General features: G+C 36.0%; 13 protein-coding genes, 2 long non-coding RNA genes and 2 pseudogenes across 16 annotated transcripts; 8 read left to right on the top strand and 9 right to left on the bottom strand.

Moving 5' to 3' along the window:
- Positions 1 to 484: 484 nt before the first annotated feature.
- Positions 485 to 1,923, bottom strand: LOC103947564 (adenylate isopentenyltransferase 3, chloroplastic). The gene is made up of 2 exons (XM_048586962.1): positions 1,677 to 1,923; positions 485 to 1,574 (listed from the first exon to the last, which is right to left on the bottom strand). Exon 2 carries the CDS (start codon positions 1,514 to 1,516, stop codon positions 584 to 586), a length of 933 nt encoding a protein of 310 aa, XP_048442919.1. The 5' UTR covers positions 1,517 to 1,574; positions 1,677 to 1,923; the 3' UTR covers positions 485 to 583.
- Positions 1,924 to 13,620: 11,697 nt separating this feature from the next.
- Positions 13,621 to 14,415, bottom strand: LOC125478454. The gene is made up of 2 exons (XR_007259320.1): positions 14,054 to 14,415; positions 13,621 to 13,911 (listed from the first exon to the last, which is right to left on the bottom strand). It is a non-coding gene; the product is annotated as an uncharacterized LOC125478454 (long non-coding RNA).
- Positions 14,416 to 19,426: 5,011 nt separating this feature from the next.
- On the top strand, positions 19,427 to 22,359 carry LOC103947568. The gene is made up of 7 exons (XM_009358482.3): positions 19,427 to 19,694; positions 19,978 to 20,048; positions 20,497 to 20,605; positions 20,973 to 21,055; positions 21,356 to 21,514; positions 21,700 to 21,807; positions 21,987 to 22,359. The coding sequence occupies exons 1-7, from the start codon at positions 19,622 to 19,624 to the stop codon at positions 22,137 to 22,139; spliced, it is 756 nt and encodes a 251-aa protein (XP_009356757.2). The 5' UTR covers positions 19,427 to 19,621; the 3' UTR covers positions 22,140 to 22,359.
- Positions 22,360 to 22,718: 359 nt separating this feature from the next.
- LOC103947567 (uncharacterized isomerase BH0283-like) lies at positions 22,719 to 25,261 on the top strand. Its single transcript, XM_048586851.1, has 6 exons — positions 22,719 to 22,879; positions 22,960 to 23,154; positions 23,928 to 24,239; positions 24,397 to 24,561; positions 24,882 to 24,965; positions 25,046 to 25,261. The coding sequence occupies exons 1-6, from the start codon at positions 22,850 to 22,852 to the stop codon at positions 25,151 to 25,153; spliced, it is 894 nt and encodes a 297-aa protein (XP_048442808.1). The 5' UTR covers positions 22,719 to 22,849; the 3' UTR covers positions 25,154 to 25,261.
- A 140-nt stretch (positions 25,262 to 25,401) lies between these two features.
- On the top strand, positions 25,402 to 27,068 carry LOC103947656 (annotated as a pseudogene).
- Positions 27,069 to 33,141: 6,073 nt separating this feature from the next.
- On the bottom strand, positions 33,142 to 35,836 carry LOC108867119. The gene is made up of 4 exons (XM_018647036.2): positions 34,423 to 35,836; positions 34,249 to 34,341; positions 34,041 to 34,142; positions 33,142 to 33,933 (listed from the first exon to the last, which is right to left on the bottom strand). Exons 1-4 carry the CDS (start codon positions 34,603 to 34,605, stop codon positions 33,142 to 33,144), a joined length of 1,170 nt encoding a protein of 389 aa, XP_018502552.2. The 5' UTR covers positions 34,606 to 35,836.
- A 3,228-nt stretch (positions 35,837 to 39,064) lies between these two features.
- On the bottom strand, positions 39,065 to 41,889 carry LOC108865980. The gene is made up of 4 exons (XM_048586800.1): positions 40,454 to 41,889; positions 40,054 to 40,362; positions 39,860 to 39,965; positions 39,065 to 39,757 (listed from the first exon to the last, which is right to left on the bottom strand). Exons 1-4 carry the CDS (start codon positions 41,887 to 41,889, stop codon positions 39,065 to 39,067), a joined length of 2,544 nt encoding a protein of 847 aa, XP_048442757.1.
- Positions 41,890 to 42,134: 245 nt separating this feature from the next.
- On the bottom strand, positions 42,135 to 44,703 carry LOC125478533. The gene is made up of 3 exons (XR_007259374.1): positions 44,347 to 44,703; positions 44,197 to 44,261; positions 42,135 to 42,874 (listed from the first exon to the last, which is right to left on the bottom strand). It is a non-coding gene; the product is annotated as an uncharacterized LOC125478533 (long non-coding RNA).
- A 1,509-nt stretch (positions 44,704 to 46,212) lies between these two features.
- On the top strand, positions 46,213 to 47,755 carry LOC103947569 (probable aspartic proteinase GIP2). The gene has a single exon (XM_009358484.3). The coding sequence runs from the start codon at positions 46,228 to 46,230 to the stop codon at positions 47,545 to 47,547; it is 1,320 nt and encodes a 439-aa protein (XP_009356759.2). The 5' UTR covers positions 46,213 to 46,227; the 3' UTR covers positions 47,548 to 47,755.
- Positions 47,756 to 57,672: 9,917 nt separating this feature from the next.
- Positions 57,673 to 63,461, bottom strand: LOC125467821 (mRNA-capping enzyme-like). Its single transcript, XM_048587027.1, has 17 exons — positions 63,301 to 63,461; positions 63,016 to 63,124; positions 62,764 to 62,912; positions 62,599 to 62,682; positions 62,454 to 62,516; positions 62,227 to 62,358; positions 61,947 to 62,126; positions 61,200 to 61,319; positions 61,016 to 61,065; positions 60,291 to 60,453; positions 60,049 to 60,186; positions 59,515 to 59,637; positions 59,321 to 59,419; positions 58,911 to 59,000; positions 58,677 to 58,761; positions 58,306 to 58,436; positions 57,673 to 58,208 (listed from the first exon to the last, which is right to left on the bottom strand). Exons 1-17 carry the CDS (start codon positions 63,301 to 63,303, stop codon positions 58,065 to 58,067), a joined length of 1,863 nt encoding a protein of 620 aa, XP_048442984.1. The 5' UTR covers positions 63,304 to 63,461; the 3' UTR covers positions 57,673 to 58,064.
- Positions 63,462 to 64,333: 872 nt separating this feature from the next.
- On the top strand, positions 64,334 to 66,642 carry LOC103947571 (small nuclear ribonucleoprotein SmD1a). The gene is made up of 4 exons (XM_009358487.3): positions 64,334 to 64,493; positions 64,600 to 64,676; positions 66,010 to 66,201; positions 66,320 to 66,642. The coding sequence occupies exons 1-4, from the start codon at positions 64,480 to 64,482 to the stop codon at positions 66,379 to 66,381; spliced, it is 345 nt and encodes a 114-aa protein (XP_009356762.1). The 5' UTR covers positions 64,334 to 64,479; the 3' UTR covers positions 66,382 to 66,642.
- A 1,277-nt stretch (positions 66,643 to 67,919) lies between these two features.
- Positions 67,920 to 68,446, top strand: LOC103947576 (outer envelope membrane protein 7-like). Its single transcript, XM_009358491.3, has one exon. It carries the CDS (start codon positions 67,947 to 67,949, stop codon positions 68,214 to 68,216), a length of 270 nt encoding a protein of 89 aa, XP_009356766.2. The 5' UTR covers positions 67,920 to 67,946; the 3' UTR covers positions 68,217 to 68,446.
- A 6,768-nt stretch (positions 68,447 to 75,214) lies between these two features.
- LOC125478561 lies at positions 75,215 to 76,322 on the top strand (annotated as a pseudogene).
- A 3,705-nt stretch (positions 76,323 to 80,027) lies between these two features.
- Positions 80,028 to 83,660, top strand: LOC103947573 (protein trichome birefringence-like 10). 2 transcript variants are annotated; one of them, XM_009358490.3, is made up of 4 exons: positions 80,028 to 80,750; positions 81,744 to 82,133; positions 82,383 to 82,541; positions 82,784 to 83,660. In XM_009358490.3, exons 1-4 carry the CDS (start codon positions 80,335 to 80,337, stop codon positions 83,121 to 83,123), a joined length of 1,305 nt encoding a protein of 434 aa, XP_009356765.2. In that variant the 5' UTR covers positions 80,028 to 80,334; the 3' UTR covers positions 83,124 to 83,660. The 2 variants fall into 2 exon arrangements, with proteins under 2 accessions (XP_009356765.2, XP_048442813.1); XM_048586856.1 differs by having other exon boundaries at positions 82,713 to 82,850.
- A 3,021-nt stretch (positions 83,661 to 86,681) lies between these two features.
- LOC103947657 (antifungal protein ginkbilobin-like protein) lies at positions 86,682 to 87,098 on the bottom strand. Its single transcript, XM_009358586.3, has one exon. The coding sequence runs from the start codon at positions 87,096 to 87,098 to the stop codon at positions 86,682 to 86,684; it is 417 nt and encodes a 138-aa protein (XP_009356861.3).
- A 2,125-nt stretch (positions 87,099 to 89,223) lies between these two features.
- LOC103947572 (aluminum-activated malate transporter 13) lies at positions 89,224 to 91,658 on the bottom strand. The gene is made up of 6 exons (XM_009358489.2): positions 91,321 to 91,658; positions 91,051 to 91,197; positions 90,408 to 90,680; positions 90,191 to 90,297; positions 89,814 to 89,957; positions 89,224 to 89,694 (listed from the first exon to the last, which is right to left on the bottom strand). The coding sequence occupies exons 1-6, from the start codon at positions 91,616 to 91,618 to the stop codon at positions 89,371 to 89,373; spliced, it is 1,293 nt and encodes a 430-aa protein (XP_009356764.2). The 5' UTR covers positions 91,619 to 91,658; the 3' UTR covers positions 89,224 to 89,370.
- Positions 91,659 to 112,832: 21,174 nt separating this feature from the next.
- On the bottom strand, positions 112,833 to 115,426 carry LOC103947577 (aluminum-activated malate transporter 13-like). Its single transcript, XM_009358493.3, has 6 exons — positions 115,088 to 115,426; positions 114,798 to 114,944; positions 114,203 to 114,475; positions 113,981 to 114,096; positions 113,665 to 113,808; positions 112,833 to 113,552 (listed from the first exon to the last, which is right to left on the bottom strand). The coding sequence occupies exons 1-6, from the start codon at positions 115,383 to 115,385 to the stop codon at positions 113,229 to 113,231; spliced, it is 1,302 nt and encodes a 433-aa protein (XP_009356768.2). The 5' UTR covers positions 115,386 to 115,426; the 3' UTR covers positions 112,833 to 113,228.
- Between the last annotated feature and the right edge of the window lie 6,470 nt (positions 115,427 to 121,896).

The raw sequence follows: 121,896 nt of genomic DNA, 5'->3' as shown, positions 1-121,896 counted from the left end.
TACCTCTAACATGTAGTTAAAGACAAATTCTTCTTGCTAAAAAAGGACGTTAAACTGTATACACATTCGAAAGGATAAATTCCATGAAAAAGAAAGAATATAGTCTAGAGGAGTTGAGAGATGAGAATAGCCAAAGTTTATTTCAAATATGCTCTGACCTTTCCAGCACCTGAAGTATACTAATCAATGAACCCATGAACCTACTTTTTTTTTACTTTGTGTTCCGGTTACAAGAAGTTCTAAATAAGAGCCAATTGGTATTAAACTTGAGGGAAAAGAGAGAATACTTTAGACTTTGTTGATTTACTACGTGATGATTTTGTTGAAATTAAAAGATCAAAGCTGTGGTATTTATTTCATTAAGGATTTAGAGTTTTGCTCATCCCTCACTTTAATAATATCATTAAGAAAGCTAAAATTAAAACTATAATCATATCATGCATGATATGGAATGATAGGATACAATAAATTAATACTTAAGAAATGTCCATGACACTGACAATATTATTTTCTTTATTTTGCAATGATGAAATTAGATTAACCAAAAGTTATATTTCATAAGAAAACTATAATATCTAAGCCTCTAATGAGTTGCACTTGCGGCTGCAAGTGCTGCAGGAACCCTAAGACTTCCAATATGTGAAGGAACCTCAGCTGTCATATTGTAAAGAAACTGGCCAACGATCATAGCACCTGGCCCCGACACAAGCTTCTCCCAGGCCTCATCGGCCTCCTTGCCGTGCTTTCGGAACACCTCTGTGGCATCCAACGGGTGCAGATTCCACCCTTTGATATTTCTTAGTCTATGAATCTTCTCCAATTGTCGGCATGCCAATTTGCACGTATTGTCCTTGATTTCGTCCACTGCTTGCTGTAGTAACCTGGCACGAGTTTCTTCATCCAAAAGTGGCCCATACCTGAAGTACTTATCGAATTCAGGGACCCCAATTGCCCTTCGAATCCCTTTCATGTAATCTGCATTGGGATCAAAGAACTCTCTCGCCTCATCCACCATTCCGTTTTGAACCATGCGGTCAACCCGTCCTGACACGAACGAGTGCATAACGGGTACAGACACATCTACCCATAAAAAGCAACATTCGTACTTGGACCGAAATTTATAGTCATGGTCATCGACTAACGCCTCGATGTAGGAGTTGGAGCCTCCGACGATGATTGGAAGCCGATCACGGCCTAAAACAGATTCAATGGCAAGTGAGGTTAGGTCACAAAAATCCCTGGCTGTAAAATCTTCATTAGGATCTAGTATCCCTAGCAAATGGTGCGGTACACCACGTTGCTCTTCTTTGGTTATTTTGTTGGTGACTATATCAAGGCCTTCGTAGACTTGCATTTTGTCGGAGTTTATGATTTCTGCCGGGAAACAGGTGGCTAGGTCGATGGAGAGCCTTGATTTTCCGGTCCCCGTTGCCCCCATTACGATCACCACCTTCTCCTTCTGCCGGCGGGGATTGAACACATCCATTTTATGATTATGGCCACTACAAAGGAACATGTAATGTTTGTATTTGTTTGCACATTGGCATCATGTTGGTGATGATCAAATACTTTATCTGCAAAAAGTTAAGAAACATAAGCAAAACATAAAATTATGAAATTAAAACTTTAAAACAAATCAAATTGTTCCAAATTTTGGATTTGGTTTTAATAATTACCTTTTAAATTGGTTTATGAGACACAACGAGCCAAAGAAGCTAGAGAGAGAAGTTGACATGCGGCACGGCACACGCGTATTTACCTTTTTGATGTAACTAGTGAGATAGAGAGAGAATTGATGTCACTAGTAATCAAAGTTCTGAGCAAACAAAAAAATTCTCAAAAAGTTGAAGCAACTCCTTACACCTCGTGTATGAAAGGGGAGGTTTTCATTGTTTATATACGGGGGAAATTGGCAATTTGGTCAATTGGCTATGTATTTGGAATTAGAAGTAGTCAACTATATATTTGTGGAGGAAGAGAAAAAGGAAATTAAAAGAAATGGTCTTGCAATATATTCCCTCCACAAAAGTTTGATTATTTATTCATTTGATTTGATTACCACTTGATGCAAGGAAGAAAATCTAAAGGAGTCTCGAGGAGACGCAGAATGATAATCTGTTGAATTGCTTAACCAGGAAGAATGAAATCACTCACGTCTTTATAGGAATAGAACCTGGAATCACTTGACCAAAGGGTAATGAAATCACTCACGTTGCTAATCGTGGATTCACTCACACGACAAAGCCTCACACTTGATTTAAAAAATGAGAAAACTCTTTTCTTAGAATACTTTTAATTTACTCAATTGGATTCCTTTTGAGTACATAAGGATCCCTTTAAATAGAGAGATTACAAAGCATTGGTAGGGTAAATATTTAATAGTAGGATAGTTACTAGCATGGGCGGATCCATAGAGGGACCAAAGTGGTCCCAGGACCACCCGAAAGCTGGAAAAACGCCCATGAAGGTCCTCCGGGGACCCTCCAAATGTTTCGGCAAGGGGGAGAGATCTACTCCTAAGACTATATAGCCTAAGCCAAGGCAATGTCAAATAATGTTATAGTCCATTAAAAACCTGGTCCATCCATGGAGGAGGTGAAGGAATTGCAGGGCTGCAACAGCTTTCTCGCGAGGAAGATGAAAGAGACATTGACTCTTTTTTTTTTTTTTTTTTTTCCTTCTACGTTGTCGTTTTGGACGTCTCAATCAACATCTTTATGGGCTATCGAATTTAAGAGTGATAAAAGCCCACTAACTTTGAAGACCTTTAATTTGTTTTTTTTTTCTTCTGGAAGTTGCCCATTTTTTAGATAATTTAAAAGAAAAAATAACTAAGTTTAGAGAACTGTTATCTTCTTTTCTTGCCAAAGAAAAGACTGTTTATTTTTTATTTATTTTGTAAAAGATAGAAAACTATCAATGTAAGAGAACAAGGGAATTAAGGTTACTTAGTACTATAGTCTAGTGATATTCATTTTCATTTGTAAGTGAGAGGTTTTATGTTCAATTCTCACCAAAGGCGAATTCAAACCACATTATTACTAACCCATTGGGAGACTAAGCCCACCCGCTCCTCCCTTGGTGTAGATATCGTTTGTTCAAAAAAAAAAAAAAAGTGTTTAGATTTTGTAACTTCTTGTGTTGTTTTTACCATGATTTATGGATGAAAAGTTAATGTTTAACTTTTTAATGTTATTTTCCCTTAATTTTAGGATAAATTAGGTTCTCATCATTCCTTTTGATATTTCATTGATTAAAATCCTATTCATTTTCAATTTTTGATCAAGGTCTTTGGGTATTAATAATATCATTAATTATTTCAATAATAATTTTTTTTTATTTCTAAATATATTCATTTAATGTTAAAAATGTTACAATTATTATATTTTTATTTATGACTAAATTTTTTATCATATATTTTTAGTTTTAGTTTGTACCCATTTTTAATTTATATATATTTTTTTAATTTGTACCAATTTTCTTCTCAGTTTTAAGTTGTACCCATATATTAATTTCTTTTGTGCCCATATTTTTTAAAGTTTATTGTATTTGTACACATACATTTTTTTTTTTTATCTTTGCTAAATGTACCCATGCTAATTATATGTACCCATTCATGTAAAACTTTTTAATCTTAAAATCTACTCATTCTTAAATATACCAATTTGTTATATGTAAAATGTACAATTTTTTTATTATATAAAATCTATTCAAAATTTTTTTAATCCATTTTTAAACTTATATGGATCCATGTCAAGTTTAATTGAAGAAATTTACTAATGTTATTAAGCCTAATATCTTTTTTTTTTTTTTTTGTGATTTTGAAGAATGTACCCATGTTTTGATACAATAATTTTTTTGGTTAATTTTGATAAATGTACCCATGTTTATATATATATATATATATATATAGACACACACACACACACAATAGTATTTTTATATTTTAATATTTTTAATCCCACAAATTATGGTTTTTTTATTATTTAAAATCTCATTTATATAAACAACTAAAATTTCTAATTTTTAATTTAAAAAATATAGTAATGTACATAGAAATAAATTATCACATTGATTTCAAGGACCTCGATCAAAAATTAAAAACTAACAAGGTTTCAATCAAAGAATATTCATAGCTAAGGACCGCATCCAAAATCTCTCATTTGTTTTTGGATATCTTACATTGGGACCACCCTATGTTAGAATCCTGGATCCGCCACATGTTACTAGGCAACTCAATTAAAAGAGAAGATGACAAAGGTTTTGAGAGATGAGAAGTCACTACAACCTTAAATATATATGTTTCCCATGCACTGCATCACTAGCTCCATAAATAATATAGCTTACAAAATTCATGAACAAAAACAATAAACAATAGCATGATAAGAGTTGCAAAGACTAGTTAGCCAGTTGAACAAAGTAATGTGAACGCTCCATTTATACCCGAGTTTGATGCTCTTATAGATTAGAATAGGTCGTGTCAAAATGAAAAACAAGACAAAACATGATCGGTGGTTTTATGCATGAGTAGTAGCAGTACTGTAAGTACCTACCACTTCAGATTTCAACCTCAAGTTGAAAATGTTCTTGCATGACATTGCAGTTGCAGAAAGATTATGATTCTTAAAACGACATGTGATTGTTACTCTAATTGGACTCTTCTGTAAATGCTTGCATTTTAGTAAGCAAGATCTGATTCCTCGCATACAAGTGGATTTAACAAAACCAATGCCTGGCCCTGAATCCGAAACCCAATATGAATGTCGATGTGATTAATCCCAAAGGCTTAACTAACTAGGTTTATATGGCACCTAAAGTTAATTTTATATATATATATATATATATATATATCTCTATTATACACAGAAATAATGGGAGAATTTTCATTAGACATAAAAATTAAAAAGAAGAGGATGAGTCTTTGGCGCAATAGAAATATTATTTTTTGTGATAAAAAAATTATGAAAACAGTTTATTTGCAACATAAAAGTAAAGTTAGGTAAAATTAATATTTTTTCCAATCCTTGTAGGGGGCGTTTGTTTGCCCTCACTAACTCGGATTGGACTGGACTGGACTAGCTATTAGTCCAATACTGTGTTTGTTCCATGCTGGGACTAACATTAATGAGACTAAAGGGGACTAGCATGGACAAAACCCTTCACTAAGAGGTCTTAGTGAGACCCCCCAATAACCATGGGACTAGCTAAGACTATCATCTATTTCTCGTCCTTGTCATGCTCAACGACCACTCCCGACAGACTCCTCGTCATCGCCGGTCACCTAGATCAATCATTAACTTCCCGACTCTCTTTCAGATCCATTTCACAACCAACTTTCATATAAAATATACCAAATTGAAGTTGGGAGTGACAAGATTACGATTTTACTTGAATCGAGGTCAAAATGTGGTCGAATGTGGCCGGAAAATGGCCTGGAAGTCTCGGCCTGTTTGGGCTTCTTCAAATCCATGACAAATTCGAGCATGCAAAGCTAAGATCTCGGTCCAGGGATGGTGATGAATTTTTTGGCGGTGCTAACTTCATCCAATTTAATGAGGGTTGGCCAAAAAACACATCAGGAAACTTGCAACTCGTCGGGAAAATTGGAGCTGTGAGGTTCCGTTCGAACAACACATAGCTAGAGAGGGAGGAATGACAGAGAAATAGAGACTGGAATCAATAAGGAGTTTGACCAGGAATGAGAAAGAGACATGAATTGAGAGGTCTGAGAGGAAAAAAAGAGGGAGAGGGTGGGATGATGAGAGAAGAGGAAAAGAGTGGGACGGAAATGATAGGAAAAGATGGAGAAAAAGATAAGATCATAATAAAATATTAATAATTTATATATTAAATAAAATAATATTAGAATTTGTTATTATCCAGCTTCTTAGTCCAATACTGCACCAAACGCTTCACTAAGTTAGTCCAGTTTAGTCTAGTCTAAGCCAGTCCAGCTTAGTCCTTGAAGCTAATCCAGTCCGAAATAGTCCGGCGTAACAAACACCCCCGTAAAGTGATAAGTTTCGTTAGTTTGGTTTGAGGTCCTCCTTTATAAAATTAAAAGCAAACAAATTAGATTAAATAAAGTGTTCCAACATCAGAGTGTCGTTTTGGTGATGGTCAAATCAATGGTCACTTTTCTCATTCGGGATTAAAAGAATAACCCACTTTATTCTGTAAAAAATTTCTTGGGACTCCACTGAATCTACTTAGCTTGGTCCTACATATGACCACAGAGTAACTTGTAAAAGTTTAATATAATTTATAACACGGGTAACTAATTCATCATTAGGTTCCATTAAATAATTTTGTCTAGGGCTTTTGATTCGTAGAACTTTCTAGTTATGATGTAACATAAATGTGTGTGTGTGTGTGTGTGTGTGTGTGTGAACAGAATGCAGGATAGTGGGGATAAGTATATCAGATTGGTGATATGAACAGATCTTTGGCATGCATTTGAAATGATTTGTCTAATCATATAATATATATGATCAGTATATAGGATAGCGTTTGATAGCTTGGTTTCCACTAAGAGAAACTGAACGATTTGGTATGGAATTTTTACCATTTTGGGTTATGTCATGCTTGATTAGTACATGTTAATAACAGTTTAAGTCACTAGAGATCGACTAATAGTCCAATATACAGAAATATTCTCACAGAAACGCAATTGATGTGAATTTGGTTCACAGTTGATTTAAGGTTTATGACAACTAGTGATGTATGTTACACATCAACAACTAGAAGTCCACTCGCGCATGCGTATGGATTCTCAACCCATTATTACATAAGATAAATAGGTCAATTATATGCACTAAATAAATTATGAGAAATATTGTCAATAGTAATCATTCACATGCATATAATATGAACTTAGTTTGAAGTTTAATGTAGAGGCCGACTCACAACCATGTGAGTTACACATACATTAACACTTGAAAGTCATTTACTCTCACCTAGACTCTCCCACTCATTATTTTGAGATATAAATGGTCAATCACATACTTATACTGATAAATATATAGGGTTGTGAACATCTTACATGTCTTGTACTGATTTCACATCGATCGAGACCACCTGGTTTAAGTCAGATCACGCGTCCGCCCGGGACTTGAGGGATGGTGGGATGAAGTTGAAAACAAAAAAAAAGCAAAGCTTTGTAATCATCATGGATGAGAAACCTTTCTATATATACTGTATTCGTTCCATTCCATACGGTTATTGTTGCATCGACCATTAATTCATTGACACCCAATCGATCGATCAGTTTATGAGCGGCGAGATATCAAGTTGAAAATTGTTAAGAGTTGTTCCAACATCGATAAGGAATACGATTTATTATGTGCTTATATGATTTTGAATTACTTCTTATATTGTCAATTAATTTTACAATAGAATCTCAATTTCATCATAACATCAGAGTAGGTTATCCCTCTTGTGAAAACCCAAGAGCCACACGTGCTTACGCGTCAACCACTTGTTGTAGGCCAAGGGCCACACATGCTCACGCGTCACCCACTTGTTGTCCACGTGTAAGCTTGAAAATTGGCCACACTTGTAAGGCGTGTTGAGAGTTGTCCCACATCGATGAGGTACAATATTTGCTATGTGCTTATATAGTCTTAGGTTACTTTCTATATTGTCAATTAGTTTTATGGTAGAACTTCAATTTCATCAAACAATATCGATGTTGTTGAAGTGGGCCCTCGACATGTCGACCTAAAAAATTCTACATGGTATCAGAGCCAGGGAAAGAGCTTGTACTGCCACGTGATTGGGTGGGTCCCCTTTGGCCCTGCGATGAGTGAGTCTCTACATAGCTCCACATAGGTCAAAGTTGCCATGTGATTGGGTGGGTCCTCGTTTGGTCCCACGTGTTGGGTAAGCCCTGACTTGGATCCACGTGATTGCCGATGTGTGCATCTCCACGTGTGACCCACAAAATAGGGTTTCAAGTGCGGGGGCGTATTGGAATCCCATTTATCCCACATTGGTCAGAGGGAAGGAGATAAAACAATTCATATAGGATTATCCCAATCTAACTAAAACCCAAGGCCTTTTATGATAAAACATCGCACCTGACTAATTGAGCAAATGATAAAGTAAAGATAAAATCAGTGTTGTTAGAGTGAGTCATCGGCCCGTCGACCTAAAAAATTCTACAAAAATGACCTACGTAACTGCAAATTATTTGCTGCGGGTGGTGGCTGGCTCCTACCAACGTCACAGCTAGCTTGCTAGCTCGGTCAAATAGCAATAAAAAGGACTGCAATGATACTGTTGAAGCAGTCTGTAAGTAGGACAAGGATTGTTTGTTTTTCCACTTTCGGTGTGCTCGGTGCTTTTTTATTTGTATGGTTACGGTTAAGCCATGTTAATAATTTATATTACAATTCATTTTTGTTTTATTATCTTTATAAAAAATAATATAAATATTGACGTGACTTAATCGTAATCACGTAAAATAGAAGAGTACGAAAGAACACCGGAAATGGGAGGCAGACAATTCTTTTCCGTGTAAGTAAAGGCGCCATTATTGGAGTATGACTAGCTAGCTGGACGTGCTCAAACGTCAAATAAAGCTTCATTTTATACCCTTTGCAGAGATATATATCCTTAGCTGCCACGTTTCACGAAGATATTTTAAATCAATCACAATAAGTTTTAGGATTATACTTGAGAGTACTTCAAGTCAGTAACACAAGTAGGGTTTTCGGGAGAGATTCGGACCCTCTGCTCAGAAGTAGATCCAAGTCTTTGGGGAGATGATGCTCAATGCATGGCTCGCGTGACGAGTGAACAGCTTGAAAAGAAACTTCAGTGGGCTACCCTATAAGGCATATCGGATGGGATGAACTTGTCATCTAGTGAGACCAACATTGAGGCAGGTTCTCATATTTTTGTGGGAAATGCCTTATGAATAACGAGTGTCCCTACCTACCTAGAGTTTTTCTCATATAATTGAGATATTGCCACAATGAAAACCCATTTCGGCATAGTTCTTTCTTGCTGGGAGATGAACTTACTATAGTCAATTGAAAATACCTTAGTTCTATGAAAATGGGCTTAATTGTTGCAGAGGACCGCATGATCCTACACCTGTATGTTAAAATTCAAAGGAAAACTAATGAAAAGGGTTTGAAAACTTTAAGTTTTAACGATAAAAACAAAATAAATGGTAAAATAAATAATACCATGATTGATTTTTTAGTGTAAAAATATGGTTTTTCCTTAAAATGAACAGTACCGAGAACTTTTTGTTAAAATTCCCGGGGGGCATCAAGAAGTGCTTGGTATTTTGTCGTATGAACCTTTTATTTGGAGGACCACATTTTGCTGGCCAACTATCTGTCTCGCCCTTGACCATGCCTATTACTATTCCCCTGCAATTTAGTACCAGGTACCCTTTATGCTTGAAAACTGAAAAATAGTTCTCAAGGTCCAGCGTTGCTTTACTAGTTATTTGGTCAATTTAAAATAAATTTAAAAAAAAAAATGTAAGCCAGGCTCAGTGATGAGGATTGTTTTCGAGCGGAGGTGATGAAGAAGCTAGCCCTTATTGACAGAGTATGTTGAGCTATGAATCAGATTTTCCAGAGTGCATTGGGAGGGTCTTCTCGCTTGTGTGCCAGACAGCGGCTGCGAAAAACCTCTCAATGGACCAGCTTTCTTTTCATAGTTTGTTTTAGGTCCAGTGGGTTAAGATTAGGGCCGTGGATTGATGGAAGTGCCCAAAACTTTGTTTAGCGACGGTACTTGGGTAGGAATTTTCAACCCAGACTAAAGAAAATGTCCAAAAGATAATGCCCACTCTTGCCACCAGGTTGGGTATGGCCCTATGGGTACAGCATAAGGGATCTGATCTACATAAAACCGGTTTGGCAATTGGAACCCTTTTTTATTTGAACAAGTGATATTAAGGTTGGAGATTTATACAATGTATTCGGAGCTATGAGCATACAGTTGAACACTTTTAGTCACCTGAGTTAAAAACTCTTTGTGACCATTTATCTCATTAGTTTCGAGCTTTTAGTCCCAATGGGACTCGAATGATAAAGAACTTGAAGGTTTATAAGTTTGTCTTCTCTTCTTAATGTGTGATTTTCTTTTTTATCTAATTTTTTTAGATTTTTCTTTTTGTTTTGCAATTTATCTTGCTAGTTCTTACCTTATAAGTTTTATAGAGGAGTTTAGTCCTATGTGCAAACAATCTTTTTCTTGTATTTTCTTTTTCAAGAGAGCTAGGTACGGTCTATGTCCTCTTTTCTTTTTTTTTCTTTTTTTTTCTTGTATGAGAAATGCTAAGAAAACTAAATTTCTAAATCAAATGATGTGGATGCTAGTAATTAGATTATTACTTAAGTGTTGATTAACGTGCTTATTTCTTGTTGATGACATATCATTTGGTTTGCAAATTTGGTTTAAAAATTTGATCTCCTTAATATTATCTTGTATGTGTTTTCTTTTGTAAGATTGATAAGTGTATGTCCTCTCTCTTTTCTTGTATTTTTTTTTTTATAGAAGGTTTTATATCCCAGTGTAATGCCAACAATGTGTTTGACTGGACCTTTTCGTACGTCTTGTCGCATGCAACTCTTACCTGACAAATGTGGCACTCGAGCATGACCGTCTACTACATAGTGTACGTATAGTCGCACAATCACATGGAATGACGAATGAACTTTAGAATTTGTCATCTTAAGGGAGTGAAATTCAATAGGGCTAACTTGAACTCAATTCCAATCTTGTTTAATCTTAATCACTAAACAATCCCTAACAATAATTAATTACATAATCCAAATTGGTAATTAGTACAATGTATGTGAAATCTGGACCGTTTTGTGTGTGTGTGTGTGTGTATATATATTTATGTATATGTATATGTATGTGTATATTTATATTTATATGTGTATCAGTGTATGATATTCAAATAGTAAATTCCTCAAACATTTGTCTAAATTATCTATTTCATATTTTGGTTTGGGAAATTGCAGGTCTGTTGCATACATTCCTCTCACAGACTCACAGTATGAATTATGTATATGTATATGTATGTGTATATTTATATTTATATGTGTATCAGTGTATGATATTCAAATAGTAAATTCCTCAAACATTTGTCTAAATTATCTATTTCATATTTTGGTTTGGGAAATTGCAGGTCTGTTGCATACATTCCTCTCACAAACATGGGTATGAATGTTATGTAGTTTGTTGCACGTCCAAATTCGAGATTTAGTGCATCATGTAGTGTCCGCTTTTCGTTTTTGTGTAATGTTTAGAACTTATCTTAGTTTTGACATTTTTCCTGTTAACCCCTGTTGTTAAAAGATGAGGGATCCCGTTCAGTGATTCACTTGTTTTTTGTTGCCAGCTTGGTGGAGGTTATCTTTATGGCTTGCCTGTTGGATTCGTTGCTGATTCTGTAGTGCAACATTAGGTGCCACAGCTTCATTTTTCCTAGGAAGAACAGTGAGTCTCTTAGGCCATTGATTTTATCAGTTCTTCTGTATGTGTGCTTGGATGCGTATGCTTTTGTCATTTTTCCTTGGATTTGATAGCATATTGTCATTAACAGCTTTGTACGCTTACGCTTATCTTACCATTTTATCTTGTGCGGAATGGAAAATCTTATGTCAAGGAGAAACCCCTGCATATATAGAGTAGTTTATCAAGGAGAAAATTCCCCCCTTGCAATCTTGGGACCTTCTAAGAGCATCCCCAATGGGAGCTTTATCCTTCATGAGGTTACCACATTTATTGCCTTAAGGTTACCATATTTATTGCCTTAACGAGAAATTTCATCCCCAATGAGTCGGAAAATGGGGCTAGATCCACCACTGGAGCTAGCAACTTCCTTTTTTGGGTGGCATAAAATCGGGCTACATCTAGCCCCAAAAAACAATGGATCCTACAAAAAAAGTAGCAACCCATGTGAACAAAATTTTATCACTCTCCCTTCACTTGCGAATACACTTATACTGTCCTTTTATTATTTTTTTAATTCTTTTTTCTTACTTATTTTGCTTGCAATTTGGCTAATTAATAATTATTTTAAATTCCATAAGAATTAAAATTTCAAATTGATTCAACGTTCATGGACATTGATGGATGAAATTTTCAAATAATTTTTTTTTCAAAATTGTATGGTACTAATTTACCAATTTATGCTAGGTAAATTGTTGTGTTATACGTGAAAATCAAATTATTTCAGAGGGCGAAGTGGGGGTTTGTTTCTTTCAACGGATGAGATTGAGATAAGGGAATCTAATCCAACGAACAATTCCTAAGCGATGAAATCTAACTTTGTCACAATTTGAACATTTTAGGTTGAAGGGTTCATAAATTTTTTTTTAAGATATCACATCCAAAAATCAACTTAAGAAAAGCTAACACAAAAACAAAAAAAAAAAATAAATAAATAAATAAATCATCGCTTAATCAATTTACTACAAAAATAAATATATATAACCTCATATAAAGCCTGAAAGATATAGCCCCTTATTGGGAGAGATTCTTTTATAAAGTTTCAAAGATTTCTCGGAATTCTAAAATAGGCTATATTCACCACTTTTCCAGTTCTATATAAAGCCCCTCACTGGGAATGCTCTAATTAGTGTTAACTTCCTGTAGGACGAAGTTTAAAGTGATGTGAGCCAATCTGGTGTAAGCGGGTTTTGCCCCCGCTTACATTTGATTACAGTATTAGTAAGTTTAAAATTCTGCTACTTCTGCTTGCTCCTTTGCTTCCATTTAACATGCTGAACTACCCGGTCTCGGTGACTCCTGTTAACGTAGGGGACTATGTGCTGGCATCTTGGTTGGGGATGATGGTGTTCACTCGCTTTATTTAAATACTGATTTAGCCATGAAGATTATCAGAGCTCATAATTTACTCATCTATCCAAATTTTAAATCCGAAAAGTTCAGCGCCTAGAGCAACACACTTAATGCTCCTGATCTGCATGGAACTACGTGACCACTGCATCGCTTCCGCTTCTTCAATTGATATCAGTATCCGCTCGTGGTTGCAGGTGTTTATCTCGAATTGTGATATAGATAATTTTCTTGTGGTTAACATGATATCTCATTCTTCGAACAGTATATTTTGTTTGAGAATGGATCATCTCTTTTCCTTTCGAGTATTCTTTGCGAAATTTCGAGTTCCTTCACTACTACAATATAGGCTATCACCGGCGGACCAAAAACCGACAAGAAACCCCGATTTCTGTCGGAAATTTGGCAAAAATCCGACATAAAACACTGCAATGTCGGATTGGAATAGCGACGCCATTGCTACCGTCACTAAAGGGCTTCAGCGTCGCTTTGTTCGCTTAATCCGCCACTACGCAGCGTCGGTTTAAAGCGACGCTAGTCAACAATTAACTAAATAAAATATGCAAACTAGCGACGGTTTAAAGCGACGTTAGAGAACAATTAAATAAATAAAATATGCAAACTAGTGACGATTTAAAGCGACACCACCTTTGATAATAATAATTTAAAAAAAAGTCAAAATCTGTTTCTGTATTCGTTCTCAAATAATTATAACTCAAAAAAATTATATAATCGAAATAATAAATTTCAATTTTAGGCCAAAACAAACAATAATAAAAATAATTCAAAAGAAAAATAGTGCCATAATATACAAATGTTTTACATCTAACATTCCATATAATTTACAAAAATTCATCCTCCATGCTTTCCTGTGCTTGCCTTTGTCGAAGACCACATATTTTGTAGCTCCATAGTGCCATATATAATACTAGCAACTCCATGCTGCCATGCTTGCCATCAGATCAGTGCTCCAATAATTTACTACTTCAACATTAAGGCTCTAATCTCTATAGATTAAACTTAGGTTTTATACCTTTAAAAAATTATGGATCTGCGATTTCCAGTGTCCTTGCTCTTCAGATCCAACATGCATAAATACAAAAAAAACAATTAAAAACCAAGAAACAAAAATAAATTTTCAATTTAAGCATAAAACTATTTAGAATACAAAATAGAAACTAAAATTAATAATCATAATAATTTAAAAATGAACCACCTTCAAGCTCTTCCTCCTCGAATTGGAGTTCTTCAGAATGTTGATCTTCAAACTGGTGATCCAAAGCAAACGGGGAAGGAGTTGAGGAAAAAATGAAAAGGAGGAAGAAGGGGACGCACAGATGAAATGGGGAAGGAGAAGAAGAAAGTCTGAAATTGGGGGAGAAATGAAAGCACGGTTGAAATGGGAAAGAGAGGGGTTTAAATATGGGTACTTAGTTTGCGTCCGTTAAAACCGACGCAAACGTCTGACACTTTTTTTGAAATTCACATAGCGTCGCTTTAATGAAACTCGCGTCGCTTTAATGAAACTAGCGTCGCTTTAAACCGACACAAACTTCTGACACTTTTTGAAATTCACATAGCGTCGCTTTAATGAAACTTGCGTCGCTTTAATGAAACTAGCGTCGCTTTAATGAAACTAGCGTCGCTTTTAACCGACGCCAACTTCTGACACACTTTTTGAAATTCACATACCGTCGCTTTAATGAAACTAGCGTCGCTTTTAACCGACGCCAACTTCTGACACACTTTTTGAAATTCACATAGCGTCGCTTTAATGACACTAGCGTCGGTTAAAACCGACACTAAGTCTCTCCATCCATTCAAACAAGCGGGAAATTTCCCGCCTGATATTTCAAATACTATAATTTTATATATATTAATTTTATAACCCTAAAAAATACTATAATAATTATATATATTAATGTAACAATTTTATACCCCTAAAAACTATAATAATTATATATATATATATATATATATTAAATTAAATTTTAAAAATTGGTGACCGTTGGATCAGTTTCAATATACATACCATTCAATTTCTTTAAGTGTTATACATACAAAATAAATAAATTTAAATCTACTTAATAAATATATATATACACACACCATTGAACTTGATGGGATACAAATTCTATGGAACTTTTCGATGGTTATAAAACGAAAAACTAATTTAAATCAATATGTCGCTTAAAAGCGACACTGGGTTTCAAAATATTTAAAAAAACTAATTTAAAGCGACATTGGATTTCAAAATATTTAAAAAAATAATTTAGTGTCGGTTATAAGCGACACTCATATAAGTGTAGGTTTTTGGGTGTGCAAAGCACCATTTTTGCACAAGTCAAACCACCTGGTTTTTTCTTCTAAAAAAGAAAACATATATTCCGTATAATACCTCCTGGTCCCAAAATAAGATCTCTTCAATTAATTGGAAGGATACTTCTGAGAATTTGTATTACACAAGAGCAAAAAAATAATAAAAGTTGAGGGCCATATTTGTGCGCTATACAGCACACACACTCCACACTCTGTCCATCAATTGATAGTGAAATTAGTTTGACGGTTGAGATCGTTGAAATTAGTTTCGGAGAATTCATATCCCATCAAAACAATAGATTGACTAACACTTAGAGTTTATTTATACTTTCATTAAGTATAACATAAGATTTTGTGGTATCCACTTGTGTAAATATTTTAATTTGAAGATCGAATTCATTCATTCTATTCATAAAGGGTCAATGAGTGTAGCTGTAAAAAATCATCAAAATCGGAGTTAAAATAACCGTTATATCGTGATTTTTCGTTTATAACCGTCGAAAAGCTTTGTCCCGTTACTTGATCTTTGAATGTTTGTTTTTTGTGATTTTTTGCTGATGTGATCTCGAAGCATATGCAAACAAGTTTGACGGTTGGGATCGTTGAAATTAGTTTCGGAGAATTCGTATCCCATCAAAACAATAGATTGACTAACACTTCGAGTTTATTTATACTTTCATTAAGTATAACATAAGATTTTGTGGTATCCACTTGTGTAAATATTTTAAATTGAAGATCGAATTCATTCATTCTATTCATATAGGGTCAAGGAATGTAGCTGTAAAAAATCATCAAAATCGGAGTTAAAATAACCGTTAAATCGTGATTTTTCGTTTATAACCGTCGAAAAGCTTTGTCCCGTTACTTGATCTCTGAATGTTTGTTTTTTGTGATTTTTTGTTGATGTGATCTTGAAGCATATGCAAACAAGTTTGACGGTTGGGATCGTTGAAATTAGTTTCGGAGAATTCATATCCCATCAAAACAATAGATTGACTAATACTTAGAGTTTATTTATACTTTCATTAAGTATAACATAAGATTTTGTGGTATCTACTTGTGTAAATATTTTAATTTGAAGATCGAATTCATTCATTGTATTCATATAGGGTCAAGGAGTGTAGCTGTAAAAAATCATCAAAATCGGAGTTAAAATAACCGTTAAATCGTGATTTTTCGTTTATAACCGTCGAAAAGTTTTGTCCCGTTACTTGATCTCTGAATGTTTGTTTTTTGTGATTTTTTGCTGACGTGATCTCGAAGCATATGCAAACAAGTTTGACGGTTGGGATCGTTGAAATTAGTTTCGGAGAATTCGTATCCCATCAAAACAATAGATTGACTAACACTTAGAGTTTATTTATACTTTCATTAAGTATAACATAAGATTTTGTGGTATCCACTTGTGTAAATATTTTAAATTGAAGATCGAATTCATTCATTCTATTCATATAGGGTCAAGGAATGTAGCTGTAAAAAATCATCAAAATCGGAGTTAAAATAACCGTTAAATCGTGATTTTTCGTTTATAACTGTCGAAAAGCTTTGTCCCGTTACTTGATCTCTGAATGTTTGTTTTTTGTGATTTTTTGCTGATGTGATCTCGAAGCATATGCAAACAAGTTTGACGGTTGGGATCGTTGAAATTAGTTTCGGAGAATTTGTATCCCATCAAAACAATAGATTGACTAACACTTAGAGTTTATTTATACTTTCATTAAGTATAACATAAGATTTTCTGGTATCCACTTGTGTAAATATTTTAATTTGAAGATCGAATCCATTCATTGTATTCATATAGGGTCAGGAGTGTAGCTGTAAAAAATCATCAAAATCGGAGTTAAAATAACTGTTAAATCGTGATTTTTCGTTTATAACTGTCGAAATTAGTTTCATAGAATTCGTATCCAATCAAGTTCAATGGTGTGTGTGTATATATATATATTAAATAGATTTAAATTTATTTATTTTGTATGTATAACACTTAAGAAATTGAATCGTATGTATATTTAAGCCAATCCAATGATCACCAATTTTTTAAAATTTAATTTAATATATATATATATATATAATTATTATAGTTTTTAGGGATATAAAATTTAATTTAATATATATATATATATATAATTTAATATATATATATATATATACACACTTTATGTCGCTTAAAAGCGACACTAGCATTTAAAAATTATTAAAATAATGTTTACGTCGGTTTAAAAACGACACTAGTATTTAAAAATTATTAAAATATATGTTTACGTCGGTTTAAAAGCGACATAAACATTTAATAACGCTTATAAGCGACAGTAAATCCGACGTCATGTTCAGTTAGTGTCGCAACTGCTTAATCCGCTACTATATTAGATTAAAGCGACACCACCCTCCGACACTATAGCCCCCTTTTGTAGTAGTGCTTGGTGTTACTTGCACGGTGATTCTAATGATTTGCATTCCTAAAGTTGCAGAGGATTCATATATTGGACAAAGCAGTGGCTGAACATGCTGACACATAGAAGGCATCTTGTCCCCTTCAACGCTGCCCATCGTAGCAGATTCGTCCTTGGATCTTCAGAAGCCTCTCATGGTCCGGATAGGCTCAGAGCCCGTAAGATAGTATCACGAAAAGAAACTGCAAATTCGACGTAAAATTTTCATCTCGTTTACGTATTGATGTGATATTTTTGCTTAGGAATGAAGTGTAAATGTGCATAATGTAAAACCATTTGTGAATGACAATGAATTATGCCGAGAATCTTTGAGAGAGTAGTTGACTTGGTAATCAAGTTAATGAAATCTTTTATGATTCTCGGAGCCTGAAAGGAATAAACATATTGGAGTCCTAATTACTTGCAATCAATTTATGGACCTTTTATTAAGAGAATACAAGGTATAAGAGTCATGATGAGACTCTAATTGATTAGAAAAGATTAGGGTGGATATCCTTTCCGTTAATAGGGTGGAATTGGTTGAAACCCTAGCTATATAACTAAGAAGCAATCCCTGCTTCCATACCGTCGGAATCTCACAAAACTACAAACCTATTTCGCTGGTAGAATTCATACAGAGGTATTGGAAGTAGAAGACTACTTCAACTTTGCACTAGAAGCACTCATGGCGACAAGTAAGTATTTCATGATCATATGCATGCATGCCATTAATGCCATGCCACATGCATATGTGAGCATAGTCTGCGTATTGTTTTCTTTTGTAATCCTAATACCATGCTGTTAGATCTTGGGATATTCTTACACATAAGAGAAAGAAGGTATTCTTCTCTAGCATTCATGTACTTTGTACAGCAACCGAAATGATTTGTTTTCAAATGTACACAGCAATAACAAGGTTCTCGAAGCTCGCCAAACTCGTTGCAGTTTGCAAGCATTCACATCGAGAATCTCGTGCGTCAAGTCACAATTCATAGTTTAATGAAATCTCATAAAATTCAACAAGGATATAAAAGTTGAACGGTCCTTGTTCTGCTTCGACAATTTGCTTTGATCCCATAAGCTTGGATCGAACGTTCCATCTGGTGCCCTGCAGCTTCCTTTTCCAGTTGAGTAGAGAATCTCTTAGATGTCTCTGGAGTAACAAGAGTCATGTTGATGCTCGCCACCCACACCCACACCCACACCCAACCCCGCCTAGCCGCCAGCCATCCCGCCGCAGGCAAACTCTCCTTCTCTCCGTCTCTCTGCCCTTGAGATAGATGCTATCTTGTCAATTATTTTCTATCCAAACTTTCGCCAACGCGTCGGTAGTAATATGTTCATGTTATATGGTTGGACATGCCAAAGTGACAGTAGTTTGATCTCAAAATTTTCGTGAACTAGAACAGATCAAGTGTACCATTAGAAGTCGTTTTAATAGTTAAGAACTCGTTTAAATGTGCTTTTAAAATGACTGAAAGCGTTTTTGAAACCAATTCTTAGTAAAAATGTAAGTAAATTCTAGAAAAATACTTAACTTAGAAAACACTTCAAGTGCTTTTGAAACTCAAAAATATTTTCTCTAAAATCATTTTTTATCATTTTAAAAACAAATCTAAATAAGCCAAACCAATTAACAATGCAAAATAATTTTATTTTTCACATAACATCACATGATTAATTTAAAACACGCCACTTTAACGACCCGGCACACCCCTTGAGGCGTCACGTGCTCAGTGACAATTTAACAAGAGTTTCGAGTAAAATTGGATTACCACGTGCCGTGTGGCATCTCCACAATGTAAAAGTATATTCTAGTGTGGGTCGTCTCTCCTTCCCTCTCTTCCGTATTTCCAAGGCCGTGTTTGGTTGCGTCCCTCTTATTTCTCAGCGCCTTTGAAAGGAACGTTTCGTCGCCCTTTATCTCTCTCATCTCTTTTCTCAAAATCTATCGCCGCAGAAAAAACCCAGAAGCCCAGAAGAAGCAGAAGATTCAAAGCCGCAAGCATTGAGATCAGATTTGCATCAAATCAATCATGGCGACTCCCGGCGTTCTCAACAGAGAAGACGGCTTTTTCCTCAACTCTCCTATCCTCGAACCTCGAAATGGTACCCCTCTATCTCTCTCTCCTATTCTGTGGAAACGATTTCTAGCTCGTAGTCTGTAAAGTTTCAGACTTTGGCCGTTTTGGTGATTTGGGTGGAGTGAAATACCGTTTGGGGATTTGGGGTTTTGATGGGATCTGATTAAATTTCTAGGTTTTTGTGTAAGTTTGATTACCCAGATGGTGGAATGATAATATCTTTCAAGTTTACTGTTTAGTCTTTGAGTAGTTTTGTAAATTGATTGTTAATGTTGGAATGCTGGATTTTAAGTGGTGTTTTTGGACAGGAGAGAGTGTGAAATCCCGTGGAATGTCGATTGAGAAGAAGATTGAGCTGCTTGAGAGCATGGCCGGAACGGTACTATTGTTATTTGTTTTTATTGAGCATTGATTTAAATTGAATTGTGATTGTTATTGTGTGATAAAAATTGGTTTGGATTCAGAGTTAAACAATATTATCTACTCTCAGGGGGAGGGGGTGGGCTTAGCCTCACAATGGGCTAGGAATAATGTGGTTCAAATTCGCCTTTGGCGAGAATCGAACCGAAGACCTCTCACTTACAAGTGAAAGGAATACCATTAGACCGTAATACTAATTGACAACTGAATACTTTTAATTACATAAGGACTTAATACTGTTTTGTGAAACTAGACAAATGTAGTGTGTATTGATTAGCCAACACATCTTATTTTGCTTTAATACTTTGTAAAAAAGTATGAGCTTGAAGAGCGATTAATTTTCTGCAAGCATGATAAATGATTCTTTGAATTCAATTCGTGTTATGACAATTCTTTTCTTCTGGCAGGTTAGCAACCGACGGTCTCGAAGATGGGTAAATGATCGGATTTTGTTGGAACTTGTTCCTCGTCTAAATGCAGAAGAAATCAGAGGCTTGTTTGCTCCACCACCTTGGGGTACTCATATAGAATCTTCTCTTAATATAGCTGTTTGATGCGTAGTAAATTCTATTCTATATGCATTGCTTATCCACAAGTAAAATTGTATTTATCATATGAAGAAACTGTTGGAAGTTCTATGATTACTTGAACTCACCTACATTTACTTTAGCTTGATATTTATGGTTACTGGCTTACTGCTTTTTGAAGGGATAGTGCTATTCACACACTCATTTTCACCTCCCAGACACCCTTGTTAATTTTGTGGCCATTGATTTTTCTTCAATTCATTCGATCTAACGGCCAAAAATTGAGAGGTGTGTGCGAATAGCACTACCCTTTTGAAAAATCTCATACCGAAATTGGCTTTGGTTTGAATGTACAGGTGATGATGTACCGCTGTCAGCATTTTGCATGACTAATGTGCGAGAGTGGGATACATTTAGGAATATAGACATGGATAAGCAGGTCCTTCACCCACTCTCTTCATCAAAAGCATGTTTCAATCTTTAATTTCCTGCAATGCAATGATTTCAGATGCCATTAAGTGTTGGTAGAATTTGAATTAAGAAAATTATCCTAGCAGTCATATGAATGCATGACTTTATTCAAATTAGCGTTTTAAATTGTGTCATACCATTTACGTAGCAAATAATGTGCCTCTATTTATTTATAACCAGTATGTATATCTGCATATGTTGTTATAGGATCATTTTAGAGGTTTCGGAGTCGCACTCCCTGACTCTAGCCTTCATTTCATTTTGACAGGCTAATGTGATTGATTCCATGAAGGGCCCAAGTGCAAAGAAGAAGAGTCCTGTTGATGCTGATAAAACGGCCGTCTTGAATGCATGGCGTAGGGTTGATTGTCGAACAAGAGAGGCACTTCGCCGTAGCGTTTTCGCAGAACTTGTTGAGTTCTATGAGGTAATTGCAATTCCTTATGTTTATCTCATATTGGTTCCTTTATTTGTCTAGACACTTTTTGTCATCACACTTTTCTCTTCAGGATCTTTGGCATTCCGTTTTCCATATTCATCTTTCTCTAAATCAAATTGCAACCTGACAAAATCTTTTATTGTCATTGAGTATAAATTCCCTTCTCTTTTCAGGAGCGTGTACGGGCCTTTGTTACGGAGACTGAAGGTGGAGATGGAGATGTTCTCATCCTGCAGGTTCAAGATCCTCTCCGTCGATTGTTGCTCCATGGTGTTTGCGAGGTACATTTTCTCATTTATCTTTTCTTATGTATTTTCAACTATTAATTCATGCCGGATCATGGAGCTGTGCATTGTGAGACATCCACTAAAAGTATTGCACAACGAGATTACCCGTTCTGCACGTCATCAAAATCACTGTTGGAAGTAATCTAATATGCGTAAACTGATGTTTGAAACAGTTCTACAACTTGGTCTCAGTGACGGTTGCTGAATCGGTGAATGGGGAGTCAACTAAGATGACAAAGATAACGAAGAAAAAAGGGCGTCCGATCGAACTTCCAAAGATCACTCTGTCCCATTTCTTGAAGATGAACAAACAAGGAATGTGGTGATTCCATTTCCATCTGGTTAATGTGTTAATAAAGTTGGGCATCATGTGTTGTATGTAACCTTGTGAATTACACCATGTAAATTACTCACTCACATTGCCCTGATCGTCTCCTACAAGTAGTTCATTGATCTCTCTAGGATTTGTACTCTGTACAGATTATGTTAGAATGTACTATTTCCGTCGCTCAACGAATGAAGTTGATTGCGAGAACTCGATTTTTAGCTTCGTGTGTTGTATTTTCAACAGCAAAACTGATTGGCGAAAGCTAAAGTGTTCATACAGTTTGAATTTGAAACGATACATGAACCAGTACAATCATAAAAGGAATTAACTTGGCTCCTTGATGGATGATGATGAGTTCCTCCTCAAAGTAATTTGTGATTGAATCATGGAATTTCATACTTATCGTTGGAATTGTTTCTATTATAAATCACTCTGTAATATAAAAAATCAATAAAAGATGAGATCGGCCACCGTGTCTCTTGTCTCTTGTCTCTTGCATCTCTAGTTTTTAATCTTCATCTTGTGTTTGATACTGCTTTAGCATTTCTACTTAAAAGTGCTTTGTGATTTGCTTTTACCAAAAGCGCTTTTGTTTTAAAACTCTTTACACACCCGCGAAGAGTAATATATATATATCGAGAGAGAGAGAAAGAGTGCTACTTTCCAGGTCTTTGCTCAACAATCATTTCGATTTTCCATTCCAATTCCATGGCGAAGAAAGCTGTGAAATACTCTGTGGTACTCTCTCTCTCTCTCTCTCTCTCTCTCTCTCTCTCTTCTGTGTGTATGAATTGAGTGTTTGAATTTGCTGGTTGCAGGTGGACGCGTTCGCAGACTCGGCTTTCAAAGGGAACCCAGCAGCGGTTTGCTTGCTGGAGGAAGAAAGAGACGACCAGTGGCTACAAGCCGTGGCCGCCGAGTTCAACCTCTCCGAGACATGTTACTTGACTCGGCTCACTGAGTCTGACTCAGCTCCTCGGTTCGGTCTCAGATGGTTCACTCCTTCCAATGAGGTATGAGCTCACCTCCCTTCAATTCAACGCTTTCATTCATATCATATCAATCTTTACACGTTCCTTAGTTTCCAAGTGTTCAACTTTTATCTGGGTCGATATGGAATCCACCAAAAGATTTGAGTGTATAGAAAACAGCCTGGAATTCAGTTTAAATTTGTTTCCTTTAGGCTTTTAGCATACGGGTTTATTTAAAAGTGTAACTGGGTAGTTAAAGCAGTTGGAAAAGTACTTCCGGGTTGTAAAATCACTTGGATTTTATTAAAATTTGGACGTGCTTCTACTAATTGCGCTTCGAGCAAAAAGGTTTCAAGTGATTGATCTTTAGAGTTTCCTTGGTTTCAAGTGTTTAACTTTTAAATGCACACGCTAACAAGGTTGAAATTTTAAATTTACCCCAAAGTTTGATTTATTAGAAAGTAAAAATGGTTCCTTTTTGGCGTATGAATTTATTTAAAACTGGTTCCTAAAGACGCTTTCCGACAACGTTTGATGGGAAAAGTTGAAATTGCCTATGGGTTGAACAAAAAGCACTTGGAAGAGGTTTTATTTTTAAAAGAAGTTGGACGTGCTTAGTATAATAATGCTTATGAGCATAAGTACTTTCTAGAAAAGCATCTCCAAACAAGCCCTCACTCAGGTTTCTCTAAATTTTGATGTGATTATGTGGCTCTACTGAAGTGGTATTGCTAATGCCTTGATTTTGTCACCAGTGTATGAAGTAGCATATGCTTTCTTAATTGATCTTGAAAATTTGATTGCCTTTTGTGCAGGTTGAGCTTTGTGGTCATGCAACATTAGCAGCTGCATACACTCTCTTTAACTCTGGTTTGGTAACGTCCGACATTATTGAGTTTGCCACATTATCCGGAATCCTAAAAGCTAAAAAGGTTCCAGATGTTAAGACAGCCAATGGTTTGAATACTCACAATGGGGAAGCACAAGAGTCCTATTTTGTTGAACTGAATTTTCCTGCCGACCCCTCTAATGAATTCAACTCTGGTGATGTTTCGGTAATCTCTAAGGCCTTAGATGGTGCTTCTATGGTTGAAATAAGGAGGACAACTGTCACAGATGATTTACTTGTAAGTCCTACAATCCTTCCAGAAACCTACATTTTCAATTCCCTATTATGCTTTCGATTGATAGAAGCGTATAAAACAACGGACAAATTTTTATTTTATTGGATTGCCTGTGCAGTCTAGCATGCACTCTTAAGTGATACTGGTTTCATTTTTCAAGGTTGTGCTTCCATCAGCAAAAGCTGTCACAGATTTACAGCCGCAGTTAGATGCAATTCGCCAATGTCCAGGGTCTAGGGGAGTGATCGTTACGGGGATTGCTCCTCCAGAATCTGTATATGATTTTTACAGTAGATTCTTCTGTCCCAAACATGGGATTGATGAGGTAAGCAGCTTGCATTATTCTCTCAGTAAGCTTCTCTCAAGTGCCTGATACCTGGTGCCAAATGCTGTTGCTATGTTAGATGAGGAGATTATGTATCTGCATCAATAAGCCTTTCCTTTTATTTTATTTTTTCTGCTAAAGTGGATTTAAAACATTTGAATAACCTGATCGGCCTTTTCCTGTGTCTTTCTTTTTCCGCACGATCTTTATCAGTTTCATTATTCCAAGCTAAAGTATTCGAATATATCTGACTTAACCTGCTAACATGGATTTAAACCATTTGATACATAAGTCTGAATACTGCTAACTGTTTATGTCAGGATCCCGTTTGTGGGAGCGCACATTGTGCCCTTGCATCATATTGGTGCAAAAAACTTGGAAAGTCTGATGTTTTTGCTTATCAGGCACTCTCTCTCTCTCTCTCTCTCTCTCTCTCTCTGGTATTATAAAAACCTCCCTCTCATACGTTGATGTTTACTTTCAGGCATCACCTCGAGGGGGAGCAATAAACGTTCATCTAGATGAGCAAAATCAAAGGGTACTGCTGCGAGGAAAAGCTGTTATTGTGATGGAAGGAACTGTTTTAGCTTGAAGTTGGAGTTAATTTTATTTTGAAGTATAAACATTTGAAATAAATGTCTCAATTTGACGGGGAAAGAACCATTATATTTGAATTAAATAAATTTGAGCAAATTAGTTAGGTGTGCCTTTAATTTTTCATTTCGAAATTTGTATCCCGAGTTCTTCATCTTGGCATCTTGAAAGGTGCTACTGCTGTTCAACTTTCTGCTCAGCTGAGCTGCTGAACTCTCTCTCTCTCTCTCTCTCTCTCTCTCTCTCACATATTCTTCCTGTGTGTATATGATGCGTGCAAATAGTGTTTGAATTTAATGCTGAAATGGATGAGTGCGGGTGGATGCTTTCACTGACTGACTTAGCTGTCAAGGGGAACCCAGCAGCAGTTTGCTTGCTGGAGGAAGACAGAGACGACCGGTAGTTGCAGCCAGCGGCCTCAGAGTTCAATCTCTATCTCTCCGAGACATGTTACTTGACTCAGCTCATTGACTCGGACACAGCTCCTAGGTTCGGTGTTTCCTTCCAATTTCGGCTCATAAAACATCGTTATAGTTTCTCTGGTTTTAAGTTTTAAACTCATCACTGTTTATAATAACAAGTTTGAAATATAAAATCCAGGCAACAATTCGAGTGTCTAAGATCCAAATCTTCGGCAGCCACGAATTCAGTAAAATTGGTCCTTCACTCTTGCAGTGTACAGATTTACTTGAAAAGCAAACTTTTCACGTAACTCAGGTTTCTCTAAGTTTGATATCGAGCCATCTAGTTTGAAAACTTGATTCCTTTTTGCAGGTTGAGCTTTGCGGCCATGCAACATTAGCTGCTTCATACACTCTCCTTAAGTCTGGTTTGACATATTCCGACATTATCGCGTTTTCAACTTTGTCTGGAATCCTAACAGCTAAAAAGGTTCTAGATGTTAAGACAGCCAATGGTGAAGCACAAGAATCCTCCAATTTCATTGAACTGCACTTTCCTGCTGCCCCGTCTAATGAATTCAACTCTGATGAGGTTTCGGTTTATCTCCACGCCTTGAATGGCGCTTTTCTATTAATGAAAGGAGGGCAACTGTCACGGATGATCTACTTGTAAGTCATGCAATCCTTCTAGGAACCTGCATTTTCAGTTCCATATTATCCTTTCAATCAATATAAGCTTATAACTTTTCCTTTCTGATGGTCCTGTTTCCTTCTTGTTTCATTTTCCGCAAGGCTGTGCTTCAATCAGCAAAAGTGGTTGCAGATTTACAGCCACAGCCTGATGCAATAAAAAAAAATGTCCGGGGTCTGGGGGAGTCCTTGCAACAGCGATTGCTTCCCCAGAGTCCGGGTATGATTTTACATTAAATTCTTTGCCCCTAAACAGTGTGAATGAGGTATGCTGCTTGCTCACTTATCATTTTCCGGTATTGTGAGAAAACTACAATTGATAAAAATCTGGATGCTGCTTCTTTGTTTATGTCAGGATCCTGTTTGTGGGAGCGCACATTGTGTCGTATCATCATACTGGTGCAGAAAACTTGGAAAATCTGATATTGTTGGATACGTGGTACTCTCTCTCGCACTCTATAGCTCTCTTTCACTCTCTTCATTCTTATCATAAACTTACAACCCCGTATATTGATACATTATCGCGTATGTTTAGGCATCACATCGAGGAGGAAGATTATGCATTCATCTAGACAAGCAGAATCAAAGGGTGCTGCGTCGAGGGAAAGTGGTTACTGTGTGATGGAACGAACTGTTTTAGTTTCAAATTCAATCTATTGTGTTTGGTTATCCTGCAGTTTTCTTCAAAAAATCTGTATTCTGATTTGTTAGTTCTCCATTTGGCATGAAATGGTGCAACTTTGGACTTGTTTCCAAAATGAACACATTCAAGCAAGCTGTATGTGAAACTTGCTAGTTCAAGGTGTAGTTTTCGTTCAATTATTTAGTGTGCATGAAACTCACATAGTATTACTATTTCACTTAAATTATAACACGTGAATTTGTTTTTTATTTATTAAGACGTATCGATTATTTCGTCGACCTGATTATAAAACATTGAATGGCACACCATGTTCATATAAACCGTGTCGCATCATACTGAAATTTGTAGTCTGGATGAAATAAACTTAGATTATTGTATTTTAGAGCAAATAATCTTCACACATGAGCCGTTGATCTATTTGTAATAAGTTCGGTACAAAATTGTGACTTAGTTTACCATCATTTATAAATTTGTAAATATTTTGAAAATAATTTAACCGGTACATAGCCATTTACTTGGATTTTTAAGTTACCAATTTGGAAATCATTTTGGTTCAATTCGGGGGATTCAAATCCCTCCCTCTTCACGCAGATATCTTATGCACATGAATTCTTGATATTTCTCTTTTAATCTGCACTTTCACAAAATATTTTCTGCATATAATAAATCATTAATACACTAAATCAAGACATAATTACATCCAATTTAAGACAAAGGATACTATATATCTCTGCAATTATAAATACCCTTCTCATATTCCTCATAAACTGCAAGAAACCTCCACCATCTGAGCAGAAATCTCACTCTTGATTCCAGGGCTATATTCCAAAGCCACCATCAATGGCCCACAATCACATTCCTCAGGTACTTTCCCATTCCCACCATTCCAACACACACACACACACACACACACACACATATATATGTTGTTGCATGCTGTATAGAACTTTGTGTACATAAGTACCCTTTGAACTATATCATTGCAGACAGAGATTACAAAAATTAACATAGAATGTCGCAAATGTCAAGAGAAGCTCAAGAGATTCCTCTCAAAATTTCAGGGTAACTTTTTATTATAATCTTGTGTTTTTGATGAACTGATTCCGGGTACGTATACGAATTTCGTATTTTATTTATCTTTTTTTTATCATATTTTTCCCTAGGAACCTATTCTGTTAAGTTCGACCCAGAATCCGGAAGATTAACAGTTGAATCCACAGTAGACAAGAACACGATCAATGAGGCAGTAGAGCATGCTAGGTTTTCTGCAGGGCTCATGTGTGAGGATAATACTCTGCCGCCATCCCACAACAGTTTCTTGCAACCGAAGGCAACCGCCAGCCACGAGTTGAACGGAGCACAAGATCAAGGGCTTGAGGTAATAAGATGGGCTCAAATGGGAGAGCTCCAAAAACTTCCCAACATCCACAGGCTAAAGAAGTTGGAGCTGACTCAATCTGGAAGCAATCGAAGAATCAAACTCACATTCTTCGACAAGAAACCTCAGCCTCAGCCACAACCTCAGCCCCATGCTAGGGTTAATGTCATTAATGTTAAGGATGATGAGCAAAATGAGCCCCATGGTGGAGGAAGTGGTGGCAATAGCTGGCCGGCGGACAAAGTTTGTGGAGATCATGAAGGCGGCGAAGGAAGCAGCACCACAAGTTGTGATGGTGGTAGCCACCACAACTTTGAGTTTCAATACGTTCATACTCCTGAGGCAGCAGGCAATAATAATAATCATCATGTGCCACATGATACTTATTTGCCTCCGACGTACGGTGACCGTGTGACGGTGGAACACGCTGCGGTCCGGTGCGAGGAGACCATTGCAAACAGATGCACCATCTTGTGATGGATCCCGGCCGTCGAACATCTCCATTGCCAAATGCCATGACTGATCATTGACTTGTTTCTATGCTTGTATTCTGATTTTTCAGCTATGAGAAATAAACACTAGCTAGCTAGGTAGCTAAGGGTGTACTTTTTGTGATTTTTTGTCTCATTTATTTTTGTTTAATAAGTTATCGTCGGTGATCTCAAATAATGTGACAATATTTTTTCGGAAGTAGGATTCTCTCTTATTTCCTCTTCTCATCTCTCAATTTTTTCTTTCTTTCTCTGTGTGTAAACAAGTCAGCAGACAATGCTGATATTGTTTAATCATAACCATGCAAATAGGAGGGGAGTGGAGAGGAGGAAAATTTGAAAAAGTGATAATCCTACTCCTATGTTTTTTTGCATTCCTAAGTAATGTGATTTTGTCAACCATTTTCAGAAACTTGGAATGATGAGCCGCAAATTTACAACAAATAAGACCTTCTTTTTTAACTCATTATTTCTCGAGTTTAAATCTTTTGCCTTTTTTTAGTGTAACTTAAGAGTCGTAACATCGTTTGTAATCACAAAATTTACAAACAAAAACCTCACCATGGTTTTCTTATCTCACTTTTATTTTCGTGCAGTAAATGTCTTGTCACATGCGTAGCAACTTGACTTCCTAATAAGTTTAAGAAAATCGTCGTAGTTGAGCACACAATTAAGGAAGGTTATGCATTGACACTAAAAAAATAAAAAATTGGCCTTTGGGTACAAAATTAAAGACACAAAAGTATAATTCATGAAGAAAATACAACAATTATCTTTTTACACCCAACACCTAAAGTCGCTAAATTGTTCCTCCAAAACAAGTACTGCATTTGAAGAAAAAAATTTGAATCTCATAGTCACACTACTGCACACAAAAATTAGTAGATATGTCATGTACACATAACATAATTTTAATAAATAAATCTACTTAAAATTCTATTTTAGTAATTGAACTTGAGATCTTTCTTCAATAGTAACATGAATATTTTATATAATATATTATTATTTTTATCCAAAGAAATAAGGCATCCGAAAAAATCGATTGATCCTTTTTGAATCTCACACTGAAGTTTACATACTAAAAATTTCAAATTGAATGATCTAAACTTTTCAATTTGTGTAAGGTAAGCCAAAGAAAGAGGCTAAAATTGTAGAATTTAGATTTAACTGTCGGAATTTCTCGACCCTTAACTTCGGAGCGTGAGATCCGATGAGGATCGATCCCAAAAAAAAACATGAACTTTTCCTTTTGGCTGACGGATAGCATCAGCCATCTGTGGTAAACTGACAACTCACAGTACATCCAGAAGCTTACATATTTTGACTTTCACTTTCAGCCGACCATGGATCATCCATCTTTTAATTATTCAGCGGTCAACACAAAGACGTGCTTTGACTTTGTTATCATTCCTCTATTGTCTATTTGCAAACATAACATATAACTGTCTGATAGGATTAAAAGCATACCATAAAGTAGCACATAAATATTTTATTAATTTTTCATATTAATACTAAGATTTATCAATTGTAGCATATGAAAATATGAGTATTTTCTGCAGAATATTATTTTATCCAACTACTTAAAATGTTACAAAAATTGGATTGCTGTCTCTACTGACCAGCCATCGAAAAATAATTATTAGACCGACTTACACTTATCTAAAGTATATGAAATTTTATATGAAGACACTAGACATACAGCGCTACACTCACACAAATTTTTGGGATTTTTGGAGTTGATTTTCTATTTAAATTAAATCCAACAAAAAAAGGACAGAAACATATTTTAAATAATAAAAATAGATTGTAGTTCACAAGTTAAGAAAACGAGTTTGGGAAATTGCTATCCACCACCAAATAATCATGCAAACATGTTATGTTTCATTCAAATTCCTTTTATTTCCGGATGAAGATGCTCAAGTTGGCTCAATGTTAGAACTCAACCTATTACTCTTTCTTATGTAGTATATTAAGAGAATGACAGTTTCAACTTAACTTAGTCCCTAACATACAATCTAGAATGGCGTGTTCATAGATTTAACAAGTAGAAATCATTATGAACGAAAAGAGTTTGAGTCATGACAAGGCATCGTAAGTGCTAGCGTACTACTTATCCTAGAAATTGGTTCACATGTTAATTGCAATTAACAAGTACTACTTTAGAACATATGTAGGTCCTTATTCGATAAGGGCAGACACACACATATTCATAGTGTTAGAATCCTAGATATGCTTACTAAGTATGCATCCGTAGAAAACACATAAGGAATTCATCACTGACATAAGTAGTGAACCAATTTTCATTCATTCATAAAAGTAATTCAAACGAAATGTCATAAAAACTTACAATCATATTCGGGGCTTCAAAACAGCCCCTAACTACTAAAAATTTAGTTACGCATAATCCTTAAATAAAACCAAAAGAAAGACATGAGTTCGAGAAGATAAAACTGAAAGAAGAGAATGTCAAGATTTCATCCTTCCTTCTCTATTGCTTCTTCTGTCAGCTCCCCTTTTGTTTCCCTTTTTATTTTTGTTCTATTTTTTTCTATCCTTCGACCTTGCCGCTGCAACCTGCAGCCTTTTTCCCTTTTTAACTTGCTGTCCCATTTTCTTCTCCTTAACTCACCCATTAATAGCCATTTCGTGATGACAATAAGTGAGAGGAAATGGTAAAACAATTGTAACTCTTTAGGTAGCCTTTATGCCAATTACTCCTTCTTAATCCTCATCTTTTATTCCATTTTCTCTGATATTTGAATAGGTGTCAACTGGCTTGTTCTTGGTTGCATCACTTTTGGCTGCTAGCTGCTAGATTTATTAGGTTTATTGCTTTCATTGCAGTTACAAGGTGCTCATTCTCTTGTGAACCTTTCAGTGTTAAAACGGCCATAACTTCTTCTAGAAAAATGATATTAACAATCCGCGAAATTCTCCAAAAAAATAGACATATGTAGCTTTCCAAGCATATAAGGCTTATTCTCTAATTCATTCTGAGTTGTTTGCAACTTGCTTCCAAAGTCAGCTGATCTGCACAGGCAATTTTGACGAATTTGTTACTTAAAATCCCACTATTTTTCTTTTCTTTGCTTGACAAATCATACAAAATACAAAAACAAAGTAAATAGCTCAAAAATATAAACAACTAACTAAGAAAAAATAAGTGAATTTAATGTCGTAAAAAATATATATAAATATGAGCTTATCACAGTCATAATAATCTTTTAGTTATATGTATTACTGTTAAGAAGGTTAGTTTAATCGAAGAATGTGAAGGGTAAACGTATGAGATTGTCTAATTAATTAGACAGTCAATTAATTCAACTTGATTATCTTTTCAATGTCATGCTAGCTACAACCATATTATTCCTCAATAATTAAAAAATAATTTGAATTTGGAAGACCAGTTCTTTGGCAATGCCAGCAATATCTAGATCAGTTTGAAGATGAATGTAGTAAAAGCTAAGGTTCGAAGACAATATTAACGTTGATTTTTATTCAAATATTGAACAAGCTTTTGAGAAGCGGAAAAGCTGAACTCGTTTGAAACTGTTTTGAAACACTACTACAATATATGCTATCACCGGCGGAGGACAAACCGACGAGAAATCAACTTTCTGTCGAAAATTTGGCACAAATCCGACATTACATAATGTAATGTCGCTTTTCAATAGCGACACTATTGCTAGGGTCGCAAAAGGGCTTCAGCGTCGCTTTTTGAGCTTAATCCGCCACTACACAGTGTCGCTTTAAAGCGACACTAACCCTAACGTCGGTTTAAAGCGACGCATACTTACACGTGGATCAGCTATTTAATAATAAAGTATGCAGTATACTGTCGCTTTAAAGCGACATTATATTAAAATGAAATAAATAAAATATTCCTTAAACCGACGTTAGATAACAATGAAATAAATAAAATATAAAAACTAGCGACGCATACTTACACGTGCATCAGCTATTTAATAATAAAGTATGCAGTATACTGTCGCTTTAAAGCGACATTATATTAAAATGAAATAAATAAAATATTCCTTAAACCGACGTTAGATAACAATTAAATAAATAAAATATAAAAACTAGTAACGGTCTTAACCGACACTATATTTGTTAATAATAATAAAAGTGGATGAACAACTGCATGCAATTTCAATTAATTCCAACCAAAAAAAATTATAAATTTTAAGATCAAAATAAACATTAATGAAAATAAATAACAAAAACAATAGTGCCAAACTGTACATTTCACATTTCACATAAAATCCAAAAAGTCGTCCGTCGTAACAAACATTAAATCCGACATTACAAACATAACATAAAAAAACAAAAAGATAGACCAATTATACTGTCGTATTTAACCGACAAGAAAAAGAACCAATTAAACTACCCAACCGAATCTGCGCCTGAACGTCGTCCAGATCCTTCTGCTTGAGAATCTTCTCCTTGAGATACTCCTCCTTGAGATCCTCCTTCTTGAGATCCTCCATCTGATCCAAAAATCCTCGACAAGTCCACATCAAATCCAACACCTGCAAGCATTCCAGAAAACCCCCCAACTGGAACTTCAGGAAAAGATCCACTAGGAGCAGCCATCTCAGGTCGATATACTGGCACTTGATAAGGCGGCTGCTGCATGTATGGCATGGGCGGCTGCTGCATGTATGGCATGGGCGGCTGCTGCATGTATGGCATGGGCTGCGCAGGCATCGGATACACAGGATATAGAGGTTGCTGATTATTGCCAGCATACGGATATGCAGGGGAAGGCTGACTTTGGCCCGACTGTTGAGGAGGTTGACTGTGGCCTGATTGTTGGGTTCCCGGGCTATATGGTGGTTGTGGCTGAAATCTTTGAAAAAACCATGCAAACAACTGATTTTGCTTGTTCTCCAGGTCCGAAATCCGTTTATTATTATTTTCGTCTCTCATTTTCAACTCATTATTTTGAGTCATTAGCAACGCCATTGAACTCTTAGATGATCTCCTAGAGGAAATTGATGTAGAAGATGCAGAAGATGCATAAGACACCATATCAGGAGTCACACCATGACCGTATCCTCTGACTCTATTATACCTCTCAGGACCCATAGTATCAACATAAACTTGGGTCCTAAGATCTTCATTATCGTCTTGGCCCGACTCAATCAATGTTTGCAGGTTGCTCTCCATTGTTGACTTGCATTACAATTTTTAAAAACAAAAATTCAATCGTAAAACAGAAAAATAAGCTATAGATAATAAATACTAATAAAATCAAATACTAACACGAAAAAATCAATTACCCCTGTACGCTCCGATGTTTCATCAATCCATGATTTATCTTTTCGTGTATGACATTCACGAAAAAAGGTTACAGGATCTGCTTCTTTCCCATGCTTCTTCCGCTTTATCAAAAATAAAATTTCATACAAACAAATTAAGCAAACCTCATACTAAAAATAAATATAATTATTTAAAATTAATCATCTCTTGAAAATGTACAATCCATACATATTCTTCCCGCACTCTTGCAAAGGATTTTGTACCAGTAGTATGGTTCATTGATTTCAATCCCCGATTAATCTTATTTTTTTCAGCAACCTCCTGAAAAAAAACGAACGAAAAAAGAAAAGATTATATTAGGCAACTTTAAAGTTATAACGAAATAAATCGTGTAGGGTTTACCTTTGTTTTGTCTCTATTCCAATATGCCAACAAATCATTCCACTGGGTAGGAATCACATCAGGAGGAGGCTCGCTGCGAACCTGTTCTGCTCTTTTAGTATAATACTTTTTTTTTAACTTATTTCTAAACTCTTTGTGCGCATGCTCCGCAATCTTAAGCGTCATATGACGGATCAAAGGCATTTTTACTATATCTGCATCTTCAAAAAAGATACTTCCCTACATACATAAAAACAAAAAACAAAAAAAATCACGCTAGTCAAATATTATTACAATCATTGACCTATTCTTCTATTTTCAACTAAAAATAAAAAGATCTATATATACCTTTATTCTATTCCAAAAAGCTTCCTTATCTTCTTCCGTAACCTTACGCCAATCTTTCTCCAACGGAAGATTTCTATAGTCCCTAACCTCCGCTGCTACATGTTTTGAAAAAGCACTAGCGTTATCACTAATGCATTTTCCGGACGAATCAAACGAACAAAGCTGTTTCGTCCATTTAGGAATTGAGGGTCCACGCCTCCGTTGAGATGTACCTTGTTAATACAAACACACAATTAAAAAGTAGGAAACAAATGTATATTTTCAGATTAGCAATAATAATCGTTCAAACACACAAAAAAAAAAAAAAAAAACTGACACTCATAACAATTCAAAAAAGAACCAGCATCACCCTCGTCCTCTTCCAAATGAAGTTCCTCAGAACGTTGATCTTCACGGGAATTATCCATTGCAAAACTTAATGGAAGGAGAAGGAAGTGGGGGAAAGAGGAAGCTAGAAATGGGGGAAAGAGGAAGCCAGAAATGGGTGATAGAGAGGAGAGACAGAAGTGGAACACGGAAGTGAAGGGAGACAGAAATTAAATATGGATAACAACTTAGCGTCGAAATATGAATACATTACGTCGCTTAAAACCGACACAATCACTGACTAAACCTCCCCACACGTAACCTGACATAAAGCCTGCTATACTTGTCAGTGCAAGCCTATTGCGTCGCTTTAAACCGACGTTATCTTGCATAGCGTCGAAATAAGGGCCTACTGCGTCGTTTAAAACCGACGTTAGCTTGCATAGCGTCGAAATAAGCACAGGTTTGTGTCGCTTAAAACCGCCACTATATCTGATTCGACCTATATTATAGCCTGACATAGTTTTGACTGAAAGTCTGACATGTTTCAGTCATAAATGCCTTTGCGTCGAAATAAGGTCACATTGCGTCGGTTTTAACCGACGTTAGCCTGACAGGTTTTTAATAAGAGAAAGTTTGTGTCGAAATATGAAAACATTTGCTTCGAAATAAGAATCGTCTGACATTCAATTAGTCTCGAAAATGTATAATTTTGCCTCGATTAAAACCAGTCCAAGTTGACATGCCAATCAATTCAACCCATTCCCAGCAAAAAATACCGGGAAACCTCCCGCCGAACATAAAAATAAAATTTGTACTTCCCAAAAAAAAAGGAACAAATAAATAAATTTATTAAGTTATGTTATGTCATATAATATTTTAATAAATAATTAGACATGCCAATCAATTTACCCAAAATTTAAAAATAATTAGTTATGTTATGTCATATAATATTTTAATAAATAAATTTATTAAGTTGAATCAATTTTTTTTGCACTGTAATTGTTATTTTAATTTGTTGTTATTTTGATAATTTTTTGTTGTTATTTACTAGAATGGATTAGATGAACATAATTTGAGTTGTTATGAGAAAATGGAATGAATAATATTTATAAGCATTTATGTTAAATTAACAATATTAAATATAACCTAAACTTATAATATTTAGGAATATAAGAATATATTATGTTAAATTAATTTTTTTTGCACTCTAATTGTTATTTTAATTTGTTGTTATTTTGATACATTTGATAACATTTGGTTGTTATTTACTAGAATGGATTAAACACCATTGAACCCAAATCAAAGTTGGAAGTGTGGTGATATGTAGAGTTGCTCCACATCGGAAAGTTAATTACCCTAGAAAGCTTAGAAGAGTTGAGTCACTCTTTGTATTTTAAATTGAAGATCGAATTCATTCATTGTATTCATATAGGGTCAAGGAGTGTAGTTATAAAAAATCATCTAAATCGGAGTTAAAATAACCGTTAAATCGTGATTTTTCGTTTATAACCGTCGAAAAGCTTTGTCCCGTTACTTGATCTCTGAATGTTTTTTTTTTGTGATTTTTTGCTGATGTGATCTCCAAGCATATACAAACAATTTTGACGGTTTGGATCGTTGAAATTAGTTTTGGAGAATTCGTAAAACGATAGATTGGACTAACACTTAGAGTTTATTTATACTTTCATTAAGTATAACGTAAGATTTTGTGGTATCCACTTGTGTAAATATTTTAAATTGAAGATCGAATTCATTCATTGTATTCATATAGGGTCAAGGAGTGTAGTTATAAAAAATCATCTAAATCGGAGTTAAAATAACCGTTAAATCGTGATTTTTCGTTTATAACCGTCGAAAAGCTTTGTCCCGTTACTTGATCTCTGAATGTTTTTTTTTTGTGATTTTTTGCTGATGTGATCTCCAAGCATATACAAACAATTTTGACGGTTTGGATCGTTGAAATTAGTTTTGGAGAATTCGTAAAACGATAGATTGGCTAACACTTAGAGTTTATTTATACTTTCATTAAGTATAACGTAAGATTTTGTGGTATCCACTTGTGTAAATATTTTAAATTGAAGATCGAATTCATTCATTGTATTCATATAGGGTCAAGGAGTGTAGTTATAAAAAATCATCTAAATCGGAGTTAAAATAACCGTTAAATCGTGATTTTTCGTTTATAACCGTCGAAAAGCTTTGTCCCGTTACTTGATCTCTGAATGTTTTTTTTTTGTGATTTTTTGCTGATGTGATCTCCAAGCATATACAAACAATTTTGACGGTTTGGATCGTTGAAATTAGTTTTGGAGAATTCGTAAAACGATAGATTGGCTAACACTTAGAGTTTATTTATACTTTCATTAAGTATAACGTAAGATTTTGTGGTATCCACTTGTGTAAATATTTTAAATTGAAGATCGAATTCATTCATTGTATTCATATAGGGTCAAGGAGTGTAGTTATAAAAAATCATCTAAATCGGAGTTAAAATAACCGTTAAATCGTGATTTTTCGTTTATAACCGTCGAAAAGCTTTGTCCCGTTACTTGATCTCTGAATGTTTTTTTTTTGTGATTTTTTGCTGATGTGATCTCCAAGCATATACAAACAATTTTGACGGTTTGGATCGTTGAAATTAGTTTTGGAGAATTCGTAAAACGATAGATTGGCTAACACTTAGAGTTTATTTATACTTTCATTAAGTATAACGTAAGATTTTGTGGTATCCACTTGTGTAAATATTTTAAATTGAAGATCGAATTCATTCATTGTATTCATATAGGGTCAAGGAGTGTAGTTATAAAAAATCATCTAAATCGGAGTTAAAATAACCGTTAAATCGTGATTTTTCGTTTATAACCGTCGAAAAGCTTTGTCCCGTTACTTGATCTCTGAATGTTTTTTTTTTGTGATTTTTTGCTGATGTGATCTCCAAGCATATACAAACAATTTTGACGGTTTGGATCGTTGAAATTAGTTTTGGAGAATTCGTAAAACGATAGATTGACTAACACTTAGAGTTTATTTATACTTTCATTAAGTATAACGTAAGATTTTGTGGTATCCACTTGTGTAAATATTTTAAATTGAAGATCGAATTCATTCATTGTATTCATATAGGGTCAAGGAGTGTAGTTATAAAAAATCATCTAAATCGGAGTTAAAATAACCGTTAAATCGTGATTTTTCGTTTATAACCGTCGAAAAGCTTTGTCCCGTTACTTGATCTCTGAATGTTTTTTTTTTGTGATTTTTTGCTGATGTGATCTCCAAGCATATACAAACAATTTTGACGGTTTGGATCGTTGAAATTAGTTTTGGAGAATTCGTAAAACGATAGATTGGCTAACACTTAGAGTTTATAATTATTATAATTAGTATAAAACTACAAATAATAAAAAATAATTATATATAATTATTATTATTAGGGTGTAAAACATTCATTGCATTCGTATAGGGGTGTAAAACAGTTAAATTAATATATAATTATTATTGTTTTTAGGGGTGTAAAACAATTAAATTAATATATAATTATTAATATTTAGGCTATAAAACTGCAAATAATAAAAAATAATTATATATAATTATTATTATTAGGGGTAATGCATATGATTGACAACAAGTATCTTGCGTCGAAATAGTCTCATATTGCGTCGAAATAGGCTAGGGTTGCGTCGGTTAAAACCGACGCCAAGTCTGACACACATGTCCTAAGCTTAACATTGCGTCGAAATAGGCTACGGTTGCGTCGGTTAAAACCGACGCCAAGTCTGACACACATGTCCTATGCTTAACATTGCGTCGAAATAGGCTGGGGTTGCGTCGGTTAAAACCGACGCCAATTCTGACATACCTGAAAAATGCCGTCGGTTAAAAGCGACAGAATGTCAAGGAAAAAAAAAAAAAAAAAACAGAAATATAATTTTATAATACGATATCATAGCATACAAAATAAAACAAAGTCTAATTAATACAAAAATAATAACAAAAATAATTAATATATTTATTCCCTGTCATCATCTGTTAGCTCTTCGTCGGTATTGGCATGATTAACGAACCCGGTAGGCAACGCTAATGATTCAAGAAAGGGAGTCTCTTCCACGCCAACCCTTGTATGAAAATTTTCATTATCAAGAATTCGATCATCCAAGTTCGGCGTGTCATAATCATCAATAGCATCACTATCCTCTAATACGTCAAATAAATCTCTTGGCTGAGTTCGAACAACTACGTGCCAATCTTTTTCAATCGTGTCCTCCACGTAAAATGCCTGTAATGCTTGTGATGCTAGTATGAAAGGATCCTCTTTAAATCCCAATTGATTGAAATTCACCATAGTAAATCCATATTGATCAGTCTTCATTCCTCGTGGACTTTCACTATTAACCCATTCGCACTTAAATAACATCACAGCTCGACCCCTATCTCCTGCTTCAGTAGGACCACAATATTTGACCTCAAACATATCTACAACTCTGCCATAACAATTTACTTGCCCAATTGCTCCAGGAACATTTGCAGGTACAAAGACACCACAGTTTTGATTCTTATGCTTATCATCCACAGATTTTATACGAAATCTAAATCCATGAACAATGTGACTTTTGTATCTGCTCACAACCCTACTAGGATAATTAGCTAGCCAATGCAAGTCTTGAGATATCAATGTGTCATTAGCATCATATCTTGAATTCATCTGTAATAAGTATGAAGATAAATATTGACAAAATAACTATAAACATGTTATAATTAAAATGCAAAACAATAAATAAATAATATGATTATTATATCAACTCACATGTTGCTTGAACCATTCTGGAAATTCTTTCTTGCTTAGCTCTTTAATTTGTCGCATAGTTAACCTTTCTCGACGATATTTAGTTTTCAAGAATTCTTCATGTTGCCTACACAATTATGTCCAATTTAGATAATTATTTTTTCAAAGTTAAGAAAACCAATAAAACATTTCGACGTATGATTAAACATTCTTACCTTCTAAATGGGCTAACTTCATCACAATTATTTAGAATGTATCTATGGCACTGATCAAGAACATTTAGATTGAGCTCCACATTTTCTCCTGAACCCATATAACATCCTTTCGAGTCAAAAATTGATAACCCACCAGATACTCCACGTCCAATCCCATCTTCATTTCGGCCTCTACGGGTACGACGAGACTCAACGTCTCTAAGATACATGGAACAAAATGACAAGCACTCATCCACCAAATATGCTTCAGCAATAGAACCTTCAGGACGACCCTTATTACGAACATAGCGCTTCAGTGTTTGCAAATACCTACAATTATAAAACGAAATACAAATTATTATAATTATTAATTAAAGTTATGACTACAATTGTAAAAAAATTATAAAAATTTATTCATTACCGTTCAATTGGATACATCCATCTATATTGAACAGGGCCTGCAAGCGCTGCTTCATCTGCCAAGTGAACTGGGAGGTGCACCATTATATCAAAAAATGCAGGAGGGAATATTTTCTCAAGTTGACATAATGTCAAGGCAATTCTTGAATTCAGTTGCTTAAATCCTTCCTCAGACTCCTTCTTACTACATAACTGTCTGAAAATTGCACTCAACTCTAATAAAACCATAGTAACAGCTTTAGGCAAAACCGGGCGTATTGCAAGCGGGAGTAACTGCTGCATTAAAACATGGCAATCATGACTTTTCAACCCATGTATTTTTCGTTCATTCACGTGCACACATCGTGACAGATTTGATGAATATCCATCTGGGACCCGAATAGTAGACAATACTTTACAAAACGCAGTTTTTTCTTCTCTTTTCAATGTGAACAATGCTGGAGGTCGAAATGTTCTATTTCCTTCTCTACGTGGGTGTTGACTATGTCTTATGTTCAAGAATTCAAGATCTGCACGTGCCGCCAATCCATCTTTAGACTTTTCTATATCTAGCAATGTTCCCACCACACTGTCACATATATTCTTCTCGATATGCATAACATCAAGATTGTGTCTAATCAAGAGATGCCTCCAATAAGGTAGTTCATAAAAAATCGATTTCTTCTTCCACTGACTGTTACTACTTGTACTGCTCGAAGCTCTTCTTCTGCGTTGCCCAACTGAAGCATCCTTGTTTGGTTTTCCAAAAGTAAATCTCAATGTAGAAAGTTCTTCGAGACATTGTAAACCAGTCCACTGCCTTGGTGCAGTACGATGCTCTCGACGACCATTAAAAGTGATGGTTTGCCTTCGAAACCTATGATTATCTTCAAGAAATCGTCGATGCCCCATATAACAAATCTTGCGACTCGCTGGCAAGTAAATAGATTCTTTATCATGCATGCAATGTGGACAAGCTTTATAACCATGTGTACTCCATCCTGACAACATTCCATAAGCCGGAAAATCACTTATGGTCCATAACACGGCAGCCTTCATCGTAAAACTTTGGTTGGAAAACGCATCATAAGTGGGAATGCCCACCTCCCACAACTCATTCAGCTCGTCAATCAATGGACGCATGTATACATCAATCTCTTTACCAGGACTGCGCGGTCCTGGTATTAACAAAGACAATAACAAATTTGGTTGCTTCATGCACATCCAAGGTGGCAAATTATAAACAGAAAGCACCACAGGCCATGTGCTATGATCATTCCTCATTTTCCCAAAAGGATTAAATCCATCACTGGCTAACCCTAATCGGACATTTCGAATTTCTGACGCAAAATCCGGATATAAATTATCCAAATGCTTCCATGCGGGAGAATCTGAAGGATGTCTCATAAACTCATCCTTAGGACATTCAGTTGCATGCCATCTCATATGTTCAGCCATATGCTTCGACATAAAAAAGCGTTGCAATCGTGGTTTTAAAGGAAAATACCACATAACCTTAGCTGCGACCTTTTTCCTCGAGCTATCCTCTGCATTGGTAATTTTATATCTTGATTTACCACAAACTGAGCACACGGTCAAATCTGAAGTATCTTTCCAATAGATCATGCAATCATTGGGACATGCATCAATTTTCACATACGACAGCCCCAAGTCATTTATAAGTTTTTTTGCTTTATAACAGGATTCAGGCAAACAATCCCCTTCAGGCAACATTCTTTTAATTAACTCCAGTAAAGTGGTGAAGATCTCGTCAGGCATTCCCGCTAAACACTTGATCTGATACAATCTTACAACTGCTTCCAATTTCTTAAACTCCTTACAACCTGGCCACAAATCTTGATCTGCCTCTTCAAGCAACTTAAAAAAAGTCTGCACCTCTTCTGGACGCCCTTCCCCAATAGGGGGTTCAGTAGATGGCCCAACACCTTCTTCTGTTAATGGTTGGACAAATACATCATTAAGAAAATCATGCATGCCAATCACCTCATCTCCTGTTTCTTCTTCTCCAATTCCCACATTTTGCTCTCCAATGTTTTGCTCGCCATGATGTCGCCAACAAGCGTTTTTATAATCTTTATCCATATCATACAATATGAGATGTTCAACAATGGTGTTCCTAACAAAAGAATATCGATTACAACATCTTTTGCAAGGACATCTAAACTTATCAGGACCAACACCATTTGCAACTGCTTGATCCAAAAACAAATTAATTCCAGTTGTATACGCTTCAAAATTTCGGGGTATTGTCAACCAACTCTTGTCCATATTTTACCACTTTACGAAGGTAAAATATTATGTTGACACTAAGATGCCTACAATCTTTCAATCCCTATCATGTAGGCATAACTATCAAAATTTTCAATTTCTATCTTTCACCCCTCGAACTCTATCACGATTGCAATCTTTTAATTTTCAACACCTATTATAGTAAAAGCAAATTAAAATAACAACAAAAAGTTGTCAAAATTATGCTCATCTAATCCATTCTAATAAATAACAACCAAAAGTTATCAAACTTATCAAAATAACAACAAATTCAAATAACAATTAGAGTGCAAAAAAAATTAATTAATATATTCTTATATTCCTAAATATTATAAGTTTAGGTTATATTCTTATATGAAAGGTTATATTCTTATATGAAAGGATATTCTTATATTATAAGTTTAGGTTATATTCTTATGAAAGGTTATATTCTTATATTTTTATATTCCTAAATATTATAAGTTTAGCTTATATTCTTATTAGAGTGCAAAAAAAAAAAAAAACATAATATATTATAATATTACTCAATATTATAAGTTTATGTTATATTTAATATTGTTAATTTAACATAAATGCATATAAATATTATTCATTCCATCTTCTCATAACAATTCAAATTATGTTCATCTAATCCATTCTAGTAAATAACAACAAAAAATTATCAAAATAACAACAAATTAAAATAACAATTAGAGTGCAAAAAAAAAAAAAAAATTAACATAATATATTCTTATATTACTCAATATTATAAGTTTATGTTATATTTAATATTGTTAATTTAACATAAATGCTTATAAATATTATTCATTCCATCTTCTCATACCAATTCAAATTATGTTCATCTAATCCATTCTAGTAAATAACAACAAAAAATTATCAAAATAACAACAAATTAAAATAACAATTAGAGTGCAAAAAAAAAAAAAATTAACATATTGTATTCTTATATTACTCAATATTATAAGTTTATGTTATATTTAATATTGTTAATTTAACATAAATGCTTATAAATATTATTCATTCCATTTTCTCATAACAATTCAAATTATGTTCATCTAATCCATTCTAGTAAATAACAACAAAATATTATCAAAATAACACCAAATTAAAATAACACTTAGAGTGCAAAAAAAAAAATTAACATAATATATTCTTATATTACTCAATATTATAAGTTTATGTTATATTTAATATTGTTAATTTAACATAAATGCTTATAAATATTATTCATTCCATTTTCTCATAACAATTCAAATTATGTTCATCTAATTCATTCTAGTAAATAACAACAAAAAATTATCAAAATAACAACAAATTAAAATAACAATTAGAGTGACAAAATTAATTAATTCGACTAAATTTTTATTAATTTAACAAAAATAGTAGAATTTTATCTAAGTGCTTAAATTATAATTTTTAAATAAATAAACTTGTGTATTATACAATTTAAAAATTAAAGAAGTTAGGGATACAAACCTGATTTGTTGAAGAATTTCGACGTCAACAATTCTTTATGTACTCAACCAACTCCAATAACTTTCCTACAAAAATAAATTGTAACTAAAAATTAAACAAGAAAAACTTACTGTTGTGAAAATAAAAATATTATAAGCAAGAAAAACTTACTGTTGTGAAGAGGAACAAATGAATTTTGAAAACCAAAGGAGAAAGCTGAAAGAGAGAACAGAGGAACAAATGAAGTTTGCAAACCAAAGGAGATAGCTGAAAGAGGAACACGGGAGACTTTGTAAAAATTGGAAGAACGAATAAGAAAAGTGCAAGAGAAGAAAAAGAAAACACGGGGGAGAGGGTATAAAGAGCAACAATGTGTCGCTTACAACCGACACTGGTTTTCAAAATATATGTCGCTCAAAACCGACGCAAGATTTAAAATATTAAAAACAAGAATTAGTGTCGCCTAGAAGCGACACTAATAGTTTATGTCGCTTAAAAGCGACACTATTTTATTTAAAGCGACGCCATTGCTTAAAAATATTAAAATATATGTCGATTATAAGCGACACTAAATTTTTACGTCGGTTTAAAAGCGACATAGAAATTTTATGACGCTTATAAGCGACACTAAATACGACGTCATCTTCACTGAGTGTCGCAAATCTCTTTTTCGCCACTATATAATATTAAAGCGACGCAAGAAGTGACACTATTAGGTCCTTTTGTAGTAGTGAAAATAACTGAAAGTGTTTTTTATGAAAATGTTTTTAGGATCAACCTTTAGTAAAAATGCAAGTAAATCTTGAAAATACACTTGCAGTGTTTCCTACAAAAAGCACATAATTGATTGTTCTTGCAAAGCATTTTAGTGCTTTTAGTAACTCAAAAATATTTTCTCTAAAAATGCTTTCATTCATTTAAAAGTATTAGGTCCAGTGGTATTCCTCTTCACTTGTAAGTGAGAGGTCTTATGTTTGATTCTCGTCAAATGTGAATTTGAACCACATTATTGCTAGTCCATTGTGATAAGCCAACCCCCTCTTCTTAGTGTAGATAATATTGATTGTTCAAAATCACTAGACCATTGGCTACAAACAAAAATCGATTTCGGATCAAATCCAAAACACTATATATATATATATAGAAGTGTTATTGACACTCCAAAAATCTCATTCTACACTATATTTTTCTTTCCAAATATATAAAGTTTGAAGTGTAGAATGTGATTTTTGGAATGCCAATAACAATTCCCTATATATATAATTTAAGTGGATGAGCATTGTTACGAGTTTATACGGAAACATGAGACCGACAACTATGCCTATTTAAACAGAGAAGTCCTCAATAATCAACCTTCAAAGTCAATTACTGTAGACAGATATTACAAGCTCCCTTTGCCACCTTGATCGAGCTTACCACATATATGCATAAAACCAGCAGCATCCGTTGACATCAACCTTTTCGCTCCCTTATCCTCTTACGTATACATATAAATCCAAAGAGATTTTTGATGATGACTAGTCGGTCTTAATTTAAGGCATAAAAAACTTTTAGTCATATAAATTGTTTTTTTTTTTTTTTTTTTTTTTTTTCAGTGAATGTTTGCATCTTTCTCGTTTATACCTTTTATTTATTTATTTTTATGATAGAAGCTATCTAATTTATATGTCACTTTAAAAAAATTAACTTGCACAAAATTAATTAAATTATAAATTGTTTGACCATTTCATTAACGTTGTCAAATTTCAGTGTGTAAGCAAGACTACATAATTTGTTTATTTATTGAAGCAATTACATGACTAATGATTTCATTTTAATCAATTTTTTGTAAAATTGATCTTTATATGACGACTTGAAAAAATAAACGATTTATCGTGGAACTTTACAAATTAAAAAACATAGCCAAGAAGATAGAACGAGAAGTTCAAACTTCAAATAGCATATTCCCCCTTTTTGCTTGTTAATAATTAAACACCAGCACACAAGTTACCATACCCACCGCATCAACTATAAATACACCTTGCGGTTCTCATACAATCCTTCAACTCAGCCATGGCTTCCTATATCGTCTTTTCCACACTTCTCCTCTTCTTCTTCAACCCCTCTTCCACTTTCGCGCAACAATCTTTCCGGCCAAAAGCCCTCGTCGTCCCAGTCTCAAAAGACGCTTCTACCCTCCAATACACCACCCACATTTCCCAAAGAACCCCTCTCGTCCCCATAAACCTAGTCCTCGACCTAGGCGGCCAGTTCTTATGGGTCGACTGCGAACAAAACTACGTGTCATCCACGTACCGCCCAGCGCGTTGCCACTCGGCCCAGTGCTCTCTCGCGAAAGCCACCGGCTGCGGCGATTGCTTCTCCTCCCCGAAACCCGGATGCAACAACAACACCTGCGGCCTCACCCCCGACAACACCTTCACGCACACAGCGACAGGCGGTGAGCTCGCATCCGACGTCGTTTCAGTCCAGTCAACCACCGGTTCCAACCCGGGACCAAACGTCACCGTTTCGCGGTTCCTTTTCGCTTGCGCGCCGACTTTCTTATTACAAGGCCTTGCTGCGGGGGTTTCGGGGATGGCTGGACTCGGCCGCACCAGAATATCTCTACCTTCGCAATTCGCATCGGCGTTCAGCTTCGACAGGACGTTCGCCATCTGTCTGTCGTCCTCCACGCGTACTGACGTAAACGGCGTCGTCTTTTTCGGGGACGGTCCCTACGTGTTCCTCCCGAGAAACGTCGACGTTTCGCAGTCCCTGATCTACACCCGGCTGTACATTAATCCAGTCAGCACGGCGTCGGCTTTCACCCAAGGCGAGCCCTCGTCCGAATACTTCATCCAAGTCAACGCCATTAACGTCAACGAGAAAGCCGTCGCCATCAACACGACGCTTCTATCTATCGACGGCGAGGGCGTCGGTGGGACCAAGATCAGCACCGTCAACCCCTACACGGTCCTCGAGGCCTCCATATTCAAGGCCGTGACTGAGATGTTCATCAGCGAAGCTAAAGCCAGAAACATCACTCAAACAGGCGCTACTGGCCCGTTCGAGGTGTGCTTCAGCACAGAAAATGTGCTGAGCACGCGCGTTGGGCCGTCCGTGCCCAGCATTGACTTTGTGTTCCAGAACAACAGCACGTTCTGGAGGGTGTTCGGGGCGAACTCTATGGTGCAGGTGAACGACAGCGTTTTGTGCCTTGGGATTGTGAACGGCGGCGAGAATCCGAGAACTTCTATCGTGATCGGAGGGCTCCAGCTGGAGGATAATCTGCTGCAGTTCGATTTGGCCACGTCAAGGCTAGGGTTCAGCTCATCGCTTCTGTTTACGCAAACTACGTGTGCCAACTTCAACTTCACGTCCATTAATTAATCAACTAATTAATTAACGTTTAGCTACTTAATTTTATGTTGAAATTTGAATAATGTATCACACTTTTTATTATTATTAAGTGGCCAGATATGATTGCACCAATATTTATTGGCCACAAATAGTTTTTGTTTGTTTGATAAAATAATGTTTGTTTGGGTGTAATGTTATACTTGCAATGCTTACTTGAATACATAGAGGTTTTATGCTTTGACCAAAACCAAAATCATTTTTATGTGATTTCTTAATTAACTTTGTGCTTTGCAATAACAAAAAAGAAAAAGGATCTAAGTTATTTTATATACTCAACTGGAATATACCCATCAAAATATTAGACGATATAAAAATTCACCCCTTGTTTAAGTGGGACTTTCTTTTAAAAAATAGAATATTGTATTAAATATGAATCGAAGTGCTTACACGGCCAATACATTAAACAATATTCATCAACAAACAATTACAAGGGTGTCAATTGTGTACATTGCTTCAGTTATGAATAAATTGATCTAGTGATCAAATTGATGTGGAGTGAATGCGCACATACACACAAATTGAGTAAAACTTCTATATGATAACTATACAAGCACAACCATCCAATCGGCACCATTACATATTTCGTTACAAATGATAGATGCAAGATACGTATGTAAGTGCACACATTGGTCACCGTTGAATAGTGAGGCAACATAAAATCATCGTAGAAGAGTGAGACCACATAACTCATTGCTCACAAGCAAAGACCACATACAACCGCCTCAAAAGTACGACCACAACACTCGCTATTATAGGCGATCAGTTCCACATACAATGGTAAAAGGTCACGTTTATATTAGAGAATGTATCAGCAAGCGTGTCAGTTTTGTATGTTCAAAGTTAAATTATTGTTGGATATAAGTAAATGCTAAGGAGACACCCTAGGCCTGATGAAACAAAAAGAGTAATGCTATAGTTATACATATGCTTGTACGTACCAATTATATATGTATCTAAAAAACATTGGACATAGCATACTGCAAGGACTCTGGCCAGACTGAAAACGGCAATGCCTCCGGACGTTTGGATACCTTTGATTGATGAATGCGACTTAAATACCTACCCCATGAGCTAATTAGGGTTTGTGGGGGATTTATAACACCGCCAACATTGACATTATTATTCTCAGCACAGCTTTCAAATCCCATCAAATTAGCAGCAAGGTTGTCCGCTGCCTCAAAATCTGATTGATTCTCACTGTAAATATTGGAGCTTTAAGCAAAAGAGCCCAACAATGTAGGATTATTGTTGTTAATCTTCTCCCCCATCTCACCAAAATCCCCATTAGAATCATCCCCTAAATCAAAATAATTCCCCCATGAATTATAACCACAAGCATTATCGAGATCGCTGCGACCATCACTCCCAACTTCAGAAGAAAATCCGACATTATCAACACTAACGATACGATTCTCGTCGTGATAATTATATCCGGAAAGTGGCAACCTTGGACAGGCTGGTCCAGAATCTACTGAGAAATTTGGAGTGGTGGCCATAACAGTGTTGAAATTATAAGGCTGAATAGCTTTGTCCCCAAGTAAGATTGAACCATCTCATCCGCAGTTTGTATACGGCTCTTCATAAACCTAGTTATACACCACCACGAATCCCTATGCAACTCACCCAGCTGCCCTAAATCCTCATCATCGCACATTGCAAAACCCTTCTCGCCACGATCTTCAAAACCCTCAAAACCCTTCTCGCCGCAATCATCAAAACCTTCGAAATCCTTCATTTGTCCTTCCATCTTACCCTTCTTTTTTCCCTTCATCTTATTTATCTTGCCTCCCAATATATCTGAAATCCTGACCTCCGATCCACGCATTCGTGATAACTTTGCTCTCTTATCAGCTTCTTTGAACTGCATCATGATGGCTCGAGCCTCGCGCTCGTCTTCCGGCCAGAGCCCTAAATTACCATCGATATCATAAGAAACAATGCAAACCTTCGCATCGATCTCCTCGAGCTCCTCAGCTTTCTTATGCAGCGTCTGGTGCCTTTTGTGGCACAGCGAACTGATTTCGCAGGGTTGTTTGCGATTCCGGTTCTCCTTCTGTCCCGCCATTGACTTCGCCGGCAATGGAACGAGGAGAAAGTGATCGAAAACCGAGGAAAACAGAGAACAGAGAGATTTAAATTTGAGGAGCTGAATAGTTGAAGAGCTTGTTGAAAAAAAACAAGGAAGGTTATGGTAAATATATAGATTGATAGGGTTCCTAGTGAACTTTTGAAAATCTCTGTAAATCTTCCTCATGCGAAAAGTAAAAAAAAAAATTGATTTTTCTCCCAATCTCAGTGGGTGTCATTTCACTGACTGAAGCAAATTAATTAAGCTCGTTCTTATGGTGCGGATGTTAATTTGGTATAAGAAAACAAGGGAATAAATATTAGTTTTTGAACTCCATTGCAGGAAAAAAAATTTCTGTGCACCCGTAATACGACTGAGTACATCAAATGTCATAATAAATGTTAAAAAAAAATTTTCAAGCATCCAACCATTTGTATTATGACACTATGTTTATCGAACTATATTTTTGACAAACTAAAAAAATCTCACTCATTGCAGCAAGAGATGAGTAGTTAATTTAACTAATCAGATTCGTAGAATCCAAACCCAAAGTATCAACACTTGGACATGGATCCTCTCTAGATCCATGTGTCCTAATCCACCAAGTCACATTATCTTGACCATTGAAATTTGATCTAACGGTTACAAACAAGGGTTCACTTTAAAAGTTATAATAACTTTAGTCATTTAATCAAATTTCAATAATCTGGATGATGTGACTTAGTGGATTATAAGACCAATGGATCCGGAGAGGATCCATGTCCTCAACACTTGCCCTTTATATTTTGTCGCATTCGTTTCTCTTATTAATTGAGCGTGCTGGTTTCCCCTTTTTATTTGTTTTCTTTTACTTGAAAATTTTCTTATATTGCTCTATTGAAAAAAAATTTATGATCATTTTGGTTCCTATATCTAGTTCATCCTTTTGTTAAAATGAAATCATGTTTGTTTAAATATTTTGGTTGAAGTCCTTAGAATCATTATAACTCCTGCATTTGTGGATTCAGTATCTCACAAATTATGACATTTAAAAAAAATTCAAATAAAAGTAAATAATATTTTGAAAATATAATAATTAATTAGATAATATTTTCTTCACATATTTTTTGCAAAACAATTAATATACCCATGCAATTATTAATATTTTTTTTATTATAAAAAACTGTTGATATATTTTAGAACAAAAAAAAATATCGGCACAAATTAAATTAATACATATTAAAACTTAAAATTATGGAGTACAAATAAATAAATAAATAAATAAATATGGGCACAAAAAAATCGAAATGGGTACAAATTAAAACTAAAATGAATAGTGGTACAAATAAAAAAAAAATAGCTACAAACTAAAAATAGAAATATAAAAGAATATGTTTAGAAGAGTGATTAAATAAGTTTTTAATTTTAAAATTGAAATAGGTTGACATATAATGACACACCCCGATCGAGACCAGGGAATGCTGGCCGTCACGTGGAAGTGAAGTAGCCATGTGCACAATGTGGAAGCTAATAAAATAATAATGGAAATAGTAATACGAATAAATAAAAACTGATTTTACATAAAGAAATGATAAGTGCAACGTAAATGAAGGAAGATTTGTGAAAAACATGTTCATTTAACCAACATCAATAGCATGCAATTAACAATTAAAGGCGGAATCATGCTTGTATGCACTTAAAAACAAAACATTTACCCATGAAATTCAAAGCCTAGTAGATAGGTGAACCAAGACTCAACTCAAAACAAAGTGAGTTGAGAAATAAATACCTTTGTAGATTCCTCTTTGCATAAGCAAAGGCTAATCACCCAAAGAGAGGGCCTTCATTCCTTGCATCTTAGATCCATGGATTTGGATGGATGAAAAGGTTTCTCCAAGTTCCCAAAATTGAGAACCTCTAATGATTCATCACCAAGGCATAATGAAGAAGAAATGAGTGACCTTGGAGGAGTTTGATTGCTAGATGATCCCTCCAAGGTTGGCCGAAATTTTAGAGAGAAAGGAGAGCTTGTGTTCTCATCCTTTTCCCCAAAAATAACCCTTCGTAAATTTTAGGCTATAAAGTCCTTTATATAGTCCCTTCAAATAAGTGACCTAATGGACCAAAAGCCCTATTCTTTTACCATGGCCGGCCTATAGGGTTTATTGGGCTTTCAAGCCCTTTGTTTATTCAAGTTGTCATACAACTTGAGTTAATGGGCTTGACATTCAAATCCCATTGGGCCTTGCGGCCCAAAACTAACCCGAGGTCTTTAACGAACTTATTCGTTTGATTAATTAACATATTAATTAATCCTAGCCTTAGATAAATAATTAAACCATTTAATTATTCTTACTCATCTCCGTTGTTTCTTCAAACTCTACCTTACTCGGTGAACGATCCACTAGGTTCCTTTTAGCGAGGCAGTGGGCGATTAAAACTCTTTCTAATCGATTGTGAATTGAAACTTACTTTCAATTCTCCCGTTAGTGATAATACACTTTTAGGGCTTCCACAAACCATGGTTGACGCCTAGCAGCATGTCATGGTTACCCAAGCTAATCAGAAGAGGTGGAAAACCTATTCAGTTTTAGGATTACAAATGCAATACGGTCTTTCTCTAATACAATACTCTTGACCACATTGTTTGGTTTGATAGTTTATTCATGTCTACTATCCAATGTGAGTCTTGTGCTTATATGATTACCATGAATGTGATTTGGAACACATTCCTAAATCTCATTCATACTTTGGCCAAAGATTCTCAATCATATCATAGAGTATTCTCCCTCAAACAGTTTGAAGGTTAGAGATCCCTTGTTGCGCATTCACTTGCCTCCATGGCTAAGTGGCTTAACCCCAACGATGCCATGGACATCCTCCTGATGGAGTGACTTTGACATAATCAAAGATTAAGGACCTAACCACAAGACAACTGTGATGCCTCAGGTCAAAAGACTAATTTGCATTATCCCAACCATGAGTTCTCATGTGACATGAATATGAGAACTCCTCGTTGATCGTGTTCAGTGAACTCATTCTCTATTGAGCACCTACGTACTTGTCTTGATGTCACACACACCAATGACTCGAGACTAGTCACTCTCCCTGAGAGAAGACATAGCACGTACTGATCTTAACGGACTGTCAATGCCCAATTGACAATCTTATGATCAGGAACGTTTAGGATGTGTCAACGAAAGAATGGTCTCATGAATCTAACTTCTTTAGATCGCATTCTTCCAATCACATATTCCTTGGACTTATCGTTTAAGCATATAACATTTATATGAGATGGCTCAAACAATAATCTTTGCCCTTAACATTAAACTAGATTAGTTTAACATGTGAAATGTCCATAAAGTATCATCATATGATTGGTTTTAGGGCACATTTCCAACAGTAAATGCGACGCTAGTTCAAAGCATAAGCCTAAAGCAGTCCAAATGAAAATGAGGCGACAACAGTACGCCCGAAGGTGGCCCTACGCTGGTGAATGTCTGTCAGAAATGCCGGGAAGCCCTCTGGGAAACCACTGAACCTGCTACTCAACTAGAACCTGGAGGGGCGCAAAACAAAAGCGTGAGTGGGCAAAAACAAAGCTTTTCGAAAACCATTTAATAAATACGTTATAACCCCTCGCCGTAAAACCTGTATATTTCCCAGAAAATAGATATACGTATATATATATATATATATACACACACACCAATCATGCTCAAGAATATGCCATGCCAAAACCTCAAAATGAAATGCAAGTGCTCAGGTGTAAATCATATCAATAACATGTAATCTAGCAGCCGGAGTCACCTAACGTGACCTGTACGGCTGAATCTAGAGCTCAAATCTCAAACTCACTAACTGGACCTGCACACGAGTCGGAACCACCTAATGTGGTATGTACGACAGGCCTGGGTGTAATACATATATACGCTCTAGTGCTACGATCACGTGAAGGTTGGGCGAATAATCGGGGGTCACCTACGAGTCGGAACCACCTAAAGTGGTCTGTACGACAGGACTGTGCACCTAACTTGGATCCAAGCTGAGCGTGTGGTGCGGGAGATGAACTTCACGTGAAGGACTGTGCCCTACTCTGGGCGGGAGCACTAACACCGGGGGTGCAGGTTATGAGCTCTCTATGCATCTCACATCACTACTGAATGTAAACATGAATTACACTTACCTGGCACTTACTTGTGCGTCCGCAGCACCAATACATACACATATATAAATGCAACTAACCATGCATAACCAATGACAATATAATATATGGCATATGACGAACAAACAATTCAAATCAATTTCTGAGAAAATATATGTATATAGGTATATACGGAAAACCAAAAGCCCACTCACTGGTATGTGGAAGGGTCGTAGCCCCCTGCCTCGAGTGACCACGCTCGTCCTCGGGATAGGTATCACCTATATGCGAAACAACTACAAAAACATAAATTTTAAAGCACATAACCAAACCTTTAGAAATAACTTCTCATACAATGCTCAAATGGGGTATATGAATATACCAACGTGACCTACTCAACCTCAGGAACAACCTCATAATTTTAAAATAATTTTTCACCGTCGCACGTGCCTCCACGCACCGGCCACGCGCAGGCACGTGCCTGGCACGCTGACGGCGTCAGTTGACGTCGTTAGGAATATTCCGTTAGTTTTAACAGATTCCGTTAACGGCGTCAGGAATATTCCATCAGACTTGACGGAATATTCCGTTGTCTTCTCCGGCGAGCCTCCAGCGCCGGAAAATCGGGAAAATTTCAAACTTCGATATCTTCTTCGTTTTTCAACCAAATTTCACAAAATTGGTACCAAAATGAAGCTTAGAACTAGAGGAACACATTCATACCACTTTCAAGTGCTAAAAACCACGAAATCTCACCTGGAAAATCACCCCAATTTCGGCCAACCTCGAAACTCGTGATCCCGACGTCCAAAACCTTCAAACGAACCACCCCGAGCCTCCTAGGGACCTCACCAAGCTTCCTACAAGCTTGAAATTCCCTAAAACGTGAGAAATCACGTGTGCATGAACAGTACCCGAAATCGAGCATCGTGGATTCAACGTGAAAACGAAGGTATTCTCACCTGAAAAAGGTATGGTTGGACTCCTACAAGCCTCACAAGCTCGAATGTGTGCTTGGATTCCACGATCTGTGAAGGTTTGATGGGTGTGTGGGTGTGTCCGTACGTTTCAAAGGAAATGGGAAGGGAATGGAGACTCGGGACAGTGTGCAGGAAACAGGAGGAAAGGTTGTGGTGTGTGGGAAAATGTGTGTGGCCTACAACATGCCAACCAAACTCAAGAACAACCAATAAACGTAAAGAAATCGAACTAGGGGCAATTTCGTCTTTTCACACGTACGTTTTAAATTTCCCGGGACGGGCTGTCACATATAAATTATTTAATATTCAAGTAATGATGTGAAAAAAAGTCGAATGACCTGAATAAAAAATGAAACAAAAAAAAGACTTTAATTAATGAGAAAGAAAAATGAGGGATGAGAACCTAATTTGGATTTTTTTTTTTCTTTAAACATATCGATAATATAACCTCACAATGTGCTAGCAATGTTAATTTAGTTTGAATTCACCTTTAACAAGAATCGAATCACTAGACTATAGTATTAAGTGGTAATTGGTACATACATTAATTAATGAAAACTTTACCAAGATTTTGAACCCCAATTACACTAACTATCAAACGCTTTTGTATTTTTTGGTACAACGATATATTTTACACTATAAGGAGGGGGAAGTTTGGCTAAGCCACACAATGGGCAGCCTAATTTGATATCGAATTCGCCATCCACGATATTCGAACCTAAGACTTCTCACTTACAAGTAAAGAAAAATACCACTAAATCATAGTACTGAATGACATTTTTTTCTTTCTAAAGTACTATAGTCATCAACATAGCAAATACAACTAGAATATGATGCATTTATGTGGGTCTAGATAAAACTTTTTCCAAGATTTCAACCCGAAGAAAAGAAGAATGAATTTCATGCACCAAACTACAGATTATGACTCGTTTGTCCAATAAAAAACTACAGATTATGACTATCCTCTAATAACAAATCACTAATAAAATCGGATGGGTCCTCAAATCCACCGTCAATCCATGCCGGGCAAGTCTACGAGTAACCCCATTAATTAGCCTGGCGTTTAGCTAACATGTTGGAGCTTCACCGGAAAAACTGAATTGAGAATGAACTGGTATCATTTGAGAATTGGAGGACCAAACCAATCTGAGAAAAGTCCTCTCCCTCCTGAGCTTTTGCCCCAAAAAGCCACCATGTCTAGCTAGCTTCCAAACCTTCAATCTTTGAAGCACAAGCCCCCCAAGAAATTCCCCTTCCATCTCGAAGCAACTCATGCATAAGGAAAAAAAGGGATTTAGGAAAAACAACATATTTTTCCAACAATTCACCAACATCTTCGCGGTTTTCAACTCCATCGGGACTCTCGTTGCTGTTGGAATTATCAAACAATTCCGTCAAGTAATCAGCAATAACGTTGTCCATCAATGCCTCAAAGCTTGGCAACGATGAGTCCGCAGTAGCAGCATCAACCCCGTCAAAACTAACGTTGCTAAAGATGTCGTCAGCCATGAAATCGATGTTGTCGGACAGAAACTTATCAATACCGTCGTCGGCGGCGGCTTCAACGATTGAATCCATCACTTTAGGAGCAGGTTGTTCTTCTTCCAAACCCTCACGCAACTCCGGCAGAAACTCTTCGAGATTAAACATTATTTCAAAATCCACGCTGTCGTTCTCAAAACCCTCAAAACCCTTGCTGGATTCCCTCGTCTTCTTGAACGATGTTCTTTGATACGGCTTCAAAGAAGTTTCGGGTCGACTGTTTTTCTGCTCCTCGTTCTCCCTGCTTGGAACTGACTTCACCATTGTCGTCGAATACTTCTTCTTCCGCAACGTGCACAACAAAGAACACACAAAGACGTGAGTCTCAAGTAACAGAAAGACTTGCCAAGTTTTGCCAAAAGCACAAAACAGGTAGCTCGTTTAGGAATATATATATGGGGATCGGTTCCTAGTGCTAATAGGATGTGGTTTTAGGGAAGGAAAAGCGATTCTAATTTACGGACGGTCGTTTTACTGAAAGTTAAAAAAATAATAATAATAATTAAGTGGCCGAATTCCACTATTTCAATTAATATATTGGGTTTTATTTGTAATTTCATTTCTATGGTTTTCCTAGGTAGAGATCAAGAAGCAGGTGATAAAAAAAAAAAAAAAAAAAAAAAAAAACACTCAATACTGCTGCGGTGGTTCAAGAGGGAAAGTTTGCAGGTGAAAAAGGGCGAGGAAGAGAGAGGGCTGGTGGTGGTACTTGCTGTCGTTCTCTCTTTTTGACAGCTGAAGAGCTCAATATCAGATACTTACACGTATGCCCATTGGGCATTATCATCTTTCCACTGTAGAGGACATAAAAAAATAGAGGAGAGAAATATTAAAATTGGGGCAAAAAACGTAAAATTATGTTGCTTAGGATCTTTCTAGAAAGGAAAAGGTCTTGACTAGTTTGGAAAAAAAAAAAAAAATTCAAAAGTACTGCAACACTTGTCCATTTGTTTTACAAATTCTATTGGTGGTTGAGTTTCCGTCTATTCGAGTAAACGTAAAAAATATTATACCTGTTTAGTACTTATTTGAAAGTGTTTTTAAAATAGTTAAAAAATATTTTTTATAAAAATATAATTTGAAATCAATATTTAGTTAAAATGCACGCGAATCGTGAAAAAGCATTTGAAAACACTTCAAAGCACTTTTAATATTTTTGGAACGGGTAATGCTAGGAAGACTAAATTTGCAAATTAAATGATGTGTCACTAATAAGAAATAAGTACATTAATTAACACTTAAATAATAATCCAATTATTAACTTTTATGTCATTTAGTTTACAAAATTTTGTCTTCAAATGTAGGCTCCGTAACATTACCCTTTTGGAATACAAAAATATATTCTCTAAAAATATTTTAATCATTTTAAAAGCACTTCTAAATAAGTGGACAATTACTACAATATTATTGGTCCATTTTGGACAAAAATTAGGGTTGGCTAGTGAAAACCCAAGCCTTTTTGGAGACATTTGACCCCCAAAATAATGTCTATCGAATACGCCTAATAAACATTACACCCACTAATCAGAAACGAGTAATCAATAGAATAAAAATTGATTGATAAACACATTGCTAACGTACATTGTACACTATGGATCTATAACAACAAAAACTATGATGCTTTTGCTAATCATGATTACAAATTAATTATGTGATGGGATGGCAAAAACATAAATCACATGATCAGACGGTTGATGAAATTACGGTTCAACTGAATCTGCATTCCCCTTTCTTGTGACTTTTGTTTGGTGGTATGTTTATTTGGCACCCCAAATCACCGGCGCCGGGAAGACGATGTGTGCTCGTGCGCCTTAATGTCGTTGCGTATTCGGTCAGCGTACATGGGTAGCCGGACAATCTCCTCAATCTCCTTCAACAGCACTTCCTCCGTAATATTATCGTTTATGCTTCGCATTACCTGTTTGGGATGAGAACACAGTTTCACCAGTCCTATACAAAAACTGATTTCAAGAGAAAAAAGAACAAAACAAAACGTAGCAACAGGATATTAGTACCTTCTTATAGGTATTGAACTCATTCGGGGTTGATTTGTCCGGCCTAGTCCGCATACACACCCACACATTTCGCTCGGCATCCCACGCACACTCTACAATCTTCCCCGAACAAAAAGCAGGGTCCAATTCATCTGCAAGTTGAATTTGGAACACCAAGGTATTAGATCCAAGCTAATCTGACAACTAGAGAGCTACTGAAGTGTGGAATTATGATTGTCGAGAATGCAGAATCCTGCAGTTCACTACAAACCACCCGACATTTGGAGCTGGAACTAAAACGTCATCCATCGCGCATGTCTAATCTTTACAATTACGTTCAACAAAACCGGATGGTAAATATAGAAGAAATAGAGAAGTGTGAAAATTTCGACCTTTAAAAACAACCCTATAACCTCCCATTAGCTTCTTCTTTCCGCGCTCATTCAGAAAAAGTAGCTCACGGCCATCAACTCCTAACTGTCAACACAGAACTCATTTTAGCTTATTGTCTGCAAGTTCATACAGATGAGAGTGAAAGAGAAAACCGTAACCCGCAAGGCTGCAACTGAGAAACTAAATTAAAATAAGACAAGGCGCAGTTTGAAAGAAAAAAGTCATCGTATAACCTCAAAGAGAAAATCAACTGAATTCATTTCAGGAAACTTCCACTTCAAAAGACCTTCATGCGTTCGGGGTACATATGCATCGTCCCAGCCCTGAAAAAGACGGATCATCAACAAATTGTTCTCTAGAATCTAGTGATATCTCATCATAGGAGAATCAATTTTTGAATTGAAACACTTATGACGTAAAGCAGAACGAACAAATTACTTCACAGGAGCACAAATCAGCACAGCTAGTCCCAAACAGTAACCAAAGGGTTATTGTAAGAAAACAAAACAGGCAATTCAGCATCAAACACAAGTCTGCTTTTCTAAATTTACCAAATTACTCGTTTCCTTTGTTCCTCATCCACATATAATCACATAACTTCTTTTTATAACACGACATAACCACAAAATCACCCCTCAATCACCTGGAATATCAGACCGTCTGATGCATGTGAAAGGCCAGGAATGAATTTCCTCAAAAGCTTGGTAACCGTAGACAGCAACCAAAAACCCTTCCTCCTCACCTGATGAACATCTATAACAAAGTAAATCACCAATCTTAACAGAATATGCACAATTAAAAACGTCTGGTGTAATCTCTAATTGTTAGTATACATACACTGAACAGTTCAAAGTCATATCTGTAATAAGGCTCTACACTCTTGGAAAGAGTATCACGTTCCATATTTCGAGGCTCGATCACTTCTTTTTCAAGCATCTTCCACCGTTCATGGAATTGCAGCTGGACCATTTTTGGTTACAAACTTATCAGTATATTGAAGTATCCTTATAATGAAATTCATTAAAAAAGAAAATCTTAACTTAAAGCAGACACATTTTGTAACAAACCAAAAAATTTACGTAAAGCCTAATGGGATTGGAAAATAAACAGAAAAGGGGAGTTCAATGCAGCATAAACAATCTAAACGAAAAAAAGTGGGAGGGAGCCCTTTCAAGACAGATTCCTACAGGATTATCATATATCTAACCTCTACAAGAGAGACTTGGTTGATTGGAAAATAGACAGAAAAGGGGAGTTCAATGCAGGAGACTCCCGGAAATGCAGGGAGTAGAAAATAAACAATCCAAACGAAAAGAAGTGGGAAGGGGGCCCTTTCAAGACGGACTTCCACAGCATTATCATATATCTAACCTCTACAAGAGAGACTTGGTTGATTGCAATGACGTCATAAATGAGGTATCTTCGGTCTTGCTTTTGAGTGTTTGGGTCAGTGTCAATTATCATCTCTCCATCAAGTAAAGTGAAGTTGTGGGTCTTCTCAGGTATAACCTTATGAAGAACAATTACAAAAATGGTAGGGAGTCAATTGCAGATAACTTCAAATGATACTAGACGTGTTCCATGATGTATCAAAACTGCAAGCACATACACACCTTATTTGAGAATTTGCAGGGGAACCGCATCTGGACCCGTCGGAAAAAAAATTTCCTATCAATCAAATAACAGCCGTCCCATGTAATTAGCATCATATAACGTGTTCCATCGGCTTTCCACGTGGCATAGTAATAGCGCTGTCGTAATAGTTGTTGGTTGTCCCTACAGAGTACAAAGTGATATTAAAACCTTGGAAATGGAGGCAAGATCAACGTAAAGTACTGAATTTAGTGTTGAATGAACCATAAAACAAGTAGGTTTAAAATGATACCGTGCCTTTAATACTTAACGCAATTAGTCTCCAGCCTGAACCAACTAAAAAGTAAAATCTGGAAACCCATATCGCGCAGATATTATTCACTACAAAACCATAACACATTCTATACCTGTTTAATCTATAGACTGCATTGCAAACAGGTTAGCAAAGTTAGGTGCCGAAAAATTAGTAGAACTGAATTTATAAGCAAAACGGAAATTAGCCAAGAAAATCAGCTGTCCATTAATAAGAACATATTTTTAATGATAACTTCATTCGCCTAAAATTGGTACTGAACTTCCTAATTACAAACTGAAAATATCCACGTTAATACATAACCTTCATCCGTCCAGTTAAATTACGTACTGAAATGAAAATACCACCTTCAGTTTATAATGCTAAAAGCAAAAGAGTCAAAACCACTAGAAGTACAGAACTATCATTGATACAGCTATTGTTGGAACAAACCTGTTGAGCGAAACAGGATGCGACCCAGGAAATTGTAAATTTCCTTTACCCTGAAAACACAGCCAGAAATAAATTCATCAGAATATAATAACAGCAACATCATGAAGAAGGTGAAGCAATAAAATGTTCATGTTTCATCTTAATATACAAATCATAACACAAGGAACTAGACTTGAGTACCTACCCTTTTCTCCATCTTGAGTAAATCATAAACAGCTTCTTGCATCGATTTTTGCTGGTTATAAGGTATTCGTTCACCCAAAACATCATCAATCGTCATTGCTTCATTTCTTGCATGATACCCCTAATACATTCAAAAAATAAAAAAAAATAAACAAAAGGAAAAATCCACTTTCAGTCACAATCAGCAAAAGTGGCAGGTGCAATTTGTTTTCCGAGCAAAGAACTTAGAAGTGTTTAACTGCAACTGGTTCTTTAAGGGTACCATTATTGGCACTCCAAAAATCTCATTGTGCACTCCTCATAAGTGTATTTTTCTTTCTAAATATAGATAGATTGGACTGCCAATAGCAGCACCGATGTTTCACTTCATTACTAACAAAACCACTCAGAAGAATCATAAACAACTAAAAAGACAGCCAACAACAACGTAATGCTTCCAGTTCCTGACAATTAAGTGTGTGCATTAAACCATAAAAAATCTACGTAGGCTTCCCTTCTAATTACATTATCCTAAAGTATTTAGAAAAAGGAAAAATCATTGCCAAATTTATTTGTCATGTATCACTACAATTCCCTAAGCTTAAGCCATTTTGCATTACCAAGCAAATGCAGTCTCAATTCACGCAGACACATACACAACTACTAGTGTATTATTATTGCCTGTACCGCAGTTTGAATTTCATCATCAAAAAATATCACAACCGCGGTTTCTAACAAATAATCTGCATATAAGTTAAACAATACATACATTGTCCTGATGCATCACAGCTTCTGCTTTTTCATCAAGATGGGAAACTCTCTTCCACTCAGGAGTTTGAGGGCAAACAACTGATTCCGGCTTTCTTTCTTGATAAAACTTGTACAGTTCATCAATATAGTCCTGTTTGTATATCCCTGGAGGACGTGCCCTGGCAAATGTATCTATTGCCTGCAGAATTGTCAGTCCAGAAAGATGTAATGAAAATTTCTTGAATCATAGCATACATTCAATCAGAACAAAAGTAACTACCACACAACCAAGTACTTACCTGGGTAACTGAAATTGATTCGTTGCGTACAAGAAAATGAACAATCATGAAACCTGTGCGGTTATGCCCATGCGTACAGTGAACAAGTATATACCTCATTGGGTCTGTTCTATGGGAGAAAAATTGTGATACCTATGCGAACAAAAAAATCACAAAATCAGACATATTCCTTCTTGACTTTCAATTGGGGGTCCCATGAAATCGTAAAACTAGTGCAGGCAGCTCACCTCATAAAGAAATTTATCTACAGCTGCATTATCGGGTGCGGAATCCCTTCCTCTGCATTGTATCTGGCGCAAACAAATTTGAGGACATAAGTAAAGAAGTAAACTTACCTCACTAACTAGGACCAGAAAACACAAATACACTTGCCTTAACATGCTGAATGCCTTCTTTTGTCCAATCCGAAAGGGGATAGTAACGAGTAGTGTTCGTTAAATCAATCACTAAACCGAGCTGGAAACGTAAAAATCAATCAGCATAACAACTTCGTACAAGATAAAGTACAGTACTTTACGAAAAAAGGAATATAATTACTTCTCTTCCTAGCAGTCTTTGCTGATGAATGACTTGCTTTGGAGTGTATGTTTCACCAGCAATATGGTCATTGAAAGACTCACCAAGAGGTACTTTTGATGGAATTATACAGCTTATTTCTCCACCATTTGCAGGGCAACCAACCCAACCTACACCGCGACCAAAAACCCAATTAACTACTAATACCACATGATTAATCCATGATAACCAATCACAGTAATCCAATCACTAGTCAGTTTTAGCATTGCCTACCTTCAGGGAGCATGTGTTGATCAAAAGCTTGATGATGATTTCTGTTCTGAAACCCAGAATCCTGATATCGGTTTTTTCTCTTGAATCCCAAATTTCTTTCTTCTCCATCCTAATTAAAAATCAAGCACAACCCAACAAATGAACCAATTAACAAATCGAAATGATGTGATTACACAATTAAATCCCAATTTTCGTTTTTTGTATTCAATTTTTTCCCCACTTTTTGAGATTGGGATTTTGAAGATAGAGCATAATTAAAGAGTGATGTTGATCTGTGTGTGTTACCATTTGACTAGGGTTTCTTCAATCTGCTGAATCGATGGGACTCAGACAGTAATCAGGGTTTTGGGTTTGGATGGATCAGACTGACTTGAGAGAGAAGTTGAGAGAGATGGAAACAGGAGAGAGAGAAAACGGTTACAATGAAACGATGCGTTTATAAAGCTTGAGGAACCGCCACTACTTTGCACCAATTTGTGTTCATACTTCTGGTTTTTTTTGGAAGACCACACTACTTTAATGATTTAAAAAATAAAAAATCATCGATCGAGAAGTAAAACATTGATAAGATAATTAACATACTCTACTACTAGTGAAATGGATAGATGGCCTCACGAATTATCTATGTAACGTGACGTATGATAAAAAATACGTATGAATAAGAGTGACGTATTATTCACGTCACGTCACATAGATGACTCGTTAGACCATCCATCCATTTCGCTAATAGTAGAGTATGTTAATTAATGTTTTACTTCTAGTACAACATTGATCAATTTTTTAGATTGAGTTGCCAAAATGATTAGTTAAATCAATTTCATTTGTACCAGAAGTAAAACATTGATAAGATAATTAACATACTCTACTACTAGTAAAATGGATAGATGGCCTCATGAATCATTTATGTGACATGACGTGAATAATACGTCACTCTTATTCATGTACAGTTTTTATCATAAATAGTGTCTAAAATTGACTTAACTCATCATTTTGACAACTCAATCTCAAAATCAATCAATGATGTCCCATAAAAGAGTGAAAGTGTATTTGCACCAAATTTAAAGAATATTAAAAAAAATACTTACATGCATTTAATACAATCATATCTTAATAATAATTTCATTAAATACATGTATATTCACATGAATTATATATAAACGAGAAAAAAAAAAAACAATTTTTGAGTTATTCATGTTTTGGGCTTGAATTTCATGAGTCAACTTAACAATAATGGGTCCACATAAGCCCATCTTGCTGGCCGGTCCAGTAGTTAGACGGTATCTTACAAAGCACACCGTATCGTGTGCAGTAAAACTTAGAAGACCTTTGCCCCGATTTCGAGCCCTAAAGTTAAATCTTCCTGTGCGGCACACATACAGATCCCCGTCTCACTCTCCCGCTTCGTTTGTTTGGTTGAAGAAGCTTCGAAGCCCTAGCTGTCATTTCTCTCTCTCTCTCGCCACAATGAAGCTCGTCAGGTTCGTCTTCCTCCTAAAACCCTAATTCCTCTTCTTCCTCAGTTAACTGCGCAGTTTATTTTGTACTGATATGCCTTTTTTTTTTTTTTTGGGGAAAATTTGCCAGGTTTTTGATGAAGTTGAACAACGAGACAGTGTCGATCGAGCTCAAAAACGGCACCGTTGTGAACGGAACCATCACGGGTACTTCTCGTTTCCTCGCTGTACTCTCTTTCTTTCTAGTTTGTTGAATTAGGTGAGGTTTTTGGATAATAGGGTTTTTGTTTGGTTTGGATTTTGATTTTCTTGTTTGTAGAAGAAGTGGGTCTTGTTTAGGTTTAATTTCTGTTTCGTATCAGTTATACTGCGCACGAAGACTTCGATTTTTATAGTGAAATATGGAATGCATAATTTTTTTATTTATTTTTCTCCTTGTGGAGCATCTCCAGTGAACCAAGCGGGGAGCTTTGTTCCCTCTGGAGATTTCTAGAAATATGGTTTTGCTCATCCGGTGCTACCATTTCGTATAAATGGACCATGTGGAAGCATTGCTCAAACATTGAGTCGGTGCGAGTTTAAAGTATACCAGGGATGCAATTAAGTCTAATTTTGTTGAGTTGGTAATGTCTTATTCAGTAATTGTAGTTTTTCTGCTTGCCTAAATTACTCGGTAGAGTTTGAGACTACTTGAATGATTTTCTTACTTGGTATTATGAAGTAGTTGTAGCACACAAAATTGACAGGTTTCCACAATTGATTATAATTTATTATAGTATATATGTTCATTTTCTGGGCATCTATATCATTGTGATTTCTGATGGATAGAATTCCTGGGGAATTCTTATCCTTTATGCTGAGAACAAACATATGTCAAAATCTGTTGTGTACTACAACAAGCTTCTATTTTCCTTTTAAAGTTGCTGGCTCAGAGAGTCCGGAGACTCAAGGCTTAGAAGTGTGCTCAGCATTGGATTCCTGAGAGTTGGGATGTAGTTTTGCTTTATCTCTAAACTATGGATGCCATTTTCAGCATGTAATCTGCACGAGCACCCATGATTACTTCCGTTTATTGCATGATAATCAATTCCTTATCTCAGCAGAAGCTTCAGAATATCCGCACAACATTTGAGTTTAAAATGTGGACTGGCAAGAATATGCTTTTAAGTTTGATGCTCACGTTACAGACACTGAAAGCTTATTATGGCTTTTCAAACATTAGACAATGTTTGTAATGAAAAGTATGACCATTTCTTTACATGCGTAGTATAAATACATTGGCGAAACAGCTCTGGTTGTGTTATTAGTCACCAAAGGAGATCACTGTGTAGTGAATAATATCATCCAGTAAAGGTTGAAGAAGCTTCAGCTTTCTGCAACTGGACTGCCTTGTAGAGATAAATTTAGAGTTTTTAACTTAAACTTCGTAAATAGATTGTAATCTTGATTTGGATGCACACTTCCACATGGGTTGTTTTCAACTACTTAACAGGGACGAAAAAGTAGCTATTCTGATTGGTAACTTTGCTTATTGTTACAGGTGTGGATATCAGTATGAATACTCATTTGAAGACGGTGAAACTTACACTCAAGGGGAAGAACCCAGTGACTCTGGATCATCTCAGCGTGAGGGGTAACAACATTCGATACTATATCCTTCCTGACAGCCTGAATCTCGAGACTTTGCTGGTTGAAGAGACACCTAGGGTCAAGCCCAAGAAGCCAACTGCAGGTACTGCAAACTTTTGTTTGTCATAAAAACTTTCGAAATGTATTCATTCCTCTGCTATCACGCTTGAACTTGCCATTAATCATGTAAATATATTTCCTCTGTTTATTTTCAATTACAGGGAGGCCTATGGGACGGGGACGTGGCCGTGGACGTGGTCGCGGACGTGGCCGTGGGCGTTAATTTTTGTGGCACCTGGTTATGTAGACACAACCTCTGTAGGAAGGAACTTGTCATTGTGATCTTGTTGCGGTACGGTACTTTAATTTGTTGTCTATGCCGAGTGAATTCTTTAAGTTTTGTTAAGAAGCTGATCAAATATGCTTTTGACATCTCATATCTAGTTCTTCATTTTCAATTTGGGTGTCGACTGTCGAGGCATTGTGTGAAGTTGATGAATGTTTACTGAGATTTGATAGTATATGAATATAAAATGTTGGCTTAGCTGCTGTTTTTGCTTGGGTTAAAATTCGTAACGAATCCTGATAGTGTAAAAACTACTGTTAATTTTGTTATGATTGGGTTCGACTGTAGAATCTCGGATGACCGACGAAGTGTCTTTAACTACTTGAGTTACAAGTTCTTAAGTGGACTACTCAAAAGCCATTTGTAGCCTGAAAATAGTTGGCTGTTTATACGCAATTACTCGGGAGTATGTTTGGAAGTACATTTAAAACAATTAAACGTATTTTTAGATCGCCAGAAGTGGTTTTTGCCATGTGTGACAAAAAGTTATAATCCTAAAACACTTCTTTGAGTAAGCACTTAATTAAGTATTTGCCCAGTGATCACTTGCTTTTTTATGCAAAATTTCAAAGTGTTTCTAATAGAAGCGCTTTTCCTGATAGTGATTCTGAGCATAAGTATATTTTCAAGAAGCAATTCCAAAATGAACCGAAAGTGTTTTACAAAATGGCTAGTAGTGTTCTCTAGATTTGGCTTTTCTTTATAAATACTAGCATATGGGTACACACAAAGTGTGAAATTTTTTTATTTTTTGTTTTTGAAATAGAAGGAGAGAGGAAGAGAGTGATACATAATGTGAGAGAGAGAAGTTTTTATTTTTTATTTTTATTTTTTATAATTAGAGATATGCTAGGATTACATGTCGGTGAGGTTTTGAAGAAAAAAACAGTAAAATTTGGTTGTGTGAAATTACATTTCTGCCCCATATTTCTTATTCTTGTTGTGTTTTAATTAGAGGGTTAAACTGGTAATTTTATAAGATTTTGATTAATAATGAGTGTTTTATTAATTAGTAGAGATATAAGCAATTTGTTAGTGACTAAACCTAATAGTTCCTCCCTAGTTCAAGCACTAAGTAAGCAAGCTCCCTCTCCTTGTAGTCGACCAAGTAAACTACCTTCTTGTTCAGGTATGTTTTCGACTGTTTTTATAGAAGTGTTTTTTGAAGCGTGTGCTTCTGTGTTAAACTCTCCTGATTCTGACAATTTGGTCAAACGCATTTAGAAGCACCTAAAAATTAGAAAGCACTTTTACTCCATAAGCAATCCAAACAAGCCCTTAATAAATAAAGGAGTAACTCGACATCGTATTCCTATCCTGGTTTACTGATCCACTTGTCACCAAACACGGGGCCTTAACCCCAAAATCCAAACAAACCGTGTATGTGTATAAAATATATATATATCAATATTCCGAGGCACCTGCAACGAGACCCGAGAGATCAACGCCACAAATATTTCAAATTCGTCAAACTTTTTCAACAGAAGAAAAAGAAACCGGGGATGGGAAAAGCGTCGGGAGCGAAGCAAGCGGCGCTGGTGTTCGGAGCCCTAGCCGTCGGGTGGCTGGCCATAGAGCTCGCCTTCAAGCCCTTCCTCGACAAAGCCCGCTCCGCCATGAACAAGTCCGACCCGGCCCGCGATCCCGACGAAGACGATGCCGTCAAGGCTGCCGAGGCCACCGTTAATACTGCCCAGGCCACCGTTGAAGCTGCCCAGGCCACCGTTAAAGCTGCAGAGATCGCCGTCGACGAAGCCTCTGCACCTCTGTAAGGTAGCAGACTCGAACACTACTACTACTAGTGCAGTCTACACCGAATCGATAGGCAATAACGATGGGGGTTTTGGAATATTACGATCTGGGATTAATCAAATTTTAAGAGCTTTGTTACTATTTACTGTGTGAATTCGAAAATTGTTGGAATTTTAGAATCGAGGGAATTACTGGCTTTTGAATTTTTCTTTCTGTTTAATCACTATTAATTAATGCTTGTTAATTATAATTAGATTCTAAATTTTAGATTTTAGGGTTTTGGATTTGGTTGCTGTAATTGCAATTTTTACTGAACAAGGAGTCGAGGGCGACTTTTCGTGGAAGAGAAGTAGATTGTTCTAGAAACCCATGGTTTTACAGAAATCCCTGGGTTGTTTCGACTCAGTTGACTTGGGTGTATTTTTGGGCCCTCTGTGATGATGGGTTTGTTGTACTGAGGCCCACGTCTCGTCACACTATCCCTAAAGCCCATAAGAACCTGGAGCCTGCCGCTTATGTTTTGTGCGAGTTGGGAAGGGGACTCGAACACGGACATTTCCTTACGTTTTTTAGGTCATTTCGAATCAAATGGGTTATGTTTAGTCTTTTTTTAAATTATAATTTTGCAAGAAATTATTTTTTTTAATAAACAGTATGGGATCATATTTATATATCATCTTCAATCGAATGAACAAAACATAATCCTTTAATAATTTATTAGTTTTAAATTTATTCTTTAAATTGATTAATTAATTTAATTAAACTACGAATAATTATTCGGAGCTGAGAAGGGGGGTTAATTGCGCCACAGTCCCAAGTACATGACAAAAACTTATGCTTGCTCTGCTCCCCAGAACACTCTAAAACAAATAAATATAACATAAATGTAAATTAAAGTACCAATTGGTACCAACCCTGGACGTTGGATCTGTCCAATTCCTTGTAGCTGCAGCTGTTGGGGCCCATAAAATGGGTTGGATACCAGGCCAACTTTGGCCAACCCGATAGCCCTTAGGCAAAGTTTTAGCCTGGTGGGTTTCATTAATTTTTGGCCCAGCCTTCGGTTTTGTTCAACTCAAGCTATATTTTGGCCTTATAGCCCTTTAGCCTTCTCCATTGGAGATGACTTTAGTCACTTGGGTTATAAGTTAGTTCAACAAATCCAATTATTTTCACGACATTTGCTTTCACTATTTAGGTGTTGAAATTTATTGTCTTAAAGTTATGTTTGAGTTACTAAATTTATCGTAGATAAGAAATTGATCGGAAAAATTGGCTTTGGCCCAAACTTATGATCTAATTCCTATTTGACAATTCAACTTCTGAGCCCTCTAATCTTTTAAAACGTGTCAATTCCTCTTCTCCCTTCCTCCTCGCACCGAGTGTTAAAGTGGTTGAATTTTCAGTCGTTTCTATTGGCAATGTCATTCGAAACAACGAGAATAACCCTTATTTTCAGGATAGTTAGACAAATTAGACGATAAGGACAAATCGACACGTTTTGAAAGATTATGGAGCTCGTGACAAAATTGAAAGTCCAAAGGTAAATATGAAGAAATCAAGTGGGAATTGATAACTAACTTAAGAGCATGTTTACTTACTTGAAATGAGTTCATGCATGGAATAAACTACTATGACGATTTGATACCGGATTATATAGATATAGGATAATTGATATTAACGTGAGTCATGCTACATGTGATAGTAAACGCATGATATCTTAGGTGAAGAATCTTATATAGGAGAGCCGCATAATTAGGTTTATAGCTATGTTGGCACGAGTGGGGTCGGATTTACTTAAGAGCAAGAGGGGGTTAGTGTTTTTGCAAAAGTGAGTTAGGGCAAGGAAGAGACGCACTGAAATTTCTTTTCTATGTCAGGAATGAGATGTGAGGATATGATGAGATGAGAGAAAATTGATTAATTTGGTTTGTACATATGAAACGAAGATTTAGAGATGTTCCGGTTTGAAAATTTGATTATGTGACAGAGATTAGGGCAAAAGAGAGGGAAATTTTTTTTTAAAAAAAAATATGAAATACTGAGAACTAATGAAAGATTTGGCGCAAAATTGAGTCCAATGGTGTTATTTAATTCATACCACTATTTTCTGGCATAACTACATGAAAGTTTAATTTTGTAAGCCAATTACATGGAGCCACGCGAAGGCTGAAAGGGACCATAACAATCTCTACGCTAAACCCTCGAAACGGAAAACGTAATAATCCGTTATTATATGTCCTTCGTGCAATCTGAGCTTAATTAGGGCATTTTCAAGCAAATAAAGATCGATGTCAATATACCAACTGATGATGTTTGGTACATTAAATTTCTTTTAAATAAAGATAAAATGACAAAATTTGAGGGTATTTTTGTTATTTTGATTCTTAATTAACAAATTTTTTTAAGGAACGACTAATATGATTGATAGTAGACAATCGCACAGTGAGTTCAACAGTAACCTTCCACCAAAAACATATGAAAATTGTTAACATGGAAAGTGACGCACAAACCTCTTCGATTTGATTAACAAGATACTAGCATATGGGCAAGGATGGATCCACATAGGGACCAGGGAGGTCCCAGGACCCGTTGGCAATCCTAAATCGTTGCTATAAATTTTCCGGGGACCCCTCGTACTCGAGCATGAGGTCTGTGTAGGTTGCAGTGGCTGTCTTCTTCTCGGAGAAGATGACCGCCCACGGAGAAGAAAGAAATAGGGACCTTTCCTGCCTCTCTCCTCCTTGCTTCTGCCATGGTCTCATCCGTCGGTGCCACCCACTTCTCCTCCAACCTTTCTCTGTCGTCTGGCGGGGGCAGTATATAAGCCCAAACTTTCCCAAATTATTTCAACCATCTTAGTAATTTTTCTTATGGGTGAAATTTCCTTCATAAGGTTAGTAAGATGGATATGATCTGTCATGGGTTGGTGAAATTTGGTGATGGAGCTACCATGGCTTCGGGAGAATGGGGAGGGAAGCGGTTGGTGGAGGTATGGCAGCTTTGTTCTTAGTGAGAGAAAAGGTGGATGTTTGGAAACTAGTAAAAGAGAAAAATGGTGTGTTTGGTTAGAAAGATAGTGGGAGTTTGGGGAGAGTTTTATTTGACCGGTGTTTTAAATTGGGGTGTGCTATCCACACACCCTTTTAATTTGCGGCCGTCGGATCGACTAAATTAAAGAAGATCAAATGACAGAAATAAACAAAGAGTGTGTGAGAAGCAAACAGGGGTGTGTGAATAGCACACCCCTTTAAATTTAGTGCTTCATATTAGATAATCAATAACTTAGGTACTCCCTAGTAACTTATGAAACCTTGTAATGGACACTTGAATTATGATTTTGTAATTTGTAATATTCTTTTGTATATGATTTTTGAATGAAATGTATTATATTTAAATTTTCAATGTTATTTTTGTCTATAATTTTTTTGACCTTTATAATTGGGACCCCCCGAGTTTAAAATCCTGGATCCGCCACTGCATATGGGCACACACAAAGTGTGAGAAATTTTTTTATTTTTGTTTTTGAAATAGAAGGAGAGAGGAAGAGAGTGGTAGAGAATGTAGGAGTGGAAAGTTTTTTTTTTTTTTTTTTTTTTTTCTCTCTAAATTAGAGACATGATAGGATTACATGTAGGTAAGGCTTTGAAATAAAAACAGCAAAATTTGGTTGTGTAAAATTACATTTATGTCTCATATTTCTTATTCATATTCTGCTTTAATTAGAGGGTTAAACTGGTAATTTCATAGGGTTTTGGTTGACAATTAGTGTTTTATTAATTAGTATAGAAGATTATCGGATTCTGCCATCTGGGTTCCTCAAGGGTTCCTGCCTTTCTCACATTAGAAACCTCAAAAAAAATCAAAGGTTGAATCCTTGATTATGTTTGGAGCTTCTTTGTTGTTCGTGTGAGCTCATGGCAATGAGGTTAGTAAAACAAAACCCAGTTCCCCCCTCTCCGTTTCTTAATGTTGATTAGGCAAATGATTAGTTTCTTACGATGTATAGACATGGACACAGAAATAAGACACGATATAGTAAGGATACGATATAAAAGCGTTTGAAAAGCATTGAAATTTTAACTTATATAACAAAAGGGAGCAACAAGAAAGCATATCGAGATTATAACTTGGTACTTGTCTGAAGGACTAGAGCTGTTTTCTTGCCCCTCAAGATTTTCACCCTGCCCACCTTCTAATTGGGTTTGGTCTTTACTAGTTGTAGTACTTGATCATATATGTCGTAAGCGTGCGCGTACCACATTGACTAGAGTAGATTTGCTTCTCCTATGCACGTAAGTTCGAATCACCTTCCCACAATGTAGATTAGTTTAAAGTAAAATATTGCATGCATCAAAAAGATGAAGTAGATGCCTCATGTGCCCGAGGTATGATCAAATCCATGTTGTTCTTGTTTCTCCTTATATTTTGGGTCTGTAGACATCGAAATTTCAGTAAAACAAATGTTCACCAATGCATTAAAGTTTTGACGTGTCAAGGCATACATGGCATACGCCACGTGTTGTACAAATTGTACACATGGCGTGTGACTCAACAAAATAGGAAGAAATACCCTTGAAGGATTAAACAAGTTTTTCTTCTCATTTTGGGCAATGACAAGGCAAGTACATTTCAATCCATTGAGGATCAAAACAAGTTTTTCTTCTCATGTTGGGCAATGACAAGGCAATCACACTTCAATCCATTACGGATCAAAGCAAGTTTTTCTCATTTGGGCAATGACAAAGCATACACATTTCAAGTTTAAAATGGTGTTAAGTGGGAAATTAGGCCATAAGTTAGACCACTTCAAGTTTAAAATGGTATTAAGTGGGAAATTAGGCCATAAGTTAGACCACTTCAAGTTTAAAATGGTATTAAGTGGGAAATTAGGCCATAAGTTACACCACTTCAATTTCAATATTGCATTAAGTGGGAAAATTAGGCAATGGTGCTTGGAAAGAAAAAAAATATTTTGTGGTGGTGATTCATTCTCAAAGCCTATAAATAGGCTTCTCCATCAAGGTATCAAGCATCAACCAATTCACAAATACATTTCTCTATTCCCAAATTGGAGGGGGAACACACCAAAACCTTGAAGCCTTGAAGCTCTAAAGCTCTCAAGAAAATCCCGAAGGATCAAGAAAGCAATCTTCGTTCTTCGTCAAATCCTCCTTCAAGATCAAGCCCCAACGGCCCTTGAAGAACTCCCACCAACTCAAGATCAAGCCCCGACGGCCCCTTGAAGAAAGTGTTCATCATTCATCATTCATCATCCGTTCATCCTAAGATCAACCAATTCACAAATACATTTCTTTACTCCCAAATTGGAAGAGAATTCCCCAAATCCTTGAAGCTTTGAAACTCCAAAGCTTCCAACCATCCAAATTCCCAAGAAAAGCCAACACACACCAAAACCAATTCACAAATACATTTCTCTACACACCAAAACCTTGAAGCCTTAAAGTTCTAAAGCTCTCAAGAAAATCCCGAAGGATCAAGAAAGCAATCTTCGTTCTTCGTCAAATCCTCCTTCAAGATCAAGCCCCAACGGCCCTTGAAGAACTCCCACCAACTCAAGATCAAGCCCCGACGGCCCCTTGAAGAAAGTGTTCATCATTCATCATTCATCATCCGTTCATCCTTAGATCAAGCCCCGACGGCCCTTTGGATCAACAACTCATCCATCAACCTTTAAGATCAAGCCCAAAAGCCCTTGAAGAAATCCATACACCCATTCTTCAAGATTAAGCCCAACGCCCCTTGAAGATCCGTTCATCAACTGTTCATCCTTAGATCAAGCCCCGACGGCCCTTTGGATCAACAACTCATCCATCAACCTTCAAGATCAAGCCCAAAAGCCCTTGAAGAAATCCATACACCCATTCTTCAAGATTAAGCCCAACGCCCTTTGAAGATCTGTTCATCAACTGTTCATCCTTAAATCAAGCCCCGACGGCCCTTTGGATCAACAACTCATCCACAAACCTACACCCTACGAAGATAGAATCAGAGGACCAAATTTGAGAGAGATCGTAACCCCAAAATCATAAACACAAAAATATTATTTTGTACACGTTATTCTTGTTTCTTGTTTCAAGGAATTTCCGTGTTCACAGGGTCATGAGCTTTTAAAAGCTAAAGAACAAAATGTTCTTGGGTTACTTCTTGTTCCGCATTTTAGTTTATTGCAACCAGTCATGTTTGGGAATGCGTACGTGCATCTTTAGAAGCTTTGGTGATGAAGAACAGTATTTTCGAGAGAGACATTTCGTGATTTTTGTTCTTCCCTAAATCCGGATTTGTAATGTTTCGCGACTTTATGGCTACACTTAATCGCACAACAACGTCCCTCGTTCAATATGCAAGTATTTTCTTTCCTAAAGTTTTCTTGTAATCGCTTGCACGTTGGCAACTTAGGCACTAACATCTACTTATCGTCATAACCCCTTAACCTTGTTGCTTTACTGTTTTCATAATCGGTTTGTAATACGATGTAAGTGGCCTTTGCTCCTCTCTTGTATCTCTGTCGTTTTTACTTCACTTTCGAGAGTGAAGAGAACAACGGTTGGATATTAGATTTAGTCGGGGAGTTCTTAATATTGGAAGGAATGTAATTCTTGGTTACAAAGCTTCTGCTTAAGGAAGTTTCAGGCTTGAAACTCTTAGAGAATATTTGAATTAGTGTGTGATTTTCTGTTTTCTCCGTTTCTTGTTGTCTAGTTTCTTTGTTTTTCGATGCTTCTTTCTTTGGCAGCCCTTCAATTACAACTAGACGAGGTTACTCATAGTCATAGAACCTGTAACGAGTCCCATGGCGGTTGTTGATTAGCTCTTGTTACTTTCCAAAAACTCCAGGTGAAGCACATTACGTTTTGCCACTTGATTTTTATGGCAATTGATGATACAACTTGTCTTACTATTTTGTGATTATCTTCGTGTCAGATAACACATAAACTGTGATTGTCGAGAGATCTTGTTGAATTTTGACATTTGCTTTGTTTCCGTGATGATCAGAGATCTGTTGCAAACGTCAGTTGCACAAGTCGAGAATATGGCATCTTTGAACACAGACCTTTCCTACGAAGTATTGAAGCGTCTTGACGGACCAGCTTTGGCTAGTGCAGCATTCTGTTCCATCTCAAAGGAAGAAAGATTGTGGGAATATGTCTGCTCTTCTAAGTGGCCTTCCACTAATCGGGAAGACGTCAAGAGTTCGATTCTATCCATTGGTGGATTCCGAAAGTTCTATGCAGATTGTTTTCCCCCTTACTGTAACAAGGAAGTTTCCAAGTATCGACGGAATGACTACCTCGAGTATCCTGAAGAATGGACTGAGGCTGAACACTACGGTGACATGGATGAATTCGAAAGTATTTCACCATCGGATTTTGGTTCTCTTGTGGATATCAGGTATAAGGACAAAATAATCGGCTCAATGTTCTTTGGGGCATTCCGCATACAGATGGCTTCAATGGTTGTTTCTACAACTGCGATCTTCTAACTCATGCAGATACAGATTATGACAACGATGGTGAAGTTTTCCTCTCCGCTGCTAATGGATCTACCACCGATCGCATCAATGGAGACAGAAAAGAGGGATGGGAAGTTATGGAGGGGGCTGCGAGATGGACTCCAGCTTAGTTGGATTGTTGCAAATAGAAAAATAAAGCAAGCCGCTAATCTTGCTTGCTGTTACCCTCTTGGCGGTCAAAGACATTGGCCAACGGACAAGGATTTCGTGATGCTGTTTGGATCCCTTCTTCCCGCCATAGACATCCTTCCTTGCCAAGTGGTAGAACGCATCCTCAGTTTGAAGCTCAGAGTGATTTGCACCGAAGGTGAAGGTGTTCAGACAACTCTCAAGTTAACGTAACTAAGCATGCAGTTCGAAGACATGGAAGACAACTACTTCAACGGAAGAAACAGTTTTGCTTATATGCTCAAGGAAGCGCTGAGCTGCCGCGGAACAAAAACTACAGCGAAGTTCTCGAGTCCTGTCACTTGTACTGAAGGTACAGAACGAGCTGAAAGAGGAGAAGATGAGGAACGAGAGCCGGTTAGATCGGCTTTGTATCTTGACCGGCATTGCCGCGTTGGTATCGTTCTGTTACTATGTTTTGTGAACAAACAAAAGTGCTCTAAGAAAACATTCCACGTTCGTACTCTTCGATTGAAATTTTGTTTCTAAAAATGGAAGGTTTTTGTTCTTATAATTGTTCCTATGCATACGAACCTCGTGATTGAGCAAAGGAAAAATAAGCATAAATAGACTTGTTGATAATAATCGAAAAATAAATTGAATGGACACTGAACTTCAATTTGTATACGGTTTATTTTTTAGTTTATACTATTTCCGAGTATTGTTTTCTAATTAAAAGTTCATAATTAAGTTGGTTCAAGTAGTGTACTTTACTCTTCACTCAAGTTTGAATTTTTTATTTATTTTATAATTTAGATAAATTTATTGTAGATTATCGCTCGTGTATGAAAATACTAGTAGTACTAAGACCTACTCCAACCCTTAGAGCAAAACTCAAATTTTAGGTCCTAAACTAACCCTTGAACCAAATATGAGTTTTTCCACAAAAATTTAGGCTAGAATTCATCCTATGTTAGTGAACTGGCCTACCATATATGCATATTTTTTTTAGTTTTATGTTTATAGATTAAGTGAATCCAACAACAAAGATATAATTTAATCAAATCCAACGGTAAAGAAAGATCTAATGATCCAAAATTTAAATCCAACGGTTAAAATAATTTAAAAAAAAATTCTTTCATGTATTCCATATTCTTTTGTAGTGTTTCTTGAGTTTCATGGTGTCGGTTTAGCAATTTTTCAATATTTATAGGAATATAAATATTTATAGGTTAAAATGTTCATAAAATTAAGTTAGGATAATCAACATAATTTTTTTTGAAAGTTACTTTAAGAAAATGATCCTAAATTCATTATTTAAGAATCTAGGGCTAAAAATTTAACTAGAAGATTTGGAGTAGAAAAACTGTTTTTTGATTAAAACCTAAATTTTCTGAATTAAAAATTTAAGATTTTAACCTAAAGATTGAAGATCGTCTAAAAGAACTTTGTGCCTATTTGTCTTGATTTTCTAGAGGAAAAATGAATGGGCTTTTGCAAGAACTCAAATCCAATACGTTTGGGCTTTACCGTTTGTGGGGCAATTCTCAATTTTTTGGGCGTTCGTTTTTCTTTTTCTTTTTCTCCAAAATTTTATTTTCTTTCAATTTAGTCGGTTATTTTTCCAAATTTATATGTGAAGGGGACAAAAGAAAGTGAGGGGGAAGTGCTGTTCAATTATTATCAAGAAAATGGAGTCCATTAAATAATTAATTAATAACTAAGTGCAATTACACGTGTTGCGATAGAAGCTGTCTCCATGGTTGGACAGGTCATAAATATATTCCTTTTTTTTATTCCCTCGATCAGCGCCACATGCGACGGCTGTCATGTCAATGTCACGTCTCTCGTATTTTATTTTCATAATATTTTAATATTGATACAAAAATTAACATTAAATTATGAGATAACAAATAATTAATTAAGAGTATTTTTTTTGGAGAGCCCCTTAGCATTCCTTAATAACTGTATTTATTGTGAGATAATTTCAAACAAACCCTACGTAATCTCTACCGGGACTTTGGTTAAATTATAGAATGCTCTTGTAATTGTAATACCATTAAACTCATGTTTGTGTAAGTTGAACTTAAAACCTTGCACTTATAAATAAAAAAACGGAGTTTAGTTTACACTTATGTTTTAGTCTTTTGTTCATATGCCCATCTTTAATTCGGGTTATCGAGTTGAGTAATTAAAAACAAACCGAATAAGATTAAATATGAGCGGATAAGAAAATAACGTTCGTTCAGCTCGTAGCAATTCCATTAGTTCTCCAGGTGAAGGAACATTAGACATTTCATCTTTTGAAACCAACACTTTTGATGTTATTTGACGTACAATAATTTATATATGTCTATTATGGATCTGAACTCCTGGGGATCCATAAACCTTGTGAATCTTATTAACCAAAGTGATACGACTTTGCACTATATTCAACTCAACACCAATCATAAATCCCCAAGAATTCTTATTATGCACTCGTTCCAACCCTCAAATCTCTATGTGTTTATCATTTCACACGAAAGAGTAACACTAAATTGTAGAATTCAGTGATGAATTTGTAACCTATTGAATTTGTGCATATTATAATCAAATTCTTCTTTTCATTTTAAAAAAGGAATGTAAAGTATGTACTTTATTTATAGTCAAGGAATAATACTAGAAGTGCTCATAAATTAGTATGCAGGCCTACATTCTTTAGGTGGTCAAGCAAAAAAATACGAAAGGCTGCATAATTTAATTATTTTTTTTGTCAAGCATACTTTAATGATTTGGGTTGGCCCCAATTTAAAAAAATGTGGGGGCATTAGAGCAAATAAACTATTTTGTCAATCTCACTCAGATCCTTCAATGCCACATCTCCTTCTTTTGTGTTCAGCTTTGTTCCCATCAAATTTGGATCCCGTCGTGTCCTGGCCTAAGACCAAGAAATTCAAGTTATTGGCTTGTGTAAAAGAAAAATTAGATTCTTAAGTTCATGTGAAGTGGACCAGTGAAATGAGTTAATAAATATCGTCGAATTCAATTCGAATGATCAGAATTATCTAGTTCTTGAGATCTGGATAGTAAGATCTGAAGTGAACCTTAATCCGTTCTTACCTACTATTTATTTTTTAATGATTGTTTCAATCAAATTGTCATTTTATTTCTTTTTTCAAATTGTCATTTTAATTTGTGAGTGTCCTAATTTGTCATCATTGTCCTTGTTTGTCAATTTTTGAGAAAGACAGGTCCATTCACTATTATTGATAAAGTAGAAGGATGCCTAGACAATAAGAGAATCACATATTCACATGAATGAAAAGTCTCCATTCATGTCTAAACGTGGCCCCCATAGCTAAATTATCTTTTAATTTCTCATGAATTAAAATTTTAAACAATTTTGTCTTATTGATTTTTCGAAATTAATTTATCATCATCCTGATGCTGTTTAATTTTTTTTTATCCAAAATACATCATGTGTCTCGTACATGATTTGTATTTAAGGTTATTTCGAACTTTTGACCTTCTTTGCACAAGCAATTTACTTCTTTTTAGTACAAACTCTTAAATTTTAGCTAATTAAAAAAACATGTCGTGTTCGCTTAAAAAGCTTACGGTGAACTAATAAAAAGTATATTAGACTTAATAATATAAAGTTGTGGCTAATTGTAAACTTTGAAAATTCAACATAATCAATTATGTCCATAGAAAACGTCAACAATCATGGCCATCTTTTTCATTTCATTGGTACCTTATAAAAATATGTCCATTGCCTGATCGTGTTCAAAATCAAAGGCACCAAGTTATGAGAAAATCTTGTTTAAATGCACAACATTTTCAACTGATTTCCATCAAATTCCATGATTTTTAGAGATAATAAAATACAATAGGGTGATATGACAAATTAATTTTGAGCTTACCAAAGTAATGAGGTGTTGAAATATCTAAAATAACCATGAACATACATCATTACTTTTTTTTTTTTTTGAACAAAAATCATTACTTACTTTAAATGAAAGATTTAACAAAATTAGAGTGAGTTAATGAATCAGTGTCATAACGTTAATATAACAAATCGCTTAAAATTTCAATTTATATAATAAATTAAAAAAATATAAATAAATTCTTATGACATTTTAAAAAGTTTCCCACTACCGTTACCAAGAATCTGAATTTCCGAAACTACCCATTTCTTTCTCTCTGTAAACCAACCGGTAAAAAACCACCGCCACCATTTCAAACGCTTCAATCCTCCCATTCTTCCTGCAATAAACTCAAAATATTAACTTTGATGTGATATCAGAAGAAAAACCAATTCGAAAAATGTCTTCCTTTAGCCACTAATGCATACCTTCTCAGTTTCTCTCTCCTCCTCTCTTTCAGACCCCACTTCTTCTTCCTTTCTCTCTCTGGAAGTCTAAAGCTCCCATCTTTTCAAAACCCCTTTTCTTATTGGACCATTTCTCCAACCCGCACCACGCCCACGAACTCTCAATGCTCCATTTTGCACAGAAATGGCGGATAACAATCCCACGCCTCCGCACCAAACAGAGGAAAACACAGTGACTCACTTGGACTTCTTAAAGAAACTCAAAAGCTCCAACCCTCTGGAACCTTTTCTGGGAATTCTTGGGTTCTTCCTGGTCGCTCTTCTCTTCGTCGGCTGCTTATCCTACTTGGATTACCGTACAGTTTTCAGTGGGATTTTGGGGCTACCATCAAAAGGGAATGGACGGTTTGGATTTCTTGACGAAAGCGCTGACGGGTGTGATGTGTTTGATGGGAATTGGGTTTGGGATGAGAGCTATCCGTTGTACGAGTCACAGAACTGTAGCTTTTTAGATGAAGGGTTCAGATGTTCTGAGAATGGCAGGCCTGATAATTTCTACACCAAGTGGCGTTGGCAGCCCAAAGATTGCACCTTGCCCAGGTACTTCTTTACCATTCTGTTTCTTTAACCGTGTCCGAATCGCCTCATCGGCTATCAGAGTAGTTTAGAATATCGCGTTGTCGGAAGATAAAGAAAGAAACTTGATTAAGTATCATATCTATGTTGGTTTTGGTGATGTTTAGATTAAAGGTTCAGTGCTCGTAGAAGCTTCCTGGAATCAGCAGCCTAATTGGAATTTAGTTCATTGATTTGGTGAACAGATAAATTTTATCACTAACTGGAATTTAATTTATTCATTTGTCCATTACTAATTTGGAATTTTGGGTTGGTTCCCTGTTTATTTTTTTGTTAATTTCTTTTAATCGAGCGATATTCTAATTAATCCAAACCACGCGGAGGTGATTCGAACTTGGATTGGTACCATTCTCAATTGACGTTCTTGTTATTTTCTGTGTGAATGAATTTGATTTTTTGTGGAGGTTGGTGGGTGTGCCTCTTTTGTTTACTAGCTGCTCACCCGTGAACCATTATTGCCTTTCGGCTTTGTCAACTTTTTCAGTGTTCAAACTGTTCAAGTTGTGAGTAAGTTCTCTGTTTTCCCTTTTGTTTTGTCATCTGGTTTCATTTTATGCTTTTCCAATTTGGAGGTTTTGTTTTCATTTGATTACAATTCGAGTGAGTCGAAAAAGATTACAGAATATTATATTAGATATTTTCGTCTATAATCGCGAAGTTTAATCATAACTACAACGATAATTGAGTGACCTTTAGTATTTAAGATGATGATAATGATGATGGTACACCGAATACTCTCTAACTGAGTACATTGTAGTTGTTCCGTTCGGTTTCATTAATGTTGTGGTTCAACTTCAATTTCAATGATAAGTGCTATACTCTGTACTAATGGTTTCTTACTATGATCAACCTCTTGGTTCTTCAAACCAAAGGGTTTTTAATGGTTGTCAAATGCTCTTCTAACAAATTAGATTGGACAAGATCTTATGTTCGGTTTCTCTCTTGTCTTAAGAACAGGTTCGATGCAGGGAAGATGTTGGACAAGCTTCGGAACCGGCGTGTTGTATTTGTTGGTGACTCAATTGGAAGGAACCAATGGGAGTCTCTTCTCTGCATGCTCTCCTCTGCAGTTACTAACAAGACTTCAATCTATGAAGTGAATGGGAATCCAATCACAAAGCATTCGGGGTTCTTGGTATTCAAGTTTGAGGACTTCAACTGCACTGTGGAATACTACAGAGCACCATTTTTAGTCTTTCAGGGCCACCCTCCTGCTGGCGCTCCAGAAAACGTGAAGATGACCTTAAGGGTGGATCAACTGGAAAGGACTTCCAGGCAGTGGAGAGATGCGGATATGCTGATTCTCAACGCAGGGCATTGGTGGAATTATGAAAAGACCATACGAGAGTAAATCCTGCATACTTTCTCCTACAACTTTTTTGTTAGTTTTCATTACATATCTAGTTCTTATTGATAGCCTATGCAAACTTTTCACACAAACTAGAGGTGGAAAGTTTACAACGATTTTGTGATTTAAGGAACTTTTAAATTTTAATTGTTTGGTTGAATAAGGATTCATAATTCTCAAGCGGAGAAAAGTGTATGTGTATGATTCATAAGGTCATGTCTGATCTTTGGAATTTCATGACTTGTCAGTGGTTGCTACTTCCAAGAAGGGAACGAGGTGAAGATGAATATGACTGTGGAAACAGCATTTCGTAGATCGTTAGATACTGTGATTGATTGGATTGGCAATGAAGTGAACATGAGCAAGTCTTATGTCCTCTTTCGAACTTATGCTCCCGTGCATTTCAGGTTTGCTCCGTCATTTTTGTTGCCAGTCTCATTGATAGATCATTTTTTGCTTTCAATTTGACTTTGCACTTTAGGGTTCTCTGTGTTTTTTCATTTGCTTGTATACGCTTTAGGCATCAGAACATATAGCAATACCGTAAACGTTCACACATTTTCACTTAATGTGTTTAGGGAAATGTTGCTTTTAGTTTTTACCGCATATGCATAACCGAGCACTGATCAATAGGATGTGGATGTAACAGTGGTGGTGATTGGAATACTGGTGGTGGTTGTCAGTTGGAGAAACTACCTGGATTAGGTTTGTCACCCAATTCATCTGAAAGTGTTTACAAGACTATCTTTGATCTCATATCAGAGCGTTCAAATGAGTCACATGTTAGGAAACTGGATTTGCTCAATGTGACGAACATGTCTTTGTGGAGAAAAGATGGCCATGCCTCTATATACTATCTAGGGCCTGAGACTGGACCAGCCTCCGTCCACCATCAAGACTGCAGCCACTGGTGCCTCCCAGGTGTGCCTGATTCATGGAACGAGCTACTGTATGCACTCTTCCTTAAACGGGAATCCAGTTGCGCATGAAACTCAACCAAATCTTCGGAATTTACATTGTGAGTAGTATTAAAAACTTCCTGCGATGATGATCACATAAGGACTTCAGCACACAAAAGGGTGGAAAAAACGGGAACATTTTGTTGACGCTCTTGCTATCACATTCACCGGAAGAACTCTGGCATGTAACAAAGAGAGTTCGGTGGTACTGTTAGCATCTTCATTTTTCTTGAGCATTCGACGGGTTTTGCTTAACGAGGGGAAGATTAGAACACAAGATTACTGGATGTTTGCTAAGCTAACATGTAAAGCTGGGATTCATTGATCGGTAAGAATTCAAGTCACTTTGGATGCTTTTGTAGGATAATTGTTTGCAGTAGATGCGTCATCTCTGGAACCGAAGGACGGAAGTTGATTTACGGAGCACGCTAAACTCGCGGGATGCAAGTAGAAAGAGATGATGAGGCAAGCGTGATACTAGTTATACATGTACACATGGTTTTACTTATATTCACAGAATGTAATCACACAAGTTTACAGCAAAATTTTTGAAATTTACAGCTCTCATTTTAGTTCTTAAACAGAAAATGAAGTTGCTCATAATAACCAAAGTTGATGAAAGGGATTTTATTTTGACTATGATTAAAATGCTTCCGTTTTTAGACAGGTTTGGTGGAAACACTTAAAATGCTTTTGGAGTAAAAAAGACGCTTTTTGGCGAAGCTCGTGACTAGCGATGAAATTTTAATAAAATTCTTAAGGTTTTCATGTGGAGAGTACTCTATGCCCATAACCTATAGGATGATTGATCTTTGGACTTGCATTCTCTGTTAGGGGTTGATACTTCCAAGAAGGAGATGAGGTGAAGATGAATATGAACATGAACCTATTTGACAATAAACCAGCCTCTATCCACCATCAAGAGTCCCAGACTGAAGCCACTGGTGCCTACGGGGTGTCCCCGATTCATGGAACGAGCTTCTCTATGCGCTCTTCCTTGAACACGAGTCCATCATGCAGCTTCCTGAGTACGCTAGCATGATAATCACCGAAAGGGCTGCGGAAGGAAATTTGACGGAACATTTTGTTCAACCATGATCTGCTCGAGAATTGGAAGGATTGTTCTTAACAAGAGGAACATGAGAAAGGAGGGTGAAATGATTTGAAATTTTGGACCTTCGAGTCGTGGTGATAGGGTCTCAGACAATCGATTTGGATTCATACCAGGACACTCAACCGTGGAGGCAATCTATTTCTTACAAAGATCAACGGAAAGATTTAGAGATATGAAAAAGGATTTGCACATGGCATTTATGGATTTGGAAAAAGCGTATGATAGGGTCCCAAGAGAGATTCTTTGGAGGATTTTAGAGAAGAAAGGAGTACGAGGAGCATTTATTCAAGCTATAAAAGATATATATGATGGAGCAAAAACTGTTGTAAGAACTCATGAAGGACAAACCGAAAGTTTGCCTATAACTGTAGGGTTACACCAAACCTCATCTTTAAGTCCTTACTTTTTGCATTGGTAATGGATGAGTTAACGAGACATATTCAAGATGATATCGCTTGATGTATGCTTTTCGCATATGATATAGTATTGATAGATAAAACTCATGAGGGAGTAAGTGCGAAGCTCAACCTTTGGCGGGAAGTGTTGGAATCTAAAGGACTTCGCCCAAGTAGGTCAAAGACATAGTATATGGAGCGCATATTCAATGGGAACAAAGGTGCAAATGAGTTAAGAGTGAGGATTGAAGATCAAAAAGTACCAAAGAGCGAACCCTTTCGCTATCTTGGATCTATCTTACAAAAGAACAGAGAATTAGATGGAGACCTCAATCATAGGCTACAAGTTGGATGGATGAAATGGAAGAGTGCATCGGGTGTGTTGTGCGACCGTCATATGACACTGAAGATCAAGGGAAAATTTTATAGGATGGCAATAAGGTCAGCAATGCTTTATGGTATGGAATGTTGGGCGGTGAAATATCAACACGTACCCAAAATGAGTGTAGTGGAGATAAGAATGTTTTGTTGGATGTGTGGGCACACGGGAAATGACAAGATTAGGAATGAGGATATACGAGGCAAATTAGGAGTAGTTGAAATTGAAGATAAGACGAGAGATAATCGGTAAGGTGGTTTGAACATGTGAAACAAAGACCTACAAATGTTCCGGTTAGAACATGCGAGTACGAGATAGAGGCCCAGGGTCAAAGACATAGAGAAAGACCTAGGAAGACTTGGAAATAGACTTTAAGAAAATATTTGGACTACTTGGATTTAACAGAAGACATGGCACAGAACCAAGCGCAATAGCGTTCTAGGATTCATATAGCCAACCCCACTTAATGATATAAGGCCTTGTTGTTGTTGTTGTTGGAGTCGTGGTGACAGATTTGCAGGGCTAACACAGGTAAGGGGAACTCTTTGCAGCAAATTTATGATTGCCAGACACTGAAGCTAGAGAAGGCATGCCATGATTTGGGGATGCAAGTAGGCAGAGTTTGATGGCATGTCGACGGAACTCTGTTTTGGTTATGTTATGAGCTCCACTAGTACTTATCTGCAAGTATGCGCATAGGAGACCGTTGAAGAAAGAGTCATTGTAGAGACAATTGAAGTAATTGGGAGCCATGCTCATACTCTATCTCATTCTCATCTCTCTTTTCCTACACTACTCACCCTCCTCTCTCAGCACTCCGCCTCTGCCTCTTGCACGCCGCCCCCCTAACCTTTTAGTATTATTCCAAGTTGGTGAGGTTTGTAGGAAAGAAAATGTCAAATCTGTTAAGTTCCTTTCAAATCCGTAAGGTTCATAGGAAAGAAAAGATGTGTGTAGACACACGTTGGATCAACGTTGGTTATTTACTATGTATATAACGTTGGAGAATTAAAGAAATAACTGTCATATTAATAATCAAATAAAGAGGAAAAAGGTTGCAAAAGTGCGCAACGTCCCAATTCTTCTGAAATTATGAGTAATAATGCCAACGTTATTTGAAGGCAAGTGACCCTTTAGCACAGTGGTGAAGATAAGTGTTGCTCTTGTACTATGACGTGGGTTCAAGTCCCGTCGACTTTCTAATTTAACATCTAACGAATCGCGTTGACTTTCTAATTTAACATCTAATCTAACAAATCTATCGTTCGACAAAAAAAAAAAAAAAAAAAAAAGGATTTGAAGGAAAATGAATTGTCACAATGAGCATGGTTTGTATTTTGAAACGCCCCATAAAATTCCAACAGAAAATCCGTTCTGGCTATATTCTAGACCCTGCTACTAAGACATGTGCAAGTGCTGATCTCATTTCTGGTTTCTTGATGAAATAAATGTGCCTAAAAAAGAACTAAAAAATGGTGCCTTGATGTGTAGAACTCTACCAATCAGCGCATTCATGTGCAACAACCACAAACGCAGAATTGAAATCTCCAAAAGGTGAAGACTGAACCATGAAAAGCTAGCTATCCCATAATGCTTCACGAAAGGAAGATTTTTAGTACACTGAAATTATATAATGTTATTGCAGCAGCAACATTTAGTAACTAGTGGAAATCAAACTATAGCTAATGGGTGGAGGCTGATCAGTCAGTAAATGGGTATTGCTCATACCTTACTGCACAATCAACCAGAACTGCACGACCGCCTATCGCATTTTGACACGTCACTGACATGTCTGTTTTTGCAGCACCAAGACAAGTAGTGCAATCTGGGGCTGTGATGTTTTTGTTACAAGAAGCATGGCCGTACGCAAACGCATTAGGGTAAGGAGATATGTTGTAGGAATCATAGTTCTTGTGAGCTGGTGCGGCAGTTTCCAATTCTTGAAGAACATAGGCTAGGCTTACAGCAAAAGGATCACCAGCTGTGTACAACCCTCCGTTGCATAGAACGTTTGTCACGTTTGTGTCTGGAGTGCATCTTACCACACTGCAGAAGAAAAACCCTGCGAATCCGATTAGGGTTAGGGTTACTGCAATTTTCATGAGATGAATGCCCATTTTTTCTCTGTTTCTTGTTGTTGTGATGTCTCCTGATCTTATCAGAGTTGAAGCTTTTTAACTTTGGATTCTCTTTTTTATGGTTTATCTTAATCATGATCACTATAATTATGTATGTTTCTCCGTCGGCATCCTTAATTTTATACTTTTATTTGTCTTACTTGAATGGTCTTATGTTGATTATCCTATTCCAATGGCTTATACATTTGTCTTCTTTTAACAGAAATTATCATGATATTATTTAAGACCTGAGCTGGTGATCCAAAATATATACAAAATAGATCAATGGGTTTGTCCTTAATCTCTGCCAAGGTCCCTTCACAAAGCTGCAGGCCAGATAAGATACCTATATAGGATGATGACCACTCCATCCTATCACTACAAAAAAATATGGACAATGTGCGCAATAAATTATTTATGCCCTTTGAGGCCAAAGAGCACCAACATATAATGTGCTCATAGACCAATAGTAACAATGCAGTGACTAAAATGGTATTTACACCCTCTATGGATGTGCCCTTTGATCAAGGAGCACAATAAAATATGTGGTGCTCAAAAAGATAAGCACAAATAAAGATCCTTTTGTGCCTCTGACAACTATGTCAAATGACTTCTGACAAAGGTCCTTTATCTTATTTGGCCTGCAGCTTTGTGAAGGGACCTTGGTAGAGATTAAGGCCAAACCTATTGATCTATCTGACAAAGTTTTGGCAGATCTGACAACTATGTCAAATGACTTCTGACAAAGGTCCCTTATCTTATTTGGCCTGCAGCTTTGTGAAGGGACCTTGGTAGAGATTAAGGCCAAACCTATTGATCTATTTTGTATATATTTTGCTATGGTGTGATGATCAAATCTAAGTTAGGAGAAAATTTTATATGGGAGCAGCTGTTTACACGGGAACACATTCATAAGGTGTGAAATTTTACACTGGATAAATCCAGGGCTTAAGCATACTAGCTTTAACAACTTTAGGCAAGGCAAATTTGTATTTTTAGGATGATAACAGAAAAAGTTGACAAATAAGCACCTTTACTTCACTACACTCGATATAACCTGATAATATATGGGTTCCAACAATTTCACCCCTTATAAGTGTGTTGCCGTATAAAAATTTGTCAAGTCCTAAGTTAGGCACAAATGTCCGAATTTAAATTCATTGTCTTTCCCACACAACATGTAGGGCTGGCCCTAAGTGTAGCCCAAGTAGATGCCTGCCTAGGGCCCCCACTTTGGAGGGGTCCTTAATTTTTTTTATATCCTATAATTAACATATAAATACAGAAGAAAAAAAAATATCATAATTCATTTGTTGGTGTAGTGGAAATGTTTGGCTTTCTTTTTCTTTGGGGTGTTGAGTTCGAAAAACATAGCTGCCTTTTTAGTCACTAGTTTTTTCTTGTTTTTCAAATTTACTCCTAATCCCATCTGTTTAAATGCATATAAAGTTATAAAACTCAAGTCCTTTTGCAATCTTTTTTTCTTTCAACTTCCCAATCTCTCTATTTCTATTGAATGTTTAAACCAACTATCACATGATTTTGAAGATTGTACTTTAAGGTAATCAAAACTTTAAATTTATATTTTTCTTTTCAATAATTTTTTATTTAATGGATTATTTTAATATTCAATTCGTTAGTGTGATGTTGATTTTAGAAGGAAAAAAAAAAACACACACACACACACACACACACACACACAAGAGAAACAATTGGCATTGTTGAATTTATTATACTCGTCGATCAAGTTTTATTGTTCTTTATTCTCTTGTTCATCAAGTTTTATTGTTCTTCACTCTCAATCTTAGACTATTGACTGCAAACATTTAATACATTTGTGTCTAAAAATTTGAGAGTGTAATGTTTAAGTAATGTTTTTATATTTATCTTCTTTTGATATTAATTTTTAATGATATTTAATGTGGAAATAGAATTTTTTATGTATTTAGCAAATTCTTTTTTATACATATCAATGTACAAAGAATCGGAGATCAACAAACTTTAGAGCCCTACTTCGAAGGCTCACATAGAGCTCCTAAATTCTCAAGGCCGGTCCTAACAATACGCATGCATAAGATCACATCATATGATAAAGTAATCATAGTTTCAGTTACTCGGTTAATTAATATATACTATACATCTAGCTAGCTACGCATCCTCTCCAAACTCGCATAATTTCGGAACATACGTGGAGTTTTGTAGGCCAAAAATGGGAAAATGTTTATGCACCATAGTTAAGAATATTAAAGTCTATATATAGGCATAGCTATAGCTATTTAGCATGAAAACCAGCAAGCTCTCCAAGTTCTTCAATCTCCTTCGCCAATTCTTCCAACTTTTCAATCATCTCTGTCAACAAGAAGACAAAGCTTGCAATTGCAAGTCCATCAACATTCTCTATTGGTCCAAACTTTGAAGGAGAAACAATCGAGCTCAGTTCTAGTCTCATTGACTTCAATTTGGGAATTATCACAGCCTCCCGGTTGCATCTTCTCATCTTCACAAGGCTCTCTCCAAGCTCTCTTAGGCTCCAAGCAAGTGTCAGTCCTACAGCTTCACTAGGCTCTTCGATAGACTGCCTCAGACTCCACGACGGCTAAAATCACACATAATTTGAACCAGCTTAAGAATTTTTCTTGGAAAGAAGATGAACCAAAATTAATTCAAACAAAGGCCAAGTGTGCATGTTATATATGTACATATGTACATGTGTACCTGTCTAGGAGATTGAAGACAACCTTTGAGGGAAATGACAATGGTAGCTAACTCTCGAAGAAGCTCTCCAACTTGTAGGTATTTTGTCCATGGGTACTTGAGACCAAACTTTCCATGCCATGGTTCCCATTTCGCAAAATTTGCCTGTCATACATAATTAATTATAGAACACCGTGATCTCATGTTTTTGTTTATAAATTTAACAAGGATAGTGTTATTCGTATCATATTTGATGAACTACATTTTTTTTTTTTAATAAGAAGTGAATTACATACATGTGAGTTATATTATTCCATTAGTAGAGAGGCCGTCAATAACTATATGCTGTACAAATAACAATGTTCTCGCTAAAATGTGTATGGAAGTATTATATATACCAGTGTCTCATCCTTTGACTTGGAGTTCAATACCGACTTGCAACTACTAGAAATGGAATCATCCTTCATATTTTCCTTGTCCAATCTGAAGTAATTCTCTAAGCATCCTGCAAATCAATCATTCAACAAATTAAGATGGTTAACTATTCACTTAATTAGATGGGTCATGCGTTTACTTTAATCACTAACACAACTTAGTGCATGCTTTAATTATTACCTTCAATTGAGTCAGCAAGGAGTTGAAATTTATGAGCTGTAGAGTCATGAAGTTCATCACTAGTCCATGTTGGGAAGACTAGCAAGCTTACGAATATGCATACTGCAAATCCCATTGCGATTGTTGAAAGACGATCACGAGCTATTTCCAACACTTTACCGGCACGTAAACCCGATACAATTACTAAGTTGAAGGTTAAGATGAAGATCAGGACTCCATAGTCGTATCTTTTCTTGATGCTAGGCACTAATCTAAAATATGTCGCAATTGCACCTGAAATATAATAAAATGTAAGATTTACTTAGTAAACAGTTTATCTTTTTTTGCTCTCATTCTTTCATTTTTCTTATTCAATAAAATTTTTGTTCATTTTGTCCAAAATTTCTAATATATATGTATGTATGTGTATGTAGTATTTGATCACAATTCATCATCAACCATTCAAATCTGCATAATGCACGGCACGTTGATAATGCGCCATAATCTTCTAGACTTATAGGGATGGAAGTTCCAAATTCTCTGGGACCAACTTTGTACAATATTAGACTATATATGCATTATAAAAGTTCCTTTACGAAATTATATATGAGCATTACTCTTGAAATATCAAAATTAATGGATGGCCTAACATTATATATCTTACCCATGACAAACACCCAACAACCGATCATTACGGCGTTGCCCTTGCCCATTCCACCAACTTCTTGAGCAAAAGTTGCAGCTGAACACCCCAATACACCTCCTAAAATTGTACCCATTCCACGGTTTAAGCCCTTACTAAGTGTAGCACCTGAAAACAAAAAAATGTTACCATACACAAAGTTAAAACATGTATTAGTAACTTAATGAATTTTTTTTCGTTGGATAAAAAAGAGTGAAACTCTCCAATGTAACCCAGAAAAGTAGAGCAAACCTGCATAAAACTCAAAAATGACGACGACGGTCATGATAGCCCACATGGCATTCTCTCCAACTTGTTCATAGAGAGGGTCGAGAAGATAGAGAAGTGAAACCAAAACTAGGGCAACTCCAACCTTGATGCAGTGAAGCAGCTTTCTCATATCTTGCTTGCTTTTCTGATCAATTACTCTAAGTGTAAGATTGGAAATAATTCCAAAAATAGAAAACTTCTGCCTCTCATCTTTGTCTTGAATATTTTTGGGAAGATCAAGCTCCACATCTGCCGGAATAGTTATCACGGTCGAACCCATAATCACTAATAAGAAATATTAATAGAAATATTCTCTTAGTTTATTTTTTCTTGTTTTAGCTAGACTAATTAATACAAATCACTCACTTTGTAGTTGTGAAACTTGGAAGGGAGATATCGTGTTTATATATACACGGCTTTCCCATGAAAAGTAGCCAAAGTGGGAACATATATGGTACCTATTGACCTAAAGTGGGCCTAGCTACCAGGGGTTTTACACTTAATTTAATAGAAACATTAAGAAGACTCTCTCAAAAATAGATTCTCTATAAATTCTTTACTACCACATGTTTATGGCCAAAATTATAGTCACCTTAGTGGAACACGCTTGCAGGCACGAGAGTACCTTCTATGCAAGGTGCAATGCCAATTCAGCATATAATATATATGGAGAATTGTCTTTTGGCAACAACATATTTCTACATGCAATATATATTGTGCCAATGCCAAATGAATTATTATCGCATTTTCATTGTGGTGGTTGATCACCAAGCTTAGTGCTCGCAGCTCACAAACATATATGCATGGTTCTTTACCAAAGAAAAAAAAGACATGCATGGTTGCAGTGCCATATCATGCAGGGTTGATCAACAAATCGTGAATACATGTAGACTTGACAGTAAAATTCATGTATTCATTTCACAAAAGAAAAAAACTCATGTATTATTTCAGAGTTATTATTTCTAGGGGCACTTTGATTCAGGTCCAAAAAATTCAGCTGTTTTTTAATTGGGTCCAATTTTATTTCATTTTCTATTACACCTATTTTGCCCCTGGAATTTTTTTTTTTAATTCTTTAAATTTGAATTTTTAAAATTTGAATCTTCAAATACCTTTATCTACCTGTTTTTAATTAAAAAGACATTATTACAAATCTTATAAGTTTATCAAAAATTAAAAGAAACATTGCTAGAGGTAGATAAAAAATTTGCGATGTAGGTAGAATCTATGAAAGAGGTAGCCTATGAACAAAAACCTATTGTATAGATAGATAATACAAAATAATCTATGATACAGATAGACTATGAACAATACCTATTGTATAGGTAGATAACACAGTTAATTTGTGATATATAGGTAGATAAACACAATTAATCTTATATAGATTATCAACAAAATATGTAATATATAGGTAGATAAATACAATTCATGATACAGGCACAGTATAATATAAAAAGATAAATAAATAAATAAAGGACAAGTGATATAGGTAGATAAAAACCAAAAAAAAATCGTGAAGAAAAATGATATTGAGGGAGGAAACACTAGAGAAAATGATAATTCGATAGAACTTCAAAGTTAAAATATATATATATATATATATAAAGGAGAATGAAGCCCAAAATATATATATATATATATATATATATATATATATATATATGAGACGAAGAACCCAAAACACAAGATTGACTAATACAATTTTTTTTTTTTTTTAAAAAGAAACCAATCAAATGTATATATCATCCTTATGAAAGGAGGAGCAAAAGAATAATATTATGGTAGAAGACTACTGGGAAAAATAACAGAGGAAGAGAAAGATATTGTGAGGGAGAAACAAGAAAAGAGAAATGAACGATTTGGGAAAGGAGAAGAAAAAAAAGGAGATTTATATCCCTAATCCTATAATTAAGGATACGATTAACATTAATCACAAACTTAAAAAAACAGTAATTACTTAATTGGTCAATTTAAAGGTAAATTTGGCAAGAGAATACAAATAAGCTTATGTGGACAATGAATCACTGGACCTAACCTAAAAATTAAATAAAATTGGACTATAACTAATAATGGCTCATAAAATTGGACTCATATTAAGTTTTCCCTTATTTCTATGCATGAGTGTCTGTCATTGCATATATTATTATTTTATTTATAAAATTTATACTTATATGCATTTGAACAGTAAAATACTTAGAAAGTTAGGTTGGAATCAGAAAACGTGTGGCTGATCTTGTGATGAAGTATATTAATTGGATATCATAAATAAGGGGAGAAATAATGAACCAATTATTCTTAAAAAAATGTCTGAAAATGAGTAAAACAGGATAGAGAAACCGGAAAATCTGGAACATCTTAGATTTAAAAAAGGAAAAATTAGGTTGAAAAAAAAGAAGGAAAAATTAGATTTTCATCATCATTTTCATATTACATTAATTGAAACTTTATTGTTTTTTATTATTTATCATTAATTGAAAATTAGATTTTCATTAATTGAAAATTAGATTTTCATTAATTGAAAATTAGATTTTCATCATCATTTCATATTACATTAATTGAAACTTTATTGTTTCATATTACATTAATTGAAATATATTAAAAAAAAATTATATTATATTTTTTTTTCCTATAACTTCATAAGCCATTAAACAACATTAAATAACATTAAGTAACATGAAACAACATTAAACAATGTTAAACAACATTAAATAACATTATACAACATTAAAAAAAAAAACATTCAATAACATGAAACTTAAACAACATTTTTTCCTATAAATTTAAGTCGTTGTAGTTTTTAAATTTAAGTTGTTATAGTTTTTAAATTTAAGTTGTAGTTATAGTTTCTAAATTTAAGTTGTACTTTTTAAATTTAAGTTGTTGTAGTTTTTAAATTTAAATTATAGCTTTTAGATTTAAGTTGTAGTTTTAAACTAAATTGTTGTGGTTTTTAAATTTAAATAATAAATTACATTTGACCCTATGACCCTTTAGCCCTCGGTTGTAGATGGTTTTTTGTCACAGGGATATGTTTAGCCCTACGGCCCTTTGGCCCTCGGTTGGAGATGGTAAGAAATATGGTGTCTACACTGTTCATTAAAATATTAATTTCTTGGAGGGTTGGCCCTTCTTCGGTTGGTGATGGCCTTAGTCTTACAATGGGCTAGCAATAATGTGATTCAAATTCGTCCTTAGCGAGAATCGAACTTAAGATCTCTCACTTACAAGTGAAGAAGAATATCACTAGACCGTTGTAGTAAGTGGCTATTACAGAAAATAATTAAGTGTTCAAGTTGTAATCCAAAATTTATATGAGATTATTAAAGAATTTTGAATTTTCGAAACCCTTTATTTTGAACTGTATCATTTAATAAACGTCCCTAAAAATTTGATTAATCAATTGTAGACAAAACTGAAATATCTTCTTGAATCGCATGGATTGAATTCATAAAGCCACTCAGTGTCTCTTTGATTATAACTATACTAGTACGAGTTCTCAAGGGACAAAACATATTTTGTTAACCTTTTGGACTATGACACCTCTTGACTAAAAATGGCAAGACAATGCGTGGAGCTCTTCCATTAAAGACTTGACCTCCACCAAATTAATTAAATCGTTATTGTCCAGCACTAGAGGAGAGTAATGAGTGAAAGAGGGAAGATGGGGGTAAAATTTGAAATGACCATGCGTTCAAAATTGAATTGATCATGTCCATTTTTCTTTTTTTAAGGTTGGAGGGTTTTCAAATTCTAGAACTAGCATGCTCATACTCATAAATCATCATTCTGCGTACCCACTCTCATCATTGAGCTGGCTAACCAGAGCCTTTAATTTACAACGTCATTTGAATGCACACTATCCTCTCTGTTGGATAATAAAATCTCACATCGAAAATTTAACAAAATGACATATATGAGAAATTTCACTCCTAATATCATCGAAGTTTTTTGTTATAATTAAAATCCTACACCTAGTAATAAGTGATTAAATTAGAGACAATATTGATGTTGATAGTGAACCATACGCTAGGCCTAAAATTTTTATCACTCATATAAATAATCTTAACATCCAACCACATATTATCACAGATGAATTGACTAGTGAACAAAAGGTAAAACTATATTTAGCTCTAATTAATTAAGTTTTGGAACCATATATAGTACGATTGGCGCTCTTAATTTAAAACTAGTTTTGTTGGAAAAGTTTGAACTTTGGTTGGAATAATGATGCATGCACCTTTGATATTTGTTCAAGTACGATTGTTGTACCTTCCACAAGAATCACTATCTATAAGATAATTGGACACGAATCCAACGCGGGGTTGAAGACGATTGACAAGTGATGATGGTCACAACCACTGATGAACTTTCTGTGATATTTTTATATTGTAATGTTAGTAGAAGTTTTAAGTTTGAATTCCTATGTTATATAATTTTTCTTGAAATCATGTCCCGAATTTGAATTCAAATTAACAAGAAATGTATGGCTTCCAATCATCACAAAGATTGATATATATTTCAAGGAATACACATCAGATATATCTTCATGTATTATGTATACATACTCGTGAATATCAAATTTACGGTATATACATCTTTGTGTTTATCGCTCTCATGTAATATAAGAATATAAACCTTATAATATAAGTTATTTCAAAGCTATTCAATTGAGTGAATATGAATCCTTAATCTTTTTTATTTTGGGCATGTTTCAATCACTTACATTGTATACAACACAAAAAGAGCAAATAAGGAGGGGCTGGAAAAGCTTATTCGAACAACAATTTCGGGCTAGTTGCGGTAAATAGTCTTTTGGATTTTTGGTGTCTAATTTGGACTCACTTTTTCGGTATTCAATTTTGACGTTTTAACAACGTATAAGGGTTAAAAACAGATTTTATGTTATAAGGTGTTTTTAGGCCTTTTGTAATATCCATTTGCCTGTAGGGTTTTCCCTAAAACTATACAAACACCTTTAGGGTGGTATTTTCATTCATCTTTCATATGATTAATCAAAATTCGAGATTTTTTCTTAATTCTTTGGTGTTTCAGAATTCTCTTAAAAAATGACCATTCGTAATCTCTTTTATCTATAACTTCTGATGCGTCAACAAAGCAATTAGGATTTGGGAGACATGATGAAGATACTTTAATAAGTTTTGGTGGCGACAGGGGACATGAACCAACCAAATTACCACTAGGCAAACAACTTTTTATCTTTTAAGTCCGTGCCGCGGAAACCATCAGCCGTACATTCGTTTGAGTCGTACGTCAAACTCTTGTCTCTTTCTTTGCCTTTTGTTCTGATTTCCTCTTACTGGTACATCGTCATCGGATGGAAAGAGATCCTTTCCATATCTCTTTTATTAAGATTATTGGATTAAGTAATCCAGATCTTTGAAATTTCATTCAACGATTCATCTGTTTTGATCCCTTAAAATCTATACTAACTTTTTATCTTTGGATGAAAGTTCAAAGGTCTGGATCACTTGATCCGGTGACCAGTGACCTTGGTGAAAAAGATCTAGAAAGGATCTCTTTTCTTATTGGATGATGCACTATCATCCACCTTATAAAGAAATAAAGAAAGAAAGATAACCTAAGGTTATTTCTAGTATGCATGCACCGAGATCCTTGATCGCTCGATTTTCCTTTATGAAATTTTTGAGCACACATCTCATAATATTTGCTCCAGTGCATGTCATGTATTAGATGTATACAATTTTCGATTAGCTTAGGCAGTTTTTATTTAGTATTGAATCATGAAAAAGTAACTTGAAGTTAAATTAATTGATTATCAGGTTGTTATTTTCGTTTTTTTTCTTGAAATAGAACTTGAATCTTAGGTTCAAATCTCTTAAGGGAACAGGAAAAAAGTTTGTTTTATCTCTTTTTTTTTATAATCTTTTTTGGTTACTCCGTTGGAAGGAAACAATGGGAGTCTCTTCTCAGTATACTGTCCTCTGCAGTTCCTAACAAGACTTCAATCTTGGAAGGGAATCGAAGTCCAATCACAAAGCACTCGGGTTTCTTGGTGTTCAAGTTTGAAGACTTCAACTGCACCGTCGAATAATATAAATCACTGTTTCTAATATGTTTTAATTAATTTTTCCCGTGGATTTAATAATTATTTTGTTGAAATAAAACTCAAAGATGTCATGCGGAGAGTATGAAATTGTATTCTCTGGTGGGGGTTGATACTTCCAAGAAGGAGAGGAGGTGACGATGTGAATATGACTGTCGAAAGTGCATTTAGGGTCGGTTCAGATATTTTGAGGTCCGAGGTGAAGTAAAAAAATGTGCTCACTTCATATAAAAAAAATATTTGTTTTTACACGGAAGACATTGATAAAATTATATTTAGAAAAACACTTCAAATTCAATAATTTAGAAACACGGAAACACGGAAAAACTAATTTATTTTGTATAAAAAAAAGTAAACAAAAAAAACTTCAGGCTTACAAGCAGATAGATTATGAGTTTTGTTTTCCATCTGAACTTTTAAAGTATTTTTATATAAATTGTGAGGTGTTTTTTCTTATTTACTAACCTCGTCAATATTAGACTAAAAAAATAATGATATTTTCGAGTCTTTAAAGATATGTATAAGTAATGAATGGGCATCAAATTAAACCTTTTGATGACACACTCTATGATTTGCAAATTTGGTCTAAAAATTTAATATGTGCATTACCCTTTGTTGAAGATTAGACTTGAATTGGAACGAATGTTTAAAAATAGCAACCCACATAGTTACTGGCTAGTAATTAAAAATAAGGGTAAATTACACTTTCATACCTCAGGTTTGGGGTATATTTCAATTCCGTACAACATCTTCAAAACATTTCACTTTCATACCTTAAGTACTATTTTATTTCAAAATAATACCTCCATTACATTTTATATCCATTGATCTGTTAAATGTTGACGTGGCAGCCACATATATGTCACATGGCTGCCAAATGTGTACCATGTGTCAAATAAAATAAATTTTTAATTTTTTTTAAAAAACCTGAATTTTCTCAGAAAAAGAAAAAAAAATTGAAAAAAAAAAGGGTAAATTACACTTTTATACCTCAGGTTTGAGGTCTATTTCAATTCCTTACAACTTTTTTAAAACATTTCACTGTCATACCTTAAGTACTATTTTATTTCAAAATAATACCTCCGTTAGATTTTCCATCCGTTGATCTGTTAAATGTTGACGTGGCTGCCACATATATGCCACGTGGCAAATAAAATATTTTTTAAATTTTTTTGAAAAAACCTGAATTTTCTTAAAAAATGAAAAAAAAATTGAAACCAGTGCCTTCCCCCGCCCTCTCCCCCAGCAACCCTAACCTAGAACCCAAAAACCTGCAAGAAGAAGAAGAAGAAGAGGGAGGAAAAAAAAAAAAGCCCTAGTTCGTCCCACCCCGAGCCACCCCTTTCTCCCATCCCTCATCGCCCCTCCCAAAAATCCCCATCACCCACAAAAATTCCACCCGAGATTAGGTGGATCTACCACAAAACCAGTCCAAAAATCATCTCAAACTCAAAGTATTTTCAAAACCCACCCATACTGAAAATCAAGAGATCCTGACTCCAGGGGGGCAAGGATGGGGGGAAGGTCGCGCGGCTCCGGTTGGGGGGGGGGAGGGGGGAAAGTGGGTCACCGGGGGGAGGTCGCGCAGCTCGGGGGAGGGGAAGGGAGGTGTGTTTCGGGGGGGAGGGGAGGGAGGTTTTTTTTTCTTTTTCTTCCTCCCTCCTCTTCTTCTTCTTCTTCTTCTTCTTCTTCTTGCTGCATCAAGTTTTTTGGGTTTTGGGTTAGGGATAGGGATGTGGGTCGCTGGGGGGGGGGGGGGTGGGAGGGATAGTGGGTTTCTTTTTTTTTTTTTTTTTTTGAGAAAATTCAGGTTTTTTAAAATAAAAAATAAAAAATTATTTTTATTTGCCACGTGGCAGACATTTGGCAGTCACGTGGCATATATGTGGCAGCTACGTCAGCATTTAACAGATCAATGTATAGAAAATGTAACAGAGGTATTATTTTGAAATAAATAGTACTTAAGGTATGAAAGTGAAATATTTTGAAGATACTGTAAGGAATTGAAATAGACCCTAAACCTGAGGTATGAAAGTGTAATTTACCCTTTTTTTTTTCAATTTTTTTTCTTGGGTAAATTACATTTTCATACCTTAGGTTTGGGGTCTATTTCAATTCCTTACAACATCTTCAAAACATTTCACTTTCATACCTTAAGTACTATTTATTTCAAAATAATACCTTCGTTACATTTTCCATCCATTAATCCGTTAAGTGATGACGTAGCTGCCAAATGTTTGCCACGTGGCAAAAAAAAAAAAAATTTAATTTAAAAAAAAAAAAAAACCTGAATCTTCTAAAAAAAAAAAAAACTAAAAACAAAAGCTAAACCCGCAACCCCCATCCCTCCCTACCCCCCAACCCAACTTGCAACCCATAAGAAGAAGAGGAAAGGGGAAAGAAAAAGAAAAAGAAAAAGAAAAAAAAAAAAAAAAAAAAAAAAAAAAACCCCATCTTTCATCTTCTTCCCCTTCCCATCTTCCTCGGGTCGGGGCTCTTTCATCTTCCTCGCTTATTTCGCCCTGTGTTTTATGTCTTCTCCAATCTTCCTAAGTTTTCTTTTCCGTTAAACCCAATAAAAGCCTCTGATCCTAAACCCTACCAAATCCCTTTAACTCCCTCCACACTCCCCCTCCCCAAACGATGCCGTCTTTCCTTATCCTGCAGCAGTGGGACCCATGAATCCCTCCACTCTCACTTCCCAACGCTTCATTCTCCGCTCGCCGTTCCTCAACCCCATCTTTCTCCCTGCCGCAACCTCTGTACAATCCCGAAGACGCCGTTTCAGGGTCTCATTTCCCAGGAACTCTGCCGCCCCCTCAGAACAATCAGCAGACACCACCTCACCGTCGCCTCACGATTTCTTCGGCGGCAAGAGAGAGCTCACCGGCGTACAGCCCGTTGTCGAGAAGCTGTCGTCGCCTCTCCAGATAGTGACCTCAGCAATTGTGTTCGCCGAAGCTGTGCCTGCTGGGTACAGGTTGGGTCTCCGGTTGGGGAAATCCCAAAACACAGCGTATGGTGGTGCAGTGGTGCTCGGAGCCGCTGATGGGGTAGCAGTCTACACTTTGAACTCTTGCGCTCCCGAGGTCGCCGTCATCGACTTGCACAATTACGTTGCTGGGTTGGACGACCCGAAAACTGTTAAGAAGGAGGACATCGAAGGCATTGGGAGAAAGTGAGAATCAAGTAGTGAAATTTTCTGCGGAGGAGGTGGAGGATGGGTGCTAACGACGGATGGAAGATGATGAGGCTCCGAAACCCCCGGGGAAGGGGCGGGGGTGCGGGGTTTGACGAGATCTGGGGAGGAGGGTGTGCGGGATCTAGGTTTTCTATTTTTTTTTTTTTTCGGTTGAAGGTTTACGTATGGGGGTGTTTCGGTGGAGGGGGGGGGGAGGGGTGGGGTGATGAGATCTAGTTTTCTAACTTTTTTTTTTTTTTTTTTTTTTTCCCCGGGTTGCAGGGAAGAAGATGAAGATGGGGATATGGGTTTGGGGGTGATAGGAGCATATTCATGCGACTTAAATGGCTTGTTCTCGTGCATTTACGTTATGTTTCTCTCGTTATTTTAGTCCTTTATGCTTCTTTTGTGTGTTTTCAGGTTCTAAGGGCCTAGGGAGCAAGAAAGTGCATTTTGAGGCCATTTGGAGCATTTTTGGGCATTGATTGGATAGCTTATCCATGGAGCCAAGAGGATGGACGAATTTGAAGGCCTTGTATTCACTTTGGACATAAAACAAAGGGCCTAACCCATTCTCTCTTATTCTCTCCCTTATAGCCATGCAAAGAACCATCCATTCCATCAAAAACAATCCATCAATTCACATGCAAAACCACCATTAACACACATGCACCCAAACAAAGCCAACCTAGCTAACCCTACATGCATTCTTTATTCACTCTTCATCATTGCATTCATTCTCCAAACACTTTCATTAATTAAAACACATTTGCACACCAACTCACACTTCCTTTGCCGTGCATTCCTTATGACCATTTTCAGATTTCCTCTATGCATTCACATGCATTTCCAACCTAGCAACACCCCTTTAATCATTCCTAGATGCCACTCACATGCCTTCACATTCATTTTCAACAACAATCACTTCAAATGTCATGCATTCACATGCATTTACACAACACCAAAACATCCTTGCCGTGGGCATTCTTTGCATTTCCAGCATCTTCACATGCCTTTCCAGCTTTCCCTTAGATTTTCAGCAACTTCTCTTAATCATTGCAGCCACCTACATGCATTATTTATTAAATCTTCATCATGCATCCAGATTTTCAACAAGAAAACATCCTTGCCGTGGGCATTCTTTGCATTTCCAGCACACACACACACCTTCACATGCAATTCCAGCTTTCACATGCTTCCCTAGCTGTTTGTCCATCATTAATTAGCCACTTGCATGCTTAAACAAATAGCCATTTATACCTTCATTCTCCTATAAAAGCCCTTGCATTCCCATCATTCATCATCTCATTCACAACACAACACCCCTCAAACACTTCCATTCCCTCCCCTAGCCGTGAGTTCCCTTGTAATCCAAACACCATTTTTCCATTCCCCTTCCACTTCTCCACCACTCCTCATCCATTTCCATAATTCCCCAATCCATTCAACACACCAACAACATCCCTTAGACCTTATGCTACAACGAAGAGGAGGAGAAGAGTGCCTAAACGTTCATACAATTCAAGTTTGAGTTGTTGGAATGTTTAGGTGTTTCTTTTCCTCGATTATAATGTTTAATTTTGATTCTCTTTGTTTTGTAATCATGAGGAACTAAACCCCCCTTTAGCTAGGGGGTGATTCGAAATATATGTTTATACTTGCAATATAATTTGATTACTTCTAATTGCATTTCATAAGTTGTGGATTCAATTTGTTTAACCGTTTGATTGATAACTTATTTATGTATGTTTATTGAGAGTGCACGCTTAATTTTCATGCATGAATATGACGCTAGAATATAAGTGAGTTTCACCTAATAGTTATGAACTTATATTCACAAGTAGTGGAGGTTGCTTATAAACAATCGCGTTAAATGAATTCTTGGCACTAGTTTCATGCGTATTCCATAGTAACGAAGGCCTCGTCAACACTTATAGTTTTCATGATGCTTAATGATCTTTGATTGTATCTTTATTGTGTTGTTCACGTAAAGGACTTTTGGAGAATGTTGTGAATTGCGTTGCGCTAACCCATCCAATTCATTAACTTAAGGAGAACTTGACGGTTAATTTAAGCGGACCTAATTAACCCGGGGTGTTGAGTTTCATAATTTATCGAAAGACCAATTGGAAATCATTTTATTATGCAAGTGTAATATATGTGGAGATGAACCCCTTAGCTAGCATTCATCCATATTTTCATCATATTCATATTTACATTCTGCTTTAATTACAATTTGTTCATTTAGTTTAATTTCGTTCAAAACTCAATCCCCCTTTACTTTCTTATTCTTTAGTGCTTAGAATCTGTTTAGTTTATGTTTTAAAGCATTTTGAGTTTTTGGTTTGTCTTAGTGTTTTAAACTTTAGTTTTGCATTCTTTGAGTCTAGGATAGCGTTTTATATTGTTTTTACGTTTTTGAGTCAAATCCAAGTGATTAACAATCCCTCATAATCCCCGGTCCAGAACGATCCCTACTTATACATATACTACAATTGACAAAAAGAGGGTTTAATTTGTGTGCGTATAAATCACGCATCAGGGGGTTGCGGGGAGAAGAGAGGAGGATGAGGGGGATAAGGTTTCAGCTTTTTTTTTTATTATTTTTTATTTTTTATAATATTTAGAAGATTTAGGTTTATTAAAAATAATAATAAAATTGCCACGTGGCAGACATTTGGCAGCCGCGTGGCATATATGTGGCAGCCACGTCAGTATTTAACGGATCAATGGATGGAAAATGTAACGGAGGTATTATTTTGAAATAAAATAGTACTTAAGGTATGAAAGTGAAATGTTTTGAAGGTGTTGTAAGGAATTGAAATCGTCCCCAAACCTGAGGTATGAAAATGTAATTTACCCTTTTTTCTTTTTTTGAGAAAATTCAAGTTTTGTTAAAGAAATTAAAAAATTATTTTATTTGCCACATGGCAGACATTTGGCAGCCACGTCAGCATTTAACAGATCAATGGATGAAAAATGTAACGGATATATTATTTGGAAATAAAATAGTATTTAAGGTACGAGAGTGAAATGTTTTGAAGATGTTGTAAGAAATTAAAATAGACCCCAAACCTGAAATATGAAAGTGTAATTTACCCTAAAAATAAATTAACAACCAAACAAAAATTCGTAAAAATTGAAAAAAAATAAACATGCACATATCATTTTGAACTTAGGACCTCTCGTTAATTTTAACAAAAATCATTGCTTCTAATTAAACTTCTAATCATTTAGCCAAATTTTATAAATTTAAACTATTATGAAAAGAAATTTGTAAAAATTAGAATTTAAATAAGCACACATGGTGTTTTGAACCCAAGATCTCCTCATTAATTTCAAACAACAAAATCACCGGTTCTAGTTAAATTTCTTCATCATTAAACCAAATTTTATAAATTTATATTCTTATAAAAACGTATATAAATATGTCTACACTAATAATTTTGGTAGTGGCCGGCCCTGCATACCACAGATCAATCGAAACTGTGATTGATTGGATTAGCAGCGAAGTGAACGTGAGCAAAACTTATGCTCCTGTGTATTTCAGGTTTTCCAGATCACTTCTCCCACTGATTTCATTGATATCAGTATTGTTTGCTGCTCGGTCACGCCAAGTTTCGGTTTGCTTTGCTCTTCAAAGGCTCTGTGTGTTTCTTCACATATTTCTATAGGCTTCACCACATACATGATACATCAATATCGCAGGCATTTACACGTTACATTACTCCAACGTTTGCTTCACGTGATATGTTCAAAGAATTTAGTTACCAAGTGTACAACTGAGCAACTAATAATAGGCTGTGGATGTAACAAATGCGGCAATTGGAACAACTGCTGGTGATTGCCACTTGGAAACTCTACCTGACTTGGCTTCATTGCCTGTCTTTAGGCGAAAGCCATTATATGGACATTTTGACGCGGCCGAATGAGTCACGTGTTAAGAAATTGAGACCAGATCGACATGCGTCTGTGTACTATACAGGACCTGAGAAGAGACCAGCCTCTATCCGGTATCAAGACTGCACCCACTGGTGCCTACTGGGTGTCTCCGAACGAGCTTCTCTGTGCACTCTTCCTTGAACATGAATCCGTTCGTGCAGCTTCCCAAGTATGCCAGCATGGTAATCACCGAAAGGCTTACCGAGGGAAAATTAACAGAACATCTTGTTCAACCATGTTCTGCTCAATAACTGGAGGGATTGTTTTTAACAAGGGGAACATGAGAAAGGAGGTTGAAATGATATGAGATTTTGGACCTTTCGAGTCGTGATGACAGATTCGCTAGGCTAATCAGGCAAGGGGAATTCTTTGCATCAAATTTATCATTGCAAGACACTGAAGCTAGAAAAGCATGACACGATTTGGGGAGCAAATAGGCAGAGGTGATGGCATGCCGACGAAACTCTGTTTTGGTTATGTTATGAGCTCCACTAGTGTGTATATCGATTTTTATGTTTCCAACTTAAAAATTCAATAAAAATTACTTCTGTGACTAAATAAATGTTCGGTTCCTAATGACTTGTTACATTGTCCTTTTTGTTCACACAAGATATTATAAAAACTCAACTATCACGTTTTTCACAAAAACTGTGAGCTATAACCTCTATAACCTAAGGTTTTTGATCGGTTTTAAGAATATCTACCAAAATCCGTCAAAAACATTTTCCCATGTTACTTTTGCCCTACAATTAGCTTCACAAAATTCATGTTATACCATTTTTCGTGTTAGGATTGTATTTTGCATAAGAACTGTAAGCTAACCCACAGGTTTTGATCGGTTTCGCTAAATTCTACAAAAAAATCGAAAACTTGTTTCCTGTTTCTTTTGTTCCACCCTTTACATCTTAAAATGCATGTTGATTTTTTTAAAGATGTTTTCGTTGACGAAAATCCGTTCTGGCTATATTTTAGGCCCTGCTACTAAGGCACATGCAAGTGCCGTTCTCATTTCTGGTTTCTTGATGGAATAAATGTGCCTAACAAAGAACTAATGGTGCCTTGATTTGTAGAATACCAATCACTGCACCCATATATATCTTCATGTCCAACAACCACAAACGCAAAATTGCAATCTCCGAAGGGTAAAGACTGAATCATGAAAAGCTAGCTATCCCATTCATTCTTCACAAAAGGAAGATTTTTAGTACGCTGAAATTATATAATGTTATTTCAGCAGAGTAGCTAGTGGAAATCAAACTCATTGAACAGACAGTCTAGCTATAGCTAATGTGTTGAGGCTGATCGGTCCTTACTGCACAATGACCAAGAACTGCTCAACCGTCCATCGCATTTTGACACGTCACTGACATGTCTGTATTTGCAGCACCAAGACAAGTAGTGTAAACTGGGGCTGTGATGTTTTGGTTACAAGAAACATGGCCGTGCGCAAACGCATTAGGGTAAGGAGATATGTTGTAGTAATCATAGTTCTTGTGTTCTGGTGCGGCAGTTTCCAATTCTTGAAGAACATAGGCTAGGCTTACAGCAAAAGGATCACCAGCTGTGTACAGCCCTCCGTTGCATAGAACGCTTGTCACGTTTGTGTTTGGAGTGCTTCTGGCTAAAGCGGGCCCTGAGGGTGTGCAAAAGATCTCACCGCACAGGCCCCCGATTGGGAAGGGTCCCCAAATTTTCATTACATGTATACAGATGCATATAAGATATATTAAATGTGAGTGATAATATTAATAATGGTTCTAGCGCTAGTGGATTGGCCCTTCTATTTCATGACCCATGAGGTGGGTTCGAATAGTAAATGCGGGTGATAATATTAATCATGGTTCTAGCACCAATGGTTTGGCCCTTCTATTTCATGGCCCATGAGGTGTATCAAACTCAGGACCTTTAAAGATAAGGAAAAAACTCTGGGACAATCAAACAAATGTATTTTCCTTGCACTATCTTGTAATATTTTAATTTTATAGATAAATTGAAAAAATAAAAAAATAAAAAAGAAAATATGACATTAAAAAGATGAAGGGTATGCATCTAAGTTTTGCACATGGCCCCTAATTAAATACTTAGGGCTGGCCCTGCTTCTAACCACACTACAGAAGAAAAACCCTACGAATCCGAATAGGGGTTAGGGTTACATCAAGTTTCATGAGATGAATGCCCATTTTTCCTCCATTTCTTCTTGTTGTGATGTCTCTTGATTTTATCCACTGTTCTAAAAATTTATGCCTAGGCGCTAGGCGGCTGACCACCGCCTCGAGTAGTCCCTAGGCGTTTGAAGATTAAGAAAGTTTTCCTAGACCCCTTAGGCGTCCACCTCGTGCCCATCTATGCATCATCTAGGTCTTGACTCTCAGTTAGATAGAAAATCGATAACTTTCATTTTGCATTTTATTTTTTCTATAAAATGTAAGACTTTTTGAATACTTTGGTGAACACTCATTGTATACTTGTTCACCATGTTTTCAATATGTTCTAATACTTTATAACCTATATGTTATTTTATTTTGCAATTTATTTATACAATTATGTGTTTTTTAAGTATAAATAGGCCCATGAGGTGTATCAAACTCAGGACCTTTAAAGATAAGGAAAAAACTCTAGGCCAATCAAACAAACGTATTTTCCTTGCACTATCTTGTAATATTTTAATTTTATAGATAAATTGAAAAAATAAAAAAATAAAAAAGAAAATATGACATTAAAAAGATGAAGGATATGCATCTAAGTTTTGCACAGGGCCCTTAATTAAATACTCAGGGCTGGCCCTGCTTCTAACCACACTGCAGAAGAAAAACCCTACAAATCCAAATAGGGGTTAGGGTTACATCAAGTTTCATGAGATGAATGCCCATTTTTTCTCCATTTCTTCTTGTTGTGATGTCTCTTGATTTTATCCATTGTTCTAAAAATTTCTGCCTAGGCGCTAGGCAGCTGACCACCGCCTCGAGTAGTCCCTAGGCGTTTGAAGATTAAGAAAATGTGCCTAGACCCCTTAGGCATCCACCTTGTGCCCACCTAGGCACCATCTAGGTCTTGACTCTCACTTAGATAGAAAATCGATAACTTTCATTTTGCATTTTATTTTTTCTATAAAATGTAAGAGACTTTTTGAATACTTTGGTGAGCACTCATTGTATACTTGTTCCCCATGTTTTCAATATGTTCTAATACTTTATAACCTATATGTTATTTTATTTTGCAATTTATGTATACAATTATATGTTTTTAAAGTATAAATAGGCACTTATTTATACAATATATAATAAATTATTTATATCGGCCTAGTCCGCCTAAGGCCCCTCCTACTCGCCTAGGCGCTAGGCCTCAATCAGCCGCTCGATTGGAGCATAGCGTTTTTTAGAACCTTTGTCACATCCCGGCCCAAGCCCCCACCACATCTCAGGCTCGACTCCATCGTAGCACGATATTGTCCACTTTGGGCCCTGATCACGCCCTCACAGTTTTGTTTATCGGAACTCACATGAGAACTTCCCAGTGGGTCACCCATCCTGGGAGTGCTCTCGCCCGAACTCGCTTAACTTTAGAATTCCGATGGAACCCGAAGCCAGTGAGCTCCCAAAAAGCATCGTGCTAGGTAGAGATGGGAATATACATATAAGGCTTACATGATCCACTCCCCTGAGCGATGTGGAATGTTACAACCTTGATCTTATCAGAGGTGAGGTTTTTCAACTTTGTATTATCTCCTTTTTTTATTGATCATCTTAATCATGATCACTACAGATAATAATGTTTCTCGGTAAGCATCCTTATTTTTATACTTTTTATTTGTCTTACGTGAATGGTCTTACGTTGATTATCCTATTGAATTGTTTATATATTTGTTTATCTACCAGATATTTCGCCTCAAATTATATGTATTGCTTCTGAAAACTGAATTTTATAAGAATCATGACATTATTCAGACCTGAGCATGGATGCCGGTTGGAGTGGTCATCATCCTATTTATCTTACCTTGGCCCGCAGCTTTGTGAAGGGACCTTGGTAGAGATTAAAGCCAAACCTATTGATCTATTTTGTAGATATTTTCTATGGTGTGATGATGAAATTAAGTTAGAAGAAAATTTTATGTGCATTGAGCTGTTGTATGCGATAACACATTTATAAGGTGTGAAATTTTACATTGGGCAAATCTTTAACCATTTCACCTCTTATATAATCGGACTACAAAACGTTCTTATAATTTATTTGCCAATAACAAGAATGATTTAAAACCTAGAGGTTAAACATGCTTTGGCAACTCTAGGTAAGACAGCGTTTGCTTTTTTAGGGTGATCATAACAAAAAAAGTTGACAAATAAGTCACCTTTACTTCACTTCAGTCCATAAAACTTGATTATATATGGATCCTAATGATCCTAGTCCTTATGAGTGTGTTGCCGTATAAAGATTTCTCGAGTACTAAGTTAGCTAGGCACAACATGTCTAGATCCAAATTCTCTTTATCTTTCCCACACAATATGCATGTATAAGATCAATCATAACATATAACGAAGTAATCTCTGCTAATTAGAGCTTATCTTTGGGGCTTAATTTTCTGATATCATTCTTCTAACCAAGGAGGGAAATATATAATGTACAAGAGTGTTTTATAAGGAAAGAAACATCAAATAACCTAATTACAATCTAATTACAAGGACTCAAATAGGTAACTAAACTAATTACAAAAGGTCAACTCTCTAACACTCCCCCTCAAGTTGGTGCATAAATGTCGTTCATGCCTAACTTGACAAGAGAGTTGTAGAATGCTTGACTTGCAACAACTTTAGTTAAGTTATCCGCAATTGATCCTCTGACTTTACAAACGGGAATTGAATAATATTCCCATCCAACTTCTCCTTAATGAAGTGTCTGTCAACTTCCTCGATCATGTTGAATTAGGTTGTGTGAGATATCGATAGCCGCTTTATTATCACAAAATAAATCCGAGGCTCAATTCAAAGCATACCCGAGTTCACCAAGTAACCTCCGAAGCCATAATATTTCACATACTCCTTTTGCCATACCCGTATATTCCGCCTCTGCACTTGATAAAGCAACCACTTTTTGTTTCTTACTCAGCCAAGTCACTAAGTTTCCTCCCACAAATGTAAAGTAACCAGATGTGGACCGACGATCAGTAACGTTGATTGCCCAATCTGCATCGGTGTAACCCTCTATTCGGCAATGATCATTCTTGGAAAACATGATGCCTCTACCCGGTGAGGACTTCAGGTATCATAGGATACGTTCAACCGCACCCATATGTGCCTCACTTCGAGAATGCATAAATTGACTAACAACACTTACTGCGTATGCAATATCAGGCTTGATGTGAGATAAATAAATTAACCTCCTAATTAACCTTTGATAACGATCTCTGTTAGTGGGAACTTGATTAGGGTGCACGACAAGATGATGATTATGGATTATGGGGATGTCAGCCGGTTTACAATCAAGCATTCTGGTTTCAGCTAATAAGTCTAGAACATATTTTCTTTGAGACATAAATATACCCTGTTTAGATCGAGCTACTTCTATCCCCAAGAAATATTTCAAACCACCAAGATCTTTCATCTCAAACTCGGTTGCTAGGTAATCTTTGAGCCTTGAGATTTCCTCTTTGTCGTCACCTGTAACAATCATATCGTCCACATAGATGATAAGTGCCGTCAATTTCCCCATTCGACATTTCAAGAAAAGTGTATGATTAGAATTGCTCTGCCTTAACCTATATTTCCTCATAGCTGTCCGGAATCTACCAAACCATGCTCGAGGTGATTGCTTCAACCCATACAACGCCTTATTCAACTTGCACACTACTCCAAGTTGTAAAACAGATGCATAACCAGGAGGAATATCCATATATACTTCTTTAAGATTACCATGAAAAAAAGCATTTTTCACATCAAATTGTTGTAATGGCCAATCTAAGTTGGCAGCCAATGAAAGCAATACTCTTACCGTATTAATCTTTGCTACCGGGGCAAATGTCTCTGTATAATCAACACCATACATCTAAGTGTATCCCTTGGCCACCAATCGTGCTTTGTATCGTTCAACAGGCCCATCAGCGTTGTACTTGGTGTACACACATCGACACCCAACTCTCTTATTTCCTCGGGGAAGCGGAACTAAATCCCACGTTTGATTTTTCTGAAGTGCAGTCATTTCTTCCTCCATTGCCTTGGTCCATCGATCATCAGATAGTGCCTCCTTTAATGAACTTGGTGTGCTATCATTGGATATTTATTGTACAAAAGCTTTGCCGGGTTTTGATAACTTATGTGATGACACATAGTTGGCAATGGGGTATTTAGAGCCTTTCGTTGTGTCCGGTGAATATCGATTGGGTGGCTTTCCCCTGTTGTGCCTAAAAGGTAATTGATAATTCGGAACAACGGTATCATCAATAGGGATAGTAGAGCTTACCTCAGGAATATTCTCAGGATTATGGTTATTTGGTGGTACTATATTTGGAGATGAGGGGGAGTAGTATCAATAGAAGTTTCAAGATCGGCAAGTGGCAGCACTGGTGCCATGGGTGAGGACGGCACTGTCGTGCTTACCGCTGGTTCTGTGGGCAGCGATGTTGCTTCTATTGGTTAGGCTGACAGTGTAGCCACTGCAAGCTTGGCTAATAGTGGAAGCAGAAGATCAATGCTAGCAACCATGGTCCAAACTTGCTCGTTATGTAGTGTCTCCCCCTTAAGAGAAGGGTTGGAAAAAGCCAAAGTGTAATACATCTCAAACTCGAAAAAAGTAACATCCATGGTAGTATACATCCGATGTGAAGGAGGGTGGTAGCAATGGTACCCTTTCTGATGTAATCCATACCCTATAAAAATGCAACGGATAACACATGGGTCAAGTTTTTTCTGATAATTTTTATGTAGATGAACAAAGGCAACACATCCAAAAACTTGCGGTGGGAGCACTAAAACGGACGGTAGAGGCACGAATGTAGCAAGAACTTGCAAAGGTGTAAGAAAGTTCAACATTTTGGATGGCATGCGGTTGATAAGGTAAGTGGCAGTCTGAAAAGCAACATCCTAAAAGGAGCGGGGAACATTCGCCCCAATCAATAGCGATCGAGCCGTTTCTAATAGATGGCGATTTTTGCGCTCAGCCACCCCATTTTGTTGAGGAGTCTGAGGACAAGATCTTGTGGAGGATTCCGTGATTAGTTAAATAATGTGTAAAATCATTATTAACATATTCACCGCCATTATCAAAACGCAAAATCTAGATTGTAGTAGAATACTGTGTTTGAACCATGGTGTGGAATGTCTTAAACGCCAGAAACACATCACTTTTATGCTTAAGAAGGTATAACCATGTCATCCATGTGCAATCATATATGAAAGTTACAAACCACCTAATACCATAGTAATTGGAGATGGTCCCCAAACATCCGAATGAACAAGACCAAAAGGAATAACACTTTTATTAGAATTCAACGAATAAGAAACACGGTGACTCTTGACAAGTATGCAAGTGTCACATTTAAAGTCTGAAATCGAACAACCAACAAATAAATCCAGAAACATATGAAGTAAATAACTGAAAGACAGATGACCCAATCGGTGATGCCATAACCATATCTGATGCCGCTTGTGATCAACAGCTCTTTGGGCGAGATTGACCCGTCCTGTTCTGACATCGTCCACAAAATAAAGATCCCCCCTCTTAGTACCACGACCAATTATCTCCTTCGTGAGAATATCCTGAATAAGACAAAACTTCGGATACAATAGTACACAACAGTTCAATTGCTCAGTAGCTTAGCCAGGAGACATCAATTTATGCTTTAGTGAAGGTACAAGTAGTGTATGTGGTAAAGAGAGGGTAGGTGTGAGGCGTATAGTGCCAGCGCCAGTGCTAATTACCGGTGAGGTGACACTATTAGCATTAGTAATATTTCGTTGAAGTGAAACAGTATCACAAGCTAAATCAGTGAGGTCATAGGTCATATGGTATGTGGCACCGAAGTCAATGATCCAACCGGACTGAGGATCACCATTATTCATATTAAAAGCATAACCACAGTTACCTGAGGACTCCAGAGGCATGTCGGAAGAACTCGAAACAAGAGGAGGATTCATGGTAGGGTCGGTTAGGGTAGTAGTGTTTAGGGTTGTAGTGTTTAGTATAAGGGTATGATCGGTTAGGATGAGGTTGTTTTTACCGTGGAGTGGTGGTAGGTTCTCCATGGGAGGGTCGAGTTTGCTTGAGGGAACGGGCATAGTAGAAATCCTAGGATCTCTGCTATGATACCATGCTAATTAGAACTTATCTTTGGGGCTTAATTTTCTGATATCATTCTTCTCACCAAGGAGGAAAATATATAATGTACAAGAGTGATTTACAAGAAAAGAAACATCAAATAACCTAATTACAATCTGATTACAAGGACTCAAATAGGTAACTAAACTAATTACAAAAGGTCAACCCTCCAACAATCTCAACCATCTATTATATGAAAATCTGTCATAGTTTCAGTTACACGGCTGATTAATATATTACGTAAATCTAGGTAGCTACGCATCCTCTCCAAAGTCCCATAATTTCAGAACATACATGGAGTTTTTTAGGACAAAATTTGGAAAATGGTTATGTACCACAGTTAAGAATATTAAAGTATATATATAGACTTAGCTATAGCTATTTAGTATGAAAACCAGCAAGCTCTCCAAGTTCTTCAATCTCCCTTGCCAATTCTTCCACCTTTTCAACCATCTCTGTCAACAAGAAGACAAAGCTTGCAATTGCAAGTCCATCAACATTCTCTATTGGTCCAAACTTGGAAGGAGAAACAATGGAGCTCAGCTCTAGTCTCATTGACTTCAATTTGGGCACTATCACAGACTCCCGGTTGCATCTTCTCATCTTCACAAGGCTCTCTCCAAGCTCTCTTAGGCTCCATGCAAGTGTCAACCCTACAGCTTCACAGGGTTCTTCGATCGACTGCCTCAGACTCGACGATGGCTAAAATCACACATAATTTGAACCAGCTTGAGAATTTTTCTTCGAAAGAAGATGAACCAAAATTAATTTAAGCAAATGCCAAAGAGTGCATGTTATATATGTATATATGTACCTGTCTAGGAGATTGAAGACAACCTTTTAGGGAAATGACAATGGTAGCTAGCTCTCGAAGGAGCTCTCCAACTTGCAGGTATTTTGTCCAGGGGTAGTTGAGACCAAACTTTCCATGCCATGGTTCCCACTTCGCAAAATTTGCCTGACATACATAATATATTATAGAACACTGTGAGCACACTTTTTTGCTTATAATTTATACAAGAATAATATTATTTATTCATATTTGATGAACCACTATTTTTAATAAGAAGTGGATTACTATGCGGTACATACAACGCTCCCGATAAAATGTGCATGAAATAGTATTATACCAGTGTCTCATCCTTGGACTTGGAGTGCAACACGGACTTGCATCTACTAGAAATGGACCTAGGCTGGTCATCCTTTATATTTTCCTTGTCCAATCTGAAGTAATTCTCCAAGCATCCTGCAAATCAATTATGGGCGCACAATGGTTAATTTTTTACTTAATTAAATGGTTCATTCGTTTACTTTAATCACCAACTCAAATTAATACATGCTTTAACTATTACCTTCAATTGAATCTGCAAGGAGTTGAAATTTATGAGCTGTGGAGTCATGAAGTTCATCACTAGCCCATGTTGGGAAGACTAGCAAGCTTATGAATATGCATACTGCAAATCCCATTCCGATCGTTGAAAGACGATTACGAGCTAATTCCAACACTTTTTCGGCACGTAAACCCGATACGATTACTAGATTGAAGGTCAGGATGAAGATCATGACTCCATAGTCATATCTTTTCTTGATACTTGGCACTAATCTAAAATATGTCGCAGATGTACCTGAAATATAATAAAATGTAAGATTTACGTAGTTACTAGTTTATCTTCTCTGCCCTCATTTTTTTTTCTTATTCAATAAGATTTCTACCGTCCAAAATGTCATATATATATATATATATATATATATATATATATATATATGATGATAATTCGTCATCAACCACCATTTAAAATCTATAGTAATGCATGGCACGTGGATAATGCGCCATGATCCTCTAGGTTAAGATGGAAGTTCCAAATTCTTTGGGGGCCAACTTTGTACAATATTAGACTACGCATTATAAAAGTTACGTCACGACATTATAGCCGAGCACTATCTTACCGATGACAAACACCGAAGAACCGATAATCACGGCGTTGCCCTTGCCCATTCTACCAACTTCTCGAGCAAAAGTTGCCGCTGAACACCCCAATACACCTCCTAAAATTGTTCCGAATCCACGGTTTAAGCCCTTACTAAGTGTAGCACCTGAAAAAAAAAATTGTTACCATACTTAATTATTAAATGTACACAAAGTTAATTAAAACATGAATTAGTAACTTAATGACATTTTTTTTGTTGCATAAAGAAGAGCAAAACATTCCAAAGTAACCCGGAAAAGTAGAGTGAACCTGCATAAAACTCAAAAATGACGATGACGGTCATTATAGCCCACATGGCATTCTCTCCAACTTGCTCATAGAGAGGATCCAGAAGATAGAGAAGTGAAACCAAAACTAGGGCAACTCCAACCTTGATGCTGTGAAGCAGCTTTCTCATATCTTGCTTGCTTTTCTGATCAAGTACTCTAAGTGTAAGATTGGAAATAATTCCAAAAATAGAAAACTTTTGCCTCTCATCTTTGTCTTGAATATTTTTGGGACGAGCAAGCTCCCCATCTGCCGGAATAGTTATCACGGTTGAACCCATAAATCACTAATAAGAAATATTAATAGAAATATTCTGTTAGTTTTTTTTTCTTGTTTTAGCTAGACAAAATGACTCACTTTGTAGTTGTGAAATTTGGAAGGGAGATATCGTGTTTATATATACACGACTCTCCCTAGAAAAGTAGCCAAAGTGGGAACATATATTATATGGTACCTATTAACCTAAAGTGGACCTAGCTAGCAGGGGTGTTGCACTTCAATTTAAAGGCAGTGCCCTATAAATTTGTGACGTGCCTCAAAACCAACATTGACTGTACGTGCGCATTTATCAGAAGTAGGGTTTTGAACTCTTGAATGAAATTATTAAAATTATAGTCACCTTAGTGGAGCACGCTTGCAGGCACGAGAGTCCCTTCTATGCAATGTGCCAATGCCAATTCAGTATAATATATATATATATATATATATGTATATATATATGGAGAATTGTCTTTTCGCAACAACATTTTTCTATGCGCAATATTGTGCCAATGCCGCAGATAAATTGTTATCGCATTTTCATCGTTGTGGTTGACCACCAAGCTTAGTGCTCACAACTTGCAAACATGCGAAGGTTTTCAGTGTCGCGTATCATGCAAGGTTGATCAACAAATCATTGATACATGTAGGCTTGATAATATACTTAATGTATTCAGAGTTAATTACATCCGTGAGCGAGTGACTGTTTTTTGTTTTTTTTTTTTTTTTGGATAAAATATATTCTTGTTTGCATTTGTACAATAAAATACTTAAGAAAGGTTGGAATAAGAAAACGCGTGGCAGATCGTGTGATAAAGTATATTAATCGGATATCACAAATTAGGGGAGAAATAACCAATCAATTCTTCTTTAAAAAAGATGTCTGAAAACAAATAAAAAAGGATATAAAATCTGGAATATCTTTTTTTTTTTTTTTTTTAATACATAGATATTTTTACACTAAGAGGAGGTGTGTTCGGTTAAGCCACACAATCGACAACTCAATTTGGTATCGAATTCGTCATCTATGAGATTCAAATCTACAGACATCTCACTTTCAAATAAAAAAAAAATATCATCATACCGTAATATTGAGTGACGAAAATCTGAAATATCTTAGATTTAAAAATGCTAAAAACGTACACTGACGCCTATTAAGTCACCCAGTGATGATCAAATAGAAAATGACACCACGTTTTACTCATAGTGGAGATGCCACGCTCTATTTTCTATGGTTCTTATAGCATTTTCTTGGTAAACATCTTTTTATGTTGGCCATAGACGATTTCGTTGGCTGTTACGTGATCATGTTGGCTAGCTTCTCCTAAGATGATTTTGTTTTTGGAACAAATGATATTATCTACATTAAAGGGATGGGGAAGTGAGATAAGCTTTAAAATGGGCTAACAATAATGTGGTTCATATTCGCCTTCGGCGAGAATCAAACCTAAAATCTCTCACTTACAAGTGAAGAGGAATATTATTAAATCGTAGTACTAACCACTAGACCACAGTACTAAGTGACTTCTTCTAATATGATTTGTTTCCCTTCAAAATTAACAGAAAGTTGGGAACTATTTGTTGGAGAAAGTTAAGGTTCCACCATAAAACTAATTGGCAATATGGGGAATAACCCAACCTCTTAAAGTCATTCCAAGGTTTCTCCTTCACCAATGTGGAATAACCCAACCTCTTAAAGTCATTCCAAGGTTTCTCTTTCACCAATGTGAAACTCTTTTTACCTTCATAGCCTCACATGCCCCTTCACGTGTGGTGAATTTTCAAGCCAAACACCTAGACAACACGAATTGGGTGACGTGGAGCATGTGTGGCCATTGAACTTCACACATGGGCCAACCTGCTCTGATATCCTGAAGAAAGTAGAGGTTTCACCATAAAACCAATTAGCAATACACGTGGACAACACAACTCAGATGATGTGAAACATGTGTGGCCGTTGAGCTCCGATGATGTGGAACACGTGTGGCCATTGAACTTTATACATAGGACAACCTACTTTGATACCATGAAAAAAAAGTTGAGGTTCTACTATACAATCGATTTGCAATATTGGGAGTAGCCCAACCTCTTATAAGCCCTTGCAAGGTTTCTTTTTTCACCAATGTGGGACTCTTTTTACCTTCACATCCTCACATATGTTATAGTTTATATGTTTTTAGTTACATTGGTGGTTTTGAACTCTGTGGACATAGTCCACGTATATTCTACATTCTTCATATATGAAATCATATGAATTAAGAGTATTGAAGAACCATCAATCACTACGATTAATTTTCATAAAGGATGTTGTGCAATTGATAATTATATGTATACGTGGTGCATGACTCTGCACGCATGTATTCTAAGAAAGAGGCAAGAAATGAGAAGCACAAACCAATAAATTGGGCTGAAAAAGAAAGGATGAACTAATGAAACTATGAATAAAAAGCTTAGAAATTAAATTAAGAAAGTAATGACCTAATTTTAGTTAGATAACATGAACATGACCTTATGCCTAAGCTTGACAGCATACATTTCAACTGTCAACAATTTGCTTACGTTGAGCTAGCCAGGAATTTTTAATTTCTAAATCTGTTCTTATACTTAATTACAGGATAAATTAGCATCATCCTGATCAAATTAATGCATATACAGATGTGCATGTACTCTTAATTCTTTTAAATGGATCTTTCAGTTAACAACCACCTGCGTAGGATAGAGCATCAATTAATAAACGTCACTAATTAAAATTTTGATTAAGCAACTGTAGACAAAAAACGAAACAACTTCTTGAATCGCATGGACTGGATTCATAGAGCCACTCAGTCTCTCTTTGATTATAACTATAGTACTAGTACGAGTTCTAAATAAAGTTTCAAATCAAATTTTGTTAACTTGTTGGACCAGGGAACCTTACATTTTCTTGGCTAAAAATGGCAAGACAATGCGCCATACGTGGAGCTCTTCCATTAAAGATTTGACCTCCACCAAATTAATTAAAAATCTTTCTGTCGTCCAGCACTAAAGAAGAGTAATGAGTGAGGCAGGGAAGATGGGGTAAAATTTGTAAATGATCATGAGTCATGTGCATTTTTTTTTTCTTTTTTTAGATTAGAGGGGTTTCGAATCCTAGATCTAGCATACTTATACTCATCATTCTACCCAGCCTCACAACTTAGCTTGCTTATACAAGGTCATTTGAATACACACTATCCTTCTTGTTGGAGAATAGAATCTCACATCGAAAATCTAACAAAATGACTTGTATATGAGAAAATTCTACTCTTAGACCTGGTTTGGTACTGAGGTGATTCTGAAAAAAGCTGGTATCAAAAAAAGCTGGGAGCTGTTTTTGTGTTTGGTAAACATTCAGCTTCAGCTTTTTTTCACAGTTTTGGGTGAAAAAAAGCCAAAAACAAGAAGCTGCAAAACCCAGCTTTGAAAAATCGGTTTTTTTTTCACATCTATTTTACATAAAAGTTTACCAAACACTATAATACTGCTTTTTTTTTCCAAAAGCACTTTTACAAAAAAGTTTACCAAACACTCTGCTGTTTTTTTCACAGCCGCTTATTCTCACAGCACAGCAGAATCAGCTTTTTTTCAAAGCACAGCAATACCAAACCAGCCCTTAATATCATCGAGACTTTTTGTGATAAAAGCCTACACATAGTAATTGGTGATCAAATTTAGAGACAAAATTGATAATGTTGGTAGTGAATCATATGTTGGGCCTAAAAAATTTATACTCATATATACATATTTTTAACATCCAACCATATATTAGCACAATCAATTGACTAATGAACAAAAGGTAAAACCTAGATTTAGGTCTAATTAATTAAGTTTTGGAATAATAGACCATAGCACGATTGGCGCTCTTAATTTAAAACTACTTTTGTTGGAGAATTCGAATCTTGGTTGGAAAAATGATGCATGCACCTATCATCTTTGTTCAAGTACGATTAGTACCTTCCACAACAAAGCTCTATCTATGAGCTAATTGGACACGAATCCAACGCGGGGTTGAAAAATATTTACGAATGATGATGGTCACAACCACTAATGAAATTTAATTTTAAGTGTCATACGTAAGACCATCCAAATATATAATTTAAGTCTTTCTTGTGATACTTTTATTTTGTAATGTTGGTAGAGATTTCAAGTTTAAATTCTTCTTTTTATAGAAATATAAAGAAAATTGAAGTCAGTGTTCCAAATTTGTCTTCAAATTAACAAGGAATATAGGCTATAGCTTCCAATCATCAAAGATTAATATATATGTTAAGTTTTGAACCTTGAGCACTATTTATAGGCATAAAAACATAACATGAACTGTTGTGAAGCAAAACATTAAGTAATACAAATCAGAACATATCTTCGTGTATACATCCTCGTGAATAATTAATTTATGGTGAATACATCTTTGTGTTTGTCGCTCTCATGTAATATAAGAATGTAAACCTCATAATATGTAAATTATTTGGAGTGAATATGAATCCCTAATCTTTTTTACATAGGGCATATTTCAGCCATGTACATTGTATACAACACAAAAAGAGCAAATGATGAGCGGCTAGAAAAGCTTATCGAACAGCAAGTTCGGGCTAGTTGCGGTGAATATTGTTTTCAAGGTTTTCGGTATCTGATTTGGCCTCATGATACATTTTCGGTGTTTAATTTTGATGTTTTAACAACGTTTAAAGGTTAGAATAGCTCTAAAATTTTAGGAGTGTTTTCAAAACTTTTGTAATCTTGAATTAGTTTTTTTTTTCATTTGCATTTAGGATTTTTCCTATGACTACATAAACAACTTTAGGGTATTTTTTTCATTCATCTTTTATATTATTAATCAAATTTTGAAAACGTTTCTTAATTCTCTAATGTTCCAGAATACTATTAAAAAATGACCGTTCGGGACCCTTGAAATGAGTGGATAACCATAACTTACCACTATTTGTCTCCCTTTAAAAAAATAAATAAATAAATAAAAAATGACCATTTGGGTTTGTTTTTTGGGAACTTTAACAAAAAGCTTATGGTACTGTTCACTTTAACAAAAAACCACATTTTTACACTAAAAAGTCAATTATAGTACTATTCACTTTACCTTTTACATTGTTCTTATTGTTAAACTCAAAGTTTTTAAACTCTTTTCATTATTTTTTTTTATTTTTATATATAACTTCCGATGTGTCAGCAAAGTAATTAGGATTTGGGATAAATCATGAAGAGTTAAACTATTTTAATAAGCTTTGGTAGCGACAGGGGACATATACCTAAACCTACCAACTTAACAATAGGCAAACAACTTTTTATCTTTTAAGTCCGTGCCACGGAAACCATCACCCGTACATTCGTTTGACTTGTATCACTGTATGTCAAACTCGTCTCTTTCTTTCGCCTTTTGTTCTGATTTCCTCTTACTTTTACATCGTTATTGGATGATGCACTATCATCGATAATCATCCACCTTATGGCCCACGCTCTCGGACTTAGAAAAGAAACAAATAAAGTTAACCTAAGGTTATTTCTAGTATGCACGCAGCGAGATTCTTGATCATTCAATTTTTTGTTAAAAATTCTTGAGTACACATCTAATAATATGTTACTCTAATGCATGTCATTCATCGGATGTATAGAATTTTCAATTTGAGCTCAAAAGGTTTCGTGTTAGGTAGAGATCCACCGTAGCACGATATTGTTCACTTTGAATTTGATCACGCTGAACTCGCTTAACTTCAGAGTTCCGATGAACTTCGAAGCCAGTGAGCTCCCAAAAGGTCTCGTGCTAGGTAGAGATAGGAATATACATATAAGGCTTACAAAATCATCATCCATGGACGATGTGGGAACTTACAACGCCCCAACCAATGCATGGGCTTTATTTCAGGCCTCAAGGGAAGTCTAATGGTGGTGGTAATTAGAGGAAAACATTTCAGGATTTGAGGAATTTACACACGAACCCGCCGCACCCACCGTGCGGGTTTCTCATTTTTAAGGTCGAATTCCATCAAACTTTGGGTGGAATGAAAAGAGGGAAGGTCTTAAAGTGTTTCCCAAGTGGGTAGGTGGTTTGATTTGCAGGAAAATCAATGGAAAAGGCCCGAGAAGGGGCTACACGGGTTGGGTCCGAAGGTTATGCGGGTCGGCCCACCCCCCTTTTTTTTTTATCCTTTTCTTTTTCTTCTTCTCTCCTTTCCCATCCTTTTTTTCTTTCTGATTGGTCCTCCCTTTTTTCTCCTTTCTTCCTTCTCTCCTTTCTTATTCTTTACTTTTCATCCCAGTCGTCCATCTCTCCTATTGCTTTCATCCCAGCCACACACATGGCATAACTCTTTGCTCCAGATTTTCTGGAGCCTTCCAAAATAAAGTAAAATTACCAAAATATCCCTGACTTTAAACGTTAATAACTTCTTCTTTATAATTTCGTTTCATGAACGGTTTGTGCTTACACGTTCGTGAGATTGAGTTCTATTCAAAAATATAAATTGTGACCTCAAAAGGTCTACGGATTTTAAATAATTAATCTC

The sequence above is a fragment of a genome, unplaced genomic scaffold (genome assembly GCF_019419815.1).
Source record: "Pyrus x bretschneideri cultivar Hongxiangsu unplaced genomic scaffold, Pyrus_bretschneideri_v1 Contig25, whole genome shotgun sequence".
Taxonomy (NCBI): Eukaryota; Viridiplantae; Streptophyta; class Magnoliopsida; order Rosales; family Rosaceae; genus Pyrus; species Pyrus x bretschneideri.
Note: the sequence above shows the minus strand (reverse complement) of the source record. Positions and strands in the feature narration are given on the sequence as shown.

Coding starts and splice junctions, on each gene's coding strand:
- LOC103947564 (XM_048586962.1), bottom strand. CDS start 1,516: ATGTTCCTTTGTAGTGGCCATAATCATAAAATGGATGTGTTCAATCCC.
- LOC108865980 (XM_048586800.1), bottom strand. CDS start 41,889: ATGGCTGAACATATGAGATGGCATGCAACTGAATGTCCTAAGGATGAG. Junction 40,363..40,453: donor TGGATGTATCCAATTGAACG/GTAATGAATAAA, acceptor TTATAATTGTAG/GTATTTGCAAACACTGAAGC. Junction 39,758..39,859: donor CAGAATGGTTCAAGCAACAT/GTGAGTTGATAT, acceptor TACTTATTACAG/ATGAATTCAAGATATGATGC.
- LOC103947569 (XM_009358484.3), top strand. CDS start 46,228: ATGGCTTCCTATATCGTCTTTTCCACACTTCTCCTCTTCTTCTTCAAC.
- LOC103947568 (XM_009358482.3), top strand. CDS start 19,622: ATGGCGACTCCCGGCGTTCTCAACAGAGAAGACGGCTTTTTCCTCAAC. Junction 21,056..21,355: donor ATATAGACATGGATAAGCAG/GTCCTTCACCCA, acceptor TCATTTTGACAG/GCTAATGTGATTGATTCCAT. Junction 21,808..21,986: donor TGCTCCATGGTGTTTGCGAG/GTACATTTTCTC, acceptor TGTTTGAAACAG/TTCTACAACTTGGTCTCAGT.
- LOC103947657 (XM_009358586.3), bottom strand. CDS start 87,098: ATGGGCATTCATCTCATGAAAATTGCAGTAACCCTAACCCTAATCGGA.
- LOC125467821 (XM_048587027.1), bottom strand. Junction 62,683..62,763: donor AAAGACTGCTAGGAAGAGAA/GTAATTATATTC, acceptor TTACGTTTCCAG/CTCGGTTTAGTGATTGATTT. Junction 61,066..61,199: donor TACTCAAGATGGAGAAAAGG/GTAGGTACTCAA, acceptor CTGTGTTTTCAG/GGTAAAGGAAATTTACAATT.
- LOC103947576 (XM_009358491.3), top strand. CDS start 67,947: ATGGGAAAAGCGTCGGGAGCGAAGCAAGCGGCGCTGGTGTTCGGAGCC.
- LOC103947572 (XM_009358489.2), bottom strand. CDS start 91,618: ATGGGTTCGACCGTGATAACTATTCCGGCAGATGTGGAGCTTGATCTT. Junction 91,198..91,320: donor CATTTTTGAGTTTTATGCAG/GTTTGCTCTACT, acceptor TTTTGTTTTCAG/GTGCTACACTTAGTAAGGGC. Junction 90,681..91,050: donor TTGTTGGGTGTTTGTCATGG/GTAAGATATATA, acceptor ATTATATTTCAG/GTGCAATTGCGACATATTTT.
- LOC103947567 (XM_048586851.1), top strand. CDS start 22,850: ATGGCGAAGAAAGCTGTGAAATACTCTGTG. Junction 24,240..24,396: donor CTGTCACAGATGATTTACTT/GTAAGTCCTACA, acceptor TCATTTTTCAAG/GTTGTGCTTCCATCAGCAAA. Junction 24,562..24,881: donor CCAAACATGGGATTGATGAG/GTAAGCAGCTTG, acceptor TGTTTATGTCAG/GATCCCGTTTGTGGGAGCGC.
- LOC108867119 (XM_018647036.2), bottom strand. CDS start 34,605: ATGCCTTTGATCCGTCATATGACGCTTAAGATTGCGGAGCATGCGCAC. Junction 34,143..34,248: donor CAAGAGTGCGGGAAGAATAT/GTATGGATTGTA, acceptor TTTTTGATAAAG/CGGAAGAAGCATGGGAAAGA. Junction 33,934..34,040: donor AAACATCGGAGCGTACAGGG/GTAATTGATTTT, acceptor TTGTAATGCAAG/TCAACAATGGAGAGCAACCT.
- LOC103947577 (XM_009358493.3), bottom strand. CDS start 115,385: ATGGGTTCAACCGTGATAACTATTCCGGCAGATGGGGAGCTTGCTCGT. Junction 114,945..115,087: donor CATTTTTGAGTTTTATGCAG/GTTCACTCTACT, acceptor TTTTTTTTTCAG/GTGCTACACTTAGTAAGGGC. Junction 113,809..113,980: donor AGTCCAAGGATGAGACACTG/GTATAATACTAT, acceptor TATGTATGTCAG/GCAAATTTTGCGAAGTGGGA.
- LOC103947573 (XM_009358490.3), top strand. CDS start 80,335: ATGGCGGATAACAATCCCACGCCTCCGCACCAAACAGAGGAAAACACA. Junction 80,751..81,743: donor AAAGATTGCACCTTGCCCAG/GTACTTCTTTAC, acceptor TCTTAAGAACAG/GTTCGATGCAGGGAAGATGT. Junction 82,542..82,783: donor TATGCTCCCGTGCATTTCAG/GTTTGCTCCGTC, acceptor TGGATGTAACAG/TGGTGGTGATTGGAATACTG.
- LOC103947571 (XM_009358487.3), top strand. Junction 64,677..66,009: donor TGTGAACGGAACCATCACGG/GTACTTCTCGTT, acceptor TTATTGTTACAG/GTGTGGATATCAGTATGAAT. Junction 66,202..66,319: donor GCCCAAGAAGCCAACTGCAG/GTACTGCAAACT, acceptor TTTCAATTACAG/GGAGGCCTATGGGACGGGGA.